The sequence below is a fragment of the Acomys russatus genome, chromosome 20, assembly GCF_903995435.1.
Source record: "Acomys russatus chromosome 20, mAcoRus1.1, whole genome shotgun sequence".
NCBI classification, from domain to species: Eukaryota; Metazoa; Chordata; class Mammalia; order Rodentia; family Muridae; genus Acomys; species Acomys russatus.
In genome coordinates this window covers 62,773,687-62,895,582 of record NC_067156.1, presented here as the reverse complement: position 1 = coordinate 62,895,582, position 121,896 = coordinate 62,773,687, and the positions used below count along the sequence as shown (strand labels likewise).

At 44.7% G+C, this 121,896-nt stretch overlaps 2 protein-coding genes and 1 long non-coding RNA gene across 3 annotated transcripts; 1 reads left to right on the top strand and 2 right to left on the bottom strand.

The window, feature by feature from the left end:
• Positions 1-1,440: 1,440 nt before the first annotated feature.
• On the top strand, positions 1,441-75,817 carry Katnal2 (katanin catalytic subunit A1 like 2). Its single transcript, XM_051163689.1, has 16 exons — positions 1,441-1,511; positions 33,968-34,038; positions 35,015-35,181; positions 36,575-36,617; positions 38,663-38,774; positions 40,001-40,099; positions 43,469-43,567; positions 43,771-43,848; positions 46,649-46,747; positions 50,594-50,657; positions 50,773-50,891; positions 55,489-55,580; positions 60,811-60,921; positions 73,257-73,419; positions 74,874-74,976; positions 75,648-75,817. Exons 1-16 carry the CDS (start codon positions 1,461-1,463, stop codon positions 75,785-75,787), a joined length of 1,611 nt encoding a protein of 536 aa, XP_051019646.1. The 5' UTR covers positions 1,441-1,460; the 3' UTR covers positions 75,788-75,817.
• Positions 75,818-82,773: 6,956 nt separating this feature from the next.
• On the bottom strand, positions 82,774-120,833 carry LOC127204297 (uncharacterized). The gene is made up of 11 exons (XM_051163226.1): positions 120,637-120,833; positions 113,881-113,982; positions 112,781-112,823; positions 108,822-109,168; positions 108,243-108,500; positions 106,631-106,754; positions 98,918-99,126; positions 95,637-95,721; positions 87,757-87,973; positions 85,594-85,657; positions 82,774-83,087 (listed from the first exon to the last, which is right to left on the bottom strand). Exons 1-11 carry the CDS (start codon positions 120,725-120,727, stop codon positions 82,984-82,986), a joined length of 1,644 nt encoding a protein of 547 aa, XP_051019183.1. The 5' UTR covers positions 120,728-120,833; the 3' UTR covers positions 82,774-82,983.
• Positions 102,479-109,088, bottom strand: LOC127204560 (uncharacterized). The gene is made up of 2 exons (XR_007832479.1): positions 108,924-109,088; positions 102,479-102,836 (listed from the first exon to the last, which is right to left on the bottom strand). It is a non-coding gene; the product is annotated as an uncharacterized LOC127204560 (long non-coding RNA).
• Positions 120,834-121,896: the final 1,063 nt, after the last annotated feature.

Genomic DNA, 121,896 nt, shown 5'->3' with positions numbered 1-121,896 from the left:
AATAAAATAAATCTTTAAAAAAGTTTTATTCCCCCCCCCTTTTTTTTTTTTTTTGGTTTTTTGAGACAGGGTTTCTCAGTGTAGCCTTGGCTGTCCTAAACTCGCTTTGCAGACCAGGGTGGCCTCAAACTCGCAGCAAGCCGCCTGCCTCTGCCTCCTGAGTACTGGAATTAAAGGAATGTGCCACCACACCTGGCTAGAGGGTCCTAGAAACCTACAAGAAGACCATTAAGGCTGGTGGATCTGGACCCAGGGGGGTATGCTCAAACTATTGTACCAACCAAGGACAATGCATGCAGTAAACCTAGAACCCCTGTCCAGATCTAGCCAATGGACAGGACATTTTCCACATTGTGTGGAGAGCAGGGACTGACCCTGACATGAGCTCTGGTACCCCTATTTGATTACTTCCCCTTGGTGGGGAGACCTGATGGCACTCAGAGGAAGGGGAAGCAAGCTACCAGGATGAGACCTGATAGGCTGGGATCATATGCTGGAGGAGGAGGTCTCCTTCTGTCAGAGGTCTAGGGGGAGGGGAATAGGGTGAAAAAGGGAGGGGGGAACGGGAAGATACACGTGAGGGGATGACAATTGAGATGTAATCTGAATAAATTGCTTAAATAAAAAAAAGGTTTTATTACATTAGCTTTTTAAAAAGAAGAGAGGAAGGGAAGGAGGGGGAAGAAAGAAAAACGGGGGAAAGACACTGAAGTCATTAAGTGTGTTAATATATTAAGAAAATGGGGGCTGGAGAGGTGGCTCAGAGGTTAAGAGCACTGATTGTTCTTCCAGAGGGCTGAGTTCAATTCCCAGCAACCACATGGTTGCTCATGACCATCCATAATGTGATCTGATGCCCTCTTCTGGCCTGCAGGTGTACATACAGGCAGAACACTGTATACATAATAATAAATAAAACAGAGGAAATCCTGGAGTCCATGTTCTTCCACTCCTGGCGGAAACTGGGCCATGAGGCAGATGGAGAAGGGAAGCTTGTATTCCTGAAAGGCCCTGGCAACCATAGTATTGGTAGACTCCCCACCTGGGGCATGATTTCAAAGAAAAGCTGGGAGAACTCCAAACCTTTATCCTTTGGCGAGGGGGTTTGTGTCAAAGCACAGCCATTGGGTCACAACCTTCTCAACAATTTCCCAGCGCAAGTACGAATTAGGAGAACCCCAACAATCGCAAAGCCCGCCTCCAAAGGCTCTACCAATCACACCCTCTCAGCCTCTTGATTGACGGCGACCGCGCAGACGCTCTGGATCAAACGTTTCGCGTAACCTTGATTGATTCGTTAACGAATCTCTCTGTAGCCGGCGATTGGCTGGGACGTGTGGGCCTTGGCCAATCCCGAAAGGGGCGGGCTGGTTGAGCGTCGGGTTTCCAGCAGCAGTTTTTAGACACAGGTCGGCTGGTGGCGGGCTCTTCTCTCTTCGTGGGCCTCGACTCACTGTCTAATGGAGCTTTCTTACCAGACTCTCAAACTCACGCACCAGGCGCGGGAGGCGGTAAGGAAAGCCACCCAAAACAAGCAAAACCCAGGACTGTACTAGGAACTCTTGCTGCAACAGGCAGATTCGCGAGTCTCCAGTTGCTATGGCAACAGAGGCGGCCGCCGAAGTGGCGCAAGCGCAGTGGCCTTAGGTTCTTTCGGCGAAAGAGGCTGTGTTGAAGTGGTGATCCCTTCCTTTCAGGATAAATTTGGGGGCGAGCCATGGAGAGTTTGGGAATGACATTGAACTTTTTGAAACAGGGCTGCAGGTCGGTTTGTGAAAGGACAAAGGAAATTGGATTTTGAAGGTCAGATTAGGCTGCTTCTTGATGTGAGTTTCAAGTGCGCAAAATTAGATTGTTGGGTTGGGTATGGTGACCCGGGTCTTTAATGCCAGCACCAAAGGGATACAGAAACAAGCTGGTCTCTGTGAGTTCGAAACTCGTCTGGTTTACATAGCAAGTGCCAGGCCAGCCAGGGAGGTACATAGTGAAACCCTGTCTCAAAACAAACAAAACCAGAAAAACAAAAATTGAGTTTGTTGAAATCCCTTTACCGGCCCCCATTTAAAAAAAAAAAAAAAAAAAAAAAAGCATTGAGCTGAAGGTAGAATTTTAGATTTGGGTCCTCAGTTTCATTACCAAGGCTTGAGCTCATAGGCATTAAATCAGCCCTCCCTTTCCATTTGAAATAAGAGAATTGAGTGTGCTCCCGTCACACGAGGGTTTTGTGAATTTACAACACACCCCATGGTATCCTGTGGTCTGGGTTGTCAGCTACTTCCAGCAATGTTTCCACAACAGTGGCCATGAATTGAAAGCTTACCGTATTACAGGCACAGGGCATGGAAACAATACTGTGGGTACTCAGAAGAGGCGGGTGCTGGGGAAAGGCGAACAAAATTAAAGCTAAGAAAATACAGACATCTGGTGCCTACTCAGGGATTCAAGACAAGTTCTTTTTATTGATAATTTTTGTAAAGCTCCACAGGTGACAACTTCATTGTGTAGGTAAGCTTGTGAATCACTGCCCTGGTGTCTTTTAGCTTCTTTTTAAAAAAAAAAAACTTATTTTGTGTATTTGAGTATTTTATCTGCACATGTGTCTGTGCGCCTCCTGTGTTCAGTCTCCACAGAGGTCAGAAGAAGGCATTGGAGCCCAGGGTCTGGAGTTACAGATAGTTGTGAGCTGCCGTGTACGTGCATGCGCGCATACGCACACAGTGTTCTTTACTGCTGAACCATCTCCCCAGCTCCTTCTGCTCTTTGAAGTGCTAATTCCACACACATAAAGCACACAGCCTTCTGCTAGGCACCCTCTCTACCCACCAACCTCTATAAGTTCTAGAAACAGTTGGATACCCTTGCTATTGCTACTGCCCTACCCAGGCATCGCGTTTAAGCCCACTCCACTCGGAGCCTGAACAACCTGAATCAGAATCAGAAGCGTTGCCTAGTAACAAAAGCATGTTCTTGGGCTTTAACGGGGTTTGATGAAACGCACAGGGGCCAGGTTGTGAAACTGGCATCATGAACACCCCCCAAGTGTTTGTTTGTTTGTTTATTTTGGTTTTTTCAGACAGGGTCTCTCTGTGTTGCCTGGCTGTCCTGCATTCCCTTTGTAGACCAGGTTGGCCTTGAACTCACAGAGATCCATCTGCCTCTGCCTCCCAGAGTGCTGGGATTACAAGCGTGTGGCAACACGCCCGGCTAGAACTCCAAGGGTTTGAGGCACAGTCCTAAATATTCTCACATGTCTCCATGATTTCGATTCTATCTATGTGTGGGGAAACTCCAAACCGTGTCTCACCCACTCCACTCACTGTACGGTGAGGACAGTGGTTTGGTACTTGGCATAGCCAGTGGGCTAGCATCAGTAGCTTCATCTTCACTTGCTCTGTACCTAACTTTCCTGGTCAACACCTATATCATTTTCATCCTCCTGACTCTCACCCGCAGTTCCTTACAGAAGGAAAACAGCAACAAATATTCCTCATTCTGCTTCTGTCACTTACCTTTAGCAGTGCATGTTGCTGTTGCTGTCCTTATGTGCCGCCACCTCAGTAGCCTTTTCTCTGTTCTCCGATGGGTTTGCCTCTTTCCGGTATTTATTGAATGTAACTCTTTGCCTGGGGTCCTTTAAATGGCTTTCAATTATACTTGGAAAAAGAAACCTAAACTTTGACAGGACCTATGAACCACTATAGGAAATTGTCTGTCCCAGGGTTCATCCTCACTGCTTTCTGCTTCATCTCCCTCAGCAGAAAGAATGGTCAGACCTATATCCAAGCTCCATAAGGTCTGTACATTAAAATATACTATCCAACTGTAATTGATTTATTATCTGTTGTTGGCATGTAACATACTCTCAGAAACAAATTCTCTGAAGCTTGAACACAAAGGTTTAAGTCTTGTTTGTTTGCTCTGTTTCAGGCCCTAGGTGGCGCTCACGCAGTGTTTAGCTATGCTCAGATGTCCATGCAATGGGGATGCTTTGGTTAGAGGTCCTGAAGAAGGCAGACAGTATAGATGGAGGAGGAGACCGGTTAATTCTTCATAAAGAGAACTAGCTGTCCACAAGAACTGTGATCACCTAATTCGTATACTGTATTAAAATGTCCAGAATGTTCCCAAGTGTCTCCTGTGGCCCTGTGTGGTCTCAGATTTGTCATAGGTTACTTAGATCAAAGGAATTCACGCCCTCAGTTCTGAAAAACAGTGTAACATATTTTAAGATAATTTTCTCTTTTCTCTTCCTCCCCTTCACTCCTTTCCTTTCTCTCCCCTCCTTTAGGAGGAATTTATAATGGATAAGCAATCTAGAGATGACAGGTGTAAGGGGGCTATGTATAGGTTATATGCAAATACTATTTATTACATTTTATATCAGATATTCGAGATGCACAGATTCTGCCATCTGACACCCAGACATCCCAGTATACCAAGAGATGCCTCATCCTCCATCTGCGGGGTGTGTGTGTGTCTGTGTGTACATGTATATTTTACAGGTTTTGTCTCTCTGAAGAACCTTGATAAATACAGATTTGTATGACAAGATTCTATGAAATACTGACGCTATTGGTCACTTTGGATGGCAGATTTTTGCTTACAGTGTTGATTGTTTGTTTTTTCATGGTTTCTCTGTGTAGCCTTGGCTGTTCTGGACTCACTTTGTGGGTCAGGCTGACGTTAACTTGCAGAGATCTTCCTGCCTCTGCCTCCTGAGTGTTGGGATTAAAGGTACATGCCCACAGCACTTGGCTCTCTTATAGTATTTTAATTTCAGTGTTTAGGATCTGGAGAGATAGCTCAGAGGTTAAGAACACTGTCTGCTCTTCCAGAGGAACTGAGTTCAATTCCCAGCAACCACAAGGTGGCTCTTGACTATATGTAATGAGATCTGGTGCCCTCTTCTGGTGGGCAGGCACACATGCAGGCAGAATATTGTATACATAATAAGTATTTTTTTTAAAAATCTTTTTTAAAAATTTACTTTTAATTAAAAGTAGACTATATCCAGGGTCTGAGAATGTAGCTCAGTTGGTAGAGTGCCTTCGTGGCATGCAGGAAACCCTGGGTTCTGCCTCTAGCACAGCGTAACTGAGGATGATGGCAAGTACTTGTAATCTTAGGAGGGAGACGTCAGATGATCGGGGTTCATTGGGGCATTTTTAGCTGCATGGTGAGTGTGATGCCAGCCTAAGATACCTGACTGATACCTCGTCTCAAAAATGAAAAAGAAAGAAAGAAACAAACAAACAAAAAGATTGTATTTAATTTGTATACCTCTTCCACTGTTATTTTCTTTGAGACCAGACAGGTTGTAAGGAGCAATGGCTTCAGTGTTTTTGTTTTTTTGAGACAGGGTTTCTCTGTGTAGGCTTGGCTGTCCTAGACTCACTTTGTAGACCAGGCTGGCCTCGAACTCACAGAGATCCACCTACCTCTGCCTCCTGAGTGCTGGGATTAAAGGAGTGCACTGCCACGCCCGGCCCCCGACTTCAGTGTTTTAAATGTGAACACACAATCAGGAATTAATAATGACTGGATTAGTGCCCAGGGATGTTTTTTTCGAAAGCTTGGTCCACATACTCATGGTGGGTAAACTGCCAATAACTGGGACACGGAGCTAGTCCTCCTTTCGCTCACCCAGTTGCAGCTGGGGAAAAGACACTTCTCCACTGGTAAGGGCTACGCACTTTTTTCTCATGTGCTTTTTAAAGGTGATTCTGCTTTTCCTAGGGTGAGCCTTTTGTATTAAAATTTTTTAGTATCTGTTTAGCTAATTGATAAAGCAGTTGACTAACTTTTAAAATGAGTGTTAAATGCCTTAGCTTTTATTAATTGCGTGGGTCCCTAAAAAAACAAGTAATTGAAAATTTAATTACCTCAGTGTTTTCCTTCAAAGAACCAAGGCTTATTAAACTTTAAATGTTCAAAACATTTAAGCATCTATTGAAATACCAATAGCTATAAACAATGTTCAGTTCTAAATACTAATTAAACAAGTTCTAAATCACCAGAAAGCTAGGCTGAATTTTAAGTAACTCATGTTTTATGATCTGCTCTGTTCTTACACAAGGAAGATTAACTACTTCACTGCTGACCACTTCTCTGGCCTTGTGGGCATCTTTCAAATTGTCGTGGCTTTAAAAACTGCACATAAATGAGCTGGAGAGATGGCTCAGAAGTTAAGAGCACTGACTGCTCTTCCAGAGGTCCTGAGTTCAATTCCCAGCAACCACATGATGGCTCACAACCACCTATAATGTGATCTGATGCCCTCTTCTGGCCTGCAGGTGCACATGCAGGCAAAACACTGTATACATAATAATAAAATTTTTTTAAAAAAAGATTTATTTATTACATATACAGTGCTCTGCCTGAATGTATGCCTGCAGGCCAGAAGAGGGCATCGGATCACATTATAGATGGTTGAGAGTCAGCATGTGGTTGTTGGGAATTGAACTGAGGAACTTTGGAAGAGCAGTCAGTGCACTTAGCCTCTGCGCCATCTCTCCAGCCCAAAAAATAAATCTTAAAAAAAAAAAAAAAAAAAAAGAAGCTGAACATCATGTTGCACCATTGCAATCCCAGTACACTGGACACAGAGGCAGGAGGATTGCTGAGAGTTCAGGGGTAGCCTAGGCTATCTACTAAATTCCAAATGAGCTTGGGCTAAATAACTAGACCATGTTTCAAAGCAAAACAAAAACCTAGAACATAAATAAAATGAAATGCTAGCCAGGTGTGGTGGCGCACACCTTTAACGCCAGCACCTGGGAGGCAGAGGCAGGCCAATCTCTGTGAGTTGAGGCCAGCCTGGTCTACAAAGAGAGTTCCAGGTAAGCCAAGGCTACACAGAGAAACCCTGTCTCGAAAAACCAAGCCAAACAACAACCACCTGGCTGGAAAAATGGCTCAGCAATTAAAAGCTCTTGCTGCTCTGTTCTCAGCACCTATATAGTGGCTCATAGCTGTCAGTAACTCCTGTTCTGGAAGATCTGATGCCCTCTTTGGCTTCCACAGGCACCAGTCACATACATGCTACACAGTCATACATGCAGGAAAGACGAACACATAAATAAACGCCTGCCAAAATATATTTGAGGATTAAAAGAAAAACATGGCCACAAAAAGGAGAAAAGCACAAGGCGTGATAAGAATAAAATGGAAAGCAGGGAGGTTTTTGTCTTGTTTTGTTTTTGAGACAGGGTTTCTCTGTGTAGTTTGTTTGTTTTTTGAGACAAGATTTCTCTGTATAGCCCTGGCTGTCCTGGAACTCACTCTCTAGATCAGGCTGTTCTTGAACTCAGAGATCTGCCTGTCTCTGCCTCTTGAGTTCTGGGACTAAGGGCATGCATCACCATCATCACCACTGTTGACTCTGTGTCTTAGCAATTAAACTTTATTATGCAACCCAACGAGCTTATACAAGAAGGAAAAAGGTTAAAGGGACAAAAGAGTGAACCTTCCGGTAGCCGTTCCACGGGACGGGTCCTTAGGTGTCTCTCTGGCCTGCGTGCTGGTCCAGCTGGTCCGCTGCCCCCGCACGCTCTCTCTGCAGCCGACTTTTTTTTCTCTCTTCCCCAACTGCCTGAGTCAGGTGGGAAGGACCGGCTCCTTCTCCCGGTGAGGGTCCATTAGAAAGGCAATAGTCCAGGTGGGGTTCCCAGGTCTGCTTCCTGAATTCCAGACGCAGGATGGCTCCACTCAGTCTGTCACAAAGGTATTCATGGGGTGCCCCAAGGGTAAAGCCCGCCAAGACTGCTCCCACCTGTGACAAAGCTTAATCTTTCCCACAACCACCACCAGGCTAATCCTAGCATTCAGTGTGCAGAGGCAAGTGCATCTCTCTGAGTTCAAGACCAGCCTGGTCTACATAGAGAGACCTTGTCTTGAAAACAAACAAACAGTGAATAAAATGGAACATCAAGAGTTGAAAAGTACAGAACTGCTCCTGAGTGTCACACTGTCTGGATGGCTTAGGAGGTAGATTAGTGAATTGAAGAGCTCAAAGTAGAAGTGATCTGAACTGAGACCTATAGAAAATGACTGAAGAAAAAAAAGGAGAGCACAACCCAGAGAAAGGCAGTTCATGTCCAAGGGTGAACTTGGGGAGGAAAAAAGTGTATCAAGAAATTATGGCCAATGTTCCCTTGATGGGGAGGCCCGATGGCACTCAGAGGAAGGATAGCAGACTACCAGGAAGAGACCTGATACCCTAGCATCATATTCAGGGGGAGGAGGTCCCCCTCAGTCACAGTCATTGGGAAAGGGAATGGGGTGAAAGCAGGAGGGAGGGAGGAATGGGAGGATGCACGGGATGGGATAGCAATTGAGATGTAATATGAATGATTTTATTTTTCAATTAAAAAAAAAATAAAAAGAAGAAGAAGAAATTATGACCAAACATGTTCCTGTAGATTACAAAACCCCCACAGCCTCCAGGCAGAGAGGTCACACTCGCTGACTGACAAAGCAAGCTGCTATGCTATGCGCTGCTGCTTAGAAGCCAGTGTGATGAGGAACTGAAGGCAGCTTCCAGCCACCACGCCACCAGAACCAGGCCTGAAACCTGTAAGGAACAGGGTTCTGCTACTAACCATCCAGGCTGAGGGGGATAGCTTGTGACGCTGGGAAGGTTCTAAATTTCAGGAGAGCATTGATTACCCATCTATGTTTCTTTTTTCATTTTCATTTTGGGTTTTCAAGACAGGGTTTTTCTGTGTAGCCTTGGCTATCCAGGATTCATTCTGTAGACCAGATCCACCTGCCCTGGGCAGGATTAAAGGTGTGCGCCAGCACGCTCGGACTGTGTATGTTTCTTCAGACTCTTTAATTTTATATGTATATGTTGATCTTGGTGGAAACAGGTGCCCCTGGTGGCCAGAAGAGGGTGGCAGATACTGTGGTGGTTTGAATGAGGATGGATGGCCTCACAGACTCACAGATTTGAATGCTTAGGGAGTGGCATTAATAGTCGTGGCCTTGTTGGAGGAAGTGTGTCACTGGGGTTGGGCTTTGAGGTTTCAAATGCTCAAGCCAGGCCCCATGGCACACTCTCACTTTCTGTTGCCTGCAGATCCAGATGGAGAACTCTCAGCTCCTTTTATTTTTATTTTTAATTTTTAAATTTTTAATTTTTTATTTTTATTTATTTACTTATTTATTTTTTTGGTTTTTTTGAGACAGGATTTATCTGTGTAGCCTTGGCTGTCCTGGTCTACAACTCACAGAGACCCACTTGCCTCTGCCACCCAAGTGCTGGGATTAAAGGCATACACTACCATGCCTGGCCCTCTCAGCAAACAGGCTCGGAGCAATAGGCACTTTTAAAATCCTGGTGCTTGGTGCCTGAGGTATAGAAGGACCCCTGAGAGTTGAAAACTAGCAGGGCCAAGCAGTAGCTTGTTTTCAGAAGGTGCTGGCACACATCTGCATGTCTATCTGTAATGCTGTCACTTGGGACAAAAGTAAGAGAATTATGGGAAGTTTGAGGGCAGCCTGGTCTACGTAGCAAGTTCCAGGCCAGCTAGGGATACATAGTAAGAGACCTTGTTTCAAAAACAAAGAGAAAAGTGTATGATAAAAAGTCAGTGCCACAGCCAGGCATAGTGGCACATGCCTTTAATCCCAGCACTCGGGAGGCAGAGGCAGGTGGATCATTGTGAGTTCGAGGCCAGCCTGGTTTACAAAAGAGTCCAGGACAGCCAAGCTACACAGAGAAACCCTGTCTCAAAAAACCCAAAAGAAAGAAAAAAGGCACAGCTAGGCGTGGTGGTGCATGCATTTAATCCCAGCACTCAAGGAGGCAGAGGCAGATAGATCTCTATGATTTCGAGGCCAGCCTGCTCTACAAAACAAGTCCAGGCCAACCCTGTCTTGAAAAAATGACAACAAATATCAGTGCCACTTTCCTACAGTTGGCTCTTGCCCAGCTTTTTTCATATGTTATGTGACATTTTTCGGCACAGGGATACAGAATGCAACACACACACAAAGACAGACACACAGTTACACAGACACACACTTATTCACCTCAGAAAGGAACCCCACAGTAGAACAAAGTAACGAGGGTGCCAAAGCCCAACTTGGTGAACCAATAAGTTTTTCTTGTGGTTACTACAAGAGGATGGGTGAAGGGTTCCAAGACCAGAGATGAGCCGAAAGCATCTGCATCACTGCAAGGCCCACCCCAATGTAGGACTCCCGAAAGCCAGACACCTGGAGCTCTCTGCACGGCTTGCAGGCTACAGAGAACATGTGGTACTGTTTTTACGGTTCGGCCATACTTTGCCTAAGATGATGGTCTCTAGCTCCGTTCACTTCCCTGCAGATGGCAGGTCAGAGGATCTCCTCCCAGCAGCTGCACCGCTCGGCCCGCTCCCCAGCAGTTGTTTTCTGCAGTTGTTGCTCTGGAAAGGGATGCTAGTGAAGCTTGCAAGTTTCAGTTTTTCCCAGACTTGGGAGGTTTGTTGACCTCCTGAGTCTCATGAGCACAGAGCTTTTCCTGGAGAGAATGTTCCGCTATGGAGGAAACAGCTCTGTGATGCTGCAGAGGAAACAGCCATCATGTCATCATAGCATCATAGCATGTGCCTTTTTATATTTCTCACACAGAAGATAATAATTTCTTCTTTCCATGTCCCTTTATTTTATTCCTATGTTGAATGTCGCTGTTCTTTACATATATTGACTTTACAAGACAGTAGGCTCCGTCATGGCATTTTCAATAGAATGTAGTTTAACTAGATTTCCATCCTTACGACTCCCCGTCTCATCCTTTGTCTCCCTTCTCCTAGGTCCCTTGCTCTCCCTAAACTGTCTCTCACTTATGTATTGAGTCAGAGTCTTGCTGGAGAGCCCTAACTAGCCTGGCACTTGCTATATAGCCCAGGCTTGACTTGAACTCTACAGTCCAACGTCAGCATTCTGAGTGCTGGAATTACACTACTTACTCTGCTTTAAAAACGAAATCTAGATTCTTCAAATTAGAAAGAACATGTGACATTTGTCTTTCTTATTCTGACTTTTTAAGCATGATAATCTCCAGTTTTGCCTAGTTTCCTTCAAACAATGTAATTTTATTCTTAACCTTTATTAATAATAAATTAACATGAAGTAAAATTTGTTCTCCTTGGCATGTAGCTCCATGACTTCTGACAAGTGCATACATGTATACAGCAACCCCAATAGACAGATGTAGAATAGCTCTGTCCCTCAGGTCTCCCTTTATGCCATAACACCAGTACATTGGTATCTACCCTGTCCATTTCCCCACTGTGGGCATCTGGACTGATTCCTAATATCCCAGTAAACATGGATGTGGGAGCATCTTCCAGCGTGTTGGTTTGGTTTCTTTCAGGTCTTCGCCTAGGACTGTGTAGCAGCATGATGTTACAGTTTGATGTTTAGTTGGTTTGTGAGACAGAGTCACACTATGTTCTTTCAAGTGTTTGATCATGCTCTTTACTGCCCCGATAAATACTCCAGGAAAATAGTCTCATTTTTCATTGTCCTTGCTGTGAGACCATGTCAGTTGTAGTCCAGTCTGACTTGAGACTCAAGTGTTGCTGAAAATGCCCCTGAACTCTCAGCTCTAAGTATTGGAAAAGCAGGCTTGTCCTTCTGCTATCCCTACTTTCCTAATCCTGTTGTGACACTGTTCTTGGCCAGGCGGCTTGTCAACTTGACCATATCCAGAATTAGCTTAAACCCAAATGCCTGGGCACACCTGTGAGGGATTTGTATTTTTCTTAATTAAATCATTTGAAGTGGGAAGACCCACTTCTAATCTTGATCTTTCAGATGGGAAGATCCACCTTTTCTTAGTTGTTTGTTTTTGTTTTTTGAGACAGGCTTTCTCTGTGCAGTCCTGGCTGTAGTGGACTTGCTTTGCAGGCCAGGCTGGCCTGGAACGCAGGAGATCTGCCTCCCTTAGTCTCCAGAGTGCTGGGATTGAAGGCTGCACCACCACATCTGGTGTCATAATGACTCTTTTCCTTTTTAATATTTATTTATTTATTATTTATACAGTGCTCTGCCTGCATGCATGCCTGCACACCAGAAGAGGGCACAAGATCTCATTACAGATGGTTGTGAGCCACTATGTGGTTGCTGGGAATTGAACTCGGGACCTTTGGAAGAACAACCAGTGCCCTTAACCTCTGAGCCATCTCTCCAGCTCCCATAATGGATCTTTTTTTTTTTTTTTTTTCTGTTTTAAAGATTTATTTATTTATTATTATGTATACAGTGCTCTGCCTGCGTGTACACCTGCAGGCCAAAAGAGGGCATCAGATCACATTATAGATGGCTGTGAACTACCATGTGGTTACTGGGAAATAAACTCAGGACCTCTGGAAGAGCAGTCAGTGCTCTTAACCTCTGAGCCATCTCTCCAGGCCACTAGAATGGATTTTTTATAATGCAAAGCCTTCATAAAGACTTTATCAGTCTTTCCCTTCATGGTTGCTTATATTTTGTACCGTGAAAACAATCTTTCCTACCTGGTGTAGTGGCTGCGGTGGTGGACAGCCCCCATAAGCTCCTATATTTGAATGCTTTGTCCCTGGTTGGTGGAGCTGTTTGGGAAGGATTAGGAGGTGTGGCTTTGCTGGAAGAGGTGTGACACTGGAGGATGGCTTTGAGGTTTCAGAAAGCCCATGCCAAGCCCAGTCTCTCCCTCTGTCTCCAACTTTTGGATCAGGATGTTAAGCTCTTAGTTTTTGCTCTAGCATGTCATGCCTGCCTGTCAGCTGCCATGTTCCCAGGCACAGTGGGCATAGAATTACCACCTGTGGTGGTTTGAATAGGATTGGGCCCCATAGGCTCATATATTTGAATGCCTGCTCATTACTGAGTGGCACTTGACAGGAATTAGAAGGTGTGGCCTTGTTGGAGTAGGTGTGGGAGTGGGCTTTGGGGTTTCCAGCCAGGCCCAGTGTCTCTCTCTGCTTGCTGCCCTTGGATCCTGATGCAGAACTCGCAGCTACTATCCAGGACCTTATCTGCCTGAATGCCACCATGCTTCCTGCCTTGCTGACAGTGGACTAAACCTCTGAACTGTAAGCCAGCCCCAATGAAATGTTTTCCTTTATAAGAGTTGCTGTGGTCACGGTGTCTCTTCACAGCAATGGGACACTGACTAAAACACCCTCTAAAACTGTAAGCAAGCCGCTAATTAACTGTTTTCTTTTATAAGTTGCCTCGGTCACCAGGTAGTGGTGGAGCATGCCTCCACTCCTTTACCTTTGCTATCTTAATTTTGGTTTTATTCTTTGATGTTAACACATTTTGTATAATTGTATTGTACAGCTGTGTTGAATCGTGTAGTATCAAATATTAGATGTTACTTAATACTGTTAATCAATTTAAACCCATTTTAGTCTCTTTTCCCCCCAAAAAATAACGCCAGATGCTGATGTTCAGTGTAATTTCTTTGCCTGTTCAGTTACAGAAAGTGGTGCTCAGTTGTAGAATGCATTGTACCTTTTGACACCTGATGTGCACATCCCGTGTGACAGAAAGGGTAACAATAAAATAGCAATCCTAACGAAAGATGTGGCAGAAAGAGATCTTTAAGCATAGGCTTTTTGTCTTCTGTTGTCCAGAATATTTACACTTCTTGAGCCATCCAGAAATTGGAATCTAAATAAAGCAATTCGAGTTTCCTTAAATAAACAAAAAACAAAACAAAATACCCCAAGCAACACTGGAACAGGAAACTGGCTGAAGCACTTTGACATCTTTTATTTATTTCTAGGACAGAGCCCTTGATGTCTCTAGGTCTCTTGACTTGCTGGGTCCTACATACAGCTTTTGTGAGTGGAGCGCTTACAAGTTGATATCGCTACTCAGTGTCTTAGATTTTACTATTACTATTATTATTATTATTACTATCATTATTTTGAGATAGGGTCTCACTATGTAGCCCTGACTATACTTGAACTCACAGAGATTTGCCAAACTCTGCTTCCTCAAATTTAGAGTAAAAGGGTACGCCATGGTGCTTGGCCACAACTCTTTGGGAGTGATAAATGCCCTTGAAAAAGGTAGCTTCAAGGGCATTGGCTATTTGTTTCTTTGTTTTCTGAGACAGACTTTCTCTGTGTATCTGTGCCTTGGGTATCCTGAAACTAACTCTGTATCAAATTTGATGTATCTTTTTCTGGACAGGGTTTCTCTGTGTAGCCTTGGCTGTCCTGGACTCGTTTTGTAGACCAGGCTGGCCTCAAACTCACAGTGATCCACCTGCCTCTGCCTCCCGAGTGCTGGGATTAAAGGCATGCGCCACCACGACCGGCTTTCAGAGAATTATCTTTTACTCCTGGTCTTCCTGGCTTTCTGGGTCATGGCAAGACAAGGGACCATAGATAAATATTTCTGGAACCAAGTGGAAACCAGCCATGTGAGAACAAGAAAAGACAATATTTGTCAGGGCTTGAGAGTCCACCAACACCTGCCTTTAGCAGAGTTGAACTAAAAGGCAGGCAGGAGAGAGCAAGAGCTTCATTATGGGAAAGAGGAGGGGCTTGGAGAGTTCCCTTCTGTTTCTGTCCCTTGAGATAACAACTATACAACTCACTGTAGCCTTCAGTTCACTGTGTAGGTCTCCTGAGTCTGCATCTCCAGCCATGGGACTGCAGGTGTGTGCTGCCAGCCTGGCCTGTTTCCTTTACACTGAGCTGTACTTTCTATTTCTTTCCTGTTTACTATTGTTTGTTCTTTCTTTCTTTCTTTCTTTCTTTCTTTCTTTCTTTCTTTCTTTCTGTTTTTCAAGACAGGGTTTCTCTGTATTGGCTTGGCAGTTCTAGGCTTGCTTTGTAGACCAGGCTGGCCTCAAACTCACATCAAATCGCCTGCCCTCTGCCTCCCAAGTACTGGGATTAAAGGCATGCGCCACCATGGCTGGCCCTCTTTTTTTCTTTTTTCTTTCTTTTTTTTTTTTTTATTTAAAGATTTCTTTATCTATTATTATGTATACAGTGCTCTGCCTGCATGTACACCTGCATGCCAGAAAAGGGCATCAGATCACACAATATAGATAGTTGTGAGCCACCATGGGGGTGCCAGGAATTAAACTCAAGACCTCTGGAAGAGCTGTCAGTGCTCTTAACCTCTGAGCCCTCTCTAGTCCATTATCTTTTCTTTAGAAGAATTATTTATTTAATTTGTGTATGTGTGTGTGTGTATGTGTGTGTGAGAATTGGTGTGAGTGTGTCAGATTCTCTGGAACTGGAGTTACAGACAGTTGTGAGCTGCCACATGGTTTCTGGGACTTGAATCCCGGTCCTTTGGAAGAGGAGATAGTGGCTCTTAACCACTGAGCCACCTTTCCAGCCTCTCCTATTGTCTTTATATACTCACTTATCAAAGAAATGTGGCATATGATATACAGGAATATAAGGTCATTTGAAAATCCATTATTTAGTACAATTAATTGATGTTAATAAAAATGAATTTTAGAAAAAAGGTTAAATACAAATATAGTTCATGAAGATGTAAAAAGTAAGATAAAGCCAGGTGTAGTGGCTCACACTTTTACTGCTAGCACCTGGGAGGAAGAGGAAGGTAGATCTCTTTGGGTTTGAAGCCAACGTGAATTCCAAGAACACCAGAACTATCTAATAGAGATCATTTCTCAAGGGGGAAAAAAAAAGATAAAATTAACAGGCTTCAAATAAATATGTAAAAAAAACTTGCCAGTGTTTTGAACTTCAGGACTCTGGAGTCTAAGATATTTTTCTTTAGTCTGAGATTTAGCAAAACTCTTCTCCCCCTCCTCCTCCCCCTCCCCTTCTCCTGTTCTTCCTCTTCCTCCTCCTCCTCCTCTTCCTCCTCCTCCTCCTCCTCCTCCTCCTCTTCTTCTTCTTCTTGAGGCAGGGTCTCTCTGTGTAGCCTTGGTTGTCCTGGACTCTCTCTGTAGACCAGGCTGGCCTTGAACTCACAGCAATCCACCTGCCTCTGCCTCCCGAGTGCTGGGATTAAAGGTGTGTGCCACCACCGCCTGGCCAAAACTCTCATGTATAATGTTTTAGTCATTTCTTGCTTCTTCCAGTGCAACTCAGAGATATTTGTTTATGCAAATTATGTTACTGTCTATAAAACAGGCATTGAACAATTAGCAGCACTGTAAGGTGGGAAGACAGTCACACCCTGGGAAACTGCAGGCTCAGAGGCCTGTTGGGATTTCACTGCAGGGAGGGCTCGGTTTATCTTTGGTCCCGTCCTCTAATCTTTAAACACTTTATTTTTTTAAGATTTATTTTTTTATTATTATATATACAGTACTCTGCCTGCATATATGCCTGTCTGCCAGAAGAGGGCACCAGATCTCATTACAGATGGTTGTGAGCTACCATGTGGTTGCTGGGAATTGAACTCAGGACCTCTTGAAGAGCAGCCAGTGTTCTTAACCTCTGAGCCATCTCTCCAGCCCCCATCTTCTAATCTTTAATGTACTTGCCACGATCGGGGCACTTTGCTGAGCAGTGGATTTCCTGATGTTGGCCATTGACATGGTGAGAACCCTTCTGGTGTCGGAATAGGTATGAACTGTGGGATTCAAGGTGCTCCTGCTGCTGGTGCCGTTGTTGCTCCCACCCCATTCAAGATGTCTGCCTCCTTGGAACTTGATAGGGTGGTGTAGTCAGTGTCTCCGCTTCCCAACAGAACTGTTTCTCAGCCTTTTTTCCCTTAAAGTCTTTGTGAGTGAGTTTTCCATAACTGGTCTGTTTCTTCAGGTACTTCCTGGTTATGCTTCTCCATGCCACACAGCCGAGCAGGCGTGCTTTCCTGCAGAGCTGGCTCAAGGACAGGATTATTGGGGAGTCCTGTCACTTCTGAGAAGAAACCTACCTGGTTCAGGTTGCACCACTGTGTGCACGGCCACCCCCTTTGGGAAGATTGCCATGGCTGGAAGCATCACAATACACCTGCAGTTTTGTTTTGTTTTTTGTTTTTCGAGAAGGGTTTCTCTGTGCAGCAGCCCTGGCTGTCCTGGACTCTCTTTGCAGACCAGGCAGGCTTCAAACTCTGAGAGAGCCACCTGCCTATGCCTCTGAGTGCTGGGAACTTAGTCTATGACCAGAACCACTAGCCTCCTCCTCCTCTTCCTCCTCCTCCTCCTCCTCCTCTTCCTCCTCTTCCTCCTCCTCTTCTTCTTCTTCTGTGGCCTCCAGGGAGATCTTCATCTTGCCCCATCTGCTTTCACAGATTACAGTGTCCCTGGCTTGTTTCTGTGCACATTAAGTAGGGAAATAAAACTAAGCCCATGTTTTTTACTAGCGCTTTTTGTTTTTGTTTGTTTGTTTGTTTTTGAGACAAGGTTTCCCTGTGTAGCTCTTGCTGTCCTGGACTCACTTTGTAGACCAGGCTAGCCTTGAATTCACAGTGATTTGCCAGCCTCTGCCTCCTGAGTGCTGAGATTAAAGGCATGGGCCACCATGCCCAGCTCTACTAATGCTTTTTGAATCACTTTTAAACTTTTTTTCTCCTTGAGTGGAAGCTAAAGTTTTCTTTAGTAGCTGGGTCATAGGTGAAGACCTTCCATGCCAACTGGGTATATGGGGGTTTATATGGCTTCTCTTTCTGTGACTTGGATATGTTTGAAATCTGTTCTGCCTCAGAAAGCTGGCCTGCCACCTCTGTCTCTTCTCTCTTCAAGCAGTTTGGACCTGGTGTGTTTGGGTCAGATTGGGTATCCTCCAAGCTCTTTGGACTTCTAGCCTGTTGTCTGAGGCCACTTGCCTTTGGGTGAACTTTTAGCGACCTCCTTCCCCCTTCTTGTTGCTTTCCTGTCACCACTAGAGGGCAGCCTTGGCTATTTGGATTTTGAAAAGGACTTGAGGGCATTTCTGGTCTTTCAAAGAAAGGAACTTCTCACCACCCTCCAGGCTGACTTCCTGTTCTTGCTCTTACTTGTGAGACTTCTCCCCTGGGGACCTTCTTGAGTCCTGCCTGTATCAGAAGGTGTTGGTGTGGCCTTTTCCAGGCATTGGCAGGGAGAGGCGGGGCCAGGATTCTCTAGGGATTGTGGGTCACTGCCCTAGGAGAGGGCAGGTGACCATGAGGAGGCCTGGCCCATGGCCATGAGATGATGCCTAGTGTCGGGGAGAAGCTGGTGTCCTGGCTCCCAGCGATGAGCCTTCTAGTATAAGGTCCTTGGTGCTCCGGCTTTCTGTCCTCTTGTCCTTTTTCTCAGCTATGAAGGTGGCTCTTGGGTGCTGTCATGTTTTCGAGTTGGCATTAGAATTCTGGTTCTCCTGAAGAGTGTTTCTGGGATGCTTTCTACCTTGGCTCTCCTCGAAGTCTTGTGAGCCAGGCTCAAGGCTGGGTCTGGGAAGAGGCAGCTTTTTCCACTGGGCTGCCAAGCGACTTGTTTCTGATACTGGTCTCCACAAGAATGCCAACGGTGAAAACAAGTTAGAATTTCTTCAGATACCACCACAGCTTCTCAGGGTCAGTGCTGGCAGCTAGGCGGGCCTGCAGATTCAGCAGTGTGCCAAGCGCCCTCTCAGCTGCTATCACGGTCCCTGGTGCAACCCCCTCCCCGCAGCAAGGTGGACCACTGTTCCTCAAGTTCACTGCTGGCCAGGTCAGCTTCTGGCCCTCGAGCAGAGGCTTTTGCTGCATGCTGATGTCCAAGACTGATTCAAGCACCAGCATGAGACCCCACCCTTACCCATGGGCTCTGCTCAGGCTGTGAGCTATGCCCTCCCCGTCTGTCTCCATTGGTGGGCTGCCCTGGCAGCCTGTTTGCTGCCTCCCACTGATTGGTTGGCTCACCAGAACTCCATGGGGATTGATGGCCACTCTTACCAAACCCACTTTAGTGAGTTCTAAAATACACATATTAGAACAAAACAAAACCCAGGTTTAGAGAAATCTAATGAATTTGTATATACCTCGGGCCAGGGAAAAGAAAAGAAACTGAATCCCAGTAGTCTAGGTTAAGTGTAAGCACAGAAGTGGGAAACTAGCAAGAAAAAGGGATATGTCCTGTGTCCCGTTGCTTTCCTATGTATGGATGCTTTGAAGATAAACATCAAAGACACTCTTCCTAGCCGAGTGTAGTAGGGCTAGGAACCTCAGCACTTGGAGAAGTTGAAGCAGGTGGGTCTCTGTGACTTCAAAGCCAGCCTAGTCTGTATAGCAATAATAATTTAAGCTGGGCAGTGGTAGCACATGCCTTTAATCCCGGCACTTGGGAGGCAGAGGCAGGCGGATTGTTGTGAGTTCTAGGCCAGCCTGGTCTACAAAGCAAGTCCAGGATAGTCAAGGCTGCACAGAGAACCCCTGTCTCAAAAAAAAACCAAAACCAAAAACAAAAAAATAATAATAATTTTAAAAGTAAATAAAAAGCTGGGCGTGGTGGTGCATGCCTTTAATCCCAGCACTTAGGAGGCAGAGGCAGGTGGATTGCTGTGAGTTTGAGTCCAGGACAGCCAAGGCTACACAGAGAAACCCTGTCTTGAAAAACCAAAAAAAAAAAAAAAAAAAAAAAAGCCAGACATGGTGGTGCATGCCTTTAATCCCAGCACTCAGGAGGCAGAGGCAGGCGGATCACTGTGAGTTCAAGGCCAGCCTGGTCTACAAAGAGTCCAGGACAGCCAAGGCTACACAGAGAAACCCTGTCTTGAAAAACCAAATAAATAAATAAATAAATAAATAAAAATAAAATAAAATAAAATTAAAAAAGAAAGAAAGAAAGAAAGAAAGAAAGAAAAAGTAAATAAAAATTTCCTGAATGGATGAGATGGTTATGTGTTGCAATTACTATCATCCATAGGCCTGTGTCAGAGGGTCTTGACACACTGTGTGGAGGATGCCTACCTGTAGGCTAGAAGGCCTACATTTTATTTACTATTACAATGTAGAGTTAGAGGCCAGAGAGGTAGCTCAACAGTTCACAGCAATTACCAGGCAGCCTTAGAGAGGAGGAGTTTGATGCCCTGCACTCACTTCAGGCCGCTCAAAACCACCTGTGACCCCTGCCCCAGGGGAATCCCAAGCGGCTGGCCTCTGCGGCACCTGCATTCACAACACGCATGCTCCCACACATACATTTAAAAATTGTAAAAATAACCCAGTTAGTTCCTTCTGTCTCTAATCAAGGTACTTAGAAGGCCGACACAGGAGTGCTGCTGCAAGTTCAGGAGCAGTCTGGACTATACAGACTCCCCCCACCCCCAATCAGTCAGATCTCTGAGCCTTGGGTTACAGGCCTTTAATCCCAGCACCCAGGAGGTAGAGGCAGGTGATCTTTGTGAGTCTCCATAGTAGGGTTCCAGGTAGAGCTACATACTGAGACCTTGTCTCAAAGTTTTATCAGGATGTATTAGATTAAAAGGTCTTGACTGCTATTACTGCTTTCAATATTCTCAGTGCTATAACTTTGCAATTCAAAAAATCATTAATTGAGTTTTCAGTCTTAAAAACTGATGGTTGGGCATGGTAGCATACTTCATAACTCTAGCCTTGAGAAGTGGAGCCAGGATGGTAATTCCAGGCCAGTCTGTACTACATGGTGAATCTAGGCAGCCTTAGTTATCTGTGAGTTTCTGCTTCGCAAAACAAAAATAAGCCAGAAGGGTGCAAGGGAGCAGAGAGAGTGCATACATACTGACAAGTAACAGAAGGAATCCCATTACATTCCCTTAAACCAGAGAAACTCAGACTGTATCTGAATGTCTTTTAACTTCTATCTTAGTTAATTTTCTATTGCTGTGACAAAGCACCACAACCAAGACAACTTATAAACGAAATGGTGTATTTGGAGTTTACAGTTTCAGAGGGTGAGTCCAAGACCCTCATGACAGGGAGCATGGCAGCCAGGCGCGGTGACAGCAGTAGCTGAGAGTCTACATCTGATCCACAAACACAAAGCAGAGAAAGAGAGATCTGACAGGGAATGGTGCTGACTTTTGAAACCTCAGAGATCACGCCAGTGGCAAACCTCCTCCAATAAGGCCACACCTCCTAGTCCTTCCTAAACAGTTCCACCAACTGGGAACAAGTATTCAAACATATGAGCTGATGGGGAGCATCCTCATTCATACTTTTGGCTTTTGGTTTAGTATTTAGAAATGTGTGTGCACATGCACCTGTGTATGTGAAAGTTTGAGGACATTTGTGGGATCAGTTCTATCATGTATACTGAAGGGATCAGACTCCGGTGCTGGGTTTAGTGGTAAATGCCTCTAATCACTGAGCCATCTCTCTGCCTCCCTCCTTTTTGAGACAAGGTCTCACATAACCAGGGCTGCCCTTGAACACTGATTTCCTTGGCTTCACCTCCCAAAGAGATTACAGGTGTATATCATGCCTGACTCCAGTGTGTATTCCTGTTGGACTTATGGTGTGGACTTTTGAAAGCAATGTAAGTGACCTTTATTCTAAATCTTGTTCAGTGTTTAAAGCAATAGTATGGTAAGGACATCTTTCCTGCTTTATATTTCTTCTCTGAACTCTGAAGTCCAGTAACCAGTCTGTACTTGTATTGGCTACTTTTTGTTGCTGTAATAAAACAGCATAATCAAAGCAACTTATTTATTTATTTATTTGGTTTGTTTGAGGCAGGGTTTCTCTGTGTGGTCTTGGCTGTCCTAGACTCACTTTGTAGATCAAGCTGGCCTAGAACTCACAGAGATCTGCCTGCCTCTGCCTCCCTCTGTGCTGGGATTTAAAGGCATGCGCCACTATGCCTGGCTGATTAAGGTAATTCATGAAAGAAGTTCACCTGGGCTCACAGAGGTTAGAGTCCATAATGGCAGGGACAGCACAGGTGTAGACCGTAGGCATGGCAGTTGGAGCAGAAGGCTGAGAGCTCACACCCTAAACCACAAGCATGAAGCAGAGAGAATGACCTAGAATGGCACAAGGCCTTTCTTTCTTTCTTTCTTTCTTTCTTTCTTTCTTTCTTTCTTTCCTCAAAGCTTTCCTCTAGTGATGTACTTCCTCCAACAAGGCTGTGCTACCTAAACCTGCACAAACAATACCAACTCCAGGGACCAAGGGTTCAAATGCCCAAGACTATGGAGGGCGTTTCTCATGCAGCCTCTACACACATGGCTCCCTCCTCCTCAGTGCCTCTTGTTGAACTTAGGGCCTTAGGCATGCCAGGCAAGCATTCTACCACTGAGCTCCATTGTCAGCTCTCTTTCTGCAAGACCATGTGCCAGTTAGCTTGGCACACCCTAGAATCACCTGGGAAGCAGCTAACCCGAGGACTTGTTTGATCTTTCTGGATAAGCTAAGTTGCCCCGGCTGTAGTCGAGGCAGCTTTATACCTGGCCTCCTGCTTCAGTATTCACCACTGCCAGGCCTACCTCAAAACTTGTTTTTATATTCAGGACCTCAGTTCATCAATTATGGCTCTGTGTCAAATACAATAGTCTCTTTCCCGGATTCTGGAACATTCTAGTTGTAGCTTTAAAGCCTTTGAAATGTGTGAACTTTCTTGGTAGAATCAGGGAGTAATCAGAAAACAAAACCAGATCAGAACCTATGGGCACATGTACTCAAGCTTTGAAGTGAATATCAGATGTGAGGACTGTGGACTCGAACTATAATAAAAAGGAGTTGAAATGAGATGTGTCCTTCTTCACCTTGTTTTTGAGGTAGAAATCTCAGTGCAAGATTTAGATCTTGTACAGAAATGAAGTGAGCTCATGCAAGTTAATCTCCACTGCACCCGTAAAAGGAAATTGAAAGCACTAATGCTGCCCGTGAAACACATGCAGCAGCGTTTCCTAACTGTCTTTGCAGTCTGAAGCTGGGAATTATAGTCAGTGCTTCCTTTTCCCCGGGCTACAGTATCATAGGATTCAATTTTGAATCTGATAATGGAGGCGTTTTTGTGGCACAATGGCCCACAAAGGACATGAAGGAAGACGTAAGTAACCAGATCACTGCGACAGACAAACAAGACCCCCAGATTAGATCTTCACTCCTGGCCTTCTTTTCAGTGGTAGACAGAAATTAATTGAGCATCTGATTGTGTCCATTTCTGGGGCACACTCTCATTCTTTCAATTGACCGTTTGTTGGTCGCTCACTCCTAGGTTTTAATTCAGAAGACGGTTTTCCATGCTAATTCGAAGGGCATGAACAGAACGATGCTGTAGATGTGGCAGACTTCACACCGTTAACTTAAACGTCGTGAGTCAGGCATGGTGGCAAAGGCAGGAGGATTGGGAGTTCAAGGCCAGCCTGAGATAGAGAACAAGTTCCAGGCTAGCCTGGGATACAGAGGGAAAGCCCATCTCAACCAGTAAAACAGAAGCAAAACAAACAACATCAATAACAACAAATCCAAATGGGGCTCAGATGATCAAGGTAAGGGGTTGGCAGGTATAAAATTGTCAAAGAGTAAACGACATTCTATTCAAAACCCACAAACAGCCAGGTGGTGGTGGCGCACGCCTTTAATCCCAGCACTCGGGAGGCAGAGGCAGGTGGATCACTGTGAGTTCAAGGCCAGCCTCATCTACAAAGGGAGTCCAGGACAGTCAAGGCTACACACAGAAACCCTGTCTCGAAAAATAAAAAACAAAACAAAAGAAAAACCCACAGACAATTCTGTGATACCATCGTGCCCGGTTAGCTTGGCACACCCTGGAATCGCCTCGGAAGCACCTAAATCAAGGAATTGTTTGATCAGATTGACTTGTGGGTATGTCTCTTAGAGACTGCTTTGCCTGGTGTGTGAGAACCCAGTACTATGCCCTAGGCAGGAGGCCCTGGACCACATAAGGAGGAAGAAAGCTAGCTGGGCAGGCAAACAAACAGTGCACTTGCATGTTTTCCTTTCCATCCTCTGCTATGGCTGGTGACCACCTGCTTCAAGTTCCTGCTGCTGTGACTTCTATGCTGTGATGAACTTTAACCTGGAAATGGAAGCCAAAAGCACTCTTTCCTAAGCTGCTTTTTTCAGGGTATTTATCACAGCAACAGATATGAAACCAGAACAACCACATTTGTGTTGCACAGAAGCTCATCTTAGCTATTTCCCATTAGTTTTTTTCTCTATCTCCTTTCCACTGTACTAACTGGCGAATTTCTATCTATATTGTCTTAGAGTATTGTTGTCATTATCGTCGTTGTTGTTCATTTTTGGTTTTTCAAGACAGAGTTTCTCTATGTTATCTTGGCTGTCCTGGACTGGCTTTGTAGACCAGGCTGGCCTCGAACTCATAGCAATCTGCCTGCCTCTGCCTCCTGAGTGCTGGGAGGCTGGGAAATATATTGTCTTAAAGTAAAAGTTACTTTATTTTAAAGTCAGTGACCCCCAATTATAAGCTGCTTCACAGTATCTGTAATACAGAAGCGCCATCTCCTCTTCCTGGTACTGGAAGCCTCTTGTATTTTACCATTGAGCTATATATCAAGTCCTTTGGAAGCCATTTTGTTTTTGTTTTTCAAGACAGGGTTTCTCTGTGTAGCCTTGTTGTCTTGGACTCACTTTGTAGACCAGGCTGGCCTTGAACTCACAGCAATCCACTTGCCTCTGCCTTCTGAGTGCTGGAATTTCAGGTGTGCACCACCATGCCCAGCTGGAAGCCATTTTTAAAGTGGCCCCAATCTCAAATAGAATTTTACCCAACTAAACTCAAGGATATTCTGTAATTTTTACCTTCTGCAACAGAGAATAGAACTGTGGAACCGTGACTTTAGTAAATGAGAAACAAACAAAAGGAAATATTTTTGGGTAGCGTTGGAATGGCTACCAGGAACGCAATAAAAACTGTACATGTCTCTCTGATAGGCTACCCCCACCCCTTTCTTTTTTGAGACAGGATCTCATTGTGAAGCAGTGCGTAACTTTTCATCTTGGTATCCCCCTGCTTCTACCCCAGGGGATTGTAGGCATGTGCCATCATGCCAGGCTTTCTGAGAAAGTAAACTCTTCAGATCAACTGAGGAACTGGAGTTCCCTCCATCGCAAGATTTAGGGTTTGTTTTTGTTGTTTGAATTAGAGTTTTCACCTTCTTTGTTCATCCTGATCGAATATATTTTCCTGGGTTGGTGGCTCAATGTTTAAAGAGTCTCCACAGGCTTAGAAATAGTCTGACTTGTGTCTTGGATGTGAAGTCGATCTTCTTCCTGCTCCTCCAGGTGCTGGCTTGATTTTCTATCAGCTATGGCAGTCGGCAGTCAGGCTCAGCACTCTGGGTTGGTAACTCTGGTTTTCAGGATTTGAAATGTATCATTCTTTGCCCTTCTAGCTTTTAAAGTTATGTGGTGAAATCTGCTGTTACTCTGATAGGCCTGCCTTTATACAGGAGTCGGTGTTTTCATTTTGCATATTGCAGTATACTTTCTTTTCTGTACATTTACAGTTTTAACCGTGATAAGATGTGGGGAGTTTCTTTTCTGATCCCATTTAGTTAGGGTTTTGTACCTTGTATTGGAGGGGTCTTTCCCAAGACTTGGAAATGTTCTGCTCTGGTTTTATTAAAAATATTTTCTATGCCTTTGACATGAAGTTGCCCATCTTCTGTGCTCATAATTTGTAGATTTTATCTTTTTATGGTGTCTCAAAGATCTTGCCTGTTCTGTTCATATGTTTAAAAAAAGACCAGGTATGGTGGTGTATTCCTTTAATCCAAGGACATGGTAGGCAGAGGCATGCAGATCTCTGAGTACAAGGCTAGCCTGGTCTACATATCGAGGTCTAGGAAAGCTAAGACTACACAGAGAGACTCTGTCTCAAAACAGCAGCAGCAACAACAACAAAAATCATTGCTTCTGATTGTGTGTACTAATTCCTCCATCTTGTCTGTCCTCCTCAAGATTTATTCTGTTGGTGAGATTTTTCCATTCATCTTATTAAGCTTTTTATTCATCTTACTGAAAATTTCTCCCCATTATTATTTCAATTTGAATTTTCTTCAATATTTGTGTATCATTGTTGAAGTCTGTCTTCATATCCCACATTGACACCCTTATTTCAGCCAGCTGCTTGTGCTCTCTTGGAATTTATTCTGCAATTTATTCACATCCTTCTTCATTTGAACGTATTTATTGTTTTTTTAAGTTCTTAGTTGGAAATTTGATCTAAGTAACTCCCATTGAGAAAAACCACTCTGGAATCGGTAGATTTGGAGGGGTATTCTGGTGACGTTCTTTTGTTGACGTGCTAAAACATTCTGACTAAAAGCGACTTGGGTGAGGGAAGAAATCATTTGGCTTACATTTCTGGGTCTCAGTCCATCACTGAGGGAATTAGGGCTCCATCCCAGACAGGAACTGAAGCAGGATTACTGGAGGGGTGCTGCTGACTGGCTTGCTTTCAGCCTGCTTTCTCATACAGCCCAGGACCACCAGCCCAGGAGCGGCCCCAGCTGACGAGTATCATCGTCACAATAGAACACAGAAGGCTTTGCTTCCATGCTTTCGTCTTTCAAATGTGTCCCTTGGATGGTCCAATAGTGTCTTTGATTCTCCTCCTCCCCCTCCTCCTCATTGTCTTATCTCCCAAGCTCCTGAAACAGCCCATCAAGCTGTGAGCACTAACTAGCTTTTCCAGTTTAACGTTCCCAAATCTTCCACTTGCCACCCACAACAAAGCACAGGGTATAAAAGCCGCATGGCCAGGGCTACCGCAGCAGCACCCTACTTATCCTAATACCAATTCTTTTCCAGTTTGGTTTCTGTTGCTGTGGTAAACACCATGACCAAAAGCAAGATGTGAAGGAAAGGGTTTATTTCGCTTCCACTTCTACATTGTAGTCCATCACTGAAGGAAGCCAGAACAGGAACTCAAACGGGGCAGGAACCTGAAGCCAGGAACTGTTTACTGACTTGCTCCCCATGGCTTGCTGAGATGCTTTCTTTTTGAATTTTTTGTTGTTGATTTTTCAAGACAGGGTTTCTCTGTGTAGCCCCGGCTGTCCTGGGCTCACTTTGTAGACCAGGCTGGCCTAGAACTCACAAAGATCCGCCTGCCTCTGCCTCTGAAGTGCTGGGATTAAAGGCATGCATCACCACACCTGGCTTGGACTGCTTTCTTTCCTTTTTTTTTTGGTTTTTTTTTTTTTTTTTTTTTTTTTTTGGTTTTTCGAGACAGTGTCTCTCTGTATAGCCCTGCCTGTCCCGGACTCGCTTTGCAGACCAGGCTGGCCTCGACAGCAATCCACCTGCCTCTGCCTCCCGAGTGCTGGGATTAAAGGCGTGCGCCACCACGCCCAGCTGGGACTGCTTTCTTTCCTTTTTTTTTTTTTTTTTTTTTGTTTTTCGAGACAGTGTCTCTCTGTATAGCCCTGCCTGTCCCGGACTCGCTTTGCAGACCAGGCTGACCTCGACAGCAATCCACCTGCCTCTGCCTCCCGAGTGCTGGGATTAAAGGCGTGCGCCACCACGCCCAGCTGGGACTGCTTTCTTTCCTTTTTTTTTTTTTTTTTTTTTTTTGGTTTTTCGAGACAGTGTCTCTCTGTATAGCCCTGCCTGTCCCGGACTCGCTTTGCAGACCAGGCTGACCTCGACAGCAATCCACCTGCCTCTGCCTCCCGAGTGCTGGGATTAAAGGCGTGCACCACCGCGGCCAGCTGGGACTGCTTTCTTATAGAACCCAGTACTACCATCCCAAGGATGGAACCACCTACAATGGGCGGGGTCATCCCCCATCAATCACTAATTAAGAAAATGGCCTACAGGCTTGTGTATATCCTGATCTTATGGAGACATATTAATTGAGATTCCCTCTTCTCAGATGACTTTGGCTTGTGGCAAGTTGACATAAAACATCGAGCACAGTTACCTTTCTAATTCAGCCAGGCCCACCTGCCGTGGGTAGCCTGCTGGGCCTATAGATCAACGATTAAGTTGGTTTACAACTGTTTACCGCCTATGCTTCTTTACTGAGAAAAAAAAATCTGTGATATTGAAATATGAAATGAGCAATGAAACAGGAGGAAGGCTAAGTTAGCAGAGTCGACTTGACAGGGTCTGGAATCACCAAGGAAGGCTTGAGAGATGCTCAGGGTTTAAGAGCCACAGTGCTTTCCAGGTCAGACAGGTCTCACAACCACATATAACTTCAGCTCTAGAAGATCTGATATCTCTGGCCTCTGCCGCCACCTGCACTCAGGTGCACACACCCATACATGGACATACTTAAGAATAGTAGACATACTTAAGAATAATAATACATCTTTTATTATAATATATATTATACAATATATAATATAATAATAAAAATACATCTTTTACAAAAGACTTAGGGTCATTGGAGAGACAAGCCCCTGGACATGTATACGAAGGCCTGTCTAGATTAGGTTATCCAAGGTGGGAAGCCCTTGTGCATGTGGGGTCCTAGACTGTGTAAAAGGGAGCGCAAGCTAGGCACTCATGGCTTCCGCTTCCTGACTGGGGGCACAGCGCCATCAGCTGCGTCCAGCTCCTGCTGCCCTACCTTCCCTACTGTGAAGTAGGCCCTGGAGCTATAAACAGAATAAGCCGTTCTTCCCTTAAGCTCCTGCCATCAAGTATTTTGTCATAGCGACAAGACAAGCAACTGACCCGAGGAAGGAAAGTTTCCAAGGGCAGTCGCAGTATAAGCGCCAACCTAAAGCAGAGTGAAGACGGAAGTGTGGTATCCAAAGATCTGCACACACATAACACACACATAGCAAACAACAGGACGTTTTATGTAACGAGAAAGGACAGGACTCACTGCAGAGAGCCAGCAGCATCCTTGAGCTAGGGTGCCCAAGACCGGCAGCCTTTGATGTTCCCCCTTTCATGGGGTCCAGGAGGAGGAGTCGGTTGCTAAGGGATTCAGTGTGGGTGGTTCTCTGCTTTGATTGACAGGCTTGAACTATTATGTAAGCCTTTCCCCACCACACATGTCCTTTCTAGTGGTGTCTCTGATTTTAACCATATATATACCAGCTGAGCACAGGCATACGACGGTAAACAAAGGGGAGCTTCCCAATGTTCACTCAGGGGACACAGTTCCTTTTAATGTATAAAGACCTAAAACCCGTTAAGCCTAGGTAGGTCCATTGTCCGTAGTTCCCGGGTGTATTGCAGTATGTATTTTGCAACAAAAGGGGCTTCATCAAGGCGTTGCTAAAAGAGAGTGACCTGTTGCGTTGTTGGGAGCAGGGGGTACGCGCAGCTTGATGCAAGGGAGGTCCTAGATGGCGGGGGGGCACTGTCAGGATAGGAGCGTAGGTATAACCCAAGCCAAGTGGAGCTCTAGGTTCTAAGCCGTCCCTCTGCTTGACTGCCTCAGATGTTCCTGGAGGGAAGCCATGGAGGACTGTAGTAGACATACTACCTGATGTGTCCCATGGTGAGGAAAGTGATGCGACATGTCTGGGTATTTGATAATTGTATTACATTACTTTTCTGTTGCTGCAATAAGACATCATGACCAAGGCAACTCATAGGAGAGTTTATTCAGGGTGTACAGTTTCTGGTGGTTAAGAGTTCCTGATGGCAGAGCTGAGGCAGCAGGCAGCAGGCCCTGGAGCAGTAGTGGAGAGCTCAGGTCTCAGAGCCTGCCCACCCTACACCCAGTGACCCGCCTCCTCCAACAGGGCCACACCTCCTAATCCTTACCAAACAGTCCCACCAACTGGGGACCAAGTATTTAAACATATGAGCCTATGGGAGCCATTCTCATTCAAACCACCACAATAAGGAATAAGTATTTTGAAAAGTAACCTAATAAAATGAACAATAACTATTAATTACAAGAAAGAAAAACAAGGGCTGCAGAGATGGCTCAGGGGTTAAGAGCACTGTCTGATCTTCCAAAGGTCTTGAGTTCAATCCCCAGCAAACCACATGGTGATTCACAACCATCTGTAATGAGATCTGGTGTTCTCTTCTGGCCTGCAGGTGCATATGCGGGCAGAATACTATGTAAATAATAAATAAATCTTTTAAAAAGGAGAAAGAAAGAACAATTGTCAAAGAACAATAGCCATGGTGACGTGTGGCTCAGCCGTGAACAGTATTTTCCTGGTCCTAATAATACAATCACTGATGTAACTGTCGGGGGAGGGACTGCAAGGGTGTGATAGGCTTAATTCTCATCTTGCTTAACAGGGCGGTCATATTTCATGAACCTGATGTATAAATTAGAGACATGGGACAGGATACTAGGTTAGCTAAAATAGTTGATTTCCCCTTATAGAAAGTGAGTTTGGGGTTAAAGTAGCAGAATTTGGTATAATACTATTTTGTAAGGTTAAAAAAAAAGAAAAACTATTTAAAAATATTTCTTTAAGGCCAGGCATGGTGTCATATGCCTTTAATCCCAGCATTCGGAAGTCAGAGGCAGGCAGATCACTGTGAGTTTGAGACCAGCCTGGTCTATAAAGTGAGTGAGTCCAGGACAGCCAAGGTTACATAGAAAAACCCTGTCTTAACAAACAAACAAACAAACAAACAAAAAAAAAAAACTCTATTTTTATTCATGAGTGCTTTATCTGTATGTACACCTGCAGACCAGAAGAGGGCATCAGATCACATTATAGATGGTTGTAAGCCACTGTATGGTTGCTGGGAATTGGACTCAGGACCTCCAAAAGAGAAGAAGCCAGTGCTCTTAATTGCTAAGCCATCTCTCCAACCCTTGTTAAAAAACTATTTAAAATTTTGCAATAGTGTATTATTTTCAAATTTTAAAAGGTAATGGCTGGAGAGATGGTTCAGTGGTTCAGAGCACTGGCTGCTCTTCCAGAGATCCAGGATTTGAAATTCAGTACCCACCTGGCAGTTTATGTCTGTAACTCCAGTCTTAGGAGATCCTGTGCCCTCTTCTGGTCTCCGCAGGCATAGCATGCATGTGTTATACAGCTATACATGCAGGCAAAAGACCCATACACATAAAAATAGTAATTTTTAAAAGTTGTACTTATTGTGTGTGCATATACATGTGTGCATTTATGTGCATGTATGAACATATGTTGTGGAGATCGAGAGGGGGCAGTTTTTCCTCCCACCAAAGGGACCAAGGCTTTAAACCGGGGTTGTCAGGTTTGGTGTACCTACTGAGCCATCTCACTAGCTTGTGTTTGCAGTTTTAGAGGGAAGGAAAGTTTTGCACATACTACAATGTGGGTGAACCTTGAAGGCCTTGTACTAAATAAAATTTACCAAACACAAAAGGACAAATATTGTGCAATTCTGTTTGTGTGATGGACTCAGGATAGGCAAGGGCATAGAAAGAGAAAGTAGATGGGGGGAAAAGGGACAGGGAACTGCCAATGACTGAGTACATTGTTTGAATTGAGGCACATGAAAGGGCTCTGAAGATGGAAGGTGCAGGGGTGTGAATGTATTCAACGCCTCTTAGCTGGACATGTGTATATGTTTTACTACAATAGAAAGTAACTTAAAGGGGGAAAAAAAAGTGGATGGGCATGGTGGCCCAAGCCTGTAATTCTTGCGCTTGAGAATTGGAGGCAGGAGGATCAGAGTTCCAAGTCATCCTCAAGTACATAGCAAGTTTGAGTCTACTCTTGGCTATGTGCTCAAGAAAGAGAAAGGAAAAAAGTAGTATTGCATTTTGAATAATTAATTCTTCATACCTTTTTATTTTATAACAGCATTAGTTTTTAGAAAACCATGAACATCACATGTCATGAGTGTTTGTATGTAAGTTTAATTTTTTTTGTTTGTTAGTTTTGGCTTTTGGCTTTTCAAGACAGGGTTTCTCTTGTAGCCCTAGCTGTTCTGGACTCAGTTTGTATAAGAGGCTGGCCTCAAACTTACAGTGACCCTCCTGCCTCTGCCTTCTAAGTGCTGGAATTATAGGTGTGTGTCACTGTTCCCGGCTGTAAATTTGCTTTTTGAGACAGGGTTTCCTACAGCCCAGATTAGCCTGAAGCTCCCCATGTAGCTGAGTATGACTTTGAACTTATGACCCTCCTGTGTCCGCCTTTCTACTACAGGGATTACAGGCATGTACCATCTCATCCAGTTTGAAGTTTAAGGCAGTACTGGGGTTGGGTCCACAGCTGTGCATGCTAAAGACCCTGCTAACTGAGCTACATCACCAGCCTGTGAACACAGATTTTATGACATAATTTGGACTACAGTGAGCCCATTTAAAGCCCTCTACTTCTTACCTTTAGTCTCTTTAGATAAGGCTAGTTATTTTCAATGAGGAGAAGCACTATCAGATATAGCTATTTAGAGAATTTGAAATTCCAGAGTATTAAATATGCGCATTAGCACTGCAAATAATGGCACAAATACATCCAGCTTGGATGATGACTTTATTATGCTGCAATTTCCCTTTACTGGCCCTGCTCCTCTTTGTGCCAGTCTGAGTACTTGATGTATGGTCACCTCTAAATGGCTTAGGGGAAGCCATCTTTGAGTTGGTCTAGGAACGGGGAAGGACCCTGAATTAAAGATATATTACCATGTGAACATGTGTTGCACAGATGATTTCTAGATCACAATTTTATTTTATTTTATTATTATTTTTGTTTGTTTTTTGAGACACGGTTTCTCTGTGTAGCTTTGGCTGTCTTGGACTCACTATGTAGACCAGACTGGCCTTGAACTCACAGAGATCTTCCTGCTTCTGCCTCCCTGAGTGCTGGGATTATAGACATGTGCCATTGTGCCCAGCAATTTATTTTATTTTTACAAATTATCTTTTTTTGCCGATCACAGTTTTAAAAATTAGTTTTTCTTTCCTCATGTATTACATCCGGACTGCAGTATCCTCCCCTTCCTGCCCTCCTAGTGCCTTTTCCCCTCCCCTTTCTGCCCTCCTAATGCCTCTTCCCCTCCCCTTCCTGCCCTCCTAGTGCCTTTTCCCCTCCCCTTCCTGCCCTCCTAGTGCCTCTTCCCCTCCCCTTCCTGCCCTCCTAGTGCCTCTTCCCCTCCTCCCTTCTCCGCCAGATCCATACTCCTTCACTTCCATTCAGAAAAGAGCAGGCCTCCCAGGGGTATCAACCAAATAAGACCAGGCACACGTTCTCAGATCAAGGCTGGACAAGGCAACCCAGTAAGAGGAGAAGAGGCTCTCAAAAGCAGGCAAAAGAGTCGGAGACAGCCTGTAGGTCCTCTGCATATACGTTACAGTTGCGTGGCTTAGTGTTCTTGTGGGACTCCTAACAGTAGGAGTGGAGGCTGTCTTTAGAAATTATCTTATTGAGCTGGGCATGGTGGCACACGCCTGTAATCCCACTCAGGGAAGCAGAGGCAGACAGATCGCTGTGAGTTCAAGTCTAGCCTGGTCTACAAAGTGAGTCCAGAACAGCCAAGGTTTCACAGAGAAACCCGATCTTTAAAAAACCAAAAGAAGATGAAGAAGAGGAAGAAGAAGAGTGAGAGGAGGAGGGAGAGGAAGAGGGGAGATGAGGAGGAAGAGGAAGAAGAAGAAGATGAGTAGGAGGAGGAAGAAATTATCTTATTGTTTAGTTTGTATGGGTGTTTTGTTTCCTTGTGTTCATGCAGTACCCCTGGAGGCCAGAAGAGGGCATTGGATCTTCTGGGATTAGAGTTCGTGAGCTGTCATATAGGTGCTCGAAATCAAACACTGGTCCTCTGGAAGAGCCATTTCTCCAGTCCCCACAAGTTACTTTGTGACCATGTTAATATATATATTATTATATATATTGGCTAAAAACAAGGAAAGGCACTCCAATGAGTGTGTGTGTGTATAGTGTGTGTGTGTGTGTGTGTGTGTGTGTGTGTGTGTGTGTGTGAGACTAATAGGCTAGCTAGCTTGCCAGTAACTTGTCACATGCAGTTAGTCACATTCAGGTCAGTGTCTCTCAAACTTACTGATGAGGAGCTAGGAGCTGGACTGAAGGAGAAACAGACTGTAGAAAACAACTTTATGCATCCTCTGAGACCACAGAGGCTGGCCAGCCTCTAAGACAGGCTGCTTGTTTTTGACAGCTCGCCTTTCCCTGTAAGCCTTTATTGCTATGCTATAAAGCACTGCTGCATCTTGTGGGCCCTTCTAAATTTTCCTCTTTGTTCACAGTACGAGATGAGAACAGAAGCACGGCGAAAAAACCTCCTCATTTTGATTTTGCATTACTTAACACAAGAAGGGTATGTTATCACCCGCGTACACAATGATGCCTCTGCTCTCCGACCCTCCAAAAGCAGTGACTGCACTTTACTTTTAGAATAGTTTCATATTACAGGGCAATGAGCAGAAAGTATAGTGAATCCTTATATACTCTTTCTCCTCACCTGTTCCTATATCATCATCTTCTTCTTCATCATCTTCATCATCATCATCATCATCATCATCATCATTATTATCATTATTTGCAATGCTGGTGATGGATCCCAGGCAAGCACGGTGCATCTGAGTCCCAACCCAGTCCCTTATCCTTCCCATCTCTCCTTAGTGTAGTTTATTTGTTATAACTGCTGAGCCTGTGCTAATAAATGACATTATCCACAGCAACAAAAGAGTAACTAAAACAGCAGCTGCATCCATATTTGGCTAAAAACAAGGAAAGGCACTCCAAAGGCAGTTTCTTAAGTACTTCCTTATTTGACTATAAGCACTTTGGAAATTGTTTTTGGATGGTGGGAACATCTCTAGATATCACTAGAAGCCGGCAGCTTCCACAAAGAACCACTGCAAATGACAGTGTTTGGATATATTTATGGTGTGGTTAAGTCACATGTCTGCAGTCTCTGCTTTGGAGACTGGCAAAGGAGGACCACAAGTCCTGGAACCCTTGAGCTATGTACTGAAACCTTATCCCTAAAACAACCAACCTGAAGACATCAGAAAACTGACATCACCAAAAGCCAGAAAGAACTAACCCATTCAACAGTGTTAAATAAGCCAAACCAGAAAAGCAAATCCAAGAAAACCAAATCAAAAACAACCCCCAAAGCCATATGTATTGGTCCTTACTCTAGAAGAACCCTTCACACACTGGTTTTTCTGTCATGTGCTGCTCACAGCCTGCTTGTTCTTTGTGTTGAGTCTCTTTGCCTTTGAAACCCTCTTTGTTTTTATTCCTTAAACTCAGACTTAATCTTCTCTCTCCTGTAAAACTGCCAGCTACATAGATGCAGCTAATGCTTTGGAGGAGGAGACTAAGCTGGGATTACGGCGCTTTGAAGTTTGTGACAACGTTGACCTGGAAACTATTTTGATGGAATATGAGAGCTATTATTTTGTAAAATTCCAGAAGTACCCCAAAATGGTTAAGAAGGCACCAGATGCAGGTAAGTAGCTTTGTGCTAGTAGTGATGCTTTATCCCATTGTTAAGGATGGTGTTTCCGGTGGCCCACATCTATAACCCCACTTTCAGGGAGGTGGGGACGTGAGGAACAAGAATTGGTGACCAGATCGGCCTATCCCTCCCCCAGCAAAAGGTGTTCCCAGGTACATGGTTAGATGGAAGAGTAGACCAGAATGATCTGGAGCCTACTTCAGACCCAGAACTGACCACTCAAACATGAGTGCCCGGATGTTTGGCATTGTCTACTCTTGTTGGCATTTGTTTGAGGAATGCGTTTTAGGGTAATGAAAGCAGAGCCCCAGGGTACTCAGGTGCTCTTCAGAAGACCAGCATTAACTTCTGCAGTGATGGAAAGGGCTGTTGGAAGACAGTAAATGACAAAAGACTCTTTCTTGTTAGGAAGACCTATTATCTGTCTTGAAAATAACATGGAAATGAGTATTGGTAAAGCTAATAGCTCATGTATAGATAATGAAATGCTTTTGAAAGCCATCAATCCAGATGGTGATCAATACAATGCAAGGACCCAATATAGGTCAGCAGTCAAGGAGGCTGGCTGGAGGGAGGAGCTACAGCCAAGGTCTCAGGTTTTGTAGTAACATTGACTTAGAAGTCAGTAAGTAGGGGAAGTAATTACAAACCAAGGGAGACCGTTGTCCTGTTTACAAGGCACTTGTTAAGCCACAGAGTTTAACATTTCATGTCGGGACCAGGAAACTGAGAGGAGCATCAATTAAAAATAGCCAGGGCCAAGGCCTGCAATTTTAATTTTCTGTTCTCTGAGCTCTCATCCAGTGAAGGGCTCAGAACTCAGTTCTCTTGGGTGGTTGTGTGAGCTGAGCACTGTCTTCTGACACAGAGAGACAGGTACCATCTATGACAGGGACTGACCTCTAGATGGCCTGTCCTCATCCAGCTTGGCACTCATCTTCTCCTGTGACATTGGATACAGTGTCTTAGTTCTAAAGGTCACTTGGCAGAATTTGACTCAGTAAATGTTCCTGTCAGACTCATGAGATCCTCGAGCTCCGTGTGACCCAGAACAACAGTGGCAAGTCCATGAAAACTCAGTGGACAACTGGCACGTTGTAAAGCCAGCCTGTTGTGGGTCTTGTCCCCACATGTGGGGTCTGTGACACATTCACTAACCAAGGCCTGGGTACCTTTCTCCGTGTGGTTCACAATGCCTGAGATGCTCTGACTTCCTTCTGTTCGGTAGCCCCTTCACCTCTCATTTGAATATTTAGCTGTCTGTGGTCCAGAAGGCTGAAGCACAAAATGTAAGAATGCAGTGAAAGAAAATGTACGTGAAAGTTTGCTTGTTCCCTCTTAAGTATAAATTCTTCCCTTTCTCCCAATTTTTTTTTTCCCACAGTAGAAAATCATTTACCATCAAGAAACGGAGGGAAGAACAGAAGGTAAAGGGATGCATTCTTGATCAACTCAACAACTTAACCCTCTGTTTTTTCTGGTTTTTGTTTTGTTTTGTTTTTTGTTTGTTTGTTTTTGAGACAGAGTGTCTCTACATACCCTAGATTTCTTAGAGCCTGGCCTTGAGCTCACAGAGATCCACCTTTGCTTCCCAAGTGCTAGGATTAAAGGCATGCACTAACATGCCAGGCCTGATCAGCGCTCTGATCTGGGGCTCTCTTTCCTGAAGAGTCTCCAGTGCCACTCCATGGTTACTTGCCAGAAATGCCAGACTGTGGCCATGTGACCTTGGAGTCCCCTCTTGTCACCACTGCCCGGATTTAAGCCAGTGTCTTTAGATTCTCCCAGATCACTAAAATTATGGTCAGTGATATCCTGTCTTTCTTGCCCATGTGGCTTGGAACATCCGGATCTCTAAAGTTGAAAGATTGACACCCAAGTCCCACCACCGATTTTTAAGCATGGAGTAAGCATCTGGCATATGCCTCAGGATTGGCTGGCTTGGGGCAGCAGGGACTGAGGTTTTTGCTAGTATAAAAAAGCCAAAATCTCATGGGTGGGGGAAAGTGTGATTCTGGAAGGACTGTATTGCACATCTGTTTTAGGCAATGAAAAAAAAAAAAAACCCACCTTAGAATGTGCCCGAAAAAGAAAACTTAGATTGACATACTAAATGACGTATTAGGTTTTGAGAGGCGTGTGGTCTGTGGGCCTCTCCAAGTGCTTCAGCTTTGTGAATCCAGGACCCAGAGACCTCAGTAGGGACACTTGGCATCCGCTGTGACAATGGCTGGATGGACCCCAGGCTGTCTTCAGAACACTAATCACAATGCTCTTCTGCCTCAGGCGGAAGCTTTCTGAGATAAATTGGAACACGAGGGTCCTTCCTGTAGGGACCCTCCTACTGATCCCCTGCAGAGCTGGGAAAAGAGCAACTTAAGGAACTCATCCAGGTGTGGGGGAGCACACCTGCAATCCCAGCACTCGGGAGGCAGAGGCAGGTGGATCTCTGTGAGTTTGAGGCCAGCCTGCTCTACAAAGTGAGTCCAGGGCAGCCAAGGCTACACAGAGAGACCCTGTGTCAAAAAACAAACAACAACAACAAAAAAAGACATGGGAACTCATGTTTGCCTCTTAAGAAGGCCCTACCTGTTTCTTACATTGCCTTCCATTGCAACATTCAAAAATCCCAATAACATTTTTTGGTTTTGGTGTGTGTGTGTGTGTGTGTGTGTGTGTGTGTGTGTGTGTGTGTGTGTGTGTGTGTGTGTATACTGGCAAGGATGTACTGAACTAATTAGTCCTCTTTTGTAGTGACGTAGCACATATTCTCAAATGCATGCGTGTGACTATCACGTTCAGCCCAGCAGCAGACTCCCTTATCCCTTCCCATGCTATAAACCACATCCACCCCATCTTTACCAGAGTTACCTACTCTCCTGACTTCAGTAACCCCTCACCCTCACCTTCACCCCCACCCCTACTCCCGCTGATTTGTTTTTCCGGAAATGACTTCTACTGAAGAGAAATCATTTTGCAAAGATGAATGACACGTGACAGTAGACATGGGTTAAGTTTTGCTGTCCTTACACAAGCCCCCCCCCTTCAAAATATTTTCTTATGTATTTATGCGTATTTGTGTGTGTCTGTGTCTGGATACCTGTAAAGGACATACCATCCCCGGGAGCTGGATTATAGCAGTTGTGAGCTGAGTGATACAGGTGCTAGGAATCAAACTCAGGACCTCTGGAAGAGCAGCAAGTGCTCTTGATCGCTGAGCCAGCTCTGTCGCCTGTCGCCCCTTTGGCTGTTTACTGTGTGCATGAGGCTGGAGCTGCTTTACGCAGAGGAGACGCTTCATAGTCAGGATGCTGGGTTACAGCCTAGACAGACCCCTGAGTCTTCTGAGGCTCAAAGCCTGAGTGGAAGGACTGTTTCCGCCCTCCACCCCCACATCATCCCTGGTGTAAGGTGGGTGGGAGATGCTAACCGGTCAGAATACTCTCCTGAAGGTCTTTGTTCCCTTCCTCAGGACGATGAATGACAGTTATCAAAATCTCCCCAAGATCAATCAGAGGTCACGACCCAAAACTTCAGCAGGGAAGACAGGGGACACCAGATCTGTCAAGGAACACCCTAAACAGGTCAAGATGACTGCTTGATGTCGGTAATACCACACTTGCCTGATAAATGGCCTCAAGAAAAATATCTCTGCTTAAAAGTTGCTGTATGATTTAATTAAATTGTAGGGGTCCCTGAATACAGGTGACATTTATTTCAGTATGCTGGAGCAAAGAAATGGACAAATCTGTAGGTTTTCCAGCTCCTCCTCTAGTTCCAGCTCAGAGTGAGGGTAGTGGAAGTTGTTGTGCTGCCTGGAAGCACCTCATAGCTGAGACACAAGTGCAGAAAGCAGGCCTCCCCACCCCAGGCAGGTCTCCTGGCTCCCCAGTGTGTCCCAGGGACAGTCTGAGGGACAGCTGGTCATTGGCATTTCTGTCTGGACATCTGTAAAGCCTGTAGGGCTTACCCTAGACTTCAATATTAGACATCCTAGAAGGAAGGGCGGTGAGAGGAGTAGGCCCAGCAGACGTGTGAAACCAATGGCTCCTACCTCAGGAGAGCTACATCCAGAACCTTCCTGCCTAGGACAAAACAGTTCAGGTTTTTGTTTTTGTTTTTTTAAGATTAATTTATTTATTATGTAAACAGTGCTTTGCCTGCATATACACCTGCAGGCCAGAAGAGGGCATTAGATCTCATTATAGATGGTTGTGAGCCACCAAGTGGTTGCTGGGAATTGAACTTAGGATCTCTGGAAGAGCAGTCAGTACTCTTAACCTCTGAGCCATTTCTCCAGCCCTAACAGTTCATGTTTTAATGAGAAAGGACCAGTGGAAACTGATAAATGGAACAGAAAAAGTTAGCCCTAACAACTAGATGGAAAGAAATGATAGAATTCTGTTTGTTTGAAGAGGGTCTATGGCTGGGCCCAAGGTAGATGGGAGGTGATGTGGGACCAGTGAGTTCCACAGGTGGTTGGGTGACTCTGCTGAGTTCCCGGATTCGGCCAGCCTTGGCCAAAGGAGAAAAGACAGGCCCATGAGTGGGGTTGGGCTAAATACAGGTATTTTCCCACGGGTAGGACTACTTAGAACCCATAGCCTGTAGTCTCAGCCTCTGGGAATAACTCCTTTCTCAAGGTACAAAGACATGGTTTTAGAGTCCTGTCAATCTGAACAAAATTGGCCAGGTAACCATTATACATAAGTGGTACCCAGCATTTGGTTTTGGTGGGGGGGATGGGCAGTCAGAGCCAGGGTCTCAGCTGCTTGCAAACTAGCTACTCACGGTCTTCCTGTTTCTCCAGGAGAGTATCAATAACATTAAACCAGAGACCGCTGACTTTGGCTTAAACATATCAAAAATCCACAAAGACAGCCCAGAGGAAAAGGCCCACCCACGAAGGGTAAGTAGGATGGAAAGGAGAGTTTTTTTCTCTGTAGAAAAAGGAAGTAAAGCACACAACTTTGCCAGACATGAAGGTGAAGACAAGAAGCATTAAAGCTTGGCCGTGAAGTAAGATGAGAGGGATGTCCCATGGGACTCAGAAGCCCAGAACATGGTGTGGTCACCCGCTCCTTTCTGGAAGGATGACTGAGAGTGACTCTTCTCTAGTGATCAGTCTCTAGATCATTCACAATGCAAGTGTTCAGAAGAGAGATGGTTCCACGTTCCTTTCGGCTTAAACATTCTGTGATTATGGGGTGTAATTGGGTGCTAGAGTGTCTGCCTGCCCTTCACAAAACTCCTGGCATCAGAAATGGCTAAGAAAACACAAAGAATCCTAGGACGCTTGCAATAAACATTGGCCTGCCGCAGCATTTACTGAGACATGGCCCCATGCTCGCTTGCTTTGGGCCCTGCCAAGAGTGGTCATTGACGCCCCTCTGCTTGGAAGCATGGCTCCAGACTGAAGTTGAATTTTTTTTGTGAACCGTGAAAGGTTGGTTGATTTAGGGCTGAGCTTAGGGCTTAATAGATATTTCTGTCCTTCTGTTCCTCCCCACTCCTCCTCCCCCCCACTCCTCCTCCTTTTTTTCTTCTTCCTCCTCCTCCATCTGGTTTTTTGTTTTGTTTTGAGTTCACTAGCTAGCATGGAACTCACTATATAGACCAGGCTGGCCTCCAACTCAAAGAGATCCACTTGCCTCTGCCTCCTGGGTGCTGGGATTAAAGGTGTGCACTGCCAGCTATTTTCACCTTTTTCTGATGACACTCAGGTCTGGTTTTGTAAAGAATAGTTTGTTCAAGACAAAAGCCTCAGATGGACTGAATGTAGCAAAAGGTAAGGGCAGCAGGGCCCTTTGTCAAAGAGGGGCACCTTTCTCTAGGACCCTTGGTTAAGAAGGGGCACCCTCCTGTTGGACATTTTGTTAAGGAGGGACACCCTCCTGTTGGACCTTTTGTTAAGGAGGGGCACCCTCCTGTTGGACCCTTGGTTAAGGAGGGGCACCCTCTTGTCAGACCCTTGGTTAAGGAGAGGCACACTCGTGTTGAGGAATCTCCAGGCTGCCCTTCCTTAGCTCCTTCTGTCCTGCTGTTGAACCAGGGGCTGCTGGGTTAGCTTTGGCCTGCCCTGCAGACAAACTGATCGCTGTGGTGTGTGTGGGAAGGGCTCCCAGGCTCACCCACTTGCAAAGCACACCTGCCTTAGGGGCTGCACCGGCTTCCCTGCAGGCCTCAGGAACTGACTGCTGCTGGAGACAACTGGTCCCTGGTTAGTCCTAACTGCCTTTGTCAAACTCTTAGTCCCCTGTGGTGTGCCTAGCAATTTTGTGGCTTTAGTCTCTTGTGAATGCCTCACATTGATATAAATGGGTGCCTCTGATTGAGTCACAAGAAGGGACTATTTAACCCAGCACTTAACCTTTCAAATGGTCTGGCTATAAATTCTGTTTCTAGCAGGAATGGCTTCAGGGTAAAATGTAGATAGATCCCTGCCCCCAACTCCTGTAGATTTTCAAGTGTTCATGGGCTGAATGACAGTGCCTAGGGGTTTTCCCCAAGAGGGTCTCTTGTCACTACCTTTGGATTCTGGTACCTTCTATTCTTTGGAGCCCAGGCCTGAGAGCCAGCCTGTTCCAGTCCTCCGTGGTCAGGCTGTTTATCATCCCTCCAAGCCTTAGGCTTTTGTTTTTAATATGTGAAATGGAAACCGGGACACTACCTGTTTTCAAGGAGAGAAGGAAAGGGAGCCTCCCATCTTTGCCTGCCCCGTAATAAACAGTAAACACTGGTGGCTGTAAACATGTCTCATGTGCTCTCTTGATTTCCTTTCCTGACCCCAAGGAGAGCGGTACCAGGGGGATGGGGGATTGTGCTAGCTCCTCTTTGTACTGTGACCAGTGCCTGGCAGAAGCAACTCAAGGGAGAATTTGGCTCCCTGCTTCAGTGTGTGTCCATCAGCCAGGCAGGGCAGGGCAGGCAGCGTGTAGTTGCACTTCTTCCATATCCTGGCCAGCCAGGACGCAGAAAGCTGGACTAGAGTCAGAGGGAACCTCCACAGGGCTGCTGGTAGTGGCCATTGTCTCCCAGGCAGGCACCGTATCCCAAAGTTCTACAACCTCTGAAAAGAGCACCGCCCCTCACCCCCCACCGGTGCTAATGTTGGACCCTGGGAGTCCAATTTGGGAAGGGGGTCGCCGCGAGAAACCACTCAAGTCACACCAGCTGAGAGGTATAGGTATAGGTAAAATTTATTACTGACACACCAAAGGTCCCAATTGTTGATGTGTCAGGGTCCCTCAGCACTTGGGAGGCGAAGGACCCTGAGTAGCTGTTACAGGCTAGTTTTAAAGGCAAAAACCACAAAGCAGGTGGGGTTGCTTATCACTGGAATCCATATGGATATTAGGACATCTGGCCTGGGGGAACTTCTTGTGAGGACATCTGATATCTGTAAATTTGTATGTAACTATTCTGGGAATTAGGGTGGAACTCTTGAGGTTAGCAGTTCTAAGAACTGGGAGAAGCCTCTGGGGTCAGAAGCTTAGGTTTTACAGTTTCTTACTACTTAGGATCAAATATTTGAATATTTTGATGCTATGGAGGACATTTCAATCAAACATAATAGCAAATATCTGGGTTTGAGTCCTGGCTCAGCCCTATTAGTCTTGTGGCCCTGGGCAAGTTGCTTAATTCCTCTGGCTCCTAGAAACAAAATTAAAAGTCACTCACCAGAGCCCGGCATGGTGGCTCACGCCTTTAATCCCAGCACTCGGGAGGCAGAGGCAGAGGCAGGTGCTTCGCTGTGAGTTCAAGGCCAGCCTGATCTACAAAGTGAGTCCAGGATGGCCAAGGCTACACAGAGAAACCCTGTCTCGAAAAACCAAAAAAAAAAAAAAAAAAGTCACTCACCACTAGTGGGTGTGATCATGGGCTGAGAACCTAGTACACCTGTTTTGTCCCAGGCTGCTGGATGATGCATGCAAATGCAGCCAGCACATAGGACCCGTCTCTATCCATGACCCACTGTGTTCTTCCTGCATGTATAATGCTTTAAAAGGATGTGGTCAGACAGGGCAAGTAGCCATATAAGGAGGCATATCAGTATCAGCAACGCAAATGCCCATGAACTTTATTCATCTAACTTCATCCTGAAGAATTAGCTTTCTTCTTTACTGAGTCCTGACTTAAACACATCATCTTATTCAGCAATAGTTCGGCTTTCTCTTAAGATGTGAAGTCTGCCTGACTTACATATATAGACACACAGCTACTAAGGCTACTCTACTCTCGTGTGTTTATGCCTTAAATAACCACTGCTCCTTTTTAGGGCCAAATCATTGACTTCCGGGAGCTGCTCTCAGATGCCATCAAAGGAGCCACCAGCAACTTTGCCTTGAACACCTTTGAATGTAACCCAGACCCAACAGTAAGTGACCAAGAAATGTGCCTCCGCTTTCAGACTGCCCAAACCTAGTGGACCTTCTAGAAGTAGCATTCTGAGGCCGGAGAGCTTTGAGATCTAGTCAAAGGTCATAGCAACCAGTCACTGTTTGTTTTGCCAAGATCCTGTTTTTCTTCCTAAATTATGAAGCAGCTTTGTAATGCCAGCCTATCTGTTCCTCTCACCAGGAACGATTGCTGAAACCTCTGAGTGCATTTATTGGCATGAACAGTGAGATGCGAGAATTGGCAGCGGTGGTGAGCCGGGTAAGGTCTGCTATTCAATTCACAAATTTATGGAGGCAGACCAGGGCTACTGGAGCATTGTGGGTTGCTTCTTTTATTAATAACAATAAATATGATCATTTATTTATAAAGTGCCCCCACTTGCAGAGGCACTCATATTGTTTAGAGGCACAATAATGCATGATAAATAAATTATAGAATCATAAAATTACAATAGAAAAAGCCCACCATCCTACTATAGGGGCCAAGAAAACAGACAGCAAAAAAGATGCCAAAAGGACGGGACAGGTGAAAGGCTTTCTAGCAGCCCAGAGCCGAGGAAAAAGGTTCTAAGAAAAGCAAGGAGCACACGTGCATTTTGTTTAAAGAGTCTAGAAATTCAGGGGTCTGGGAGTGTGATGGCTTCATACTTGGAAATTTCGATGAATATAACAAGATTTGCAAGAAAAAAATTTTACTACCAGGTTATAGATACATCAAGCTTGCACCCGCAAACCTAAAGGCAGTGAAAATTATGGCCAGTGAGACAGCCTTGAAATCAATTGACCTGCATTTGATTTCTAGAGCCTTCTCTTTTTAGCCATATGATTTTAGGCAAGATTCTTATGATAAGAATAGATTATTGATTACAGAAGACTTTTCCAGTTTCCACTGATCTCAATTTAATTGAAGGCTGAAGAAGATGCTTGAAAATCACCCAAACAGTTCACAGCAGCTGGAATAACCAAAGGAAACTCAGCTGTTCTGTTCAGCCAGCAGAGTCCACTGCACAACCATAGCAGTCATGCAGAGGACCTGCAGATAGAGAGGGTGACTCAGGCCCAGGCCTCCCCTCAAGAGACTCTGGCTGCATCCGTAGTGCATTTGGAGAGGGAGACCCTGCTGAGCTGTGGCAGATAACTCTGGGTGTATGTAAGGACGAACCTCAGAGTGGGGAACTGAAACACTACCTTCCTTGTTCAACTCAGCGTCAACTCTAGACTGTGGAGAGAAGTGCAACTGTCTGTGATGGTTCAAATATCAGAGTAGATGGCTCTTTGTTGTGTGCCAAGATTTCCTAAAAAAGGCCTTGGTAAGACATGTGTGGTCTCCCCAAGTTTGGAAAGCCTGGAGTCAGGTGTGATCTAATCCTTGTCATCCCAATACTTGAGAGGATGAAGCAGGAGGCCACACAGAATTCCAGGCCAGGGGCACAGAGGGAAACCCTGTCTCCAGACACAAACCTTGGAAGACTGGGTCCTTTCTCCACCACCTCGTCCAACAGTGGATGACATACAGTATGCATGGCCCAATCATTTCTAATAAATGTGTCTCATTAGAGTGGACTCCTGGTGCCTGGAGGGAGGAAGGCAGACATAGGACCATAACATCTTATGCCATTTAAAAAATAGATCTTAGCCGGGCATGGTGGTGCACGCCTTTAATCCCAGCACTCGGGAGGCAGAGGCAGGTGGATCACTGTGAGTTCGAGGCCAGCCTGGTCTACAAAGTGAGTCCAGGATGGCCAAGGCTACACAGAGAAACCCTGTCTCAAAAAACCAAAAAAAAAAAAAAATTTAAAAAAAAAATAGATCTTTATATATTTGAAACATGTGCACATATCACTTACTTACAACAACAACAACAATAACAACAAGTAGCCCGGCGTGGTGGTGCACACCTTTAATCACAGCACTCGGGAGGCAGAGCAGGCAGATCATTGTGAGTTCGAGGCCAGCCTGGTCTACAAAGTGAGTCCAGGATAGCCAGGGCTACAGAGAGAAACCCTGTCTCAAAAAACAAAAACAAACAAATAAAAAACAACCCAACAAGTAGTTAGAGAAACAGTTTCTGGATTTGTTTTTAGTCAGGATGGTACAAGAAAGGTCCTTTAAAAAGAAAAGTAATACCCTAGACATTGCTTGCCTGAAATCGCTCCTATGGAGAAAGGCCCCTGAGTGACTGTTCAGAGGCATCTTGTGAAATTGAAATTGGGAAACTGTAAATTAGTAATCAGTAAAAACTACTTAATTGATTACCCCAGGGTGGTTGCTACAGGGCTCTCCTGTATGAGGGGAAACTGCAGTTACTTGGTTGTTGGCCTCCTTGAATGCTGAGAAGCAATCACTCCATCTGGGAGCAGAGAATTCTCTCTAGGGAAAATGGAAATGGGTTTCAGGGGAGTATGGGAACAATATCTCTTTTATGTAACAAATTAAGAAAGTGTTTGCCAGATCAGGAAGCTAGACAGACACCCAGCGTAGGTGATGATCTGTTTTTCATTAAAAACTAATGACATTTGAAGGTATTTTTTTTTTCCTTCTTTTAGTTTTTTGACACAGGGTCTCTCTGTGTATCCTTGGCTGTCCTGGACTTGCTTTGGAGATCAGGATGTCTTCGAACTCACAGTAGTCTGCTTGTCTCTGCCTCCCTAGTGCTGGGATTAAAGGCGTGTGCCATGACCTCCTGGCTTGAAGTGTTTCTTGACTGTGTTCATAAATGAGCACAGGTTGCTATTGCCTGATGGCAAGCATAGCTCACTGTTGGACCTCCACTAAAAGTACCACACACACACACACACACACACACACACACACACACACACACACACACAGTCAATACCTTCTTCAGGGGAAAATCATTGAATATGTTTATACCATTTCTTTGGTCAACTAACCCCAAATTAGAATGTATGCTTAGGTCTACATTATAATATTCATGAAACATTTTTTTTATTACCAGCACTTTATATACTATTAAGTCCCATGTTCTTTGCTGCAATGTTATTTTAGAAGTGGAAGAAAACATTGGTTTTAACAAAATAATGCAACTCACATTACAGGACATTTATCTCCATAATCCCAACATAAAGTGGAATGACATTATTGGACTGGACGCCGCCAAGCAGTTAGTCAAAGAAGCAGTTGTATACCCAATAAGGGTAAGTATGGGAAGCCGTATGTCTGATCAGTATCAACTGTACAAGCTGTGTCCAGAAGGAAACCCATGGCAACTTGTCTGTCCATAAGTCAGCCTTTGCCTGGGCCACACATGGTCAGTGCTGGAGCATCAACCCCAGTCTGTTCTGTACCACCTCAGATCATCTCCGCCACAGCTCTTGAAGAGCACCCAGTCAGGTCCTGGCACTCACCTCATGTGGCTCACAGTGCCCATAACTCCAGTGCCGCCTTCTGTTTTCCTCAGGTACTTTCGTGTACTTGTGCATACAGAACACATAAATAAAAATAAATATTTTTAAAAAATCACATCCTAGGCTGGGCATAGTTATACATACCTTTAATCTAAGCACGTGGGAGGCAGAGGCAGGCAGATCTCTGTGAGTTCCAGGACAGCCTGGTCTACAAAGTGAGTCCAGGACAGCCAGGGCTATTACACAGAAGAACCTTGCGTTGAAAAACGAAGGAAAAAAAAAAAAAAGAAAGAAAGAAAAAGAAAAAGAAAAAGAAGACATTCTAAATTGGTTCAAAGCAAGTCTCTGCTCAGTGGTAGCTGATCTAAGACAGTTGTGGCTATACAGTTTTTCAAATGCTAAACACTAACCCATTAGCTTGCTTCCCCAACAGTATGCTAAGTGTTGTAGGCCAGGAGGGAAGCCTCTCACTTTGTTTCTGTGGATCGTCCCTCAGCCCTAACCGCCAGGTCCCATCAAGGGCTTTGCGTCAGTTATTTATGAAGACTGGACAGCCACTTCCAGTGCCATGGCCAGCAGGGCTAGCATGCTGTCCTCATTACCTACTTCTGACTTTTCTACACACTTCACAAAACAAGTGGACGATTAGAAAAGACAGTGCTCTTCAAGAGGGCTGAGGAGATGGCCAGGGTATCACATAGCGTTTGCTGTCTGACAGACTAGCCTACTACTCAGGGCCCTAAAACAATATTCATTTGTCCTTCTGTGGGCGGGCAGTTTGGGTTGGATCCAGCTAGGCCAGCTCATCTGATTCCACACGGTATTATTCGCCTGGTCTATTCCATGCATGGGGCATCAGCCATAATGTCTGGGAAGACCGGGTGAGAAGTTGGGATAAACATGCAGCCAAAGTCATCCCGTGTGTCCTACCCCTGTGACGAGCAGGTCCAGTCTTGCTCATGTGGTTCTTAGGAAAAGGGAAGGAGGAGCAAATCCTAACGTGTGTGCTTTTGTGTATTTCCTCTCCTATTTGATCATCTTATATTTTCAAACCACTTTTTATATTTCCCAGCATCCTATTAGGCCAGCATAGAGGGCCAGGCCCAGATGCTGGTGGTGGAGAAACACTCCACCTTCTTTTGGTGGGAGCAGCTATACAGAATTTGGGGCTAGCAACTATAATTTCCTAAGGCCAGGATTACATACTCATTTAAAAAAAAAAAGCCACAATTGTGTATTACTACCACTGACTCCATGAATCTCTCAGTTTGGGGTACTTTAATTCTAAGGGCAGAAAAACCATTAAATCAGAACATTTTTTCCCACCTCTTTCTTCTTTCTGCTGAGATGAGAGCAGGAAATACATTGGTATCAGAACTGAGAGAGAAACCATAGCACAAAACTTTTAGAAAGGATGGAACATTTCATTGGCACCCTGGATATGTTATTTTCTCATTCTGGGGAAGCTAACCCATGGCCTGTCACATGTAGGCAAGAGATCTACCACAGGGCTACAGCCCTGCCCCCTTGCTGGATGTGTTATTTCTGTGGTATTACACCCCCATAAGCTATGGTATTGGGGTTGCCAGCAGCACTAGTGAGACACTAAGAACATGTGTAACTTCACTACTGTTTCCCTTTGTCCTGACTTCTACCAGGCCTGTCCAGCTCCTACAAGGTTTGAACATGAACAAATGAAAGAGACTCAACTGAAATCTGTACACACCCTCTATGAGTCAGTATCCCCAGCCTCCACCACAGCCTCTACCATAGCTCCACGTGGGCATGCAGTGTCCCCAGCCTCCACCACAGGCTCTACCATAGCTCCACGTGGGCATGCAGTGTCCCCAGCCTCCACCACAGGCTCTACCATAGCTCCACGTGGGCATGCAGTGTCCCCAGCCTCCACCACAGGCTCTACCATAGCTCCACGTGGGCATGCAGTGTCCCCAGCCTCCACCACAGCCTCTACCATAGCTCCACGTGGGCATGCAGTGTCTCCAGCCTCCACCACAGCCTCTACCATAGCTCCACGTGGGCATGCAGTGTCTCCAGCCTCCACCACAGGCTCTACCATAGCTCCACGTGGACATGCAGTGTCCCCAGCCTCCACCACAGCCTCTACCATAGCTCCACGTGGGTATGCAGTGTGCCCAGCCTCCACCACAGCCTCTACCATAGCTCCACGTGGGCATGCAGTGTCCCCAGCCTCCACCACAGCCTCTACCATAGCTCCACGTGGACATGCAGTGTCCCCAGCCTCCACCACAGCCTCTACCATAGCTCCACATGGGTATGCAGTGTGCCCAGCCTCCACCACAGCCTCTACCATAGCTCCACGTGGGCATGCAGTGTCCCCAGCCTCCACCACAGGCTCTACCATAGCTCCACGTGGACATGCAGTGTCCCCAGCCTCCACCACAGCCTCTACCATAGCTCCACGTGGACATGCAGTGTCCCCAGCCTCCACCACAGCCTCTACCATAGCTCCACGTGGGTATGCAGTGTGCCCAGCCTCCACCACAGCCTCTACCATAGCTCCACGTGGGCATGCAGTGTCCCCAGCCTCCACCACAGCCTCTACCATAGCTCCACGTGGACATGCAGTGTCCCCAGCCTCCACCACAGCCTCTACCATAGCTCCACATGGGTATGCAGTGTGCCCAGCCTCCACCACAGCCTCTACCATAGCTCCACGTGGGCATGCAGTGTCCCCAGCCTCCACCACAGGCTCTACCATAGCTCCACGTGGACATGCAGTGTCCCCAGCCTCCACTACAGGCTCTACCATAGCTCCACGTGGGCATGCAGTGTCCCCAGCCTCCACCACAGGCTCTACCATAGCTCCACGTGGGCATGCAGTGTCCCCAGCCTCCACCACAGCCTCTACCATAGCTCCACGTGGGCATGCAGTGTCCCCAGCCTCCACCACAGCCTCTACCATAGCTCCACGTGGGCATGCAGTGTCCCCAGCCTCCACCACAGCCTCTACCATAGCTCCACATGGGTATGCAGTGTGCCCAGCCTCCACCACAGGCTCTACCATAGCTCCACGTGGGCATGTACGCTTAGGCGTTGGTTCTAGACCTCATCCTGGGTTTATGTCTTTACAGTTTTAAAAAGGAGTTAAATGTGCCACATAGAGAACCTAGAGGGAAAGGAAATTGTATGCATAAAAAATAACTATTGTTGCCGGGCGGTGGCGCATGCCTTTAATCCCAGCACTCGGGAGGCAGAGGCAGGTGGATCGCTGTGAGTTCGAGGCCAGCCCTGTCTACAAAGCGAGTCCAGGACAGCCAAGGCTACACAGAGAAACCCTGTCTCGAAAAACCAAAAAAAAAAAAAAAAAAAAAAAAAAAAAGAAAGAAAGAACTATTGTTACAGAAGAGAAAAGTTGCACATACCTTTCTTTTCCTTGTTTATTTATTTATTGCTTTTCAGAAGCCACAAAAATTAAGTCAGACATTCTTGCCCATTGTGAAAATGCCACTGGGACAAACAAGATACCCATAGAGAAGTGCACTTTAAAGCGGGCCTGAGCTGTAGAGTGGCTGTTTTGCACGCGCACTCCTGCCCTGCCTGCTAAGGCTGTACAAGCTGGTGTGTTCACGCTCACCTTGTTCTTTGTTCTCAAAGTACCCACAGCTATTTACCGGAATTCTCTCCCCCTGGAAAGGACTGCTGCTCTACGGCCCTCCAGGTAAACACGCCTTTCTGTTGGCGTCCTAGAAGTGCCTGTGTTGTGAGTGTGTCGCCCCTTCTCCTCTGCCTGTCAGTGACGCAGGCAGCTCATGTTTACCCTCATGTGTCCCTAGGTACAGGGAAGACTTTACTGGCCAAAGCTGTGGCCACTGAGTGCAAAACGACCTTCTTTAACATTTCTGCATCCACCATCGTCAGCAAATGGAGAGGAGACTCAGAAAAGCTTGTTCGGGTAGGAATTCTTAATATTCTTAAATGTCAGCTTCCCAGATCACGGAAGTACAAAAGTATGTTAGAGCTTATTTGTTTCAAGGCGATATATATCTTAGGATCCACTCGGATTGTGGCTACCAAAAGCCTAGGAATGGACTGACTATCACATGTGGATTTTAGTCATAGCACCATCAGTTTTACCAACAGCCCTTTTTTGATTCATGCAATTTAGGAATAAAATCTAAAATAAAAGTCTCTAAAATGGCCTAGTTTTCCTTTACTCAAGAAACATTCATTATTAAGCATGTACTGTATATCTAGTTAACGTTTAGAGTGAGGCCGCTGCTGTGTTCCAGACCCTACACTAAGTAGTCTGTGGAGGAACTGAGAGACTGAAAACTTAATTATTCTTTCAGATGTTCTGAGCAACTTTTCTTCCTCTGTGCTCGTTGCCTGCGCAGTGTGTTCTTTCCTTGAAAGGCTGTTTGCGTCTTTACAGTATCTCATTCCTGGTCCATGGCATCTCTTATACTATACTGTTTTGCTGTGGCTTCCTGTAACCTTGAGAGAACAGCTGCTTATGATGTACACCTCACCATGGGGGTGGGCGGGGGAAGCTTCCCAGAGTCCCGTTAGACTGTTGCCTGCAGTGCAAGAATTGATGAGTAATCAATGCTAAGTGAACGTAAAATACATTTTCTAAAAGGAAGTTATCCTAAAATGCTACCCTGGAATTATGTTCCCTCATAAAACTAATTTCCAAATGATTACAGACTGCTTAGAAGATGTAATGGAATATTTTTAAAGTGTTGGTTTAAAAAAATAAAGCTTTACTTACTATTTATTACTTTGACTGTTTATTTATTCACGTATTCCTTTTCTGGGGATTAAATACAGGCCTTGTGCATGTCAGACAAGTGCTGCAACACTAAATAGATCCTTATCCCCTTGATACTGTTTTCAAGTTGTTTCAAATGTTTAAGTTTTATGAATTTTTATCACCCCCTCAACACTCTTTCTTTCCTGTTGTTATTTTGTTTATTATGGCCATGGTGGTGGTGGTGTTTTGAGACAAAGACTTTTTGTATATGTAGCCCAGGCTGGCCCTGGACTCATGGTTCTTCTACTGGGATTACCTCCTTCTCCTAGGTGATGGGATTGTGGGCATGCACCACCATGCTAACTCAGCTCACCTCCACAGGCCTCTGGTTTATCTGCTTCTTCATATGTGGATTCCTGGGGTTCCGAGAGTCAATTAACCATAATCATTATCAGCTGAAAACTCTTTGGGATGTGGGTTTTTAATTTCCCAAAAGACACCTCCCCAATAGTCCAGATGCATGTCCTGTCATGAAAAGTTTTGAACCCTAAGCACAAGACATTGAAAAGTGCTCAGAGAAAGAAGTGTTCAGAGAAAGATCCCAGACTCTTTGAACAAGCCTTAGGTGGAGATGTGGGGATATCATCAACAGAGACGAAGTGGTTTCTTGTGTTGAATGGCTGCAAATGCCACAAGAACACCTCTTTTCTGAGAGCATTTTCTTTAGGTTTTTCTTTTTCTGCTTTAGTGTTATTTTATCAGAATTCTCGGAGTGAGGCAATGATCCCTCCCCCGGCTTCCCATCTCCTTTACCTTATGTTTAAAAGAAACAAGCTTTATGAGAAATGCATGAAAGCATATATTTCTTTGATTTGGAATGTGTGAGCTAATATTATCTTGCTCACACAGCAGGCACTTTACTGACGGAGCCATCTCCCAGGCCCCTAATTTGAGCATTTTGCAAATTACTTTAGAATATATTTGTATTTCTTTTCTCTGATGAGAAATACACTTTAATTTAAACATTTGAAAAATATTTAAGGAGAGCCGGAAACCTCTGCTGGTCTTGAAGGTTCTTATCTTATTTCCTTCTAGAAGTTATTTTTTCCTTGTTTTTGAGATTTGGGAAGATCCTCACCTGAAGCATTTCAGTCATTCTGTCAACTCCTTCCCGTAAAGGATGTTAGAGAAAGGAAACCCTTCAGGACCTTCCTCTAAATCAGAGAAGTGTTTTCTCCCATTTGCTTCTCTTTCTATTCCAATTAAGGAGTTATTTATAGGGAACCTTTGGGCTGCGAATCTCCACCCCTCTCCTAATGCTCCTGCCTCTTAGGAGCTGAGCACCGCTGAGTGATCTCTTTAGCAAATGCACACACCTGTTGAGGATTACGTCTTCTTCCCCTTTGTATGATTCAACTTCCTCCAAGCACCTCTGGACATTCTGGGCTAACGCTTCTAGAAGCACTTACCAGGATTCTATTTATTCTCTGGGAATGGAAACCCACTAATTTGAGCAACATGGAGACCTGCACCCGAAGAGCAGTTATTTTTTCTAACTACCTGTGTAGGAGAGGCTCTCTCTGGGTCTCCTACACCTGAGTGAGCTCCTTAACACTGGGGAAGGTCTGATCTAGGGTTCTAGTGTCTTCTTCATCAGATAGATTGCTGCTGTTGTAATCACCGTTAGCATCAGGTACAGTCGGGCTTCTTGTTCTGTGATAAGGAAGAAAAGTTACATGCTTCTGACTGTCTGGTCTCCCCTGTATCAGAGAGAGGTTAGTGATACGTCTCCCAGAACTGCCCTGTCACATGACTTTTCCTGGGGAGGTGTGAACAATGTGTATCCAACACAGATAGGGCACTGGTAACATACGAAATAAATGGTTCTACTCCAGTCTGACTCAACCAGTGAATTCTTGGAGCACGGACAAGTGGTCATACAAGTAAGAGCATTTGCATCACCAAAAGGCCCACACAACGCAGAGGTGATCCATGGAAGCTCCGTACATGATGCTCCCTGAACAACATACAGGAAGCTCCCGCCACTCACAGAGTTTCCTCTCAGACCAGTTATTCACGTTTTTACAACCATGGGGATCAGCCTTATGAATCTTGTGTTTCAGTAGTTCCTGAAGCCTTGTAAATTCTCTTTATCCCCCTAGCCTGTAAATTCCCTTTACTCTCTGACCCTTCTAAGTTCCCTTTATTCCTGGAACCTTTGAAATGCCCTGTATTCCTTGAGGCTTGTAAGTTCCCTTTACTTCTTGAGCCTTGTAAAGTTCCCTTTTCTTCCTAGGCCTAGTAATTTCCCTTTATTCCTTGAGCCTTGTAAATTCCCTTTACCCCCTGAGCCTTGTAAGTTCCTATTACTCCCTGAGCCTTGTAAATTCCATTTGTTCTCTTATCCTTGTAAGTTCCCTTTACTCCATGAGCCTTGTAAAATCCTTTATTCCCCAAGCTTTCTAAGTTCCCCTTTGTTTTCTCGAGTCTCTTTGGCTTCCATCCTTTGTCCAGGAGGGACTAAACTAAAGGAGATAGCTACACACCATCCTTCTTTCAGTTTATGAGAAGGAGCTAGGTCCTATGAATGAGGGTTCTGTGAACGCGGAGCGCTGACACATCACCTTGGCATCACCATACCCTGAGTCATGGGGAAGGTGAGGGCGTTCCTCCTCAGTGACAGGGAGGCTCAGAGGGATATTATGCTGCTGCCACTCCTGAAAGCCACACTCTAGCTTTCCCCCTCTTATTTAGCTTGTGATGCTTGCCTAACGCTAAGTGACACAGAGAATAAATCTCCCATGGCAACAGAAGAATATCTTTCTTGAACCTCTGCTGCATTCTCCAATCAACAGTGAAGAATTGTATATGGTGCTCAAGAGATCAGTTGCAGGATTAAGGGGGAAAAAAAGATTTAGGTCTTGATGCTGTTCACCACCACTGTGTCTCCCTGTTGAGTTCTTTACTTTGTTTTTATGTCTGTTCTTTTGCTGGCTGCTTTCTTGTTCTTGTTCAGTCTATAATGTTTTACTCTGGAACGGAACATCTTATTCAATCAAGAATTGCTTTTAACAATCAGATCCTCCAGCGTTTGGGAGGCAGGGTAGGAGGATCACCAGGAGGTCAGCAGCGACCCGAGCTATATTGTGAATTCCAATCTAGCTTTAGCTGTCTCAAAACAGCAGTAAAAACCTAGCAACGATAACAAACAAACCAAGGAGAAAATGTGCGAAGAGCCAGATCCTAGCAGGCAGTGTTGAGGTGGGCTGAGGGCCTGTGGAGTCACGTGGAGAGCAGAAAAGGACATTTTCAGCTTGCTATCCATGACTTTCCTTTTCCTGCACTTTTTCCTTCTGAGAACAACCCTGAAACATGAAAGGGGGAAGTTACTGGCTGATCTTATAAATCCTAAGGACATTTGTGTCCACATGGAACTTGTTACTGGCAGGATGTCCCCAGGGGTTAACTAGGCAGCCGGGAGCTTGAGAACTAAATTTTATCTTCAGTTCTCACAATTATTAGGAACCGTGAGCCTTGAACCACCTACTTTCTTTGGCTATAATTTTATCAGATGACAACTGGAAATAAGTGGACCTCACCCAGTCTCCTGGCGTAGAATTAGGGAGAAAGAATGGCAGCAATGGTTGTAAAGTTGCCTCAAGAGTACCAGTGTAGGATGGGTGCTTACTAGTTCAACAATTCTAAACTTTTAATCTGGGAGCATTTGCGGACTAAAGTTCAAGTGTATGACGAGGACTAACGAGAATATAAATTCAAACCTGTCCTTGCTTTTCAGGTGCTGTTTGAATTGGCCCGCTATCATGCCCCCTCCACCATATTTCTGGATGAGCTGGAATCTGTGATGAGTCAGAGAGGCAATGTTCCTGGGTACAGACAGGTTTTTAGTTTTTTTGTTTTGTGTGTGTGTGTGAGTGTGTGTGTGTATGGTGTGTGTATATGTGTATGTGTGTGTTTGTATGTGTGTGTACATGTGTGAGTGTATGTGTGTGTGTATATGTGTGTATGTGTGTGTATGGTGTGTGTGTATGTGTGTATATGTGTGTGAGTGTGTGTGTATGTGTGTGTGTGGTGTGTGTGTGTATGATCATTTCTTTTCTTTTTAAGTGTATGTGACGGTCGGAAGCCCATCATCATTTACCAGCAGAATGAGCCTATTAATAAGCCCACACATTTTCTGCAGACACATGAGAAGGTCTTTAAATTAGATCCTGTTAACTGAGTAGCTGATTTAAATAGTTTTTATAACCGGAGGAAATATCATCCTCCTTTCTCCCGTCCCCGCAGACTGGCTGTCAGGCCTCAAGATTAGCCAGCCGCAGGATCTCAGGCTGCCAGGAGGTCTGGCTGCCTCAGAATATCCTCCTTCGGAGCCAGAGGGCTGCCTGTGGGGACCAGGCTGGGCTGCTTCTGTATTTCCTTCTCTAGAGGCCATCCTCCAGGCTGAGTAAACGGCGGTTCCTTGACATCTGTCACAGGCATTGTTTCTAAAGATTATCAGAAAATGTCCCCATCAGGAAGGGGGACCTCTTCATTATAAACGCTTTCGGGGGTTATGCTTTCAAAAGGCCAAGTAGGGCCAGGCGTGGTGGCGCACACCTTTAATCCTAGCACTTGGGAGGCAGAGGCAAGTGGATTGCTGTGAGTTCAAGGCTAGCCTGGTCTACAAAGTGGGTCCAGGACAGCTAAGGCTATACAGAGAAACCCTGTCTTGAAAAAAAAAAAAAAAAAAAAAGGCCAAGTAGGGTTGTTTGCTTGCCTGCTTGCTTAGTTTTATGTGTGTGTGGCATGTGTTATGTGTCTGAACATGTGTGTGCTAGTGCGTGTAACATGTTTTTGTGTGTGTGTATGCATGTCTGTGTGAGGTATATGACATGTGGTATGTGTATGTATATGTGTGTGCTGATATAGATAACATTTGTGTTTGTGTGCATGTGTGTATATATGAGTATATATATGTGCTCATGCATGTGTATGTGTGTATGTGTGTGTGTGTGTGTATAGGTGTGTATACACGTATGTGTGTAGGTATATATGTATGTGTTCATGCATGTATATGTTTGTATGTGTATGTGTGTATGTATGTATGTATGCAGATGTGTATGTATATGTGTGTGTGTATGTATGTGTATGTGTGTGTGCATGTGTGTGTATGTGTGTGTATATGTGTGTGCCTGTGTCTCTACACGTGTGCCGCATCAGATCCTCATGCTTACACAGCAACATTTTACCAGCAGAACCGTCACCTGAACCCCCACTTTTAAGTTTTAAAATTTACTTTAAAATATTTTTATTAATTGTTTGAGAGTTTCATACAGTATATTTTGAGCACATTTGCCCCCAATTACTACCTTTAATTTCTCCAGATACTCCTGACCTCTGACTTCATGCATTCATTTAAAAAAAAATTCATTTAAGAACTCATTGACTGATTTGTTCTATGTACTTCTGAGCGCTGGGCCATCTGCTGGAGCACAGTAGACTTCCCGGAAATCCCTCCCCCTAGAAGCCATCAACTGGGCTTCTCAGTGAGTGGTGGGGGCTCATGAGCCCCTTCCCACTGGACGCCGGCCGGAATGCTGATTAGCCTGACCTTGGGCATGTCTGCAGCAGCGTTCACTGCTGTGAGGTCGTGAGCGTAGAGGTCTTGCCGCTGCCCAAAAGCTGCCATTTCACTCAGTTCTCCCTGACCTCTGGCTCTTTGTCCTTCTACTCTGTCTTCTGAAGCGGGAAGGAGGGTGTGGCATAGAGCTGTCCCACGCGGGGCTGAGCACGCACGCCCGTCACGTACAGCCTGCACTTTGGCCAGCTCGGGTTTGTGCACTGACCGCTATCTATGGCACAAGGCAGCTGCTCTGCAGGTTATGAATGGAGAGCGTGTTCTATACTATGTCCAGTAGTAAAATAACAGTAGTAGGTTCACCCTGGGGCCATCAATTCCCAACCTTGGGTATTGGCTAGATTTGTAGCACCAAGCATGCACGTCCTCCAAGGAAGGGGGCCATGAATGCAATCAGAAAGCAGTTGCTTACCCCCATAACATCACGTGATTGTTGGCGTACTAGCCATTATTGGGGTTTATAGCATTCACAGCTGGATAGGACTGTTGATTCCCAAGCTGGGCATAGTGAGCATGCCTTTAGTCCCAGTACTCAGGATGCAGAGGTAGGTGGGTCTTTGTGAGTTCAAGGCCAGTCTGGTTAACATAGAGAATTCCAGGACAGCCAGAGAAACATAATGAGACCCCCGTCTTGAACAACAAAAATGACAGCAACAATAAACTGTTGCCAGTCCCCCCCTGGCCCGCCCCCCACCACCAGGCTGCATAGCACCCTCTAGTGGAATTACCTAGTAGGGAGGAAGCTTCCTGGTCAATACCAACATGATTTCTCAATGTCTTGTGACTAATGTGTGTGCTGTCCTCAGGAATAGCGCCTTACCACTAAGTTCTGGTGAGCAGAAAGGAGCAGTGCAATAGCCTGTATTGTGGGGGGCTAAGAGCACTGGCCGCTCACCCAAAGATTCTGAGTTCAATTCTCAGTAACCACACGGTGCCTAACAACCATCTATAAAGAGATCTGGTACCCTCTTCTGTCTGATGCTCTCTTCTGTCAGGCTGGCATACATGCAGTGTTTATATACATAAATAAATCACTCTTTTAAGAACGTTTTTAAAAACAACCTGTGTTGTTTTGAGGGTCTTTAGGACACCTCTTACCAACAGCAGAGGAGAGGACAATTTGGGGCTTTTTAATTTGACAACCTGTGAATGGTTCTGAGATGAATATAATTTCCTGTGAAGGGTAACTCCAATTAAACTCTTCTATATGAATGTGGTGTGTGTGTGTGTGTGTTTGTGAAAGAGAGAGAGAGAGAGAGAGAGAGAGAGAGAGAGAGAGAGAGAGAGAAACATAAAGTAGTAGGTTTCCATATACCTTTCCCAAACATCCTTAGAGTTCTTATGTAGCCTAGGCTGGTTTTGAACTCACTATATAGGTTAGGGTAACTTTGAACTTTCAATTCTCTGGCTTTCCACCTCCCAAGTGTATGAATACAGGTATGACTATACAGTGCAGGGGACTGAACCCAGGGCTTTGGATTTGATAGGAAAGCATTCTATCAACTTGATTGGTTTGTTCTGATCAGTGATATTTTTGAAACTTTTTATTAAATTTGACACCTCTATCTGGAAAAATAAAAACAGGTGCCTGGAAAATCTCTGTGCATCTGTATTTATTAATGACCTTTAATGGTCTGTTATCAAGACAAAGCCAATGGTAATAAGAAGCAAAGAATTTGCTTGTTGAAAATATAAAAGTAGTATTAGAAAATAATTTGTGTAATTTTACTTATTGGAAACCATTTTTCTCAGCAGAGAAACAGAAAGCTGAGCATGCAGCTAAGGTGGCCAGGGGTTTCATTGAAATGGGACACTGACCTGGCCTTCAGTGCCTTGTCAGATCCAAGCTGCAGCCCTCTGCCTGCTGCACCCATGCAGGAGACCCCTGACTGCACCAGCTGCCTCTCCCTCTGCAGGGAAAGGCCTCCCTGCCTGCCTAACTTCAGTGGGGCCTTTTTCCTGCCTTGTAGATGGTCCTTCCTGGGGTTTCCTGTGGCCTAGATCTTGCTAATGTGGGTCTTTCTCTGCCCTTCTGATTGCAAGTGCTTCGTCCATGATCTCTCTGAGTTTCAGTGTGTCCCTTTCTAGGACTCAAAGATCCCAGCTTATAAAACAAGGGCAGCTAAGCCAGCCATGATTGTGCACACATTTAATCCAGCAATTGAGAGGCAGAGGCAGGCAAATCTTTTTGAGCTCCAGGCCAGTCTGGTCTACATAGCAAGTTCTAGGCCAGCCAAGGCTAAACAGTGAGACTTTATCTAAAAAAACAAAAACAGACAAAAAGTAAGGTCACCTTAAAGACATATCATGAGTCATATGCCAATTATGCAAAAGTATGGACAATTACATTAAAATTAGCACATGCACACATACTGTGTGTAATTATGGACAAAGGCTATGGGAACATATAATTGTATATTGCAAGTCTTTTCTCTTAGACATCAAGAGGCACAAATTCTACAAAGTCATACACAGGTGGAGCGCCCCCAATGTGAAAATCCAGTGTGAACTGACCCATTCTGGACCTTTCATGAAAATGGGAACTTCTGCCCCAGGAAAGTTTGTTTTGTATAGGAACGTATAAAATATCATATAAATTACCTTCAGGCTATATGACAAGGTACTATGTAAAAATACAAATGAGTTTCATGCTTCGACTTGGGTTTTATCCCCAATATAGCTCTTTATATCTGTACCTAACGCGAGCTGCTTCTGCACACATGCACAAGGGGTTGAGTGTTGTGCCGTCTAAGAAGACATTTTGTTACTGTGCCTTTAACTACATCTATGCCAACAAGGGGAAGTCAGCTGAGCCTGTTCTAGGCTTCAGCCTACTGCGGGCTGTTCAGCTCTTCCTGGTCCTTGAGGGAGGGACTTAGGCGATGGTGATGGAGGCTGAGAACATGAAGTTTCAGAGTCTAATCTATGCATTAGCATGCATTTCATTAGGAGAGAATGAAACCAATTCAGTGTGGGGATTTTATAAACACACAAATATACATACAAAAATATTAAGAAACATGATAATTATGTTATGACTGCTGTATAAATGAAGAGACTATTCTCAATTATGCCATTTCAATTAATTAATTAAGTTTGCTTTTTAAAGACCAAAATGGTCTGAAACTATGTAGCCCGGGCTAGCCTCAAACTCATGGCAATTCTTCTGCCTCAATATCACAAATGCCAAGCTACCATTATACCTGGAAGTTATGGCATTTTAAAATAATGGACCAGGTAGATACAACTGGTTATGTGCAACCTAACCCTTCAGTTATTTATTTATTTATTTGTCAACCTTTGCTTTTTCTTTTTAAATATCATCATTTTATTATTTACTTCTCTTTTTAATGCCCATTTTCTTGAACTCACTTGCTCTCAGAATGGAGCCTGTTCTCAGTCCCAGGGCCTTGGTGCGAGGGTTGCTTTTGTCACAAAGTCTCCACCATGAGGGGGAGTCACATCTCCTTGTTTCGGTAGGGGAGAACACGAAGGAAGCCTCCGAATGAAGACGGAGTTACTGGTGCAGATGGATGGATTAGCGCGCTCAGAGGATCTCGTGTTTGTCTTAGCAGCCTCTAACCTGCCATGGTAAGACATCAAGAGAACGTTGTACACACAGTTTCATGATCCGGTAAACACGGGTCGGATTTCAGTGACTTGAGAGCTGTAGGAGGAGGTACTGAAGTGATACAGAAACCGAATCTGCAGTGGCATGGGTGTGGGTGTGGCAAAGGCACCAATCTCCTCTGGAGATAGAGACCCAGCATAAAAGTGGGCAGCACTGCTCCCTGGACTTGGGTTCTAAACTGTAAGAGTGGAGAAGTGGAGCTCATCAGAAGGCGTGCATGCATTCACTCTCTGCTCTAACCTGGAGCTGTGAGCTAAAATAAGCCCTTTCTCCCTTACGTTGCCTTTTCCAGGTTTTATATAGTACTTTTAAGGCATCAGAAATGAAATTAGGAGAGAAAGAGTGACTATTCTGTTTTTTTTAATCAAGCAGAGGTTTTTCATAGAACTATAAATGTTTAATACTGCTAGTTCTCAAAGAACATTCCAGAAATAATGTTTCAATTTTATTGGTATTAAAATTAAACTTTTTTAGGTTAGTAGAAAAATCCTTTATTTAATGCCATATAGTATGTGGAAAACTAAACAATCTCTAATTGAAAATATAATCTACTCTCAGAGCCTTCTATTCAGGCTGTATCCCAGAGTGGTTTAAGAACAATTCTAGAAGAAGAATTGGGAAATAAGAGACGTTGACTAGGGGAAAACAATATCTACTTGGAGAATGCATTTTTAAAATGTTATAATCCTCTTACAGTTCTCAGAACATTTTCACGTTATTATTTTTTATGTCCTGGATAGAGAAGGAGACGCGTGAGGGGAACATTCTTAGAGGGCGTCTGGGGTGAAGAGCCCATGGTCAGCGGCAGTGAGCAGGGCTGGGGCTTCTCACTCCACCCCCACCTCCTTTTCCACATTTGCAGACAGACAGACAGACAGACAGACAGACAGACAGCTCTTTAGATCTAGTTATTTAAAAAATGTTTTACTATTAATAGCACTCCATGTTTTATAGGCAGAAGCCTCACCCATCTTGTATTTATCTCTTACACAAAAGGCAGCACACTATACACATTGTTGTGTATTTTGGCTTTTTTTTTTTCTGTAGAAAATATCAGAATATCCTGGAGATCTTTGCAAATAAGGCCACACATTCTTCCTTACTCCCTTTATAGTTATATAGTACTACATTGTGTAGCTCTGAAAAGTTATCCAACCAGTCACGTAGCGATGGCAGCAGGGCTGTTCCTCCTCTTGCTATTACAAATAGAAATGCAGTAAGGAGTGGGCATGGATGTGTCACTTTTATTTTGCCTGCTGGATAGGTTCCTGGAAGGAAGAGGTCAAAGGGTAATGTGCATGGAATTATGGTATAGCCTACCAAATTCCCCTCCATAGAGGTTGTGCCACTCTATAGTCCCACTAGTGTCTTGCTTTCATTACTTAACATTATAGTGAGAGTATTTCCAATGTCATTAAATAATCCTTGGAAATTGGATTTGGTAATGGCTGCCCAGAATTCCCACATGTGGACTATGCCATAATTTAATCATCCCTTTCTGTTGAACAGATATGATGTTCCCAAACTTTATCTATTGATAAGTACCAGTGAAGTGAACTTGGTTGCGTGGAATCCTTCATGAACAGGACTAGGGAGAGAGCTCAGCCAGTGAGGTGTTTGTAGTCCAAGCACCGGAGAGCTGATTCCTGGGCTCACTGGCCAGCCAACCCAGCCTGCTTACTGACAGTGACAGACTCTCAGAAAGAAAGGGTGGTGGTACCTGAAGATGATACACCATGATTGTCCTCTTGCCTACACACACACACACACATACACACACACACACACACATACACACACACACCCTCACACACACACACATACACACACACACCCTCACACACGAGTGTGCATACAGAAGCCAGTGTGTACACATGCACAAAATACCACCTTTGGGTACTGGTTCTTAGGAACAACAGCTGGAGGTGGGATTACTCACTGAAAGGGTTTTGTATTTTAGCTCCCGTGTGACATATTGCCAAACCATTTTCTAAGGACAGGTTCTCTGAAGAAGGAATATTCTTAATGAATAAGATTTTCCTTGGCTTCAGGATCCCATTCTAGAAAGGGTTTTTTTCTGCTTCAAGAATTGAACCCTGGAGAAATAACTACTTCAGAACAACTGTGTGAAGCCTCAGGCCTAAAGTATCAGATTCTTTACAGTTGAGTGGGGTGGGGGAGGGTGGGGGCTGGGGAAGGTGGGTTGGGGAAGGGTGGGGGGTGGGGGTAATTTCTTGTTGAGAGCGCCACCGGGGCACTGGGCAAGCCTTTACCGCTGTCTCAGCACTGGCGCGGCTTATAGTTTTTGCTCACGTCCCTTGGCTGCTCTATACCATGAGAGAGGACAAGAAGGAAACAGGATGGAACCACTTCTCTGTGTCATCTGATGTGTAAGTGAGCAGTGAGAGGCATACAAAATGTTTGCACATTTAATATTACCACTTAATGTAATAGCGATGTAAGAAACTTAGTGAGCATAATTAGGGCTAATTTGACCTGCCTTGATTGCTGCGTATTCACCAACTCAGGCCTAGCAGTCCAGAGGGAATGAGTGCTGAACAGGGCCATTAAGGCAAATCCCATTTAGAGATGTCTATTTAACTCTGGTAGTTTGTACAAATAAGGTGTGGGGCTGCGAGCATCACACTGACACTCCTGTCTCCCTCGCTGCTTGCCAAATGCTAGACATTCCAGGACCCCTTGTTAGAAAGCAGGTACTGGCAGAACCAAGCTGCAGGTTAAAAAAACAGGAGGTGACTTTCTTGTAATGTTCAAAAGGAGACTCAAAAGCTGAGACTCCTGCACTATGAATGAAACTGCCCCAGTCTGTTTAGGGACACCGGCAGCTGCTCAAAGGGCCATCCCTTCGTGACTCTATTTCCAGTTTCTACAAGACCTAAAATGTTCCTAAGACCACTTCTAGTCTGGCTGCCTTTCTACCACCTGTGTGAATGGACTTCTTCCCACATGGGCGAGCCTTCCTGCTGTGGTGTGTCTATGGAAATGCACATTTGTGACTGAAAATATCAGTAAACAAGCATTGCCTTTTAACAAAATCTCAATCCTTCAATTTTACCAATAAAGACTCAAGAGCCAGATGCTGGCGCGAAAGCCTGCTAGCTCAGGGAGGTTCCCAGCTGCCATCTCAAACAACCCTCAAACTGAATGTCCCTCCTTTCTACTTCCTATGCGTCTCTCTATCTGTCCTCTTGACTTCCTCTTATTCTATATGGCTTTTTTCTATGTTCACTCTCTGTCAACAGGTTGCTTGTTTCACCTCTTGACCTATGGTTGATTTTATTTGATTCAAGCAGAAAGCTCTTGGATTAAAGGCACATACTAGGATTGAGCCACACGACAACTAGAAACAGGTTTTTTTCAGTAAACAACACAATCTCGGGGTTCCCAGTGTGATTAAATATCCTGCAACACATAACCACAGTTCTTTTCACACTAGCATTCTGAGTCTGGGGGAGGAGAGGTGCTCTTTGAGGGTCTGTCTTTGAACTTTGAGCTTTGACCAGGTCTACATTTTCCCAGTGTGGGCTACTGCAGGTCAGTACTCACTGTATGAAAACAAGATCTAGCTGGGAAAGTGGAGTGCCTGCTTCCCATGTGTGAGTGAGGCCTTGAGTTCCATCCGGCACAGCAAATGAACAAACAAAAATGAAAATAAGATCTAATGGCCTAACACACTCCAGAGATACTGTGTGCTCAGCCCATGCACATAATGCACGTACAGCAAGAGGATGGGATGGTCCTGTGGGTTGTGTTACGCTATGGCCTGCTGCATATTCCAGGCCGTGGCCTGTCCCGTATATTCCAGGCCGTGGCCTGTCCCGTATATTCCAGGCCGTGGCCTGCTGTATATTCCAGGCTATGACCTGCTGTATATTCCAGGCTATGACCTGCCGTATATTCCAGGCTATGACCTGCCATATATTCCAGGCTTGATGCACTGTTGTTACTTTTTCAAACTTGCTTAATTCTGTGTAAACAATTCCATTATGTTAAGGGCCCATCAGTCATTTGGCTTTTCTTTTGGAGAAGTTGGTTTGTTTGTTTTGTTTTGTTTTTCTGTGTGTTTTTTTTTTTTTTTAATGTTTTCCACTCTTGACTCTGCTTCCTCCTTCCCACCCCCACCCCTACCTCTCTACGCAGTCCTTTGGTGGGAAAGGTATCTGCTAAATGCTTGGCTGGATTAGGGCAGATAATATCAAAAAGGGTTCTGTCTTACAAATCTTTTTTTTTTTTTTTTCATCCTATGGTTGGGGAGAGGGAAGTTTTCTTGGTGTTTCGTCTGTACTTTTGAGTTGTGGCTTTCTCCAGTGAACCATCAGGAGAGATGAGAGGCAGGAAAGCCCCGGGCACCCCCAGCCAGCCTGCTGACTTTTCCTACCTTTCAGAGTCTCCTTGTGGTTACTTATTGTAGGAAAGGCAGAGGTTTCGGTCATCAGGGGTGAGACGCGAAAGTCTCTTGCTCATATATTTGATTCACCTTTTTCTTTCTTTACACATCTTAAACATTGTTTTATTCTCTGCTAAATGGAGTGCATTTCTGCTGTTAGTTTTTTTCTTCTGGATTTCATTCATGGTGGTTGTTACTTTATTAATGTTGTAGATGCTATCTATGGGAGCCCTGTAATGGGCTCCTGCAGAGCAGATTCAACTGTTTCAGGTTTTGGGCAACTTTGACTTCTCTTCTCAGCCTAAGATAGCTTGGCCTGTGACAATGAAGCTGCTGGTTTCTAACTGTCTATGAAGATGTTTCCTCCCCAAGTGCAGGGCAGAGACGTGCTTTCCTGATGGCTTCCCCTGCACTATCATACGGGCAGGTGCCTGTCAGCCACAAAGGCCATTTGCTTTATGCCAAAGCCTTGGCTCTACCACTAATGGATCCCAGCCTTCTGGCTTGCCTCGTAGGAAGCCTTTCAAACCTAACCCATTGTAACGAAGAGGCAACTAACCCAAGTCAGCCATAATTTCACCTTCATCTATCCGGTCTTGATTTTAAGCCTCTTTTTTTTTTGGCACTTGAGAATTTTGCCCCCGTCTCTAGGAGGGTTCCATTGTATGTTCATAAAGTATTTTTTAAAATAATCAATTGAGTTTTTAAATGGGTCTTAAAACAAGATTTCTGATCTCCTTCATCCTTCTGCTGTGGTCAGAGCCATTAGATTTCTCCCCTCAGTTGTTGGTATTGTATTTTGGGGTGGGGTGAACAATCGGTAATGTGAGGTAATTTTTCACTCCACTAAAGTGATACTTGTAGCTCACATGTGAGTAGAACAACGACTGCACGCCAAGGCTCCCTTGCCAGATTCTCTGACCTCTCAGAGAGGCCGAGGACACGCATGCCTCAAAAAATCTTTAGAAGCACCACCCAGTGAGCCTGGCCAATCAGCGCTGAGACTCACAATTCCCACAATTTCACTAAGAATGAAAGTCCAGTGATTGTTCCCTCTGCCCAAGCCAATGCAGCTTCTCCCGATTAATTTAAACTAATGGTGGCTATAGTGTACTAATTTCCAACAAGCACATTCTCCTTCATAAATAACTCAAGGAGTTTAAGAAAGCAGCGCATTTTACCCAAAGCCAGCAGCTCTGCACGCCCAGTCATTCATCCACCCACCAGAGCAGGGTTTCTTGGGAACTTTGCAGTACTCTGCATGATGAAGGAGACAGAGCCCAAGAGCATGCTGCCCTTCATACCTGGCCTCTGGAAACTAGAGGGGACAGTGATCCACACCTACATATGTAGCTGTGAGCTGGGGGTGCAACTGTGTGGACAGAAAAGAATGGCATGGGCTTTTGTTTTTTCTGGTTTTTTTTTTTTGGTTTGTTTTGTTTTTCGAGACAGGATTTCTCTGTGTAGCCTTGCTGTCTTGTCCTGGACTTGCCTTGTTTTGTTTTTCAAGACATGGCCTTGCTATGTAGCTCAGGCTGGCTTTGAACTCATTGTATGGCTCAGGCTTATCTCCACTTCATGTTCCACCTGCCTCACCACACAGGTGTTGGAATTCCAGGTGTGCACCACCATGCCTGGTGTAACAAGTGCTTTTTATGATAAATATTAAAGCAAATCCAAAGCCTTTTCTGCATACTAGAGCACTTGCGCTGGATCTGTCACACTTGACAAACAAATTTTGTTTCACATGAAGAAAATGACACAGACATGCCAGCAGCACTCTGATTACTGCCCCACCTCCCTCTCCTTAAGTGTACACACACACACGCACACACACACACACACACACACACACACACATCAGAACTAGAATGAAAAGCAGGTTCAAGGACAGCACGTGGATTCTTTGGGGAAAATGCATAGGTAGGTAGGCAGCCTTCCATGTGGGGCTCACTGTAGGAGACAGCGCTTACATCCCTGGCCCCCTGTTATCTGTTAAAGACAGCTCCTCAGCCTGCTCTTCCAGGATGGTCCTGTCACGACCATCCCTTCCTGGTGGCTGTGGGTGGACTGCAAGGACTACAGAACGGGTGTCGCCTCTTCTGTTAGCATACTGAAGATAGCGTAAACTCGAAGTACGGTAACTGTTGGAGGAACACATTGGTGTCTACATGCTGTGAATTTTGGAACGATCTCAGTTCTGGGGTGACACAGTGCAGCAGGGACAGTGAGTGGTCCAGGGGAGAGGAAGGTGCCCCCACAGGTTCAGTGTGGATACTGAGGCTGTGAGGCCCAAGGCATTGTGGCCCTTGGTAGTTCTCAGTGTGGCCAGGGCTGCACAGGGCTTTGTACTGTCTAGAGTAAGCAGAGGTCTGAGAGAGAGCCTTGCGACGTTTCCTGTCTGATGTATCTCATGCTTACTGGTTGATTTGACCCCTGATGGGATAGAAGTAGCAAATCACCAGGAGGAAGGAGTCCTAGGAACAAAAGTAACTAGTAGAAAGTTTAAGTGCAAGAGCCAGGACGCGTCTTTTCTGGTGGCCTCAAGTTACATTTTTTATATAAGTATATTGGCATAAAGAATGATTTCTGGGTATATTCCATTTGTCCTTTGTTTCCTCTCATATATGATTATATGATTATTGATGTCATTAAGAGAGCATTCATCAGGCCTGGCTGGCAGGCACTTGCACTTATTTTGTACCCACAAGCAGTTTTGAGGTAAATCTCTCACTTTAGGGCATTAGTTGATCAATACAAACATCTATAATGAAGGATTGTTTGTCCACCCCATCCATGTGATCCTGTTGTCTTGATCTTCCTTCTTAAAAAGAAGCCACTCAGGATAAGATGGGGACAAGAATTAGGTGCTGTTCAAATCAGCACTTGCCTGACACCCCAGATGCACTATCCTACGAAATCCTTCTCCTTGCCGATATGTCTTCCTGAACCTTCAACCCAGGTTCAAACCGAGCTGCTTGTCCCTGCACTTGTGTGCAGAGGAGACCCTGATTGCTAGCCTTGCCACCCTGGTGACTTTCTTCTCTTCCTGTCAGTGTCTCTAGTGCTTGGGTCCTGCCCAGCTTCGGCTTCACGCGTTGAAACTGTCTGTATTGCTGATCCATATAGTTTGACCAAACCATAGTTTTTTTTTTTAATTAAAATTATGTTTTTCCCCAGAAATTTAAAGTCATTGGTCTCTTTTAATATCTCATGTGGCTCTGGACAAAGCTTGTTGTTTTTAGTCATGATCGTGCCCTGCTGCCTTAGGCTGGCCCAGAACTGGCTCTGTAACCAAGGCTTATCTTGACCAGTTGCTCCTCTTTCTTCAGCTTCTGAGTTCTAGAATTACAAGCACACACTCCTACACGTGGCTTGGGAAGTGTTATGTTTAATCCACTGTGTGAAGCTTGTTTTTTCTCTCTGGTGGAAATTCCTTTCATCCTTTGTTCTTTGTTCTAAAATCTCACCATGATGCAATTTGAGGGTCAGTGGGCAGAGAGCCATGCCGTCCTCAGTGCAGCACCCTGGCGCCTTTCCCAGGGGTCCTGAGTTCAACTCCCAGCAACCGCATGGTGGCTCACGACCATCTGTAATGAGATCTGGTGCCCGTTTCTGGCGTGCAGGCACACATTTGGGCAGAACACTGTGTGAAGGGCTGTAGAACACAGATACTTGGGGCCTACTGGTGCCTTCCGGTAGCAGATAAAGGTTTGTTTCTACAGGTAACAGGAAATGTAAAGTCCACACTTCAGAGGCTTTGAAGGGTTTTTAGGTGTATCAGGGCACTCGTGCTTGACCACGGTCATTGTTCCTAGGTACTGGCACTATGATATTGTTTTTAACTATCTTACGTATGCATCTGTTCTGTCTGCATGTTTGTCTGTGAACCACGTATGCGCCTGGTGCCTGTGAAGGTCAGAAGAGGGCACCAGATGTGCTGGGATAGGAATTACAGGAGGTTGTGAGCTGGGTCCTCTGCAAGAGCAGCCAGTGTGCTTAGCTACTGGGTCCTATCTCCAGTCGTGAAACAAATGTGCAATAATAATAGAGGTTTATTTATTAGTGTTGTTTATCTAATCTATTCATTTTGTTCAAGCTCTATACAGTAATTACAATTTGAGCAGCATGCAATAGTAAGGAAAAAACCTGTTCTTTATCCTTCTGAATTTGTTTCTGCATGTGTGTCTTTCTTACTCTAGGAAATTGCTACAGTTTTACCTTTTAAATGTTCCCATATGCTCTTAATTTTACCTAGTTTATATTTTGTTGCTTCCCACCTCCCTGAATGACTCTTTTTAAATAGCATAGATAAGTCTGTTTCACAGATATAACACGTTTCATCTATTTTCTGAGAAGAGTGAATTTTTTTCTTTTTTGGTTTTTTGGGACAGGGGTGTTCTGTGTTATCTTGGGTGTCCTGGACTCCCTTTGTAGATCAGGTTGGCCTTGAACTCACAGGGATCCACCTGCTTCTGCCTCCCTAGTGCTGGGATTAAAGGCGTGCGCCACCACACCCTGCTGAGTGATTTCTTTTTAACAAATGTTTTAACTGTTCCTTGCCTACTTGGTTCCGACTCTGTCTTGTGCTAGAAGCATTCAAGAGAAGCAGTTTTTCGGTTGCCTGCTCACGTTTATGCACACACTAAAAGTACAGGTGGAAGCTCTGTGCCTGTGGGGTGGGTTCATCCACATGGCTCCATGTCCTGGGATCTGACAAGGCTACTGTGTTGGAAAACCCTCAGCAGCTTTGTTTGATTGGCACTGGACTGCCAGTCATCTATGGCCGTGGTTCTCGGCCCTTTGAGGGTCAGATGACTCTTTCACAGGGGTTGCCAAAGACCATCTGCATATTAGAAATTTATATTATGATGCATAACAGTAGTAAAATTACAGTTATGAGGTAGCAACAAAAATAATTTTATAGTTGGGGTCACAACACGAGGAACTGTATTAAAGGGTCTCAGCGTTAGGAACGTTGAGAACTGCTCCTCTAGGGGTAGAAAGCTGGTACCTCGCTGTTGAGTGATGACTCTGTCATCCTACTTTCAACTTAACACACTGTTTTCAACCTGTTTGGTGTTTCTCAGCACAGAGGCTCCCACTTTATCCCCTCTCAAGGTGTGGTGGACGCAGTCCCTCCCCCCATAAAATGCGGGGAAGAAATTATGATCTGGTTTTTAAACAAATTTTAACCCATCCTCCCTTTTTAAATTGGCCTTCCCCCTCAGCCCCAAAGGAAAGTGCTGCTGCCACCCCAGGCCCTGGTGGGGAGGGCTGTGCAGCTGTTATTCACGTTGCTTGTGTCTTCGCTTTCTTCACAGCTTGATCTGAGAGCAGCTTCTCAGGCCTTCCAAGTTGGTAGTCACTGAAAAGTGCGCTTTCCAGCTTGAAGATTGTGTTGTTGTTGTTGTTACCCATTGTCCTATTCCATTTGCTTTTGTAGGCTTATGCCAATTACAAACCCTTTGTTAGGGTGTTGCAGAAAGAAGTGGGGGTGACTATATCCCCTCTCAATTTTAAGTACCATCTTTTTTTTAAAAAAAAGACCTTATTTATTTTATGTATGTGTATGCTCTATCTGCATGTACACCTGCAGGCCAGAAGAGGGGATTAGATCACATTATAGATGGTTGTGAGCCACCATGTGGTTGCTGGGAATCAAACTCAGGACCTCTGGAAGAGCAAACAGTCCTTTTAACCACTGAGCCAGCTCTCCAGCCCTTAAGTAGCATCTTAGTTAAGTTAAAGTCCTCCTTTTGCCATCCTCTGTCTCCACCCTCCCCTTTCTCTGTAGCTCAGGCTGACCTCCAGCGCTCAGTCCTTGAGCCTCCTGAATGCTGGGTTACAGGTGACTCTCTTGTTACTTCCTGTCAGCAATTAAGGTGGATGAACATACAAGCATTTCCTCACTCCTACTTTAGAAAATGAAATGTTTCTATACTTCTAGGAGTTTGAAAATTTAACATGTGAAGAACTCACAGATCACACACAAAATGAACCATTAATAATAGAAATGGTAACCATGGTAACCAGGCAGCTCCCACTGGTGAGGAAAAGCTCCTCTCTACAAAGCAGGGCTGGGAATTGCCACAGCCACTCCTCGTAAAATATCTGGGATAGAAACAATTTAAAATCACTATATGGAAGCTGTGTGAACAATAATTCTTTCAACTAAAGTCGCTAACAGAGTGTACAACTACTAATGGAGGGATGATGGCAAAATCATGTGGAGTCAAAGGCTTGTACACAAAATGTTTAATACCTATTAGAAGGTGTATCTTTCTGATGTAGAGTTATGTCATCATCAAATGGTCTCAGAAGTGAACACACTGTCACTGATGGTGACATATACACATATGTACCATGATGTGCTGTAATGCAAAACCGTCTCACCAGAGGAACAGAGTCTCCATGATGAGTCCCCTGGACCAGGTCAAGCCTTTAGTCCCAGCTTACACACAGTTAGGGCGTGAGGCATTTCCCAAACAGCTTCGTTCCTTCTTAAGAGGCTGGCCCTGTGTAAATGCTTTAGGAGACATGACTACACAATCCATGTTCATTTGCTTTGGTTGGAAAATCCTGAAGAGAGATTTTGGCGTGACTGGAGAGGCTGAACATGGCTGAACAGTGGGCATGCTATGAGTCAGTCTCATGGTGTCAGGTGCCACGTGATAACTGTGAAAGACAGTGGCCCTTTTCTCAGAAGCTCCTGCATGTTAGCGATGGAGTCAGTGATGCAGCCTAGAAAGCTGAGTAAGGAGCCGGGCGTGGCAGAGGTAGAAAAAGAAAGCTGAGTAAGGCTCTATGGGAGGCTGCATGAGGCAGGCGTGGCTAAGTGTTACCTGCTGTGTAGTCATGGTGACAGGTATGTAGATGGATTGCATTCTTTACTCTGCTTTTCCACCTACTTGAAGTATTCACATTGAGAGGTTTTGGAAAACAACCTAGAAGTGCAAAATTGCATACACCTGGCTGGTGGCAGCTGGGACAAGTGCTCCATGAGGCCACGTTGGCACAGGGCACTTAGGATGGAGAGTACTGGTGCTGTGTACCAGAGCAGTGGAGTGAGGTGATTCTTCACTGAAGCATGGATGAAAGTCACAGAGTTAATATACTTCCAGGATTGCTTAAGGTCGTCCAGCAATTGATGTTAAAATCTCAGTGAAATGCTCATATGGTTGGTTGTTGGGGGTCATCCATTGCCCGTTGTCACAAGGAGTATTTTCTTTACTGAGGCCTGAAGTGTGCTTTTTCCCTCCCTTCTCTCCTCCTTCTCACCAATTAGTCACATCTTAAAAACTTCTCTCTCTCTCTCTCTCTCTCTCTCTCTCTCTCTCTCTCTCTCTCTCTCTCCCTCTCTCCCTCCCTCCCTCCCTCCCTCTCTCTCTCTCTCTCTCTCTCTCTCCCCCCTTCTCCTTCCTCTTCCTGTCTCTGCCTCTGTCTCTCTCTGGGGTACCCCATCCCCTTTCCTTCTCTCCCCATGCTCATTTAATAAACTCTTCTACAACATAAAAAAAAAAAAAACTTCTTTCTTCAAACAACATGAAGTAACTCAGTAACTACTCAGGTATAGATATACAGTGACAGTTAAGATACAGAATTGCTTTTTGTAAGGCTAAATTGCACTTAGAATGTAGATACTGGGGCCAGTGAGATGGCTCGATGGGTAAAGGCAGCTGCCTCTAAGGCTGATGACCTGAGTTCAATACCTGGGACCCACAATAAAAAGAAAGAACCAACTTCCAAAATCTGCCCTCTAACCTCCACGCATGCGCGCGCATGTGTGTATCACACACTAAGTAAATGTAAGAAATCTGTCTGTCTGTCTGTCTATCTGAAGCACTGCTTGCTGCTCCATCCATTTCCTGTCTCCTTGTGATACAGGGAGCTGGACTGTGCCATGTTACGGCGCCTAGAGAAAAGGATTCTGGTTGATCTCCCCAGCAAAGAGGCCAGGCAGGCCATGATCCACCACTGGCTGCCCCCTGTGAGCAAGAACCATGCCTTGGAGCTGCACACTGAGCTGGAGTACAGCGTGCTGAGCCAGGTGAGCTGGAGTACAGCGTGCTGAGCCAGGTGGGCACGCCATGCAGCCAGCACACACCCGTGTACGGCCCTTAGAAAAGATGCAAGCCGTCCAGCCGTGCAGTGGAACCCCTCCTCATGACAAAATGGGCTCCAGCGAAGCAGAAAACGGAAGCTGCAGGGAGTAGCACAGGGTTCAGATTGAGAGAGCCCTACAGTCAGATCCTGCCCTGCAGCATATTAGCTGTGAGACCCTTACTCTGTGAGCCTCAGTTACCCCATTTCTAAAATGGGTAGCAGAGAACCTAGAGTTATTGTGGCTAATGAACTGATGAGTCCTTTACCAAGAAAGACTCAAGGTTCGTTTCTGTTAATCCTCATCGGGTATTGTATTAATCAAGGTTCTCTAGAGGAACAGAACTCATAAAATTAATACATGTGTTTAATATATATGTATATATATTAATATATGTACACACACACAGGGGATTTATTAGAGTTGCTTACAAGTTGTGGTCCAGATAGTCCAAAAATGGCTGTCTACCAAAGTAAGGTCTTGCCAGGCGTGGTGGTGCACGCCTTTAATCCCAGCACTCGGGAGGCAGGGGCAGGATGATCTCTGTGAGTTTGAGGACAGCCTGGTCTACAAAGCAAGTCTAGGATAGCCAAGGCTACACAGAGAAACCCTGTCTCAAAAAACTAAAACCAAAACCAAAACCAAACCAAACAAAAAACCAACCAACCAAAGTAAGGTCTCAGTTGATCTTCTCTATACTCCAGAATTCCCTCAGAGGTAGCTGAATGGCTTTCTAATGCCAGTGAAGGAATGGACTTGCCAGTGAGACTGAGAGCAAGCAGGCGGAGAGCGAGCTTCCTTCCTCATGTCCTGTCTATACGCTGCCAGCAAAAGGTGTGGCCCAGATTAAAGTTGGGTCTCAAAAATACAGATTAAAAGGGAGTCTTCCAACGTTAAATGATTTTATTAAGAAAATGCTCCTCACACATACACCCAGCTGCTTGGGGTTTGGTTAATTACAGGTGTAGTTAAGTTGACAACCAAGGGTAGCCATCACAGGCATCCATTCCCAGAATATCTGCTTTGGATAGACACTTAAGCCTAATGTTTTCTAAAGACCTCAAAATTGAGAATGGCTTTCACACAAGAACAAAATATCCTCGTTGGCCATCTTGGACTTAGGATAAGGGACCTATTAGGTAACACTGGCTGGTCCAGTCTTCCACTGGTTTTCTCACAGTGTATTTGATGGTATGAGAACGCTATCCCCCAGATGGCCAGGTTAGGCCATGTGTTAGCACCTTTTCTCTCTCCAGCGTTGCTTACATGGGGATGTTGGTACAGTGAACTGGGATGATGGGATTCTCAGGTAGTGTTCTGATATGGGGTCTTACCTATACGGATGAAGAGGGCACTGGCATCCTGCCTGCTGCCTGATCCTGGCTCTGCCACTATTTCAGGAGACAGAGGGTTACTCAGGCTCCGACATTAAGCTAGTCTGCAGGGAGGCAGCCATGCGACCCGTGAGAAAGATCTTCAGTGTGCTTGAAAACCACCAGTCAGGTATGGTTGGGGTCACCCGTGCTGGTGCTGTGGGAGAGAAATTTGTACTCATGGAGGGACGTGGTGGTGTGTGCTTGAACTCCGGCCACTTAGGATCTAAGGCAGAAGCAAGTTTTAAGGCCACCCTGGGTTACATAGTGAGCTCAAGGGTAGCCTGGGCAACTTAACAAGACCTTGCCTCAAAATACGTACACAAAAATGACAGAGCATTTGTCTTGCCTTGCGTGCAAAAGTCCCACCGCCTCTCACCAGCAGATGGCACCCGACACACTGTTTTTACATTTGTATGCTCTGATCAAATCTATTGCCCTTGTACTCAGCTGCTTCCTCTGCAAGATCTGCGTTGCTGGCTGATGGTAATCTCCTCAGAGTTTGGGCTTTAGATTTTCTGCCACACGCTAACATGGGGCTGGATTGTTCTAAGGTGCTATACGAAAAGTAAATAATACTTCGCTAACGAGATATGTAATTCCCTTTTGGAGGCAGGATGGTAAGGTTGGGTGGGAGGTCACCGCTTAAAGCCCGTAGCCCTCCTCGGATGTTTGAGCTGCATTACTCATCTAGAACGGGAAGGTGCCCTGTCTCTCTCTAGACCTGGCCTATTAGCCTTTCTAGACCTCGGATCCCCACCAGGTGCAGCGCCGCGCTCTCACTGTTGCCTTTTTGTCTAGATAACAGCACTTTATCTGGGATCCAGCTGGATACCGTAACCACGGAAGACTTTCTGGATGTGTTAGCTCACACCAAGCCTTCAGCAAAAAATCTGACAGAGAGATACTTGGCCTGGCAAGAGAAATTCGAGTCTGTGTAACCCTGCACCCAGCCTGATCTGGCCAAAGGCGGCAGGAGCCTTCCTGGTGTGACTGGGGTGGAAGGGAGGGAATTATCCTTGAATGCTGGACTAATTTGGACAACTGTGTCATTTTGAAAGCATGAGATCTTGTGTCATGGATGTCAGCTAAGTGAAGATTTCAGTTAACGAGTGTGTGCTATTGGGTCAGGCAATTGAGTTTTTTCTCAGAATTCGACTATAAAAATTTAAAGATGTTTCCTGTTGTTTTCCTTATTTGTGAAGTGAGGCTGTCTTTTTGAAAAAAAATATTTTCTCAGTCTCTGTTCTTGATTTCTTCCTTGTAACACAACCCCAAGCTTGTCAGACACCAGCAGTACACGCTCCCCATCTCCTTCCTTCCTTCCTCCCTCCCTCCCTCCCCCTTCCTTCCTCCTTCTCTCCCTCTCTCCCTCCCTCCCCCTCCCTTCCTTCCTCCCTCCCCCTTCCTTCCTTCCTTCCTTCCTTCTGAACAGGCTCTCAATGTATAATGCCTGCTGGCCTGGAACTCACTTTGTAGACCAATGTGGCCCTGACTTCACAGAGATCCACCAGCCTCTCTCTGCTGGGGTTAAAAGTGCTGCGAGAACACACCTGGCAATGTGCTTTTCTAAAGCCAAACACCTTACAGAACGCAATGTTCTCCCCACTCTCTCTGCCCCAGGGGAAGGAGACCACCTTTCCTATCCACCCACTCCGGAGTTTCAGTCCACCTTCCCCCAGCTGACCACCATGACCGCCGTCGGCAAGGCCTTAACTCCTGCTTTCCCAGAGAATAAAGAAAAACCTCCATTCTTCTGCCTGGCTGCTCAGGGCTTCTGGAATACAACTTGTTTGCCACCTAATTTCAACCACTTGGTTTTCAGGGTGCCTTCCATTTCCCTCTGCACAGTCTCTGAGGGTGTTCTTAAGGATACAGTGTGTGTGTAGCATGTAGCATGTTGTGTTTGGTGCTCAGTTTGGTTATTAGTGCTCCATCTACTTTCCATCTTCCAGTGTTACATCCTCCTCAGCCCCCTCCTGCAGGCTGATCTGTGGGCTTCCAACTTCTCTGCTCCCTTCCTTATTTTAGTGGGGGCTTGAGAAATAGACCAATACCTAACTTTAGAGGATCTACATTTGTTCTTTATGTTTCTGTGTGAGTGTATGTCACAGTATACAGATGCCATGGAGGCCAGTAGAGTGTGTCAGCTCCTCTGGATCAGCTGTAGCTAGAGTTACAGGCGGTTAGTTGTGAGCTGCCCAACATGAGTGCTGTGTACCAGACTCAGATCCTCTTTAAAAAATGCAAGTGCTCTTAACCACCCAACCATCTCTCCTGCCCTCTATTTGTTATTTTTCATTAAATTTATTTTTTGACAGTTTCACATAAGTGTATAATGTATTCTGGGTACTCTCACCCCTACCCTTTCTTCCCTCCCTCCCCTCCCATGCTATCTGCCTCCCTCTCCCTTGATAATGTCGTTTTGACTCACCGAGTTTAACCAAGGCATGACCATGGGTATGGGACTGTCCATGGGAACTGGTAGGCTCATCAGTGGGCACACAACTGAACGTAGTGACTCCTCCCACCTCAGCATCCACCAGGAAGCAGTTGCTCCCTGGGGAAAGGTGGGGGTTCATGGCACTCCCCAATCCATGAGTGACTGCTGATAGGAGTCTTGTCAGACTCAGCACAGGTAATGGCAGCTGCTATGAAGTCATAATTGAAAGGACGTCATTCTTAGCAGACACTGGTTTGCAGCCTATCTCCCTGTCATCCAGTTCTTAGGTTTTTTTTCTGTTCCCTCTTCCGAGATGTTCCTTGAACTGTAGAGGAGGTCTGTAGTTATTAATTTTGGTAGGTTAAGGGGTTGGCACAATAGCTCAGTTGGCTTGCCTTACAAATATGAGAACCTGAGTTTGAGCCCTAACATTCACGTAAAAATGCCAGGTCTAGTGTTGCATGTTTATAGCCCCAGCGCTGGGGAGGAGGCAGAGCTAGGAAGAAACTCCTGGCTCTAGCCAGTGAGCTTCAGGCCAATGAGATCCTGTCTCAAAGGAGGTAGATGGTGTTTCTGAGTCTCTAGAACATATATGCATATGCACTTTAAGATTATTGTATGTATATATGTGTATTATATGCACACACACATATTTATGTATATATGGTTGTATGAGGCATTGATTTCTTAGTAGTTGGAATAAATATTTTAACCCAGCAACATTTGGGGAATTTTGTTTTGAACTGTGTTGTTTTGTTGAGTTGTGAGAGTTCACAACTCACATGTCATAGTAACATGGAAGTTGATACCACACAAGTAAAGTGTGTTAGGTATAGTACAAGGCAGAGGTGAGGAGGGAGATGAGCTGGTGAGGGCCAGCGACTCTTGGAAGGACACAGTCGTGTCTCAGCCCAGTGCAACATGGAAATTTAGGTCGAGCATTGCCAGATCTCTTAATCTTCCTAGAAACAGCAGCAACTGACTTGCATCAGAATGTCATTCTCAAACGCTGGCGTCTAGGGTTAGTCACCTCGTGCTCCTCTATCATTTGCATCCTGTCTGGCTGGCTGGGGGACCACACCTCCAGTAAACGGACCCTGCTGTCAGTGTCAAAGGTTGTCTTCTTCACTATTTACCAGTCTCTGGAGCTGGGCTACGCAGTTGTGTGTTCGAGTCCCTGTTTATCCTCAGACGTAAGCTCCACGGTTTAGGTCCTTCTTTTCATCCCTAGTGAGTGAATGCAATGTTCTCTCAAACAGTATAGGTCAATGACTACACACACGCAGAAGTCAGGGATATCGCTGGCAAGCACTCAGCTCACTGCACTCCATGTGGAAGTCTATGGCTGCTTTGAACTTGTCAGAGCCCTTTGTAGTGCTAGGTTTGCTTCCGTATGCTTCAGTGCCCTGATGAGGAAGTACACATCTGAAGAGACAAAGCTGTGCCTGCTGGTGTACTCAGGCTTTGGCCACAGTAGGCATTTAATAAGTACGGATTTCTCATGCACGTCAGCCATGGAAACAGTTCCAATGTGTATGACATGAAAGTAAACACTAGAAGATACTCAAAGCTGTTAGTGACCTATGCAGTTTATATGATTTTTGACCTGGTGCCTCGCTGTTGCCTCTTAAAGACAGAAATGTGCTTCTAGCTAGTAGGTATTGACAACTGGCGTCATAAAAAGCCAGCAAAACCCTCATGAATTTATGTAGGAAAAGCCCTTTGAGATTAATGACAAAGAAACATGATAATGTAAACATGGCTCCCCACAAATGACTGTAATATGAGAAAGGGATTCATTCTCCCACTCAGGGTGGAGCGTTTTGGTCAGATTAATGCAGTTTTAAAAATTTTTTATTGCAGGTGCCTAAGGACCTTCCTTTCATGTTACTGGAACCACTGATCCAAAGCTAACTGAATGTCATAAATACAGGGTGTTTCCACCCTCCTTGTCTTACAGGACACTGCAGTTTTAAAGTGTGGGATTAAGGGTGAAATGACAGCGCTATCACTCCAAGGTACTCAAATCACACCTGGTGGCAACATTTGTGGAGCCATCACAGTGGGGTGGTCCCTTTTCTTTTCTTTTCTTTTTTTCAGAGTTCTGATTCAGATTTATTGTAAACAGGATAACCCAGGACCTGACCATACTGGCAGTGTCACATGCTCTTACACATCAACGGATTAAAAAGAGTTTTCAGCCGAGAGTGATGGCCACGCCTTTAATTCCAGCACTTGGGAGGCAGACTGATGTGAGTTCGAGGCCAGCCTGGTCTACAAAGCAAGTCTAGGATAGCCAAGGCTACACTGAGAAACCTTGTCTCGGGGGGGGGGGGGGGGGGGGGGCGGGGAGACTTTTCAAGTCTCCAGTGCCTCAGGACTTTTTCACAAATCTCACTTGCGAGCTGGAGTGCACTGTGGTAGCAGTCTCTGGGCAGTCTGTCACTGTTTGTGGACCCAACCTGGACCCACTGAGATGAACTCATCAGGCTGTCAAGTAACACATAGGAACTCTGGAACACACTCAGCACCGTGTGCAGGTCCACAGAAGACCACATGCGCTTGTTTTCCAATCTCTTCATGGGCCTTTTCTCAAACAAATGATGAACTTTTAACTGTAACTCCGCCCCCCCTTTTTTTAAAGAGCTAAATTATTCAATGGCATGTGATCATTAACAGAAAAGGTAACAGATTGTTACTTGCTTTTACAGTGATGGTGGCCCCTTTGCTGTCCTTGTCATGATGACGGGCTCTTACAGATGTGGTGTGGCAGGCAGGCAGAGCTGTGCCCAGTGTTCAGCTGTGTCAGTGTGGAGGTGATGGAAACCCATCTGGTCACCACTGCACTGGTTCTGTCCTCCCCACTGTGTTCACTGCCCAGGGTACCCATCAGTTCCTGTCATGCCCGCTGGCTTCCCAATTCCCAAAGCATCATTTCATTCCTTTTCTGGCCTAGGAGAAGATGATTGTGAAACAGATGAGGATACAGTCTTTCATATCAATACCACATAACCCTTTAATTATGGGATGGTCTGCATGATGGTCAGTGCTGTCCTGCTAAGAACCACTGTGGGATGCCTATAGGGGACTATCTTGACTTTGTGGAGGTGGTGAGAACTGTGCTCTGGGAGGCACTGTTTCCTGGTTGAGATCCTGAACTATATAAAGTAGAGAAAGACCTTGAGCAACACAGTGCATTCTTCCGAATGGGGACATAACGTGGACAGCTGTTTCAACTCCTGTTGCCTTCAATTCCTTGCCACGAAGGACCTTGTACTGTGAACTATAAGCTAAAAAAACTTCTCCCTCAAGTTCCTTTTATCACGGTATTTTGTCACAGCAACAAGAAGCTGTCCTTACCAGGACAGCTGGTAAGGAAGCCCCTTAGACACTGAGTTTCATTTCCAACAATGACCGGCTGCGAGGCTTACTGGAGTGTCTCTAGCAAGTCTAAGATGGGCGTCTGCGTCCCCCTCCTGGACCTCTGTGGCCCGGCCAGTTAACAAGCCCTAAAGTGCCAAGTATGTTAAAGAAATGCCTCCAACTAAGGTTCTCACGCTGCCCGGGACACTGGAGCAAGCTGTTTCCCCAGGCGGGATGCCTGGTGGGGCGTCTCACCCTGTGGCATGATACAGCTGGGCCATCGCGAGCAGCCTGTGCTTTATAGCATCTCCTCCTGGTTCCTGGTATCTGCTGAGCTTTCCCTTTAGGCATCCGTGACACAGCACTGAAGTTGAAATGTTTCTTCTCCACCCACACTTAAGCCTCCTAGCATTAACTTCCTGTGATATTTAGTTCATGTCCATTGGTTCAGATACCTGGGTGACAGCAGACATAAAAAGAACAAGACTCAGTCTTGTTTAAGGACCACCTGGGCAGGAAGCTATGATTCCTCTTTCCTGCTGGTGGGGAAGTTATCAGGAAAGACATGGACTCCACCCTTCCTAGAGATCTCCAGCACTGAATCCTTAGCTCTTCAACTAGAGAGCCCCTCAAGGTACAAGTCTTTTCTTCTGCACCACTTACTTCCCACAGGAACCAGGGCCAGCACAGTACTTCGTGCAGAGTAGCTTCAGAGTATGTGATAATTCCTGAGTGGGACCACATGACCTTGGCACCCAAGCACAGACATGGATGGATGTAGCCTCTCCCCCAGGCAGGGCGCTTTCCTGCAGGCTGAGCTTGTGTCCAAAAGCAGCTCTTCCCAAGTCTAAAGGTGGCACAGTGTCTTTGATGCCCAAGACCAACCCTCGTCAAGACAGCCCCTTCCAGGGTTTCTGGGCTAAATATCTAGTGAGGGTCCCCACACTGGATGCTCACAGCAACACTGTGTGCTGAGGGGCAACTCAGAGGGCTGGAGCTCTTCAGGCACTATAAGCTCTGCCCTCAGCCATTCCAGCTTCCTTCTGACAGGATGTGGTGGCATGTCACACTTGCCAGCATATAAGCACTAAGTTTGGACATTTGCAAAACCAAGAACAGAGCACTTACTAAAATACCATTTATTTACCTTTGTTCCCCTCCATCCAAGGCAGAGCTGATCTCTAAACAAGCATCAGAGCCTGAAGCTCATTAACATTAGTGTGCGCCTCAATAAGGTGAGCACGGCAATGATGCACAATTACATTCTAATAATTCAGTGCCCAAGAGCCCTGTAAAACAATTGCCACGGCCTCGGATTAGCACAGCATGCAAATGCACCAGGAAAATCATTACCTACGTAGTCTCCTTCATTTGGGTGGGTTTAACATGAGAAGAATAATCCAGCGCCGAGACGAGATCTCATTTTACAACTGTAGTAAGAAGTACATAAAAGCCTGAATCTGTCCCAATAGTTTCTAAAAGATTTCTCCCATAGTGTCAGAGGCAAAAATAATGAAATCTTGCAAATGTACAGTTAATAGGTCCCCAGTGGACACTAACTTCAAAAATGCACGGTCTATAAGACATTAAAGGCTTGATTTTAGTTTCTGCACTGTTCCTGTTAATAACAATGTCTAATTAAAACATCTGTAAAATACTGATAGTTTTAATTTTACATAAAATTTCCAAAACAACTGTTACACAGTATAATAGGTATCTGCAATGAATAGGTTATTAATGGAAATATTATTTTAAATTAAATTTGGGTTCTAAATTTAAATTAGTCATCTCTGGCTAATGAAGAGAAAAAGAAGTCATCTGTGCTGGGAATACAGTGGGAGATCTGGCTTTCCACATCTGTTAAAGCAACTTCACTGAAGGACTCGCCATGTTGCCTCTGCCTTGCTTCTCTGTGGCTCTTCTGCCGTTCTGCAGTTGACTCTGCATCCAGAGGACAGCCTAACACAGCTTTCTGTGCATCCCTGTGTGACACAGCCACAGCCACAGACAATACCCCTCATTTCCAGCAGAGAGAAAGTGAAAACTACCCTCCTCTACTCCCAGCCCAGTGAACCTGATGAATATCTGAACAGAAATGGCTTGAAATCTCAGCTCTCTCTCCCTTTCTTCAAGTCTCTTCTTTTACAAAAGAAAACAAAAGAGATTAGCAAGGTTTTGGGCTGGCTACAACTTGATACCCTCTTCCTAATTAATGCGCAATGAGAGAGTCCGACTGGATGGCGCTGTCTGCTGATGCCACTATGTTAGGAAGGATCGGTCTGGTCCAGACAATGGAGGCTGCAGATGGAGCTGCCTCACAGCACAGGCCGTTCACAGGAGATGCTGCAGAATGTGGTCCACAGCGTGAGGGAAGCTCTCACAAGTTAAGTAAGGAGGTGGGTTAATCTTTTCTTCATCTGCTGCTCGGTATTTCCCTGAAATGAAGGTGAAGCCAATGAACAAAGGCTACAGCTAGGATGCCAAGGGGCACACACACCCAGGAGCACCCTACGATTACCAGAGAACCAAGGGTTCTGCCTGTCCCCAAAGTGCCTTCACTGAGACTGTGGGAGGCAAGGAAAGAACTGTCACATCATCACTTTCCCAGGCCTCAGGTCTTTCACAATGAGGAGTTCTAGCTACAGGGTTACCTGACAGTTAAGGTTTCCTTCAAATCATGGGGTTATTTTCTCCCTGACCTACAGTCCTGAAGGTGGGCCAACCATTTAAATCAATGCTTTTTAAAAGAAGACCAGATATAAGCCAGGTGCCAAGTGCCGCCTAACTTGTGACTCTGGAATTCCGGGGCCTTCATCACGCTTACTAGACCAATGCCTCTCTGGATCTCTTCTTTCCTAGCATCCAGCTGTCTCTAGTGTTTATCAACCTGCAGCTGCCTATTTGTTTACTGTCTCACAGCTCCTCTGGGAGCAGGGATTCTGTCTGCTCTACACCCTAATGGATTCCTAGCACCTAACAGTACGATGGCGCACGGCACTTTCCCTAAATATGTCTTTAAAAATGGATAGGAGAGAAGAGAGGAAGGAGCGGAGGGGGAGGAGGAAGGAGGAAGAAGAAAAGGTAGCCAGGCTCCATGCTCAGTAATCAGTAAGATGGACCGTGGCATGTGCCTGTACAGGGCCTGCAGGACCGCTCTGTACTTTACTTCCTTCTTGTCTACTTTTCTATGACCTCTATTTTTTTATTTTTAGGTTTTTCAAGACAGGGTTTCTCTCTGTAACAGCCCTTGCTGTCCTAGACTAACTTTGTAGACCAGGCTGATTTTGAATTCATAGAGATCCACCTTTCTTTGCCTCCTGAGTGCTAAGACAGGCTGCCGACAATAAACAGAGCAGGTGGAGTCAGGGCAGGTGGGGCCATTCACAGCACAGCACAGATTCAGTTGTGTGAACTAAAAAAGGAAACACTCATGGAATAATAGCCAAAAGCAAAAATAGTGGGTTCCCTCAAGGTAGGAAAAGGAAAATAAAACAAAGGGGGAATGGGTATAGCTGCCCCTGCTTCCTTGTTGCTTAAATCATAGGGCTGTAATGCTCCTGGGTAGGAGGTGATGGAGAATCTGAAGAGATGCTGTGTCAATTCTGAAGTTATGGACTTTACTGTTTGCAAGGCTCCAAATGGACCACACATGAGCTCAAGCATTTTCACACTCCACACAGGGCCTAGTCTGACATTTTCCAACCATCTACATTTTTCTGTTGCTAGCCTCAAAGCAACTCTTTTGTTTGTTGGGCTTCTCTGTGTAGCCCTGGCTGGCCTAGAATTCACTCTGTAGACCAGGCTGGCCTAGACCTCACTCTGTAGACCAGGCTGGCCCAGAACTCACTCTGTAGACCAGGCTGGCGTAGACCTCACTCTGTAGACCAGGCTGGCCTAGAACTCACAGAGATCTGCCTGCCTCTGCCTCTCAAGTACTGGGATTAAAGGCATTCACCACCACTGCCTGGCTCTCAAAGCAGCTCTTAAGAGGTCAGATGTCCATAGTCACTCTCCTGGAATAACTCTTCTGTGACTTTATGTTTGATCCTTTCTTGATCCAGCTTATACAACTAGTCAGCACAGAGCTGAGACCGAGACACTGCACAATTAACCACTGCATTGCTGTCAAAATACTGGCTTAGCTGTATTTGCCCAAAGAAGGCATTTCCTTTTTTCTAAACTCGAGACACTGTGAAGAAAACTAACTTTGGTGTAAAGAATTTGTAAACTCTTGTTTTTCTATGGTGCTAAAGTTCAAACCCAGGGCTTTGTGCATGCAAGCATTCTACTACTGAGCTATAGTATATTCCCAGTCCCCTAAACTTTCGATCACCAAAACAGAAGTTAAGAGATAAGAAAAATATTTTTCTGCATATACTTTTAAAAATGCAAAGTGAACATGTAGAATAAAGTCTAGTGGACCAGTTCCTGAGATCAACTTCCTCACTGGCCAGCCCACACAAAATGAGTTATTTTCAGAGCACTATGACCCATGCCTCTTCCTAACTGCTGTGAATCACATTTCTAGGAAAACCTGCAAAGGTGACTTGTCCACGGTGTGGTCCCCTCTGGGAAGTATCCCAATGCCTCTAGCTCCAGCCTTGTGCAGCGCATCCCTTATTGCCCTTTCCTGGAATCCTAAACATTTCCCCTTTGCTTATGGCAGAGAGAGGGGCGGCGGGGGGGGGGGGGGGGGGGGGGGAAGAATGCCAAAAAGCTCTGCTACTTCCACAAAGGCTGTTTTTCTGGCAACTCCAACCTCTCATATCTGGGTTCCGGGGACATAGGGTTTCCTGGCTGGCCCGGAACTTGCTTCATAGGCGACATTGTCCCTAAACTCATGGCAACCTTCCACTCTGAGCTTCTCAAGCACTGGGTTAAAGGAGCCAACATGCCCTGCTCCATCCTGTCTTTGAAAAGGCATATACAGGAGACACATACCAGTTCTGACTAAGATGCCCAGCATGCCGGTGTTCTGAGCCCCACCAACATCGTCCCTGCAATCCTGGAAAAACACAAAGACATTTAGTCCAGACTCTTTACTTAGCTTACCAACACATAGCACCAGGGACTGACTGGGCTGCGCTGACTACCTATAATGCCCTGCTTGTCTTCTTCATTCCTGGGAAGGAAACCATGCTGGAGCATCACCACACAGAAGGTGAACATCAGGGCAGAAGCCCCAGTAAGCGAACACAGAGCACATTGATGAGTCTCCATGCTTTTCACACGCTTGTCATCTTCTTAAAGGGGATCATGGGAAGCTGCATCCTTGTGAAGTGGGTTATCAAGCTGCACACAATCAATGAACCAGACTTACATGGTAACTTTTCTGTGGCCAAATGTCTTTAAAGTCCATGCAGCCAGTGGGGATCAGGTCAGGCAGCTGTGTAAGCAGACTGTCTGCATCCACTTCCCACCTGGGAGTGAGAGCGATCTGCAGGAGCTCTGTGGACCAAATCTTACTCAAAACAGGCATGAGTATGCTTGCTGGAGCTGGGTGCGGCCACACATACCTGTGGTCTCAAAACTCAGGAAACTGAGACAGGACAATTGATTGAGCTCAGAAGTTTGAGGCATCAAAACAGCCAACTTTGCCAATTCATGTTTTAAAGCACACCCACTTAGATCATGCCTGAAGACAATTTGTTTCTTTAAAAAAAAAATTACTATTATTCAACAACAGTTCTTGGAAATGATTTTCCCAAATACCAAAATCTTCCTGTAAAGTCTACCAAAGTCCTGTTTTTTTTTCTTATTTAATATTGTGGTTTTATTTTCTTTTTCCTGTTTATTTTTTTTTTGAGAGGTAAGAATATTCTTTTATTTTATAAGGTACCATTCACAAAAGTATATCCACGATCTTAACAAATAACCCTCAGCTACAGAAAACAAGCAAACCCAGAATGACATTCACACCTCTCCAAGTTCAGTTCTTCTTAAATGCCAGGGAGAAAAACATACTGCTAAAGCATTTTTATGCCTTCTATGGCATAACACCTAGTATGGCGTGAACATAGGAATCGCCTATCAGCCGGAGCTGAATACTAAGTGCTTTACAGCAAGAAAGCAGGAAATACTCTAGAGCGTTCCGCTGCTGAACACATTTCTACCAAAGTCCTTTTATGTTAACACAGCTAAATTTTCCCTGTTGAAGAGTGGAGTTGGGGAGAGAAAGGAGGGGCCCCACTTCTCCTGGATAATGGCCACCCCATGCAGCTGAGCACATTTCTTGCATGCTTCTCCCTCCTGCCATCCTATTGACGTATCACACACATCTGTCTAGGAAAATCAGGGAGAATGCCAAGAGGAAAAAAAAAAAAAAAATGAAACAAAAAGCATAGTTTCTCAAACTACAGTAAGGCTCAATGACCATTCTATCGACTTTAGTGGGTGACTGAAGAAGCAGAAGGGGACACCAGAGGACTGTGACACTTTCACCACCATGGACTAAGAAACTAGGAGGGAATCTAAACCCTGGTCTGTATGCAGCTGTGCTAGGCAGGAGACCCACCCCTGCAGCCTTCAGTCTCCTAATGTGTAGAGTTAGGGTTGAGCAGACAGTCTGAGTGGCTGCTTCCATCCTGCCATGCTGTCACTTAGAGCTAAACTAAACCGTCCACACCAAGTTACCACACGCAGCACACAGAGGACATGATACCCGCTCAGGTCACGAGGAAGCAGGGTGCTCACCACACATGTGTCTGTTGAAGGCTTCCACTCGTTCAGGCTCTACCCCACTACTCAAAGAGCTAATGTGGTCAGTATACCTAGCTACTAGACACACTGATTGGGTGATTCTTTCATTAGTATAAGACAAAAATGGTAGAATTCTTTTGGTATAGGTTGTTTTCTGCATAAGTTATATTACATTTTTTGAGATCTCTATTGAGGTTTTCTTTAGCAGGGTACATAAAATATTTAACTGACTGGAGTATAAATAGTTTTTCACATACATGTCTCTAGTCACTAGGAAGATACGTTAGACACAAAATCTCTATTTTTACAAGAATACCACTGAACATCTACAGGAAGCAGGGATCTGAAGCTGTCTCTCCAAGCATGACAGACACCTCAGGACATCTCTTTGGCTCTTCTACTTACATCTCCTATCATGACGGCCTCTTCTGGTGCACATCCGGTGTCTCTCAATGCTTCCAGAAAGAATGTCTTCTCTGGCTTTCCCACTACTGTGGCTTTTGTGTCTGTGGCATACTCTAAGGCAGTCACGAAGGGTCCTGGTCCCAAGGCTAAGCCATCTTTTCTCTTGTAGTACCTGGCCTTATGGATAGCTATCAGAGGGGCCCCATCCAGGAGTAACCTAGAGTGACGGAGAAAATGGAGACAGGCTAACAGAGTCTTTTATGACTGAGAAAAATGTAAGACTTAGAAAGTGGTTCTATTCACATTCGCAGAAACAAATAGTTTCTTATTAACTTTTAATGACTTGCTGTCTTTTAATGAATTCACAAAGAACTGCTGGGAATTGCACAGGGATACACTAAAGAAAGGTGATAGATTATTAAATTTGGGATGACTTCAACCTTTTACCTTTAGTGATTTCAGACACTTTGCCCAAATCACCAGGGAAAGAGAATTAAGAGAACTAAAGCTAAATAAGGCACTGGAGGGAAGAGGCTTAACTTAATGAGACGAGTTGTTTCGCCTTCCCTAATGGGAAGCAGGGGGCTCCGAGCCTCTCAAGACGCCATCGGGTTGTTGCTGCCGTGATGGAGGAGCACGCGTGTTGAGCGCTTGCAGTTCTGTCTCCTCCACTTAGAAATGTAAGTTTTTTTTTTTAACTTGGGAAGTTTAACAGACATTTTTCTAGTTTCTTTTAGTAATTTATCCTCCTCACACAGCCTTGTGACTGCAAGCCAGGCAGGGCATCACTGTGAAGTGCTCACTAGCAAAGCTGAAAGGAGGGCTCACCACCAAGCCTAGCACAGGGCCTCCCAGCAGTGTGAGGAACAAGCTCTACATACAGCTAGGGAGCTTCAGTGACTCAGGCAGCAACACTGCCAAGCTCCACAAACTTCATACCCACCCCTAAAACCTGCCACCTCGCCCAGCAATGCAGCTTTAGTCAAACAGCGGAAATCACACTCAGCTTACTGGCTAATGGAATTTGAGACATGATATTATTACTTAATCTGATTTTAACCAATGTAATAAATGACCTCACCAGCTTAATTTACTTTAAGCCATCTACTTAGTTAAAATATTTAGTATGTCCATGGAGGAAGAATTCATCACATCTTATCCCTCACAATTATGAGTAATTAAGCGCTCAGCTATGAAACTGCTAAATTATTCTTGTCAGTGGGCACAGAAATAACTTCCTGTGGGAGATGCAGAATTCAGACATTTATGATTAAATATTTTATTAAGTAAAAACCAATGCCGGACGATTACAGGGGTTTCCTGTTAGTTACTACAAATTGCTCACAGCCAGGACTGCGCCTGCAGAGTCCCTCTGCTGGCTTTAAAGAGCCACAGTGACAGCAGTAACTTAGCACAGGATGACTCACCTAGCCCTGCCTCCCTATCCCAGCCTCCCCATCCCATTTACTTGCTTCTGCACCATGGAACTGTATACAACAGACCTCAAAACTGCTTTCTACTTACACAGCTAAGCTAAAAACTCATTTGATTTAGCTTGGTTAGTATTTTATTATGTACTAACTGGGATGGAGCTCTCATCTTGATTGATGAGCCTCAGGGAAGGCGAGCTCTTGCTGCTACAGCTCTCTGTTTAGCTTGGGCCTCACTGGATCTTGCACAGGCTGAAGCATATTTAAGTAAATGTTTTCCAGGGTACAGACTTAAACACCTTTTATGGTTACATATTTTTCAGAAAATATGAAAATTGGGTCAGGCATGGCAGCACACACCTATATTCCCAGAATTCCCTCTGTAGAGGCAGAGGCAGGAGTATCTCAAGTTCAAGGCCAGCTTGGCCAATACAATGAAATCTTGTGTCAAGAGAAATGATAGATGCATTAAAAGCAGCTACTCCATAGTCTCAGCGCTCCTCCATCTACTAAGTAGGCAACAGAGGGTGGCTTTCTACCTCCATTACTACAAATAACATGTCAGCAGGAAATCTACAATTTTCTAACTATAAACTTATTGTGGCATAAGAAACAAAGAAAAAAGACATGAAGGCCTGTTACCAAAGCCTTTGGCTGTAAATTTTAGGCCGGCAAGGAAAAGAACTAAAAAGTCCTAGCTGGGGAACAGAGTAACAGCAGAAAACCCAAGGCAATACAGCAACAGCTGCCCGGAAGCAGACTGCATGGCCACCACTCAAAGCTAAGGAGTGTGGTACACCAAGTCCAGTTTGCCTTGTTGGGAGAGCCAGAACCAGCATCAGAACTCTGAGGTAATCTAGATACTCACACATCTTTTCAAGTAACTTTACTCTTTATGGCCATTACTGGTCTGTCACCATTCCAACTGAAGATGGGTCACGGTTGAATCAGACACTCCAACACCTAACAAGCCAGTCTCTCTCACCCCAGTCCCTCAAAGGCTTTTGGCCTGTTTTTTTTTTTTTTCCCCCACCTCAAGGAACTCCTCACCCAGTGACTCAAGCCAGGAACCCGAGAACACCTGAACTTCTCACTCTCTCCCACTATCTCCATGTTCCGACCCCACTAACTTCATTCAAAACAAAGCTTAAAGTCTCTCAAAGCATCCTTTGACCTGCACGTGACATGGCAGCCTTCCAGCACATCTGCATGCTCCTCGTGCCCTAGTCCAACCCACTGCACAGGCAACAGGAAGGTGCACGTCCCCTCCCACTTAGACTCTTTAATAAGCTTTCGCTGCAGGCAGGCGATAAGAAATACAGGCCACACAGTCCAGATCCTCCCCTTCTTCACCCAGAGCTGCTCCAGCCACCTTCCCAACTCGGTGTCCTGACAGTGTTCAGACACCGACCACTCTCATTTCCTGGGAGAACAGTCTTCTGTTCTGCCTAGTGAAACTTCCATGAATGCCAAATGGACCTGCAGACTGTCAACAGACTACGAGAATGTGGAGTAAGTGGAGCTAGTGAGAAGGTATGACTTGGAGCTGCTGGCACTGACTGGCACTATTGACCAAGGCTAAAACTGGTACCTGCTCCAGTCTCTGGCAACTTCACTCCTAAGTCCATACCCAAGAGAATAGATGTGTATGTCCCCCACAGACATGTGGAAGATTCCACAGCAGCAAAATGGGGACAAAGCAAGAGGCCAGGAACCAGATAAAGAGGCATGGAAAGCTCATCCAGTGCTACACTACACAATGCGAGAACGGCAAGACGAAGAGAGGGTCTGCCGCCTGTCAGACATGGGTGCATCTCAAAACCAGCAACACCAAAAAGGGCCCCGTGCACAGTTTCACTCATCTGAACACCAGGAACTGCGTACACTGACAGACACTAGGGCAGGGGCTACATGGAGGAGGCGCATCACTGCCTGACAAAGGGAACATCTGGGGTACAAGAAAAGTTCTTTGTTGTGAGCACAGTCCAGGTTACACGGGTGTTTAAAATCTGAGTTCTGCTTTCTACGTTTCTCATGTCCAAAGCATTAACTCCTTTTGTGGCCTTGCAGGAGGAGGCTCTCTCCTTCCACCATGTGGGTTCCAGAGATGGCACTGAGGTCACTGGCCAGCAAGCACCTTCATCCACTCAGCCGTCATGATGACTGACCCTTTTTGGACTTTAATTAGGACCGCATATCAGACAGCCATTTCAAAAATGCAAGAGCCCCACAGGACATGTCTGCTTTGACCTTGGTACCACACTACTCTGAAAGTTCTCCCGCCAAGGGCTCTAGGCACTCTGATTCAGGAATTATATGCCAATAGTACTCACAGAGGCCATCACTGCTCATCTTCACCTGCCATTTACGTTTGCTTCTGATTTATAAGTAGATATGCTAGAGCCCTAAACCTGTTTCTGTTGCTGCTAAAAAGGCATGCTCCTAACTAAGAGCAGCCCTCCATTACAGACAAGTGTACGAACCCAGTGGGAGAAGGAGGAAGGTGAGAAAGCAGAGTCAGAGGTAAAAATGGTGACATTTCTTTATATAAATTTATGGAACTATAAAAAAATTAAGATTATTTACATGTATTTTTAGTTTTGGCTGTGTGCCTGTAAAGGACCTCTGCATTTGGATCTTACCCTGGAAGGGCATCCAGTACTCTTAATGGCTGAACCCCAGTCTGTCAGCCCCAATTGTTTAATTTAAAAAGAAAGAAAGAAAACCTCTCTAATCCCAAAAGTACCAAAATCTGCACAGTGTCAACTTTAGGAGAATGCACAGACCCTGTAACAGGAAAGAAAATTACAGAAACGAGGTCATGAGTGAAGCCTCAAAGCTCCTTAAACAGGCTTCCCCTATGGGAGTTGTGATACCCTGCATCTTTGGAATTGTGATATTCTTACACACAAATATGTGCAAGAAACCAATAAGTAAACCAGGTGTGTGCTAAAACGCTGATTGTGATTCTTTTCAGGTGGCAGAAGCAGATAAATTTAGTTGACTCTTGTGTGTTTATAATTTTTCACAACAGAAACATATTATTTTCATGTTGGGTATTTTTTTTAGTCTTATTAATACTAGGTTCAGTCTAGATTATTAAGTAGTCTTATGTAGATTAAGTAAACCTATGTAGTGGTCCTTCCAATTGGTCCATTACTTGAAGGTACAAACACTGGGCTTCTAGCTAAGATCATAAGAGAAATAGGCTTTACTCCAATCTAGTTATAATGTTGTGACCATAAAAATAGAGCTATGTTAATATTAATGAATCATACAGTATTTCTAGGAAAGTAAGGAAATTGGTGAAGAGGTAGCATAAAAGATTAAAAAAAATAATGTATTTTTCCATTTAGGGATAGCTATGTATGTGTTACTGATAAAGAAGTACATGAAAACAGAGTACCAAATTCATGATTCTAATACTACAGTGAGTACCAAGGTGGTAGCAGGGGCGGGGCATTTGTAGTAGATATCAAATGTACTGGTAATTTCTACTTCCTAAAATAGTGGAACATTAAATATTCCTGCATAGTGTGCATTAAGTGAAGAGGAAAGAAGTTATCACAAGTTCTTAGGTTTGAATGTTTTAGAGAAAACAAACCCAGATAAAATCTGTTTTTTACAGCTGGATTACATCCTTTCCCCAAATCAATTCTTTAAAATTATTCTCAGTTTCACTCAGGCAGGTAAGACATATGTATGTATGTGCCATGCATTTTTAGAGAGGCCACTTCATTAAGAACACAACAGGGATGAAGCAGTGTAAGATGAAATTTGATGCATCTGTCTTGATGCGTAATGCCTGTGAAGGCGGTTATACAATGGGCTTTAGCATCCAATGTTTATTCTCATCGTCAACGTGATTCATTTGTGATGCCTATATTTGCCACATATACTCCAAACAGCTGCAGTCACTGGTTGGAAGGCACAGCCTCTGTGGGAACATCAATATGCAAACAAGGCCAAGACCTAGAATCTTTGTTAACTCTCCATCCAGCTGTTAAGTGCATTTGTGAAATTAGAGTTGACCTAGAAGTACACTGCAATGCATTAAAATGTGGTGTCTGAAAAAATCAATATGGTTAGGAAAGTGTACTAATTAGACAGCATCCGAGCAATTACAAAGCCAGTGTTATGTCAACATACATTTTTATTACTCTGAGTCTAGTATTCATTTAAAAGAGACCTCCCAACTTCCTATTAAATATGTCCTTCCCAAATTGCCAGCTAAAATCAATCAATAGCTTCTTCTTGAAATCTGTGGCTGGAGGAATGCATAAAAGTAACAACAGGAGTAAGGAACAATGCAGGGCTTCTACTTCAAATAAACCCCAATGCTGATATGGTCGGAGGCCTTACAAAGGAGGGCAGGCAATCTCGCAGGGAACTGAAGCAGGACAATTAAAGTATGTGAAACAAAAGATATTTTAATACCATATACTGTGATGTACGATCTCAAACCGTTTGGCAGTGATAGCTGAATTTTAAAGAAGGCGTGAGCATCAGAGTGAGCACGAGAGCTGCCGACAGTAGTGGCTCCCATTGACGACGAGCACAGAAGCACACCTGCCCTCAAACTGCACTTCCTGCCCATTCAGACTGTACACAAGGATGGGCACTTCCCAAAACGGACAGCAAACAATGTGGTGAGATGTGTAACCTGCTACTTGGCTTAATTAGAGTGTCTTACACGGCATACACACCAAGAAATTAAGTATGTGTTAGGGTGATTCTTGTATGTCCTCATACAGTAGGAAAAATTAAAAATAGTGTCCTAAATACTAGACATCTATTGTGCCATTGTTTGTTTTTCCTTCCTTTGTTTGTTTGGTTATTTTGGCTGTTTGCTAGGCTGACCTTGAACTTTATGCCCCTGAGGATGACTGACCTTCTGATCCTCCTGCCTCCATCTTGAGTGCTGGGATTACAAATTCATGCCAAACTATCCCCAGTTTGTGAGGAGCTGGGGAGTGGACAAGGGGCTTTGTGCATGGTGGGCGAGCACTCTGCATTCCTAGTCCTCTACCAAACCATTGGCCTTTCTTTGTAAATTAATTCAATAAATCTTTCTGTAATATTTTAAATACTCAACTGTCATAAATACAAAGGCAAATCACACTGGTTAGTTGTTTGCCGAGAAATAAAAAGAGGAAAAAAAAAAAAAACTTTTAAGACAAAAAAAAAAAAAAAAAAAAAAAAAAAAAAAAATCACAATCTCTCTCCAGGTCAGATTTGTAAGTAAATTCTGTTCAACTTATTTTGGAAGTAAGAGAACGAGTAAGAGGAAAACAAGTCCATACTTTCCCTTTTGGAAGAAGCTGCAGGAGCTGGTACAGGCTAAACACACGCATACACTGGATTTACAGCATTGCTGAGCTATGTGTCTGCCAAAAGCACCAGAGTATCCCTAGCTGGCTGCCTCACGGGTTGCATGTCTGTCTCCAGCCACCCCTCACTACTAAGGCTCCACCTACATGCAGAGGCCAGAGTCTGACATTCTTCTGGGTTTACTCTTCCTCACTCTCTACCCTGACCTAGCGACTTAGTAAGTCATGAGGATACTCCTTGAATCTCCATCTTTACACTTTGCAGCCTCTTTTCCAGGGAAGTCTTTCATTAGCACTCACTGTTAATTCTTTGAAAACACTATGAGACTCCACTCTTTTCATAGCCTGGCTTCTCAGTGAGGAGGAATCACAACCATTGTTTTCAGTTGATTAGCTGGACGTTACTTTCTCTCAGTGACCAGCATTGTTGGTGGAAAATGCCAACAGTATCATCATCATCATCATCACCACCACAAGTACTTCATCCTTTCCAGTTATAATTTTATTATGAATTCCTGTTCTAGAATATTGATTCTACAAATAAGAGGAAAAATGATCATCACATATCAACATCCAGATGAAAAACAAAACTAAAATGAGATGATGCAGGTAAAGGTTCGTGCAATAAGCCTAATGACTTAAATTTGGTCCTCAGGACACACACGGTGAAATGGAAAAGAGCCAACTTCTGAAAGCTGTCCTCCGACCTCCATGCAGATATGAGGGTGAGCATGCGCGCGCACACACACACACACACACACAGACACAGAGAGAGAGAGAGAGAAGGGCGGGGAGAATAAATGTAACACAGAGGCACACGCCTTTAACCTCAGCACAAGGGAGACAGAAGCAGATGGATCTCTGAGAGTTCAAGGCCAACTGATCTACACAGAGTTCCAGGATAGCCCGAGTTACATAGAGACCCTGCCCCAAACAAACAAACGATACCAAACCCCAAGATAGTTAATATTATTTGATGTTGACTCTAAAGTGATTTTTAAGAGGTTTATCCTCATGTAAAATCTAGGTTGTCAGAGATTAAAACACAAAATCTTATTCTAGAATCTAAAAAAGAAACTAAAAAAAGAACATATAACTAAATGAAAGGTGGCTGGCTTACCGAAATGCCTGATTCAGAAGCTGGTAGTGGAAATGCTCTGGTGCCAGGCCTATGACCACAGCATTGGGGTCACCTGTTTGTACTCCTGGCAATGGAAAAAAGTAAGACTTTAAAGCTGTCACACTGTGTAACAAAATCTCTAATATGTGCACATTTAGCTATCACCATGAATTTGAAGTACATTTTGGAAGTTTAAGAAGCGAGAGAAAGGAAAAAAGAGAAGGGGTGGGGTAGAGAGAGGAGGGAGAAGAGAGAGACATTAATATTTTCCCATATTCTTCACATATGTTTTTATAGCTATTGAATACCTAGAATACCTGAATTGAACACTGTAACCTGGTAATTCTAGTGATTTCTGGTTTCCAAATGCTTTACTGATTACAACCAGGAGAACATAACTGAGTTTTATCAGAGCAACAGTGACTGATGAGGGAACAGAATTCTAAGCAGCAAGGGAAATTAGACTTCTAATTGGCACATGTGTGACAGATAGGGAAAGCACCGTTGTATAGAATTCTACAGTTTTATAATCATTTCCTAATCTACTTTTAGTTTAATGCATGTTAAAGCATGTTTTAAGGCCTTAGTATCTAACAGTAGGACTTCAGATATGACAAACAAACATGTTCACCTTCACAGTTTTTGCCTGATTGTAAGTTCTGTGCATTATGCATATGCTAATTCCCCTTTGCCCAGCACTGCATTCAGATACCCATTTCTGAAGTTTTTTTCTTACTAATTGCCATGAGTATTAAGTAACTTGTTAAAGTTTGCTGAGGGAACAAACTAAAATAATTGCCTCCTGTGAGAACTGAGTATTTGTAGTGCTCATTCTTTCTATCACGTCTACTACTGAAGCAGAGATAATGTTGGTAAAGATATTTTCATTTTCTTCAAAGACTCACATATACTGGTCATTTTCATGTATATAAACACGTTTCAAGAGGTACAGTTCGTCACCAAGTGACAAGATTTCTTCTAGCCCTGACCAAGGATTCTGCTTTTACATTCTAATTCTAACTTACTACTGCCACATCAGAAAAGCTAGAATTTTAATATTGTTTTACTATAGTCCAAAAGGAAAAATCAGATTCAAATCTTAGTTTGCTAGCCTTCAATTTATTCAGAAACATCATGTTGATTACAGAATACGCTCACACACTGTTCTGCATCACACTGTTAACTGGAGAACTTGCTGGCTTGTGTGGCATCCCACAGGCAGAGGCAGAGAATACCAGAGTACCAGGTTTCGTGGTAGCAGCATGTTTGGCCTTCTTCAGGGTTAGTGTCTAATTGCATCAAGGAGCAGAAGTGAACTTACAGAACGAGAAGTGAGAGTGACATGGCCTTATGGGTGTTGCCAATTTGACATTCCCTGTGCTGAGGCTGATTAGCATTTGGCTGGTTCTGCAGTAGCATTTAAGTTGTTCCTTTATGCTCTACCTTACCTGTGCACAGGACACTAGGAGTCTGAACAGGCTCATATCCAACTCTTAGGCAGTCTATTTCACAGGCAATATGATAACTTCTTACTGTACCACATCATGAAACAAGGCCCGGTTACTCCATTTCTGCTGGTGTTGAGATTGATCAGTGGAGTGCAGGAACAGCTACCCAGACCCCTCCAGTGTGAAGGTCACATCACCCTTGCAGTTAATGCTTTAAAAATCTATCGGTATTTTCACTTGTTTCTTGAGGGCTTATCAAGTGCTGGTGTTTAATTCTCTCATTTCTATCTGTGTTTCCTCTTAAAGAACTTAATTTTATCAAATATTTGGTTATTCCAAAATAGTTTAATTGGAAAAGTACGGTAAGCACTTGTCCCACTTTTCAGAGTAAGGCGCTAGCGCCCTCCCTATCTCCAGCCGTGGCCTAGAAACAGTGTGGCCGACCACTGGCTTCTTTCTGTATGGCATGCTATAAACCACGGCATTGTTTCTGATAGTCAGTTATCCCTTCTACTTGGTCCTACTGTTCTTTGGACACATTCTCAGCATCAGGTCTTCAGTAGTTTCCTTACTAACATAATGCACCGAGTAAGACTCACCTACTGCCTGCCCCGGCAGGGAGGCAAGCCTATCCAGGAATAGGGAAGTGGCAGCAGACACCAGAGTCGGAGCACTGGGTCGTCACTGCTCACAGGCACACTCAGTGGAAGACCTACACAACCTGCAGAACTTTCTGGGCTGGTAATACATTTATTTTTCAGTTAAATTCAGTTAAAGTTGGTTTCTGTTTCTTACAAGTAATAATTCTAATTGCTGCACTGGTATATCTCCTATTAGTACAGGTTTGGGGGTCCTGGTATTACAATGAAAATATTCACATCTGTTTTTGCATACTGTGTCATTTCACAAAGAATCATCTATAACAACAAAGCAATGCAGCAAAGCTTCAGATACTTACAACATTTTTCTATAGTTACTTTTTCCAAAGTGAAAACAATTTACTCTATTGAAAAATATCTCGTGCTCATTACGGAATACTTGTACTGTCTAGAATGGCATCTATTTTTAAGAAGGCCTTGCTTTATCTCACGTAACCACATTAAGCGAGCACATCCTGGATTAAGAATTATAATATTAAAAATAATTCTTCTTTTAAAACATGGCTCATGGGGCTGGAGATGTAGCTCAGAGGTTAAGAGCACTGACTGCTCTTCCAAAGGTTCTGAGTTCAATTCCCAGCAACCACATGATGGCTCATAGCCATTGATAATGTGATCTGGTGCCCTCTTCTGGCCCGCAGGAGTACATGCAGGCAGACCTCTGTATACATAAATAAATAGATCTTTAAAAAAAAAACATGGCTCATGATTCACCAACAGATTATTAATTTGGAATGATCTATGCAGCATTTAAAACCAAACAACCCAGATAATAGAGCATATCTCACAAAGTAAAAGTTGTAATGAACACATAGAAACACACTCACACCCCACCCACACCACTGTACAGTGAGTCTCTTATTGTGGACAGTGGTCAAAAGGTTTGTGAAACATCAACTCAATTCAGGCTCTATTAACACAGCAGGTACCTGGAGAAGCCAAACCCAGGGGTGCAGAGGTGGCTGTCATGTTCCAGCCTACAGCGGCTCCTACTGTGGCAGAGCTGCCAACCAAGTGTTGGGGAGAAGTCACTGTATTGCTATGGACAAGGTTGCTTTGGTTTTGTGGACTATTTCAGTAACAGCAGGGAAATCTGAGTAGATGCCTCTTCTGTACAATTTCAGGAATCCCTATATAAAGAACCTCTTTTCAGTGTCTTCCAAATCTCTCTCACCTGTGAAGTCAGGCAGTGCACGGTCATCAACCAGCAGCATGGGCCTGACTTGTTTCTGCTCAACTAAGTTTCGGGCTGCCGTCAGAGACGTGAATATTTCATCTTCGGAGATCTCAAACTCCAGTTTTTTCAACCTTTCCAGTAGATCTTGCTTGCTCTCTTTCGTTGTATTGGTCACAAACCGAACCATCACAGAAGCAGCTCGTAACCTGGAAAAGTCAAGTTCAGAAGAGCAGAGGCAGTGTTCAGCTGCTCGTCTCTAAAGCCTCCTAAGCTGACCAGGTGTTAGGGCACAAGGACAGGTCACTGTTGTTAGAGACAAAGGGAATTTTTATTTTTAATCTTCCCAGAATGTTTACAGATTACCCACACCCTGTGGGCAGTGCTTCACCTCCAAAAGCTGGAATGTCAGACTTTGAAAGCTATACCCCCTTTTGTGGGGCCTTCTGACTCCAGCTGCCCTTTGCGGAGGGGTTTAGTAAGGAAATGAAATGCCACTGTCCTCACAGGATCAGAGAGATGCATTATCTTAAAGGCATGATGCAACATTGCAAAACAGACTTACAGAGGCAAGTAACTTCCCAACTTTATTTAGCTAGGTAGCAGTGGGGCCATGACAGGGTTTCTGGGTTCTGGCATAGTGTTTTACTGTCCTCAGTAAAAGAACTGAGGGCACTACAGTTATTAGAGATTTGTGAAAGTAATTTCGAAGAAAAGACATTAAAAAACCAAAGTGAGATGCTACACACCAGTGACTCACTGTGTTTGTAAACAGGAACTACTGACAGTTCAGAGATGCTCAAATGTGGTTTTCTTGTTAGACCCAGCAGTTTGTAGAAGAATAGGAAGTTTGTACAGTGAGTTCAAGACCAACCAGGGCTACACTGCAAGGCCCTGTCTCCTCTTGAACTGCTTCTACAAAGGATTGATTTGATTCCATAATCTGGTTTTGATAATAAATTGGCATGATTTCAGAGAAATAATTTGTGACTCTAGCTTTCTTTTAAAATATTCTTTTCTTGTTTCAACAGTGTTTCAACACAAAATCTAGAAGTAATTATAATTTAGCTATAATTTAGAATTTATATCATTAGCCTGTGGCTTTTAATGTCTTCCCTAGAAGGCTACAAGGCATAAAAGTACTTGACACACTTTAAAGCAAGTAAGCAAATAAAACAGAAGAGAGTTGTAAGAATGCACCCAAAGAACATTAAGTAAATTTGTACCAGTAGGTAACTCACTGTAACCCTGACTACCACTGGAATATCCATGTGGTAGCTTTTCAGTAAAACACATTAAACTTGGTAGTTTATCCCACAAAAGAAACATATCGACTTCAGCGTGGCTAATATCCCAAAAAGGAGTGTTACTGTGGAATAACCACATCAGTTTTAATGAGTTTTGCTTAAAAAACCAAATCTCAACTTTTTGCGTAACTAGTCCCTCAATTTCCCTTGTCTGTCTGTTTCTGTAGAAACCACAGTGGCAGTGCCAGTGAGAGTCTCTGGCAGGGAATCTGCCAGTGCCCCAGCGAGAACAATGACCGTCTCCTGACTGGCAGAGTGGCAAGCTCACAGGTTACACACGGCACAGAGGTGCCACTGTTCAGCTCAGGTAAAGATTTTTCTTTCAATCTAAGCAGAAAAGTAATCTTCAAAGCAGTGAGACCTAGTACTGATGGGCGGTTTTGCTGATCTTGTGCACAAAGATTTAAAGACAGGCAGAGCAATCAGTCCTCGTTTTCAACCCAGAACTCATTGTTAGTGTGGGTTTTGATCTATGCACGAAGGCATACGATACTTAAGAGAATTAAAAGTAACAAAGGTACTGACAATAGGTTTTTATCTTGAACATGAGGTCTGTAGTTGAAGGTATGAGCCTTACTGTGAGGAATAGTGTCTGTTTCAACGAAGCATATTCATAGGTCTGCAGCCGTCCTCAGGGACAGGCAGCTTACGAATGACTATTATCTGGGCTCACTCATGCTAGGAGAAGTGGCACGGCGGTGTCTGTTCTAAAGTGGATTCTGAAGTAAACTGCTTCTAGAAATTCAGTTAATAGTCTTAGCTAGCGAATGCTGAAGTTGCCAACAGTATGTCCAAGATTCAAGTGGAGATCAAAGGAAGGCAGATAAAGGGACTGGGCAGGGAGGCAGCTGGAGTGAACACCAGCTCGCTCTACCTAGAAGATGTACAGGACATCTTGAGCTTTAGCTCTGTCTCCGAAGCTCTAGGCCTTTGATGAGCAGTAGAGGACTCACAAAGGAAATCCCTTAGATGAAGAACTAGAGTTTAATTCTGCCTAATTTTACTTATTTTTATAAAGCCCCTTTTACAGTTTGTAGAAAGTCAGCATGGATTTTTGGCTCAGTTTCTCTAGTGTTTTCTATGGAGAAAATAAAAATTAAATTTAGCTGTTAAAAATAAATAGAGCTGAGGAAGTATTTCAGTTGGAAGAATGCCTGCCTACTGCACAAACCCCTAAGTTCCTCTGCTCCCCAACACTGCACGAGCTGGGCATGGGTGGCACGCACGTGCAATTCCAGCCTGAGAGATTACAGTAGGAGGCTCAGAGGGGCAAGGTCACCTTTGGCTACACTGTGTGTCCAGCGCCAGCCTGAGATACGTGAAGAAGCAAGCAAGCACTAGGAAGTCTACTCGCAGGTGGTGCCTGATCAGCTGACACCTGTCCTGACCCGGGGAGGCCTGACTCAGAGATTATGTCAAAGGAAGTCTAGCTGTCACTTGACTGTCTTTTGGTGTTAAATACTGCCCTGTCCTGACATCCTGCCTCCAAATGAGATGACAGCTCCACCTAATGAGCTTAGGTATACTGGCATTTTTATGTTTGGTTCTCTAAGTGGATAGTAAGTACCAGAGAGAGGGTAAAGCCTGTGTTAACTACTGCCCTCATTCCCAGCAGTGCTGACACTCGTCACCAGAGTCTCTGATTAACAGCCCACAGTGAACATTCTAGGGTTTTAAAATAACAAGTACCAAATTCTATATCACTGACTTTGAAAACCTCTAATTTCTTTCAGGATAAAGACACTTAATAGTAAATTTTTCTTCATGACACCCAGAAGCAAACATCCATGCTCATTCAGTTCACTTGTGTGTATATATGCATATATGTGTATATATGCACATGAGGGTGGGTGTGCACATGTGTGTTCATTCAGATGGCACTGTCTACCTCTTTTGAGACAGGGTCTCCCATTAGTCTGAGGCTTGTGGATTTGGCTAGGCTGGCCAGTCAGGTCGTCCCAGCGATCCACCACACCTGCCCTAAGTGAGTGCTGGGGACTGAACGCAGGTCCTTATGCTGGCAGATCTCCTTGGCGAGCTTCTACCATGTTCTCTCTGCTTGTCTCTAGACTTGTTTAGTACTACAATTGGTGAATCAGAAATATAATTTAGAGCCAGGAGCGGTGGTGCATGCCTATGTGCCTGTATATGTGATTTTTTTTTCCCAATGCTATTCATTCTATATTTTTAGTATTAAATTACTATTTTAGTTTCTTGAGTCTTCATCCCCATATTTACATTATCAGTTTAAAAAAAAAAATCAGAGCAGGAGGAGGAGGAGGTAGAACAAAAAGACTAAAGGCCAAACCTAATAAAGGCAGGGAGAACAGTGTTCGGAGGATATTACAACGCATACATCTTCTGGATAAACCCAAGGCAGTTCGCCACGTATGGTGAGCTGGTGAAACGCCATCTCAAGGCCATCCATTTAGCTAATGATCTGCCTTGGTAAAGCGGCACTTAAAAACGTATTTGTCATCTGAACCTGGAGGATAGCTTGCCTTTTAAGAGCTTCCTGTGCGCCTGGCACAGCTGCATCTTCAATGTGAAGTGTGCCATTGAGATCTACCAAAACAGCTTTTAATGCACGGCGTGCTGCCATCCTTCATTCCCTAGGAGAGAGCAAATGAAATTAAAAATACAGTTTAACAAACAATGGACAATTAAAAACTGGTAAGCAATCAAAAATACCATCCACATCCAGGAAAATATTGCTTAGTGTTAAGCTGCTTCTCTTTTGAAAAAAATAATATTTAAAAAATCAAAACCCCAACATTTAATGCATGAAACTTTGATAATGCTTACATATATATATATTTGACTTAAAAGTTGGAAGAGAAATGCTAAAAAGAGATACTATGACTTACTTTCAGGTTTCTTAGAATAACTCTGGTGAATAATACGTGTTTTATTTTTAAGTATGAGAATAATGAATACATAGACAGAACACTACATTAACAAGGTCTTTTTATTTTTGGTTATGGACAATTCAAACATTCTAATTGTCACTGCTATGTGCTGAATTGGTGTGTGTGGCCAAGGAGTTGCCAGTATTTATAGGTTACTAAGGGGGGAAAATGAAGTTATATAGTAAAAACAAGCTCTGTCTATATATACATATGTGTACACACACACATATGCACATATGTATGTGTATTTAAAATAAGGTTTTATGCAGTCCAGGCTGAATTCCCAACTGAAGATGACTTTGAGCCCCCTGCTTCCACCTCTCCCAGTCATGCACCGCCAGACATGGGTCTTATAATGTTTGGTATTGAATCTTGAAATCAATGCATGCAAGGCAAACATGCTACCAACTAAGCTGCACCTCCAGCTCAATGTTGCAAGGTTTAAAGGTTACACCCTCATTTTCTAAGCTACAACTTTATTTTGCAAATTTCCCCCAAATACTTGTTAAATACTTATTTGTTTAAATTATGTGACAAGGTCTTGTTATATATGCATAGCCCAGGCTAACCTTGAATTCACAATCCTTCTGCCTCGTAAGAGCTAGGACTACAGCCTATGCTACTATACCTGAACCCTTTAATCTCTACTGTGAATCACAGCACGTAAGAATAAATGCAGTTTATAGATACTAAGGAGGGCTTAAAATATAGGATTAAGAAAAGGAATGAGCTTTGATTCAGTTGAGACTTCAGGTGTTTTAAGGGGAAAATCAAGTTATATAGTAAAAATAAAAAAGATACAGATATTATGTACACACAAACACACACACACACACACACACACACAGAGAGAGAGAGAGAGAGAGAGAGAGAGAGAGAGAGAGAGAGAGAGAGAGAGAGAGAGAGAGAGAGAGAGAGAGAGAGAGATCGTTTGCCTCCAATTTGTAACAATACTACTGTGGCTTCTGTTTCCCACCATAGGCATTTGCCACCATGCTTGGTGACTTACAGGTTCTTTTAAAATTAGCTAATCCATTTATCAGTCATCTATTTTTTCTATTTGTTTCTCATCTTTACATAATGTCTTAATTAGGATTACTATTGTGACAAACACCATGATCAAAGAAGCTTGGGGAAGATAGTTTATGCAGCCTTGCACTTCCACAGCACTGTTCATCAGTAAAGGAACTCAAACAGGCTGGAACCTGGAGGCAGGAGCTGATGCAGAGGCCATGGAGGGTGCTGCTTACTGGCTTGCTTCCTCTGGCCTGTTCAACCTGCTTTCATATAGAACCTAGGACCACCAGCCCAGGGATGGCACTGCCCAAAATGAGTGGGGCCTTCCCCCATTAATTACTAATTAAGAAAATGCCTTACCAAGTGACCTAGGTCCATGGAGTTTACAGAGGCTGAAGCGCCAACCAAAAAGCATACATGGCCTGGACCTAGCCCCCCTACACATATGTACAAGTGGAGTGGGAGATGTCTCTGACATCATCGTCCCTGAGTGGGCTGCCTTGCCTGGCCTCAGTGGGAGAGGATGGGCTTAGTCCTGATGCGACTTGATGTGCTGGGGTGGATTGGTGGCGGGGCTCCCCTTTTCTGAGAAGGGGAAGGGGGAGAGGGTCAGAGGGCGGGACAAGAGAGGAAAGAAGGGGCTGTGATTGGAATGTAAAGTGAACAAGTAAGTAAATTTTAAAAAAATTCCTTACAGCTGGATTTTATAGGCATTTTCTCAATTGAGATTCCCCCCTCTAGCTTGTGTCAAGTTGATAATACACGCGCGCGCGCACACACACACACACACACACACACACACACACACACACACAGGGGGGGGGGGCTGGGAGAAACTAGCCAGGATACAAGAAATGTTTTCGTCAGCTATAGAAAATTGGTATTAAGGAACAAAATCATCCCTTTTTTTACTCTTTATTCACCTTCTGAAGACAGAGATACAGTCAAAGCCCTGTTAATCTTCTTCTTACACAGGTCCTCTTCTTCTTACATTATACGATTGATGCTATACATGAAGGAAGCTATAGTGTACACTTAGCAATTTGCTACATCATCCCCTATCATGTTAGCTGTGTGTAGGTTGCTACAGGTAGCTCTGGACATTCATTTTACTACTGTGTTCTATTATATAAGTGCATTATTATTGTGTTCTCCTAATCATAAACAACTGCAGTTTTACTATTTTATTATACCACAAACCACATCTATCAACAGTTTACATGGCTCCTTGTGGATACCTATAAGCATTTCTCTGGGGTCTGCTGGGTCTGAAGGTGTCAAATTGCAATCATGGTCATTTTATACACTCAGCACAAAGTTCCTCCATACAATAATTTATTAATTTTAAGAAAACCACTGGGGGGCTGAAGAGATGGCTCAGTGGTTAAGAGGACTGACTGTTCTTCCAGAGGTCCTGAGTTCAATTCTCAACAACCACATGGTGGCTCACAACTATCTATAATGTGATCTGATGCCCTCTTCTGGCCTGCAGGTGTACATGTAGGCAGAGCACTGTATACATAATAAATAAATCTAAAAAAAAACAAAAACAAAAAAAAACACTGAGTGTGGTGGCTCAGGCCTTTAATGCTATCTCCAGCGTTCAAGTGCATCTTCAGTGATACTGTTTGCGGCCAGCCAGGGTTACATGACATCCGCTGCTCTATACCATCACCCCTCCCCGCAAATGAAGTCTGCTTGTCTTTGCCGAATATCTACTGGAAAAGAGTACATAGACCAAAAAAAAAAAAAAAAAAAAAAAAAAAGGATATTAAGAGCTGCAGTCAGGGCTGGACAGACTGCTCTGGCACAGGATGGGGTTCAGTTCCCAGCAACCACATGGCAGCTCATAACTGCCTCTTCCAAGTAACTCTACTTCCAAGGGGATATGACATTCTCTTATGATGCCCTTGAGCTCCTGTCTGCATACAGATAAGCTCAGGCACATAATTTTAAAAAAAGAAAGAAAGAAAGAAAAGAAAAGCTGTAGTCAATCAAGCCTCAAGGGCAAACCCCCCCTTTTATGAGGATATTTTCTATCCTGACCTTTTGTGACCTTAAAATTAAGATATGGTTGTGCATGCTTGTGACCCTAGCATTTGGGAGGCTGCGGCAGGGCCACAGCAAGAGGCCAGTGTAGGCTACTAGAAAGTTCATGATCTCCATGAGCTAATTAGCAAGACCTTGTCCTATAGCTAAAAGGCAACTGAAGGTTATTAAAGAACAGGAGACTAGAAAACCATAATCAGAAAGAACTGTAGCTAAACAACTGTCCAATTAGTGCCAGGGAGTAACCAGTGAGACTACTGATGGCTTTAATCCTCCCAGATGCACCCGAAGGTGTAATGCTATTTAAAAGCCTACATTAAAAAAAAAATCATTTCCATAGAACATGCCCTGCTCTTTTTGGAGCTTCACACATGTGAGCGGAAGGGAAAACAGAACTCAGATGCTGCAGTCAAACTTCAAAACACACTCACTTTTTAGCTAGTCCTATTAGGCCCTGGCTGGATTTGCCAGGCTCTCTACTCTCTTCGGAACCTTTAGAGACTAGTATTTGATAAAAGGAACGCTTGGTATACACGGGCTTGGTCCCAAGAGCCCCTGAAGGAGCCGAAGTCTGAACGTCCTTTTTGAAAGCAGTACAGTACTTGCACGCAACCACCCTCTTCCTACTAGATAATTGGAATCATCTTTCAATACAGTAAGACGTGAATCTGTGTACACTTGCTATATTCCTGTAGGGAATAATGACAAGAACTGCATATTGTTTAACATAAATACAGTTTTATTTCTTGCCCTCCCTCCCTCCCGCTCTCCTTTTTTGGTACTTTTAGAACAAAGTCAGCACAAGCTGGCCTTGCACTCATGAATCCGTCTCCTGAGTGATGGAATCACCAGTGCCTGCCACCTCATCTAGCTTTTCTGGAATAGTTCTGACCTGCAGTTGATCGGATGTATAGATACAGGCTCTGCAGATATGGAGGGCCAACTGCGGTGATAAATCTGAGTATCAACCTGGGAAGAAATATAAGGGCTTCAAAGGGACTCTACAGCTTTTTGTTCTAATATGGAACCAACACTGACCATTACCCTAGTTTGAACAAATTATATAGAGTTTCTCTTGGAAGAGTTGTAAACAGCTAGACCACTGAGGCACGAATAAGGAAAAACAAACAAACAAAAAAGCAAACAAACCAAATAAAAAACAAGCAAAGAAAAACCACAAACAACTGATGAGAACTGTTCAGGGCAAAGAAGTAAAGCCCATTTGTTTTTACACCAAGAGGAACTGACCCAAATATTGCAGAGGGCAGCTGCCACCTCCCTACCCCACTTCCCAATCACTGGCCCAGTTTCATCTTTACCTGGAAGGCCCTCTTTTCTCTGTAAGCCATGTGATGGTGTCAGTACCAGCAGTCCAGACAGTCCTACCACCTTCAGCTTTCAGTCTAACTTTTCTTATCTTTAAAACTATCTTAGTTTTAAAATCACCTCTTAACTATTTGAGGGAAGCCCCAAATCTTCTTTCTTACTCCAGTCCCAAATCATTTCCCGGCCGGCAGGCACAGCAGTTGAGTAGAACAAAGGTGCGGGGTCGGGGGTGGGGGGGTCGGGGGGGGTGGTTGAGCGTGCCTGCCCATATGAACTCTGGAGAGTTTTGGCTGCTTAGCCTGTTTCTTCATTGCTGAGCGTATTAAACACCATGAACAAATGCTCCACAGTAGAAAAGGCAGGTTTCTGTATCTGAGGTTGCGGAGAAGGGATCACATAATGATGTGATAAGGGCTATTTTAAAAACCCACCAAGATAAGTGTGATGAAGGTATTTGTGGCACATAATTTTAAAATGGGTGTAGCTAAGATAAAATATCAGACTTCAAAGAACTCATTCTCATGGAAGGTTCGACGTCTTTATGTCACCTGAACGCTCTGGATTTAAAACGCGTCCCTTCCCTTCCCTTCCCCGTACAGTTCCTGACATTTTGGGAAACCACTGTGTGCATCAATAAATGATACTGTTATTCATCCAGCCGTTCTGTAGGCTCCCCATACCCTCAGACCCAAGTCCTAACAATGAACAGTGGTGTACAAAGGGCGTCCTCCACCTCTGCAACCGATTTAGGTTCACTCCCACACCCAGGCTCTTGGCAGCCCGCCGAGCCTTCTGCCTCCCTCACGCGCCCCTCTCCTTCACCATCCTCCTCCCGTCTGGCCACCTCCTTCAGTGCGGTCTCAGGTATCACTTCCTCTGATAACTTCAACTGCTCTTTCTGCGTCTGTGCGTCTCCAGTATAAAACCTACCGCCTTTGTCCCACCTGCTTGCACCTCCCACTAAACTGCAGAGCTCTGGAAGTGGGAGAGCCATTGCCCTTTCCTCTGTGGACGCTCTAACGAGACTCTAAAATCAACTGAGCTCCTGCATTTCTCTCTGAGCTGGGAAGGCTTAAGAGCAAGGACCTCTTTTGTCGAACTCAATTGCAATGGCTTCCACCTCTAGGGGTAAGGTTCCTCGGCGTCTCTGCATTCTGCTCTAACTCGAGTTCCAGGGACTCGAGTTGCTGGCGTCCATATTATTCTGGGCAGGACGGTAGAAGTGACCACCACATAGCATCCACCCGCCCTGGGAAACTGAGCCCCAACAACGTCAGGAAGACCAGTTCTGCGCACGCGCAGGCCGAGAGGACCGGTCGCCGCTACAAGACTCGGGGAGGCCCGGCCCAGCAGCGCGGTTCTCTAAGGAGGCGCTGGTATTTTCCCCAACCGGCTCACAGAAGTGGCCTCCGGCAGGGGCGCGGTCGCCATTCCCCAACCCTCCGCCTCTTGGTTGCGCGCGCCTCCTCACCCTCACTGGCCCGCCGTCCTCTGGAAAGCCCAGGGCGCTTGTCGTGCACAACACCCGACCCGGACGGAGTCCCGACGCGCCGGAAGTCCCGCCCTGCGCCTCTCGAAGTGAGAAGAGGCCGCAGTTGGCGAGAGAGTGGGGTGGGCAAGGGAACCCGGGGCTTCCGCAATAGCTCAGTGTAGAGCCCCATACCGTAGCGCCATTGCCCAAACACTGCCTCCTCCCTCCTTCGCTTCCCTATTTCTTGTTCATTTCAGAGGTCTTCAAAATCCTTCAACACCCCAAGCCCTATGTCTCCTATTTCGGTACTTGAACAGCGTCGACACTTCTGGGTCCCATTAACTTTGGGCAACCGTATCGTCCCATCAAGCCATCCAAAACTGTGCCTTCAGCTTTCCTAGCCTTTATCTTCCACGAAAGCTCCATAGCCTTACCTGTCTTTAGATGAGATCTTGGTCCACTTGCCTCAGCCTTCCTTACCACCCCTTTCTGCACACGTTAAGAGTCAGTTTGTCTCTGTTTGATCCAAATAAATTGCATGCAGGCATAGGCAACCTAGTGTGTTCACTGTGTGTGAGGGCTGATTTTCATTGTCAACTTGACTGTGCTTTTTGTTTTGACACAGGGTTTCTCTGTGTACCCCTGGCTGTCCTGGAACTGGCGCTGTAGACTATAATGGAGGGATTTCTTTAAATTAACCATTTGAAGTAGGCAGACCCACTTTTAATCTGGGCCATACCTTCTGCTGGCGGTCTATAGAAAGGACATGGAAGAAAGACGCTTGCTTCCCTTACGTGCTTGCCCTCACCTTGCCAGCAGTGCCATTCCTTCACTGGCATTAGAGCCTACTTCTTCGGTATTCTGGCATATACTGAAGAGCTGGCCAGACATCTCTCTCTCTCTCTGTTCTGACTAACACAACCCCACCCCCCACCCCCGACCCCATCATTCCCAAATACCCTACTTTCCGAAGGTGCAGCCTGAGGCAGGTCTAATGAAACAGTCTTTACCAAGCATTTTGTTAACAAGCCTTATGGAAAAATTGTAAGGCTCTAATTGACCCCAAACATAAGCCTCAATGGCTGTAACTGGTAGTAAGAGAAGCTATGATTGGTCAGAACATCCCTTCTTGGGCTCTGGAGGAGGCTGCCCAGGTTCACTGAGTCAGAGGGAAGACACTTTCCTGTGCTACCTCTTCTGGTACTGCAACATCGGGAGCCATGAGCCTGCTCTTGACTGATCTACTTCAGTTGTGTAGGGGGAGGTGGTAATGCCAAGAAGCAGGAGAGAACACGGCATTTATATAGCTCAGCAGGTGGCTAGCTTGAGTTACAGAGGGGCAGCCAAATGCATCTAAATACCTAGAGTGGCCAGAGCAAGAAAAAAGGGAAGGGCAGCAAAAAGGAGCAAAAGGGCAGAATGCCAAAACAGATCAAAAAATAATAAAGCCTGTAAGGAGCCAGAGAAGAGAAATTGTAGGTTTGGTCACCAGGAAAACAGGCACATCTTTAAAGCCAAGAAACCCCAGATGCCTAGGTCCAATCAAGAACTCCAGGATTGCCTGGAAGCTCTGATGCCAGCCAGTCAGCAGCCTTTGAACCTTGACCTTCTAGGCCCACACAAGAGTTCTAACACCAATAGGGCTAGAAGTGCTGAGGCTGCACCAAGCCTGCAGCCCTCATGCTGCTCCTCCCATCTCACCCCAGGGTCCCACGACACCCACAGAAACAGATCGCCAAAGACCACCACACCACCTCCTTGTGGAGCCTTGCTGGTCCTGGCAGTTCATAAGCAGAGCCTGAAAACCACTCTACTTGAGTAAAACTGTGCTGTGAATGTTTTAATATCTTGAGACCCTAAAAACCGAGCAAGGCACAGAGCTGGCCAGAGCATAAGAGGACCATCATTACTAAAACATTTGGAGTCTACAGACATCACACATTGTTCATCCTGAAAATGGATCAGGGGAGGACATAGTGGGTTACAAGGAACATCAGGTTATGTGGACTAGAATAAGATACTGCAGTTTTAAATATCATCTACTCTGGGGGAGCTCAGGGCACCCTAGACAACATCAAAACAGGACTATGAGCAGGCCTCCATAAGCAATGCTAGAGTACCCTGGTCCTGCTGGGTTCCCAGTGGAGTGAACTTGAACAACATTCCAAACTAAATTAATAGAAAGGTGCATTGTTATGTCTTAAGTGAGCAATGGGGTAGGACCAAAGTCTCTGAAAAGTTTGTACAGCTCAGTAGGTAGAGACAGGAATACCCTGAGCTTCTTAAAGAGCTGACAAGAGGCTCAGACTTGGGCACAATCATCTTCGGCATTTTAATGAGGTGTGAGTCGCCAAGACTGGTCAGTTAACCCTCAGGCCAGAGGAACGTCCTAGTGCCAAGCTCCTCACAGGAGCCATGAACTCAAGGACATTTCTTGGTCCAGCTGCCAGCCCTTAAGTCCAAATGAAAGACCAGCCTTCTCCAACTGACACATTACCAGAAGGTCTTCAACACTGAGTTGAAGACTCCTCCAGTTTTAGAAGTAACTTAAAGGTTACTCGAGAGTCTCCTTGATTTATGTCAATAATTCAGTGAATATTAACATTCATTAAATTTTTACTCAGCAATTTTACAGTAAAGAACAAAAGAGGTCAACAAATTCATAATGCTAGGTTTATACTAAGGCACGAACCAGATAGTTAAGATGGAAAGTCAACTTTATTTATAAAAGTTCTATACAGAAAGATGCCATCCAACTCTTTAAATTATTGTAACTGAAGCATTTCACACACTATTTGCACAGTTTAAACCTTCCTATATAAAACTGTACAGTAGTATTATGGATGAGCAAAGAATATCAAAGTTGGGACTAAAACATTCATAAAAGACATTAAAAAAAAAACAAACAAAAAACCAAAACAACACTAAACTAAAAACAGTTTTATAAATGGTCTACTGGCAGACATGTTGCTCCACAGAGGAAAGGACCTCTGACCCGGGAGAGGCAAGCACTTCACAATTAACCTGCTTGCACAGCTTACTTTGTGAGTGTATATGGGCAGATTTTGCCAACTAACAGTTACACTGATTTTATCGAACAAGTCATCTTTGTAAAGAGGGAAGACTTTCTATTACTGACAATATACAAATACTCTGGTGTCACTGCTCAGGTCAATTAATAGACAATGGCATGAAGAGAAATTAAAACTAGTTACCAAACAATTGGTTTTTGGCAGTTAGAATTCTCCCTGAAATAAGGGTATTGCCCCATATAGTTAACCTATAAATTTCTTTATAGCAGAAATGATGTAGACTAGTTAACCAAAGAGCTCAAAACAGATGCCAAATTACCAATTTGTCAATTGCATGTAATTGTTACTTTTAAGAAACTCTTTAAGTTTCTATAGGAAGTTAATTACTCTCAGGTCATATCTAAATGACAAGGAATTCCAAAGCTTTGGGGGAAAGTCCATCCCTGAACTGTGAGACAGAACAGTATCTAATGGAACAGAGGCAGCAGTCTGGTGCCTTTAAAGAACTTGACCAATTACAACCAAAACGAGTATATGCTCCAATCTCAGAGTGCTTCTGCCTCTGATGAGCTGAGCTTTCTGTACTGAAATTACAAGTGTAACATTAAAAAAAAAAATCAGATAAATATAAACTCTGGTTTTATTGAGCCTACTGAAACATGAATACTCCAGTCACAATGGAAATAGTGGCTTTAAAGAGGGCGTCTCTTCCACTGAGTCGATGACTTCCCAGCGATGTTCAGCCAAATAACAAAAGCAATACAATAGTAACTGAGTTTACTATTATCAATGGCACTGAAAGGGAAAAGAGAAGTTTGTTACTATTAAAGAAAGAAAGAAAGAAAAAATTAAATAGTAGCAACTGGCTTCCCAGGAGGATGGAAGTATCTAAAAAATGCCTTCGTGCTTATACTGTAGCCGTAATAATAGAAAATATGCTTCATAAAATTAAAGACACTTTCTTTTGGTGGATGGTAGTGAAACAGGGATGCTCTGTACCCCGGGCTGGCCTGGAACTTTCAGCAACCTCCTTTCTCTGCCTCCCAAGGCACAGGACTGCAGGTGTAGACCACCATACCCAGCCCCACTGCACATCCAGAGGCATGGAGGCATTTAAGGATGGGTCAGGTGCAGCTCTGGGAACACAGAGGACCAGAGAGATCCACAGGGCTACACATGAGCAGAAATACAGTTCAAGGAAGGCTCTGCAGTTTAATGTATTAACAATGAATCCAGAGATATGATTAAGACATGCAAAGTCTCTAATCCCAGTGTTTAAATATGAGGTGTCTGAACTCTGTCTTGGCTGAACTGTTGCTCCAGAGTATTTCTCAATACAACGACAGATTCGGAACCGTTAGTTTTCTCTTGGAAAATCCTCATGGTTCTACTTTACAACGTGGAAGCCCCCGTTTCTTTCTTTCTTTCTTTCTTTTTTTTTTTTTTGGTTTTTCGAGACAGGGTTTCTCTGTGTAGCCTTGGCCATCCTGGACTCACTTTGTCGACCAGGCTGGCCTCGAACTCACAGCGATCCGCCTGCCTCTACCTCCCGAGTGCTGGAATTAAAGGCGTGCGCCACCACGCCCGGCTCGAAGCCCCCGTTTCTAAACAGCAAGGACATGGTTGTCTTTCTGCCCTGACAGGTAACACACAGAGCAGACTAGTAATATTTCATTCCCTAAAAGATGTGATATAAGTAAGAGGCCAGCAAGTTTCAAGCAGTAAATCCAGGTTCCAGAAGACGAAGCTCCTACTACAAAGAGAACCCGATGGTTCACACTCCCGGATGCTTCCCTTCTATAACCCTTCCACAAAACTGTGACTTAAATGCCCTGTAAGTTCTTCATCTTACCTCTCATCACGGTTCTCACTGACCGAATAAGGTTCATTAGCTGAGACTTAATTCCTGGCTCCTCTCCGAATCCACCAATTCCCTGGTCTGTCCCCCAGCCAACTGCGCAAGACAGAGACGGTTAGCTGAGTTAGATGTGTTATGCACCCGTCTTATTTCCTCATTGGTCACCGTTAAAAATTAGAGCTCTGAAAAGGCAGAAAGTCGTATGTCTCAAAGTTAAAATATTGAGCTCAATAGGTTTTTTTTTTTTTTTTTTTTTTTTTTTTCCTGGCTTCCAGCTCTTCAGCTTACGAGGGTGCTAGTGGCTGTGGCTGTCACAATGTTCTCCACCACAGTTGTCAATACCACACACATTCAAGTCAGATGTCTCTTAAATCTCACTGTTTCAATCCCTTTAGGTTTTTCCCTTAAAGAGTTAGGACCTTCTACCTCAGAATTCAATGATGTTCACTGGACTGCAAACCATTCCCTTAGCATTCTGGAGTGTGTTAGTGTGAGCTGGAACCAAGCCCCGCAAGCACTAAGGGACAATGGCATAGACTATTAATTACCACAGCTACTGAAGCTGGCTTCTGATCTGCGTCTGTCACATGGGCTCTCCTAATGTGCCCAGGTCACAGCAGATCTTCCTTCTCTTTGTTCCCCCAGACCCCATTTATTGCAGAGACTTTTTTCTCCTTGTAGGTGGTTTTTCTGAGACAGGGTTTCTCTGTGTAGCCTTGGCTGTCCTGGACTCACTTTATAGACCAGGTTGGCCTTGAACTCACAGCGATCCACCTGCCTCTGCCTCCTGAGTGCTGGGATTACAGGCGTGCGTCAGGGTACCTGGCTTGGTAGGTGTTTCAAGCACTTCCCATCATATTATAAATTCCTGGAGGACAAGGACTGCAACTCACTGTCTTCATGTTTCTGCTCCTCTCCAGACCACAGCGAATACTTAGCAAAGGCTGTGGAACTGAACTGAACTGTAGTAGACTGAGTTAATACTAAGATACGGGAAGATAATGTGAATTCTAAGATCATAAAATTTGTAAATAGTGCCATTTCTTTATTATTTCTATTACATGTGGATTTAAGATGAAGAACCCTTATAACAGCCTTAGGGAACTAGGAAGAAGGTTCTGTGGGAAAAGTACTTATACAAACACAAAGACCTGAGTTCAAATCCCCAGTACCTAAGACAGCTGCAGAAGCACACATCTGTAATGCCAGTGTTGCTATGGAGAGATGGGAGATGGAAACAGGAGAATCCCTGGACGCTTGAGCCAGCACCTTTCGTTTCCAGGAATCTTTTTTTTTTTTTTTTTTTTTTTTAAATTGGGTTAGTTTTTAAGAGATACTTACACACATTTTTAATATGAAAGGAGTAAAATCTAAAAAAAAAAAGCATTTTCTAACATTACAAACATAACAAAACCGGCAGATCCCAGGCAACAGTAGCTGACAGGCAGACTCTCTTGGCTCACTGTAGCCCAGTCTCCACTCTTACACTTCCAGGATGAAAACAGGCAGAAGTTTGGGTAAAGAGCACATGATCTGTGCAGAGACAAACACAGTTGTGGCATTTGGAGGACCAGGGGAAAGAGATGTTTATCACAGTTTCCCCTCTAACTACTATACAAGGGTTCTCAACTGTTTGGTTCAGGGCACTGATGTGCGCTTGTGTGGGGTGTGCGTGCACCTGTGTGCAGGTAAATGGCGGAGGTCGATGCCAGGTGCCTTTCTTCTCTGCTCTCCACCCTTCATCTTGAGGTAAGTCTCTAGCTGAACCGAGAGCGCACAGAGTTGACTCGCCTAGCTAGCAAACTTGCTCAGGCATCCCTTGTCTCCACGTTTGGAGTGCCAGGGTTAAAGACAGGTCACCAAGCCCACCTAGCATTGATGTGAATGACAGGGATTCGAATTCAAGGCCTCGGGCTTTTATGGGAGGCCCTTTACCAACTTAGCCATCACTCCAGCCTCAAATGACTGGTTTGTATTTTCTTTTTTTGGGGGGGGGGGGTTTCGAGACAGGGTCTCTCTGTGCAGCCTTGGCTGTCCTGGACTCGCTTTGTAGTCCAGGCTGGCCTCGAACTCACAGCGATCCGCCTGCCTCTGCCTCCCGAGTGCTGGGATTAAAGGCATGCGCCACCACGCCCGGCTTGACTGGTTTGTATTTTCTTGTGCCCCAGAACCGCATCGAGTTTGCTGGATATCAGCCTTACAGCTAATGGACTTTTCAGACCTACTATGTACACAAGACTATATTATCTGAAAAAGGATAGGTCTGCCTTCTAAACCTCCCAATGTAGATCTCTTTGATTTCTTGCCTCTAATCAAATCTCCCTGGCCAGAATCTCCACACAGTGCGAAACAGAAAGAGCAAAGAGGGTCTCCATGTCTTAGTCAGCATAAGTAGTCAGACTTTCGACAGTTACGTATGATGTTAACTGGGACATTTTCATAGGTGATGTATGGCTGTTTGAGGAGTTTCCTCTTATTTCTTGTTCAAAAATATATTTTTGGTTTTGTATGTATGTGTATGTACACGTGTACGCACAGGCTAGAGGTTAAAATCAAGCATCTCCCTAAATCACTCTACATCTTATTTTTTTGAGACTAATTCTCTCACTGAACCTATCGCTTGCAGATCACACTAGACTAGCTGGCCAGCAAGCCCCAGCGACCATCTTGTCTCTGTCACCCCAGAACGTGATTATGGGTCCAGGCCACACCTGACCTTACTGACAGTGCTGGGGAGTAAACTCAGCTCCTCTTGCTTTTGCAGCAAACAGCACCAAGTCGTTTTCCCGTCCCCTACGATCAACACTCTACCAGAGTACTAGGCTGTTCCTGTGCATCTTGTGCTGGCCAGGTTGAGTTTTGTTATTAATATAATGAAATATTGAATCAATTCTGCAATTCTGGATAAATATCACTTGATTAAAATGGTGTTTCTATACATTCGTGGATTTTTTAAACATATACTTTACAAACATTCGTAAGAAAGTTATAAATATTTTGTTTGTATGAGTATGTGTGTACCCCTGCTTGATTTATGTGTGCCACATGCATACAGGAGCCAGACGAGGGCACTGTGAGCCACCTCGTGCATGGTGGAGCCAACCCAGGTCCTTAGCTGCCTGCCATTGTACTGAGATGGAGTGTGTTCCCTCAAAAACAAATGCTTCTTTGTTTGATGAGCACATGCTCCTGAGAGGAGTTGGAGTGTCTGGGTTTTACAGAAGCACCACTACTCACATTGCTCTGCTGGGAGGTGGATGAGCTCAGGGCGTCTTCACCCTCACCGTCTGGAGCTCTCTCCATTAGAGTCCTGTTTCCAGACCCTCATGCAGTTCAGTGGGAGAGCTGCTGCTATCGTGTACAAGGGGCTAGGTTCAAAAAAGGTTCTTCCACATTAAACAAAACCAACACATTTATGTGTATGGATGTCTTGTCTGTATATGTCTATGCACCGCATGCATGCCTATGCCTTCGGAGGCTTGAAGAGGGCATCAGATCTCCTGGAACAGGGTGACAGATGGTTGTGAGCACTGTGTAAGTGCTGGGAACTGAACCTGGGTCCTCTGGAAGAGCAGCCAGTGCTCTTAACTGATGAACCATCTCTCTGGGCCCATTCCCCACCCCCCACCCCAGATTTAAAAATAATCACCTAAGTATATATGATAGTCTCTCACTTACCTACATATATGTAATGTTTCTTGTATGCAAAGCTTAAAATATTTATATCGTGGCTCTTTAAGGAGAAGTGTGTGTTCTTTCAGAAGCCCAGTTTCACTATTCTCCCTTAGACCCTCAATGCTCTTCTAACTGGCTTGTGTATTTAGGATGATAGAAGGCCCAGACTCAATTATTTCTTTAAAGCTGCCATTCTGCATAATTAATCTGTTGTTATAAGGTCACCATTTCTTTTCAGAAAATCTTTTTTGGGGGGTGGTTTGGGAAGAATTGTTTGGTTTTTGTTTTTGTTGTTTTTGAGGCAGGGTCTCCAAAGCTAGCCTCCAACTCCCTATGCAGTGAAGGATGACAAATGCTGGGCTGTGCCACTGTGACCAGTTTGATGCTGGGAATTAAGCCTGGGGCTTCCTTCATCCCAGACACAGTCTCTGCAAAATCTGAACTAGACCTCAGCTGAGAAACATTTGCTGAAAAGACCATCCTTTAAAAAACAACAAAAACCAGGCACCAATTCTTTCTGTATTTTTCTGTGCTGGGACTAAAGGTGTGTGTTACCACTGCCCAGCTAAAAGACTGTCACTTTAATGAAACTCTACTGTCTAGGTTTTCTGTTCTACCTCCACTTAAGTTATGTACTAGAGGGATTTGTAGTGCCTTTCTAGTGCTTATTTTTGTTTTTGTTTGTTTGGGGTTTTTGTTGTTGTTTTGGTTTTTCAAGACAGGGTTTCTCTGTGTAGCCTTGACTGTCCTGAACTCGCTTTGTAGATCAGGCTGGTTGGTCACAGCGACCTGCCTGCCTCTGCCTCTCAAGTGCTGGGGTTAAAGGCATGCGCCACCACCACCCGGCTCTAGTGTTTCCTTTTGTTTGCCTCCACGTACGTGTGTGCAGGGCCTGCAGGTCTCAGAGGAGACTATGTTGGAGTCTCTGGAACTGGAGGTAGGCCAGCACGCGGGTGCTGGGAACTGAACCTGGGTACTTTACAAGAGCAAAAAGTGCTCTTAACCAAAAACCCAGAATATTTTGGCTTTATTTTTTTCTCCCTTATTGTCAGTGCTGTTTGTGTGTGGCTGGGAGCAGCAGGGGCTAAACCTAGGGCTTATGCACATGAGGTAAACACTCTACAAGAGCTTATGTCCAGCCTTCCCTGTCCTTTCCGAGACAAGGTCTCACTAAGACCACTTGCTCAGTGGCCTTAAACTCACTTTGTAGCTCAGTTCGACCTTACAGTTTCAAGCCTCCCCAACAACACCTTCTGCCCTGTTTTCTGGTCTGAATTAGTCTCCTAGGGTGCCTGATTAAAGCACCATGAACTAATGCTTAATATGACAGAAATCATATTTTCCAGTTTTGGATGTTACGTCCAAACCCAGCAGACCTGGTTCCTTCTGGGAACTGAGGGAGAATCCCACCAATGCTCCAGTAACATCTATGTGGAAGTTGCTGGAATCCCTGGGTTCCTTGGCTTGAAGGCAAGCCACTCTCCAACCTCTGCCTCTGTGACCACACTCTCTTCCTGTGTGTGTGCCTCTGCCTCTCATTCTCCCTGTGAAGAGCTCAATTTGATTACAACATTTTGAAGCTGGTGTTTCCAAATTAAGGTAACAGCCACAGGCACCACAGAGCCAGAACACAATCCGACCCATCGCATGGTCACAAAGATTTCCCTGTATCGTTCAGAGGTAAAGAAATGGACTCTGGAGTCAGTAGGCTCTACTGCGCCAACTTCTCCCCATGTGATCATCCAGGTCACCCATCCACTTCCTGCTTTAGAGCCCTTACCTGTAAAGCTGGAATAAATGCAGCAACTACGTCACAGAGCAGCAGTGCAATCCTGGGCTTTCTCACACACATATGAAAAACATCTTACACAAATCCTGCACACAACTACGCAATTACTGTTTATTATCAATATTGAGGTCATACTCATCTACCTGCCTTTCTGAGATGGCCCTTTCTAAATCTACTTCTCTTTCCCATTGCTTCTCCACACTGCAACTAACAGGAACGCAGCAACATAAATCTGGCCATATCCTTTGCTTACAACTATTTTCACCTACCATGGTTTTCATGCCAGAGTGACACTATGCAAGGCTCCAAACTTTTTCCAACCCGTTGCCTTCACCTAGTTAGTATATATTCACTTAACAAACTTGCAGTCAGACACACTTCCTCCAGGCCTTTTCGGATTCTCAGATTTACATGGCTCTACATAATTCTAATAATCGGCATATTTGTTACTCATTTTAAATTAGCGTAAACTTCATTTTAAGGACAGGTGACTGGTGTAACCAGCCACGGTTACATATAAGCCTGGTAAGGGGTTTGTGTGTGTGTATGTGTGTGTGTGTGTGTGTGTGTGTGTGTGTGTGTGTGTGTGTTCATTTCTTCTGAAGTAAGCGAAACGCATCGTTCTTGCTTGTGGGTTTGAGTTTCAGTGAGTCCAAGGACACAGTTGGCAAACTGCAACAAATGATTCACATCGTGTCGGTCGTCCTGTCTCGGTTTTGCTCTATACCACAAGAAGCAGATGGACCAGCCTGGCATGAAGATCTCCTGATTGGGAGGTCTCAGAAACCATAACGTGTGCATGTCTTCATTTTTGTATTCCTCGATTCCAGTCCTTGGTACACTGTAGGCACCCAATGGGGCGTGCTTATTGAATGCTGCGCTCCTCGAACTAGGGTGGCTGGAGAGCCTCCTAATTCCTTTTCCCATTAACCCCAACTTCCACGAACCTCCACTGCTCTCCAAATTCATTCTCCGCATCAGTCATCCTAACAACTAGCACTCTGGGAAAAAAAAAAAAAAAAAAAAAGCTACGTTCCTCCTCCACTCCAGTACTTAAGTCAAAAGTCACACGCCAGCTTTCCGATCTATGAAGTCGGTAACAAGAATACGCAAAGAAATGACTGAGCGGAATTCAAGGAGGGCAGAATGGAGTCCGGGTGCTCCCGCCGCCGACCCCAGGCCCCACACTCCCACCCAGGCTAGCCACGCGGGGACGCCCCTCTCCTAGCCGCCCGGCAGTTCCCAGCCCCACACCCGATCACCTCCACACCCCGCCGGGCACTCACTGTTCTTGAGGAAGCGCTCCTCGTGCAGCACGGCGATGGCGTTCACGCACAGCAGGGCCGCCTGCATGAGGGAATACAGCGTGAAGGCCATTGTTACCCCAAACTATTCCCAGGCTGGACTGACTGCTTCCCTGACGCCGCCAGGGACGTGGCGCCGCCACCGCCCGCGTCCAGCTACGGAAGCCCGTGCGGCCCGAAACGCGCTCACGGGGGAGCCCCGCCCCCGCTGTCATAGCCCCGCCCCACGCCGGGTCCGGGGCGGAGTCCGAGCGCCTGAGACATCGGGAGCCCAACACTTGATACAGTATTCAATCTCCAAAGACAGGGCCTGAAAATAACTCATGTAGAGCATCGCATAATTTTAAAGGGCTCTTTACAGAGCGAAGTAAATGTTTTTCTAACACTTTCTGCCTACTTTTGCTTTTTTGTTTACTGTGGCTGTGAGAAGTGAACCACGTGTGAGGCTTGTGTTGTGTTTTGGCTGAACAGGGCTGCGGACTTGTTCCCAAGAACTGTGTGAAAAGTCTGTATTTAAAAGTCTGGAGAGATGGCTCAGAGGTTAAGAGCACGGTCTGTTCTTCCGAAGGTCCTGAGTTCAATTCCCGGCCACCACATGATGGCTCTTAACCATCTATAATGAGATCTGGTGCCCTCTTCCAGCCTGCAGACACACATGGGGGCAGAATAAATAAATAAAATCTTTAAAAAAAAATTTATCCCTGATGAAATGGAGAGCATCAAAATGTTTAAAATTATAAAATAACACCATTGTTCGTAGAGATGGATTGTCTCCTTGATCAAACTCTACCCAGAACGTAAGTACCACAGACTTTCACCCATAGCAGCATGGGAAGACTTGAACACATCAACATGTCTCACAGCTGACGGCTGCAGTCCTAGGATGATGACCCAGCCCTTCCTGATGAGTTTGTTCAGGCCTTTGCTGTAGGAACAGAAAATGAACGGAAACAGGACAGAAAATGAACGGAAACAGGAAGTGATCAGAGACTGTGAAATGGAAGCTGGGATGGAGCTGCCCAGAGCTATGCCGGCCTGCTGCCACATGACTGATTCTCTTACTGCCACAAATCTCTCTGGGCTCCTGTCACTTTCATATACAAAAGTAGGTGATAATCATCTCTGAGGCCCTTTCCACTCCAAAATTCTAGCAAACGCAGCTTAAAATGTAAGATAGTATACACGTTTCCACTGCTGTATTATTTGATTTCTAAAAAATCTGGGTTTGTAGCCTAAGCTGCT

Bases quoted from the DNA above. Each gene is read 5' to 3' on its own strand.
- Katnal2 (XM_051163689.1), top strand. From the start codon at position 1,461: ATGGAGCTTTCTTACCAGACTCTCAAACTCACGCACCAGGCGCGGGAG. The intron at 35,182-36,574 runs GTAAGTAGCTTT...TTTTTCCCACAG, and splicing joins TAAGAAGGCACCAGATGCAG to TAGAAAATCATTTACCATCA. The intron at 60,922-73,256 runs GTAAGACATCAA...CTTGTGATACAG, and splicing joins GCAGCCTCTAACCTGCCATG to GGAGCTGGACTGTGCCATGT.
- LOC127204297 (XM_051163226.1), bottom strand. From the start codon at position 120,727: ATGGCCTTCACGCTGTATTCCCTCATGCAGGCGGCCCTGCTGTGCGTG. The intron at 113,983-120,636 runs GTGAGTGCCCGG...TGTCTTGCGCAG, and splicing joins GGAGCGCTTCCTCAAGAACA to TTGGCTGGGGGACAGACCAG. The intron at 112,824-113,880 runs GTAAGATGAAGA...TTTCCCTTTCAG, and splicing joins AGTGAGAACCGTGATGAGAG to TGCCATTGATAATAGTAAAC.